The sequence below is a fragment of the Onychomys torridus genome, chromosome 2, assembly GCF_903995425.1.
Source record: "Onychomys torridus chromosome 2, mOncTor1.1, whole genome shotgun sequence".
NCBI lineage: Eukaryota > Metazoa > Chordata > Mammalia > Rodentia > Cricetidae > Onychomys > Onychomys torridus.
Window position 1 is genome coordinate 63,573,534 of NC_050444.1, and position 132,039 is coordinate 63,705,572.

The window sequence follows — 132,039 nt, forward strand, 5'->3', positions numbered from 1 at the left end:
CCATGATGGAACCTTTATTTCCACCACTGAATGAAAATAAAAATGTCCTGTCCTGAGCAACAACTAAAACAAAGACGAGGCAAAACCGAAAACAACCACGTAAAGATGGGAAGAGAGAACCCGTTCCACAGAAGTTGTCCTCTTCCTTCCACACGTGGCACACCCACCCGCACATACCACACAACAAAATAAAGACATTGGTTTTTCAAGACAGGGTTTCTCTGTATAGCCTTGGTTGTCCTGGAACTCCCTCTGTAGACCAGGCTGGCCTGGAACTCACAGAGATCTGCCTGCCTCTGCCTCCTGAGTGCTGGGATTAAAGGCGTGTGCCACACCATCACCTGGCTAAAGTATATTTTTTAAAAAAGAAAGCAACCAAACAAAAAGGTAGGTGTATTCACCTGAGCTGTCGTCCTTCTGCTGACTCCAGGGGCACGGTCGCATCCTGCTCATTCCTCCTTCATCCCTGTCAATGGCATCTGTCCTTCATCCCCCTTGGGGATGTAAAATGCCACCACCAGAACTCTGGGGCAACAACTTACCTTCTGCCACCGTCCAGTGGTGCAGACACCTGCAGTGGGTAGCCATCTGCCTGGAAGCTCCAACCCCTGTTGAGGCTTCGGTAATGGTCACGCCCACAAGGCGGGGCTGAGGGAGGATGCTGAAGACCCAGGATCGAGAGGAAAGGTCTCTCTGTTGGTTCCGGGACCCTGGATGCTGGAGGTAGACCGAGCAGAGTTCTCCAGAGAGCACCACCAGACTGCGCCATACCTTTGCCAGACCCTGCAACCTATCCCTTCATTTGTAAGTTACCCCGCAAAATAAACCTCCCTTTTAACTACGTAGAGTGGCCTTAATAATTCACCAATAGACACCTGCTGATCTTGCCACCCTCTCAGTACTCTGGGGCCACCCAGGGACCTGTGAGTCTCTGCATCCAGCTGTGCATCACTGGGAATCCTAACTACATCCACACCTTTGTATGTCAGAAAGCTTCCGCCAGGCTGGCACTCCGGGTTCCCCTGTCTTAATGTTTCTTTGCCTTCTGTCTTCATACTCCTACCCATTCTTCCCATTCACCTCTCCTCTGAAAGGAGTTTCTCTTTTGTCCTGTTAAAAGTGGGGACTGGGTTTGTGGAAATGCTATTGGTAGGATCGGAGTATAAACATATGATTTGGATTAGGCTGTTATCAAAACATCCTCATTAGTTCATTGTCCAGATATTAGTCCCATTTAAGTCCCTTGCTTATTGTTATCTCCACTACGAGATAGGAGTCTCAGGTGGGTGCTACTCCCTTGTCTGGTCTCTTTGCTGCTGTATCTTCTATATACAGCATAAGGCCTGTAACCAACAAATATTTCCACAAAGAATGACGGAATGAGAGGGAAAACCAAAAATCGGGGAATGGTGTTGATTTTACGGGTGCTGCGACTCTAAGCAAAGGCTTCGAGTGACAGGGATTTGCAGGTGGTTAAGTGTCTTCAGGCTATTGTCATCAGCGGAAGCAGCAGCCTGCAGCAGCCCCACCCTAAGTAAGAGCTATTAAATTGGATCTCAACTGCATGCTGTGCAGTTGGAGTATTCACTGAATATTCAAGTCCATAAACTTGCCTCCTGAGAAGAGCTGAACAGACATCCCTCCATCCTCTTAGCCATGCCAGCTTGCCCCTCCCCACTCTGAAATTAGGGCTCTTCAGTCAATCCAATGACCTGGCATCTCGTAACCATCTCTGAGAATCTCAGTTCTGATCTGGATAACGTCATTCCCTGCTTAGCTTGTCTGTAATGTTACAAACCCAGCATTTCTATATTGTAAGAATAAAGAGTGCTATTACAGACCATCACCTCATATGTAGAATGACCATTTCTATGTAACATGAGTGAGAAAAAAAAATGTTGGTTGTCTCCCTGAAATCTCAGAGACTTAGTCAAGCCTGGAGTTGAAGTCTGCTGCATCAGGAAGGGGCCACCTGCTTGCACGGGTTTCTCAGTGAGGGTGTATACCTGGGGTTTCTTGTCAGAGGCTGACCCAGCCAGCTTGTCCTCTGCTAGAATAGAAGGAATCTGATGGCTGACACACCCTTTGGGGTTTGTCACTCAAAATGTTTAACAGCTCTTGTTCGAAGGGCAGGTACAAGACTTTGCTTATTAAAACTCAAACCCTGAATCCTATAGGCCTACTGACCAAAATAAAGAGTCCTGGGGGTCTTGTGGCTAGTTCCCACCCAGAGCAAATCAGAAGATATGTCAGAAAAGATATTAAAAAGAAACAAAAGAGCCCAGATGCAGGTCCATGAAAATCAGGGACAGTTTACTCATGGTATTTATGAAGAGTGAGTCAGATATTACTGTCATTTTTGCAGATCTAACCATCAGGAAACTGATCATTTAAGCCGTACAGAAAAACTAATGAAGTCTTGAGGCAGTGAAGGGACACAGAGAACTGATGTAGAAGGCCTTTTGACACATTTTTCAAGCTAGTAATTCTAATGTCAATGTTTTTAAAATGGCTCTAAATGTACTTTAGTGTCAAGGGTGAGATTAAATTGAGAGACTGGATTCCAACTGGAAACATATCTAGGCGAGAACCCAGCCAGGAAGAGCTGACGGAAGCCGAAAGAGAGCACAAAACTGAGCCATCAACTTCAAGGCTGGCATGTCTTTAGGATAGCGTTGGAGAGACTCGAACCCTCATGCACCCATAGGCCAATACTCAAGGAAAACAATTAAGCTTTTCTGCTTTCACGTATAGGCAGCCAAGTCCCTAGAGAGTGCCTGAGGTCAGAAGACAACAGTGGAACCCCCAGTGCTCCTCTCTGCCTCTGGGACCCTCTCTCTGATCTTCAGGCGCCTGGTATGTCTCAAGGGTTGAGTCTAGCTTCAGTCTCCACATCCGTACGTGCTCTGTTCTGTGTGGCCACTATCCTTCCCGCCCCTCTTTATCTCAAGACTCCAAACCAAACCCTGGCCTAAGAAAGTCCGGGGTGTGTTTATGTGATCCTGTCTCCTATTGTTCTCATCCTTCAGAGATGTCTGTTGTTCAAGCCATTCCCAATCGGGAAATGAACCCAAATTTCCCCACACTTAAACATTCTGTAGATGTTAGAAGTTCAAACATGGAGAATGGGTCAGGGCTCAATTTCTCCCAACCCTGAGGATCTGTAGAGGATGACAAATGGGCAGACTTCCAGTAGCTGTAGTTTTCCATGACAACGGGAAAATGATTATCCTAATTCTTTAGTTAATCTTATCCTTTTTTTTCTGTGTCCTAACCTAACCACTGTTTAATTTCACATTGACCAGAGACTTGGCACACAGGTACAAAATGATGCTTGATAAGCGAAACAAACAATTTAAAAGAGCAATAATAGCAATGAAATTCTGGGTGATTTTTCTAGGTTTACAAATTTCACCTCCGTGTTGGCATTACTCAGTTTCCTGTTACTATAACACAGAGCTGAAATTACCAACTTACAGAGAGGAAAGGTTTACTTTGTGTCACAGCTTCACAGGATACAGTCTACACTCAATTAGCTAAGTGGCTTCTGAGGCCTTGTCAAGGCAGCACATCATGGTTGGGGAAGGCGACAAGGCAGAACAAAACTACTTATCATCACTGGGAAACCAAAAAGAAAACAAGAAGAGACCAGGGTCCTACAGTCCCCATAAAAGATGTGTCCCTGATGACTTAAAGACCTTCTACTTCAGTCCACATCTTAAAAGTTTCCACTGCTTTCAAATGGTGCCCAGATGAGACCAAGTTTAACACTGGGACCTTCCAGGAAATTCCAGGTCCAAGCAGTGGTACAGCAATGTCAATAATACTGATAAAATAATAAATTAACTATTTCCTTTAAAATTTTTATACTAATGAATATATTTGTCTTAGTTACTTTTCTATTGCATGACAAAACATCATGACCACGGCAATTTATAAAAGAAAATACTTAATTTAGGTCCACAGTTAGAGTCCCTGACCATCATGGCAGCGAACACGGAAGCAGGTAGGCAAGCATGAGGCTAGAGCAGTAGCTGAAAGCTCACATCCTCATCTGTAAGTTGGAGGCAGAGAGAGCTAACTGGGCTGGCATGGGCTTTTGAAACCTCAACCCCCCCCCATGACACACCTCCTCCAACAAGGCCACACCCCCTAGTCCTTCCCAAACAATTCCACAACTGGGGACCAAGTATGCAAACATATGATTCTATGTGTAGGGGCCATTATAATTCAAACCACCACAATATTTTAAAGTTAAATATGTAAATATAGTCAAAATTTTCATTTTAAGTATAAACAGCTTGTCTATACTAGACTACCTCTATAACATAATGCTATTCTATATATTCCAAAAAAATTTATCTGCATATTTTCTAAATATGCACTCATTGTTTCTTTCCTGCTCTCTGTCCTAGCCTAGATCACTCTAAAATGTGAGCCCCTCCACCATGATAACATGAGCCCCACTCCCACCCCAGAAGACAAGCTTCATGAGAGCAGGAGTCCCTGGGACCTCCATTATTGCATCCAACTTCAAGAACAGTGATTGGTAAATGTGAGTCACTCGCTAAATATCTCAGGGTTAATGAATGAAAATCTGTTTATTGTGTGAATCTCTGCATAGGTATGTGCATATGAGTACCAGTACCCATGGAGATCAAGTTTGATCCCCTAGAGCTGGAGTTACAGGCAGTTGTATAAGCCACCCAAAATGGGTGCAGAGAATTGAGCCCAGGTCCTCTGCAAGATCAGCTCTTAACCACTGAGCCATCTCTCCAGCCCTACGCTCTATCCAAAAGCCGGTATACTACTAATGCAGTTAAGTGGAGGCAAGGAAAATAAACTTATTACACATACTTTCAATCGAGGAATCTTTAAAAATGTATTTATTTTATGTGTATGAGTGTTCTGCCTACATGTGTTTCCGGGTACCACATTAATGGCTGGTGCCTGCAGAGGCCAGGAGATAGTGTTGAATCCTTTGGGACTGGGGTAACGGGTGGTTGTAAACTGCCATATGAGTGCTGGGACTCGAACTTGGGTCCTCTGGAGGATCAGCCAGTGCTCTCAACTGCTGAGCCATCTCTCCAGCCTTCTTGCAGGATTTATGGCAAACATTCATTAAGTAGATATGTTAGGGTCTATACGAAGCACTTGACTTATAAAAACTTTGTGCTATGGACCCTATGGTCAGCTTGATTTCTAAAAACCTGGGAGAAACAGAAGCTCAGAGAGGTGAGCCCTGTTGTGAGCTAGCCGTAGATGAGGTCACTTTTAGTTTAGTGAGGCCTGAGTCAACTTGATGAGTCGTTCTTCGTGCTCTAAATCACAAAGGGCAGCACTGGAGTTCTTACTATCTGGACTCTCAAAATACTCAGTGAGTAGAAGGCCTGCTATGAAGGCCTGGACTCCTCAGTCTGGTATGCACCACAGCAGCTCCGATTCCTCCCAGATGACAGATACGAGCTGTAGTCACGTTGCCCATGTCACAAGGCTACGGAGAGGGAGCATTAATAAGTGACTGCAAAATCTTTGTAAATACAGGGTACCATAGAAATGCAAACCATCAACAACAACAGTAATTAGTTCTAATTACTACCCTATTCTGTAGTGTGCAGCTGCCTCTCATAACCCACTTGGAGAATTTAATCATCCCGATCAATAAAGTCACCTCCCTCTCTCCCAGACCCGACTGACAAGCTGTCCTTGTTTCCTTCTGCCCCCCACTGGCTGTCCGCCTCTGTGTTCCCCTTTCCTTCTCCCAGATGGTCAGCAAAGGCTAAGTACTAGTATTCACTTGGAGGTCTGCCTGAGCCTTTCCAGTCCCTCACTTTCAAACAGAAGTGAGCGTGAGGCCTGGAAATGCATACAGACCTTTCAAACTGCCATGCGCTGCCCTCATTACACAGGAAAGGAAAACTTCCTCTTACAAAGCTCTAATCATGGTCACAGAAGATTTAGTTTTGATGTTTTGTTTTGTTTTGCTTTGTTTTGTTTTGTTTTGTTTTGTCAGAGTCTTACTATATACTCTGGCTGGCTTGGAGCTCACTATGTAGACCAGGCTGGCTTGAACACAGAGATCTACCTGTCTCTGCCTGGACTTAAAGGTGTGCACCCCCACGCCAGGCTTACAGTATGGGTCTTGAATGTCCCCCAAAGGCACATGTGTCAATGGCTTGGCATTTGGTCTGCTGTGCTACTGGACAGTGGCAGGAACATTCAGAGGAGGAGGAAGTTAGTGGGAGAAAAGTTAGGTCATTGGAGGAATACTGTGTGGAAGGGGCTGCTGGGACCCTTGCCTTTTCTTGTTTCTTTCTTTGCTTCCTGGACATCATGAGGTGAATAGTTCTCCTCCACCTGCTCCTCCAATAGAATGCCACAGACCCAAAGCAACTGGAATCTGTCAAAACCATAAGCCAAAATAAACCTTTCTTTCTTTTAGATTCTCTCAGGCATTTTGTCACAGTGATGGGAAGCTGGCCTCTGCTAACTACAGAGAAACACTGGGCTGACAGATTACTATTTCTTTAACAATATAAGGCACTTAATAAATGTAGCAGTCCTAACAATGATCATTTCAACATTCAACATTCATGTATGTTCTGTCTACAGCTTCTTGAATGGTTGCCATAGAAATCATACAGCCTGAAAATCTGTTCTCTGATCCTTTACAGAAGTATTTTGACAACTCCTGACAGGATGTAGACACACAGAGAGGGAAGGTTTCACCCTGAGTCGATAATTAAAAACAGGAATAGTTTATGATACAGGCAGGACATTTGCGGAATGTCCTGTCCCTAAAGCCAGTGAAGACCTTTGTTTTTAGGTGAGAATATTACCAGAGTTGTTGGAGTCAGAGCCTGAGCCCTAGAAGGTCTTAATGGGGGCTTGGCTCTTGCCCCTCAATAGAACAATTAAACAGGTGGTCATGGACAACAGAAAGGGGGTGGTATTCACTGTGGCTACACTGGGAAAGAGAACAAAAGGTCCAGTGACCCCCCCAATCAATCTTTGGGGTCCTGACATAAGGTTAGTTTTAAATAAAAGGCAAAGGGTGGGCTGGAGAGATGGCTCAGAGGTTAAGGGCACTGGCTGCTCTTCCAAAGGTCCTGAGTTCAAGTCCCAGCAACCACATGGTGGCTCACAGCCATCTGTAATGAGATCTTGCACCCTCTTCTGACCTGCAGGAATGCGTGCAGGAAGAACACTGTATACATAATAAATAAATAAATCTTTAAAAAAAAAAAAAGGCAAAGGGTATTCACAACCAAGCATTCCTGCTCAAGTGCTGCACATCATCGTTACCTTGGCTCGAATCCCTCCTGCAATGGCTGACAAGTTGTCAGAACTGGAATCTCTTCCCTGAGTCACCAGGCCTTTTCCTCCCTCCAGCTGGAGATTTCACTGGAAATTCTAATTTCTTGGGGTCTATTATTTCAATAGTCTGACAGCTACAGAAAAGAAAAATGTGTGTGTCTTAGAATATCTTTGATCCTGTCAGGATGGTTACAAGAGCAAGAGATCAACTATAATAATGGTGGTTGGAGGGAAATCGGGCACGGAGAAACATGGTGGCCTCCTAGCCTGGAGGCTGGCAAGGACCCTCCCAACAGGGGGGCTTTGCCAGACAGAGCAGAAGAGCCTGACTCAAGGGGGATTTGTAGCATAAAAGAAATAATGTTTTATGTGGGTTTTTTTTTTTTGTTGGTTTGTTGGTTTGTTTTGGTAAGGTGGTATCTCATGACATCTTTTGTGCTGGTAATATGGAAATGATCCAACAGAGAGAAGAATAATGGCATTAAAGACTGAAGAGGACAAAGGAAGGAAGAGATGAAGCTAGGATGCATATATACTCTGAGCTGCACTGGTAGAGAACCGAGGTGCAGCTGTGAGGGCAAAATAATTGCCATGTCAAACACACAGAAGCTCCCTCAAAAGGAGAAATGGAACCCAGGACTGTGAAGGATGGAAGAATGCCATATTAAAGGCTCAGCACTGGTTTCTACTGCTGGCATGTAGAAGAACAGCCCTTACCACCCTGCTGGGGTCCATCACTGGCTGGAAGCAGACCATGGGCATGGCAAGCCTAGGAACGAATGTGGCCATTTACTCAGAGGCAGCAGGTAGTCAGGACTTCAGGAGCCTTGGCTATGACAACCACCAAGATAAGCTCCACACTGTACTTTCCCATCATTAGCATCTCCAGCATTCAGGGTAGTCTTTGGTCATTCTCCAGCATCTATCTGGGGATGTAATATTGCTTCTATTTGCTGTCTTGAGTGGGATTGGAGGAAAGGTCGGTTTGAAAGCTTTCTACTTGGCCTTCCTTACTATAATATCTTTGACCCTGGTGGCCATGAACCCAGTGTGAGAGTTATGCTAACGTTCAAGTACATCATTGCAATCAGGAACACAAGGAATAACCACAGGGAACACCTACGAACACAGCAGCCTACTCCAATCCAGGACTTATTGCCCTGTCCCCATAGGTCCTTAATGAATTATAACTATGATAATGCTTTCCCTTCACAGGTCCCTTTGGAGAAAGAACTGAGCAATCATCACAGTATACATCCGCCATGGTGTAGGTCTTTATTTTTCTTCTAGGTCAAGTCCCTTGCTGCCTTCTCTTTGTTTTTCAAGGTCATTACATGATTATGGCTTCTTACATAGGAGCTCTTCTTCCCTATGTGGTACTGAAGAGCCCAGATGTGTGACCTTCTCCTACTGCTAGCCTGAACCGGAAAGGAGAGCCACCTCTGCTCCACCAGTGCCTCTCACCAGTGTTTCTGCAGTGGCGTGGTGGATAGCGTGTCTCCAGGTTCCCCCACGGAACATCATCAACTGTGTTATTGTGATTTCACATGATGTAGCCATTCTGTTTGCCCATCTTCCTCCATTTCTTTATTCTCTCTGCCATCTTCTAGGATAGCTCAAGCATTTCTCTTTCCCTCAACATTGGCCATCACCTTCTTAAGCCTCTGAAAAACACTCCATCTCTTGGGTTCTTAGGAAAGCGTTAAATCTTGTGTCAGTATACATCCACACACACACACGCACACCTGCATGCACACACAAATACAACTACACACAAGTCAGTGAATTGTTTGTTTGTTTGTTTGTTTGTTTGTTTGTTTGTAGCTGAGGACCAGAACCCAGGGTCTTGCACTACCACTGAGCTAAATCCCCAACCCCATGAATTCTTGTTTATCCAATCTTATAGCACCCTATGAAAACACTTTCAAGGCTGTAGAGATGGCTCTCCGGTTAAAATCATTTGGTTGCTCTTTTGGAGGATCCAGGTTCAACTTCTAGCACTCACGTGGCAGCACACAATGTTCTGTAACTCCTGTTTCGAGAGACCCAATGCCTTCTTCTGACCTCTGCTGATCTCTGTTAGCATCAAGCATGCATGTGGTGCACATATACATGCTAGCAAACACACCCATACACATAAAATAGGATAATAAAATACATCTGAAAGGTAAGCATCCTCAAAACACAATCTTGGATACACCATCTTGCTTCTGTCCATGTGTGACAGTTAAGTTTTTTAGATCCTAGAATATACAATATCTTTTCTCCCTTACCAGGTACAGCCTCCTCTTCCAGGTTGTGCTGATGCTTAGCCCTGAATATTGGCCTGGTAGTAGGGGAGGTAGGGCTGCTGAGGGGAATGCCTGCTGCCCCATAGGGAAAAGGGCAGAATCTGAAACATCTATTAAAATGTCAAGTGCCAGGGCTCACTAAAGAAGAGCAGGCCATGCCTGCAGTCTTGGCATCCAGGGGCTTCAGAGGCAGCATCCCCAAGAGCATTCATCCAGATGTCTCTTCCCATATGTCAGGGCCCAAGGTGTCTCCAAGCAGGACCCTGAACTTAGCACAACAGATTTGCTTTGACTGATGACTCAGTCTCTGGAGCACTGCCACTCTACCTCCCAGGTCATCTGGCTGCTTGTCTGTGTCCTCTCTTGACTGCAGCATAGAAGGGCTCTCCTGCTTGGGTTCTAGCTCTTTGCTAACGGCCTTCTGATTCTCATTAGCCCTCTGCACAGTCGGTTGAGCAGGAGCTAACAAGCTCTGCTGCCTTTGCATGCATTGCCCTCACCACACCATGTGTCCCCAACAAATGAATCACCGCACCGGCAAAGGCAATCCTTTAACCATGAAGCTTCCCCTGACCACTTTCAGAAACGGCACCAACACTGTGTGCCAGTGGCTAGCCAAGAGGGAGCAATCTTTGCCCATTGGGCAATAGGTGAACCATACCGAGAATTCGTTCATAGAACATGTTTCCTTGGGCCACGTGGACCAAGTAGAAATCGGAATGAAAGAAGACACATAGAGAGACCTCAGAGAGAGAGCAGACAGACAGACAGACACAGAGTCACACAGAGACCTCAGAGAGAGAGAGCGAGACAGACAGACAGACACAGAGTCACACAGAGAGAGACCTCAGAGACAGACAGACAGACAGACAGACACATAGCGACCTCAGAGTCAGACAGACAGACACAGAGAGAGACCTCAGAGAGAGACAGACAGAGTCACACAGAGAGAAACCTCAGAGAGAGAGAGAGACCTCAGAGAGACAGACAGACAGACACAAAGAGAGAGACCTCAGAGAGAGAGACAGACAGACAGACACAGAGTCACACAGAGAAAGACACACACAGAGAAAGAAAGGATAAATATTAGACTGCATGCAGTTCGATGAAAATTCCAACAAAGCCACGGGAAAGACCCGTGCCAAAGCGGCTGTCTAAAGAACAGTCCTGCCTTAGAGTCCTCACTGGAAACCCTGTTGTGGAGAATGGCCCAGAGAGAGTTGGCCTCCGTGTAAATACAGTGAATTCAGAGTGTATCAAGCTTGACTTGTCAATCAATCATACTATGCAATATGATGTGTTCCTTTTCATGGCGACCACAATACCTCACAGAATTATTTTGAATATCAAATAACATATACAGAATGCTTAGTTTTATCTAGCATGTAGCAACCACAAGAATTTTCTTGGTTGGTGGAATTCTAATTTTTATTAATAGTCAGTGCCTGTTCCATTAAGAAGGCATTATTTCATGGTCCCAACCATTTAGATGTTATACCATAGTATCCCAACACCTTTATTTCTACGTTGTCAATCAAGAATTTTAACTTTTGGTTCTCTCTCTCTCTCTCTCTCTCTCTCTCTCTCTCTCTCTCTCATTTTGGTTTGTTGTTGGTTTTGTTTTGGTTTTTTTTTAAGATGGTATCTCACTTTGTAGATCTGGCTGGCCTGGAACTCACTATGAAGACCAGGCTGACTTTGAACCCACAGATATCTGCTTGCTTCTGCCTCCTGGGTGCAGAGATTAAAGGCATGCACCATCGTGTCCTGCTGGCTTACTTTTTAAATGACACTATTTATCTAGTTAGATTTTATAACCTAATTTCCATACTCATTCAAAGATATGCATTTGCTGTTTTACAGGTTTATGGAAAAAATTTTAAATTAATCTGACAAAAGCCAGTATACTACATACCAAACTTACACTTCTAAGTGGAGTAACCCTGACAATGTGTGAAAGCACCTTAGAAAGCATATCAAGGTTCAATAAATGCTGACAGTATCACTTTACAATAATGGTAACATAGTCGGTGGCTTAAGAAGTTACTTTTAGAGAGCCAGGTGTAACTTACGTTGTATCCTCAGTATTTGAGGGGCTGGGGTAGAAGCATTGCGGCCTTCAAGGCCAGCCTGGGCTCCATAGTAACTTCCAAGCTTGTCTAAGCTAAATTATAAAACCCTGTCTTAAAAGGCAATTGTACACCAGGCAATGGTAGCACACACCTTTAATCCTAACACTCAGGAGGCAGAGGCAGGAGGATCTCTGTGAGTTCCAGGCCAGCCTGGTCTACAGAGTGAGTTCCAAGACAGCCAAGGCTACACAAAGAAACCCTGTCTCAAGGGAAAAAAAAAAAAAAAAAAAAAAAGAAAGCAATTGTATTTACATAATTCCTAAAGATTGTTGCCACAGGGGCCAAGTGAGGAGGCTGCAGCTGCATTGAACTTATTGCCACAGCAGGTGTGAGGACATGAGGAGCTGCATTAGAGCTAAGACAGCATTTGTAATGGAAACAAAGAGAGCAAGAAACTTCCAGAAGGAAAACATCATCAACAAAAGTTAGTCATTAATTTTCTCTAGTGGGTAAGGAAAAGAAATTTTAAAAAATAAAAGTAAAAACTCTCAGGTCCTAAGAAAGAAAATAGACCAACTTAGAGTATAGAAAGTCAAGAGCTGTGTCTGCTTTGGCTTGGGTTTTGTTTGTTTTTTTTGGGGGGGGGTTTGGGTTGTTGTTGTTGTTGTTTCTGAGACAGGGTAGTTTTGGTGCCTGTCCTGAATCTCACTCTGTAGACCAGGCTGGCCTACGAACTCACAGAGATCCTCCTGTCTCTGTCTCCCGAGTGCTGAGATTAAAAGCATGCACCACCACCGCCCGGCAGCTCGATTTATTTTAATATGCCCATCAATCACTTTCTCTTCTTCTAATGGCAACCCCCCTCAAAGACCTACACAGATAAAAGTGATTAGGAATTAAAATAAATTTAGAGAGAGAAAAAACAGACCAAAGGAATAATATTTCTTGAGAATCAACACTCAACTCCACCTTTAAAAAGATGTTGTTTTTTTTTTTCAGTTATGTGGGTCTGTGTGTGGCTCACACAGGCCAAAGGCATTGGATTCCCCTGGAGCTGGAGCTACCCAACTTAGATGCTGAGGTCCTCTGCAGGAACAGTATACACTCTTTTTTTTAAATAAATTTATTTATTTTACAGTTTCCCCTCACTCTCTGCTCTCAGTCCCTCCTCCTCCCCCACCCCTTCTGATCTCACCCCAGTCAACTCCTCCTGCGTTTCTGTTTAGGAAAGGTCAGGTCTCCCCTGACTCCCAAAACTCTCAACTGCTGAGCCATCTCTCCAGCCTTTAAGATCCCAATTACACAACCTTTCCTTCAACATACCGTCCTTTACAGGGTTTGTTTGAATTGGATTTCTTACATTTGAAAGTGGAGCTCATGTTATAGCAGTGACGACCACCTCTGCTACTGTTTCTGGGATTGCCATTTCATAACTGGTTACTACAGCTAGCACAGTGGAGACCCTGGCAGCAAAAGTAGCCACCACAGCTAGTTAATCTTTCATTGGGCATGATAAATTTAATTCAATAGTTATATACATTTGATTGGCTTTGAAAATTATAAATTTATAAACTCAAGTTCCATTTGCTTTTGGGATACCATCTTTTTTTGGGGGGGGGGGTTGTGCCTTTTCCTGGAACTCACTTGGTACCCAGGCTGGCCTTGAACTCACAGAGATCTGCCTCCCAAGTGCTGGGATTAAAGGCATATGCCACCACCACCTGCCGGGATACCATCTTTTTTACAAGGACTCCAATTTGCAGTAAGGCTCATTAAGGAAGGGAATGGCTCAGTTGCCTTTAGCCTATTGGCTATGGGTGGGTTAGGACTTCTGTTGGTCTTTTCTGTGTCAAACACACAGATTGCAAGCCCAGCACCACTTTGAGATCTTTGGCAGCAGTTAACTGTAGCTCATACACGATTGAGCCTGTATAATAACGAGTATTCAGAGATGGGTAATGCCTGGGGGGTGCTCACCAACCTAAGACAGAGCGCCTGTATGGCCTGGGCAGGTGTCTCCATGACAGGTAAGATGACCTGCTGACATCCCATGCAACCTAAGTCAGAAGCTCATTTTTTAGTAAAAGAGGGGACCTGTTGGGTCCTGGCCCCCGTTTTGGGTAGCTGTTGCCTTGCTTGCTGACCTTGACCTTGATATCTTCCCTATGCTAATTCCCTACCAGGTTCCACCCTCCTGAATGCTTAAGGGAAGTTCCTTGTCTGTGTATCCTGCATATTGGGCATTAGCTGATTAGATGCAAGGTTGTAAAACATCAGTAGCAAACTTCTGCCCTCTGGGGTTCTCCCATTGTGCTGTAAGCCTGTATTTAAGACCTCCTCCCTCCTTCAATAAATGGCATTCGGCATTCAAAAAAAAAGAAAGAAAGAAAGAAAGAGGAGCTCAGACACCTCAAGAGTGAACTGATGTGATGAATAAATAGGAAGGATTGGGAATGTCAAAAGGAGCCAATAGCAAGACAAAGGAGTATATATTTGCCGACTAGTCAGTGATCTTAAATAATACAGGAAACTATGCAGCAACTTACTACTCCTGTGTCTATACACTTTGAGAGAGTACTATGTAAAGGACATAGTGTTGTTTGTAGAGTGTGGATGCCAGCACTGAACAGCTTTGTCAGCTTGTACAATGTAACAACCAACATTTACACAGACTTTTTTTTTGTCAGAGCTGAGGACCGAACCCAGGTTCTTGCGCTTGCTATGCAAGCGCTCTACCACTGAGCTAAATCCCTAACCCCCATTTACACAGACTTTATGTCAATCCCAAGGCAAAGAACTTTATATGAGTTACTTTCAGCATTTCACACTTCAGGAGACAGAATCAGGACTATTAAGAACTCATCCCCAAAGACACGCGTCTACTAATCCTGGTTTTGCCATCTGAGTATAGATCTCTCACTCCAGAACCGGGCTCTTCGCCACCACACTGCACAGCCTCTCTTGTGGTCAATTTGTATCTATTATGTGAAGCTAAAATGCTTTCAAAATCCACAGATGTCATTTTCTAACGTTCATAAGTCCTCTGCTCACTAGAGTTCTTTAAGACTATTGAACAGTATTTGTTTTTCAGACACTAAAAATGCTGTTTCATTCTACGCCTCTGAGAGCTACAACAGGGAACTTTAACTCCCTCTTAACTCAAATACTTTACAAAGACCGAACAGGCTGGCTGGCTTGATGTGAACAGTAAATCTTGTATAGAGCCACAAGAAACACAAAGGTCTTGAATTGTTCTTCTCTCTCTCTCATAGAATCCCCACGGGAGGCCTGGAAAGTTCCAAATTCCCACTTTTCTGTTCTTCATGGTGCTTTGTCCAGGATATAAGAGGAAGACCCAGGGACATGAGAAAACAAGTCCTCAGTAGAGAGACTACAGCACTTCCCTCGTCTATCCAACACACTTAGCACAAATCTTCGCTATCATTTACGACCTCAGCGAGGGACATTGCCCACACAACAGTCCATTAGGCATGTGGAAAACCTTGTGAAGGGTGATATGCTCACCAAACCCCTCTAATATGGACATTAATCACAATGGAGACATTGGCAAGACACATCTTAGAACTCCCCATTATCTCCCATAACCTGTCCAGTTGGGTTCCTGCCATCAAGCTCTTCTCTGAAATTGCTTTTGAGACATCCCCAGTAACACCCACATTGTTTAATGCAATGAGTGTGCCTAATACACACCACTGAAATCTGTTATTAAAACTTTTTAAATTGACTGAGCCTGGTGGCATATGCCTGTAACCATGGTGCTCGGGAAACAGACTGGTGGATCAATAGGCCACGTGGTTAAGTTTAAGCCAGCCTAGGCTACTTAGCACGTTTGTCTCAGAAAAACCACAGACAGGGGGTGGGGTGGGTCACAATGTAATTCTGTGGTAGAATACTTGCTTAGCAAGTATAACTGGCTTCTGTCTCCAGCACAGCCCCTACCCATCCACTGCCCACCCATTCCCCAAAATAAGGCTGTTGCTGACACTCAGCAAGAGCTCGACTTGGTTGCCCCTTGCTGTTTCTGCCTCCCTCTGCCTGTTCCTTCTTCATGGTCATTTTCTGGCTTCATGTTCTTCTAGTTCTTCCCTCTTCCCAGACCGTCACTCCTCAGTCTCTCGCTGAGACTTACAGCTTCCCCTGGCTCCTTAGAAGAATGTGTCCTTGGTCTCCCTCCATGCTCTTTCTAGCTACACTGCCTGAGTGATTGCAAGAACAGCCATGGCCCCAAGAACTACCCAGATGCTCCCAAATTTGTATCTTCAGCCTTGGCCTCTCTGGTGAACTCCCTGTCCACATACCTTTCCAGGTGTCCAGCTGGCTTTTCAGACCAAACATTATCTCCCATGAGTACCTGGGCCTTCTCTCTCAGGCCATGGCTCCAATAATGACTGTATAGTTCACAGTCTGTGGTCCTTAACCTTGAACAGCCAGAACTCTCCCCTCTCCTCCCCCCCCCCCCCCCCCCCACCACACCAGTATGTCACTGGCCTAGCTTTTAGTCATCTCATTTGACCTTTACATATCCCCTCTTATGCATCCCTATAAATTTCTTCTCTCATACCATTTATCACAATACAGGTTGCCATTTCCAGCTTCCTTGTCTATGCCTTTCATAGGCTTCAAGCAGGAGCTTTACATATTTATTTTAATATTTATTGTTTCTATTTATGTGCATGTCTGTAGACCTATGTGACGTGCCTGTGGAGGCCAAAGGGCGTCAGATTCCTTGGAACTAGAGTTACAGGCCCTTGTGAGCTGCCTAATGGGTCTGGGTGCTGAGAACTGAATCTAGGTCCTCTGCCAGAGCAGTGGGTGCTCTCTACTCACTGTTCTAACCCTAGCTAACACAAATCCTGAAACATGACAGGTACTCAAGGAGCGAACAGATGAATTCCTCAATCTTTAGCTGGGCCCAGTGCCAGGAATGCTGTTGTGCCTCATCTGCTCTGCTCCCGGTGACTCCAAATCATTTCTTGGCTACTGTGTTACTTCCCTAACTCAAATGTCATGCAGTTTCTAGGATGATATTTCTAAAGCCAAATTAGGTCACAGGGCTCCTGACTGAAAGGTTCCAGTGGATTAGCGAGCGCCTGGGGCAGTTCAAAGCCTGAGCACAGTGTAACACACAGGGCGCTCTCTGCTCTCTGCCTGTCTCCTCTCTAGCCACACCATCCACCATAGTGACTGGTCATATCACTAGTCCTTTCATACATACATTCTTATTTGTCCAACAAAATGTTCAAGGGCTACTTGATGTATGCCAGGAAAAACAGCCCAGAACACCAAGATGAAGACATACACAATATTTGTACCCTCCTGCCCTTCTGGAGAATGTTTTCATCCTCCTCACACACTGCCCTGAGCAGGAGCCCTCTGGTCAGTGTTTCTTCTGTAGAACTATAGGAAATCCCTCATGATTCTTTACCACAACATGTTATAATCATCGTTTGTACCCGTTAGTCATGTTAGTCTAGGATTTATGAGCACTGGAGTTCATGCAGTTTGGTTATGCATGTGAGAAGTGGGGCTTCCTTGAGGAGAAATATTGTAATATTTCTAAGCCTGTCTCGGTGCCTTGGAAAGAGTCTGTACACGTCACTTCATGTAAACCACCCATGTGTACCTGCACCTCCCACAAAACTATGAACTCCCATCCCAGTTGCCCTCCATGCCAGCTCAGAGTCCTTCTTCCCAGGTCTGGGATCTCTGTTTATACTTGACCACAAGGATCACTACAGGACCAGAACGTTGCCCAGGAGCTCATCTGCATTTCTTTTCTAGGGTAACAATGCCCTGAAGCTTGCTTGTGACCTAGAGGATCACTCATCCTAACACTTCCTTCCAATTCTTGCAGCTTTTATTAGAAGTAGGAATCTGGGGCTGGCAAGATGACTTGGCAGTTAAGAGCACTTGCAGAGAACCTAAGTTTGGTTCCAAGCTCCCACATCAGGTGCCTCACAGCTGCCTATAACTCCAGTGCCAGGGGATCTGACACCCTCTTCTTGCCTCTGCAAACATGTATACACACACACACACATACACCACCACCAATAACAACAACAACAACAACAACAACAACAACAACAATAATAATAATTACTCACTGGTTCCAGGACACTTCAGTTGTTCTCAGTCTATTCCCATAAGGCACAGGACCCAGTAAAGCTGATTAAGAACATGCTTAAAAATGTTCTGTACTTACCAAGGAATTTCAAAGTTAAGTAGAATTTGGACTGTTGCGTGTACATAGAATCTAGACTTGTAAAAATTCTCTCTGGCTTCCTCCCTAAACCTACATAAGCCTCTCGTGCTAACTAAATCTGTAGTTTTCTTGTCTAAGGTCATTTGGTCTAGCTTCTCTGGGAGTACATGTTACATTCATCTATTTCCTACACTGTCCAGAATCAAAGGATCACTGTAGAGAAAGAAGAGCTATCCTGACCTTTGATGTGTCTCTTATAAGTGGGAGGTTGGGAAGCTTCGAAGGAAGGTAGTGCACAATCTAATTCTCAGAGAGATTGGGAAGGTCTAGGTCTTGTCATAAGCACATTTTTCTTACCTATGTTATGATCTTTCCTTCACCTCTCAGCTGTGAGTCTCTGAGTTTGAGCCAATCCCATGAACAAGTCACACAGTCTGTCAGAGAAATGATTCCAGACAAAGCAGCATCATTATTAACTCTTCTTTAAATGTGGTGTGCAGACTCAGAGAAAACTGCCTTTTTAATATATCTTTCTTGCCTTTTAATATATTAAAGCAAGGCAACATATTCTGGAATCAGCTAAAGTTCATTAACTAGATAATGAGCAACTGAGCTCAAAGGAACAACCAAGGACTTAGGTCCTAGGAACACCTACATGATTGTTAAGTCCCCCACTGAAAATTGCTGTTTTGAGGCAAATAAAGAATTTAAGAGCATAAAAGATAACATCCACAAAACATCTGTGTTCGTATCTTTTCATTCCCAGTGCATCTCAGGCACTGGAAAGAAAACATGGTTCCTGCTCTTAGAGTCTAGCCTGAAGCAATAGTACATAATATTGCAAATTAGTAGGAACAATAATGGAAATAAGCAGGAGATGCTGCGCAAGTCTATGTGAGGTGATAACCAAGCTAGTGTGGGAAGTGATATCTGACCTAACTTATTCAGAGAAGTCTTAGGCAGTCCAATTGGAGAGCAGAGGAGAACAGAGCAGCGAATGTGCAGTCAGACACCATCCGGCTGACTTCATCACAAAAGGAAGGAGTTTTGTTGGGTTTGGGTTTTTTTTCCCTTTTTATTTATTCATTTTTATTTCAGGGGCTGTGGTATCTGAGTATTTGGGGCAGTGGTTTGCACATGAGGCAAGAAGAAGACACCGGGTATCCCGTTCTAACACTCTCCTTTGAGCCAGGGTCTCTCCCTGAACCCGAAGCCACAGTGATGCTCCTGTCTCCAACAGCCACGCCCAGATTTCTATTTTCATTTTTAAATTTTATTTTATGTGCATGGGCAGTTTACCTGCATGTGTCTGTGCACCACGTGTGTGCCTAGTGCCTTTGGAGATCAGAAGAGAGAGAAAGCTGGATCTCCTAGAACTAGATAGAATTACAGACAGCTGTGACCCCCCATATGGGAAAATCAAATCCGGGTCCTCTGGAAGAGCAGCCGGTGCTCTTAACCACTGAGCCATCTCTCCAGCCCAAACCCAGTTTTTATGTGAATGCTGGAATTAGCACTCAGGTCCTCATGCTTATACAGCGAGCATTCTTCCCCACTGGACCATTCTCTCAGCACAGGGAGTTTGTGGAAAGGCACTATGCAGTCCAGATGCCTGGGAAAGATGAAGATGGAAAGCCAAAAGACACATAAGCGGGAACACAGGGGTGCTGTTTTGGATAAATATAGTCAAAATAATTCCGAAGAACCAGGCCAGTGAAGCTGCTGCTGCTGCTGCTGCTGCTGCTGCTGCTGCTGCTGCTGGTGGTGGCGGTGGCGGTGGCAGCGGCGATGCACCTTTGGTGATACTGGCAATAGTGCTGGTGCTAGATTCTGGGTGCTGGTATCTAATAGTAGATCCCCAGAGCAAAGCACCCACCATCCCATTGACAACCTGCAGAATCACAGACCAGACAATTCCTGAATCACATAGAAAGAAGTTTCAGTGCTAACAGATAAAAAGGGGCACCTACAAAATAGATGGGTAAGAGCTGGGCATGCTTAACTCCCAGTGTATGAGGGATTGGGGCCAGGGACCTGCAAACTCACTGCCATTCTAAGCTGCAAAGAATGAATGCCTTGCTTAAGAAAACCCCAGCAGGCTGGCAAAATGACCAAGTGGGTAGAAACATTTGCTGCTCAAGTTTGGTGGGCTGAATTTGAGTTCTCCTCTGACCTTCACACTTGTGCCACGTTCTGTGCACACTTACACACACACACACACACACACACACACACACACACAGAGAGAGAGAGAGAGAGAGAGAGAGAGAGAGAGAGAGAGAGAGAGAGAGAGAATAAACAAACGGGCTGGTGAGATGTCTCAGCGGTTAAGATCATTTTGCAGCTCCTTCAGAGGAACAAGGTTGGGTTCTCAGCGCCCATGTGGCAATTCATAGACATTTGTAACTTTAGTTACAAGAGCTCTGGTGTCATCTTATGGCCTCTGTAGGCAACAGGCACATACCTAGGGCACATGTATACACATAGGCAAAACATATGTACACATTAAATAAATAAATAAAATCATTTAAGATAAATAAATACACCCAAATAAACAAACTCCACCAAACTGCATATAGGCAAATGGCCTATGTTGGAAAAGAAGGATCCCAAGTCAATAGCCTAAGCTCCCTAATTTAGAAAAATATGAGCAAACTAAAAGCAAGTAGAAAATAAAGAGCTGAGTAAGATCATTGGGATACAATACAGGAAATAAAAGCCAAAGTTATTTAAAAACAACAACAACAACAACAACAAAATTGACAACCCTTTGGCCAGACTCTCCAAGAAACAAAGGAAAAACATAAAAGTTACTGAATTAAGGGCTGGAAAAATGAATCAATGGATAAGCTTTTGCCACAAAATCATAAGAAACAGAGTTTGGACTCCCAGAACCCACACAGAAGCTGTGCAGGTGTAGAGGCCCATCTGTAATTCCCGCTCTCAGAAGGCAGGGACAGAGGGTCCCCCAGGGCAACTGGCTAGCTAGCCTAGTCATCAGCAAGCGCTGGGTTCAGCTGAGAGATTCTGCCTCAAAGAATAAAGGGAAGAGACCAGGAAAAATGTGTATGCCAACCTTGGGCCTCCACCTGCATGTGTATACATGCACCCACACATGCACTTACACCCACCCATGTACAAAGATGCACACCCATGCAGCACACAACACACATAGATACACTTTTTTAAAAGTCACTGCAAAGAAATAAAAGGGAAACTTAACTGCCAACTCTAGAGAAATTAAAACGATTCTAAGAGCTTCCACATACTTGAGAACAAGCTGAGTCTGGAGGACAAGCTGAGTATGAAGGACAGCTTGAGCCCAGGAGTTCTAGAGCATCCTGGACAGCATATCAAGACTCTTGTCTTTAAAAAAATAAAAGAAAAAGAAAAAAAGAACAAAGGAGCTGGAGAGATGGCTCAGTGGTTAGGAACACTGCCTGCTCTTCCTGAGGACCCAGGTTCAATTCCCAGCACCCACGTGGTGGCTCACAACTGTCTATAACTCTGGTTCCAGAGGATCCTACACACTCTCACACCACATCGACATACTTGTAGGCAAAACACCAATGTAAATAAAATAAATAAATTATTTTAAAAAGTGTTCTGTCTGTGCATTCTTTAATTCCTTCCTTCCCTTTCTTCCATTCTCTCTGTCTGCTCCTTCTCTTTAAAAAAAAAAAATGATAAAAGAGAGTCTGAATAAGAAAAGTTAAGACTTTACCCTAAACTGAGAACTAGAGAAAGCTTTGGAAACACATAAAGGAAACAAAAGATCCTGGAGATGAGCAAGACAAAGGTCCCTGACCCTGAGAAGGAAGGTGGAAAGCTGCCCCTTCCCCAGAATCCCTGGTCATGAAGGGCAACAGAGGCCGCCTCAAGGAGCAAGCTCCATGAAAGCTGGGCAGCCCTACCCTCAAGACACGTCCACAGCCCTCACAAGCCTCACATCCACTGTGGGTTTAAGTGAGACAGTGATTTCTCCAGCAAGCAGCAAGCCGCAGAGAAAAATCCCATTCAGTCCCACTGTACGGCAGGTGCAAGGTAGCTAGGAGCCACGTTTTAGAGAGATTCTGTTGTTAAAAACTGAACTGACCTATACAGCATCTTGCTATGCTGTCCAGGAGGCTTAAGAACTCCTGGGCTCAAGCTGGCCTTTGGACTCAGCCTCAAATGTCCCTGGAGCATCTTACAGTCCTCGTATTTCTCTATTGTTGACAGTCAATCCTTCCCTTCTGTGACTAGTTCAGTGTGTGCTTGTGGTGCGTGCACATGTATGTGTGGATATCCAAGACTGACATCAGGAGCCTTCCTTGATCTCTGTCCACTGTTCTGTGCAGCAGTCTCTCAGTTGAATCCAGCGCTCATCCATATATGACAGGATCCCTGGTCTTGGTATTCTGAGAGCTGGCATTAGAGGTGTGACTCATCTGAGTTCTAAGAATCTAAACTCTGGTCCTCATACTTGACTGGCAACAGCTTATCCCTTGAGCCATCTTCCCAGACCCGAATTCAGTACTTTTTGTCTTTTTGCTTTGTTTCTTGGTGAGTCTAGCCAAAGGTTTGTCAATTTTGTTATCTTTAAAGACATAATTTGGGGCCTTATTGACTTCATTATTTTCTGTATTGCATTTCAATTATTTCTTTCTTAATTTTGTAAAGTTTATTATTAAAAGTTTGCAAATAACTATCACACAACAAATTAATCAGCCTCAAAGTCAATATAATTTAATGGACTTCTATACAGTTAGAAATGTCATTCCAAATAGAAATCGTGGAACTTCATGTTAAATTTTACACTTTCAGTATCATATATATGTGATACACTTATCAGCGATTCCTGCTCAGTTCTTTGTTATTTTCTTCTACTTGCTTTGCATTATTTTCTGATGCTGCCCTGATTTCTTAACTTTGAAATCTTATGTTATTGATTTGGGATCATTCTTTTCCAATATAGGTTGGGAACATCTGTATGGATTTTTGTGGGTATTTATTTATTTATTTAGTGTGTGTGTGTGTGTGTGTGTGTGTGTGTGTGTGTGTGTGTGTAGATTTACACATGCCATATCACTCATATGGAGGTCAGGATATCGAGCTAGAGCTGATCTGAGAGCTTTCTCCTTGCTAGCTAGCTTTCTTTCCCAAAGAATCTATGATAAGATCTCATAACCAGAATGGGAGTTTACAAAGTCAGAACATAAGGGCAGTGCAATATCAATCTTATGGACTGTAGCTGTAACTCAGTATAAAGCATATGCTTGCATGCACAAGGCATTGGGCTCAATATCCAGGGCAGCAAAGTCACAGAATACAAGGGCAGTGCAATATCAATGTTATGGACTGCAGATGTAACTCAGTAGTAAAGCGTATGCTTGGCATGCACAAGATCTTGGGCTCAATCTCTGGAGCAAATAAAGTCAGTCATATTTATACTCTATCAACAAGCAGTTGGGAACTAAAATCATAAAAACTACATGAGATATGAAATATGGCCAGGTATAGTGGTGCACACCTTTCATCCCAGCACCCGGGAGGTAGAGCCAGTTGGATCTCTGTGAGTTTGAGGTCAGCCTGGTCTACAGAATGAGATCCAGGGCAGGCTCCAAAACTACACAGAGAAACCCTGTCTTGAAAAAAAAACAACAACAAACAAAAAAACCAGAAAACAAAACAAACAAACAAACAAAAGATTTGAAGTACTTAGCTGTAAATACAATACATAAGAAACCTATTTACTGAAGATTTTTAAATGACAGCAGACATCAGAGGAGGCCTAAATAAGCCAAGAAAGATGTCTTTTTTAAGGGCTGAAAGGGTCAGTCTTGGAATGAAAAATTTCCCCAGGTTAATTGAAAGATTTAATATAATTCCAATTAAAATGCTAACAGAATTTCTTACACAATAAATAAGCTTCTTCTAGAATTGGCATGGAAAGACAAAGGATTTAGAAGACCCAAAAACATCTTTAAAAGAACAAAGAGGATTCATACTACCTAAGCGTTAAACAATATAAATCATCCTTATAAAGATGACAGTGCACCATGAGTGAACAGACACTAAGCAGTAAAATGGAATCAAGTCCAGGTGCTGGGGAAAAACAGAATGTCTCTTTCCTCTCTTCTCACACTACCATCTAAACAAAGTCTTCTGTGACCTCAGGTGTGTGGGAATTCTTCACACTAGCAGGTGATCCTGCATCAGCTGGACATCCTCCAATCCTGTCCACTCTGACACTGTCACCCAAGACACAACTCAGTGCACATGCAAGGCCCTGGGTTCAGCCCCTGGCACACAATGAAGAAGGAGGAAAGACAGAGGGAGGAAAGGAGAGACAGAGGAAAGGAAAAAGGGGAAGGGAGGGAGGAAGGTTTGCTCACTTTGCTGACACAGTCTTGAGGTAGTATCGAGTCTCACAGATTGGTGGCTTAGGCTCCGAGACTGCCCCTTCAGAGCTAGTTTTGGGTCTAGGGCTCCAGAACTTCTGACCAACTAGCTACAAATTGGACTCTCATGACGTCCTCTTCAGACTTGGTTAGTTCACCAGGGTGCCTCAGAGAAACACAACCCTTATACGTAGCCGTAAAGGAGATCTTAAAGATATAGCTAAGCACCCAATAAAGAGACACATGGGTCTTTGGCCTGAAAAGATCTCAAATATGGGAGTCCCTACCCATCTCAGAATGCAAAACAGTCTATGGTTATCTTCCTGCAAGTCTCTGCATGTTCAGCTTCAAAAAGCTTTCTGAATTCTGTCCTCTGGGGTATTTGTGTACGCTTTATTGAATAGGCATGAGTTCTAATAAACTGGGCAGGGAACCCCAAAAATGGCCTGTGTGTCCAAATTCTTCTTGGTCTGTCTATACAGCATTCCTCGTCCAGTGTATGGGGCAGGATTCTTCTAGAATGAGGGAGATCTTATGATTTACTAGGTAGGTATTTCTATATTGCCACCTAAAGGCAAGGGGAGATTAGAATTTTGTTTTGTTTTTTAGAGGAGTCTTTTTTTAAGATTTATTTATTTTATGTGTATGAGTGCTCTATCTGAATCTACAACTTTATGCCAGAAGACATCAGACCCCACTTTAGATGGTTGTGAGCCACCACATGGGTGCTGCGAACTGAACTCAGGACCTCTGCAAGAGCAGTCAGTCAGTGCTCTTAACCGCTGAGCCATCCTGTAGCCCGAGATTAGAGTTTCTATAACCTGCGCCTGGACAGGAGTTATAAGCCAGTAACCGTGGTCAGAAACAGAAATATAGGACTGCAGATGGTAGCTCAGTGGTAGAGCGTTTTGTCTGTTGTGTTCAATGCTTAGTGAATGCACACACATCACACACACACACACACACACACACACACACACACACGTGCTCTCTCTCTCTCTCTCTCTCTCTCTCTCTCTCTCTCTCTCTCTCTCTCTCATATACATATTCCAGGAAAAGGCCCACCCCCAAATGGACAAATGATTTTTAACAGCTTTATTGAATCATAATTGATATATTTAAAAAGGGAACTATATACATTTAACACGGTAATATCGTGTCCATTTCACACAATACCACAGACTGGATGATTTACAAACAGAACTTCATTTGGCTCATGGTTCTGCAGGCTGGGTTGCCCAAGAGTGTGGTCTTTGTACCACATCAGCTCATGACAGAAGGCAAAGAATCAGGAGAGGCCTGAACGCGCTTCTGTGGTCTGTCCACTCTAGACTGCGTTAACCCACCCAAAGGCAGTGCCTTCCTGACTAATCACGTAGATCTCACTGCCCAACACTATTGCAGTGAGGATTAAATTTTCAGTACATAAATCTCAACCAGTAATAGGCGGTAGTTGGAATAAGACAATGAGTCAGTAGGAAAGCTTCTTAAGCCTGGTCCTGTTTATAGGCTGAAGGTGGGGAGCCGAGAAGGGAGAACGTTGGGGTTCAGAATGACAGCAGATCAAGCAAAAGAAGGAGCAAAGGGAAACATGATCAAAGGCACAGGTGGATAAGTTGACGGTCTGCGGAAGGAAGCTTTCTCACTCTGAAAGTATGGGAAAGGAAAAGAGGATAAGTAAATAAATAGGGATTCCCTTTAAAGCTTAGGATAAAGATTTCCACGTTGAAAATCATGAGCTCTGTCCTGAAAACTCTGGTTCTTTCCTTTTCTACCATAGCAGTCTCAGATGAGGGTTTTCAAATGCCAGTTGTCTCAGTCAGGGTTTCTATTGCTGTGAAAAGACACCATGACCACAGCAACTTTTATAAGGAAGACATCTAATTGGGGTGACTTACAGTCCAGAGATTCAGTCCATTATCATCATGTCAGGGAGCATAACAGCATGCAGGTAGACAACCATGTCTGCATCTTGATCCAAAGGCAACAGGAAGTGTCTGTGGCACTGGGCGATATCTTGAGCATCAAAGCCCGCCCCTTCAGTGACACACTTCCTGAAACAAAGCCACACCTACTTCAACAAGGCCAAACCTCCTAACAGTACCACTCCCTATGAGATGGGGGGGGGGGGCATTTACATTCAAACTACCATACCAGTCCTAATAGCCACAAAGCCCACTGGTTATTTAGCGAATGGGTGTAAAGGGATTATACAGGCTCCTATGCCTGCACATACGTGTTTATTGTGGTACTGTTCACAGAAACCAAAATATGGAATCAGCCTTGGTGCCTATTGCTGTGCTGAAACACTGAGACCGAAGCCAAGTTGAGGAGGAAATGGTTTATTTGGCCTACACTTCCAGGTGACAGTCCATCACTGAAGGAAGTCAAGACAGGAACTCAAACAGGACAGGAACCTGGAGGCAGGAGCTGATGCAGAGACCATAGAGTAGTACTATTTACTGGCTTGCTTCCCATGGCTTACTCAACCTGCTTTCCTATAGAACCCAGGACCACCAACCCAGGGATGGCTCCACCCACTATGGGCTGGGCCTTGCCCCATCTCTCACTAATGAAGAAACTGCCTTAGAGCTGTATCTTATGGAGGCATTTACTCAATTCAAGTTCCCTCCTTTCAGATGACTCTAGCTTGTATTAAGTTGACATAAGGCTAGCAGGCACAGTGCCCATCAACAGAACAGAGGAGTGGGAAAGGAAATATAGTTTATATACATAACAGGGCTTTATTTAGTAATTAAAAAAACTAAACTGTCATTTTCATGTAGTTGGGAGTAGAACTAGGTATCATTGTGTTGAGTGAAGTAACCAGACTCAGAAAAACAAGTGTTGTGTTTTCTCTCGTATATAGAATCTAGATTCTTTTGGAAAAACAAAACCCTGAAAATAGAAGAGTGAATACTTAGGAAGAGGAAGGGTGTCAGCAGAGAGCGACGGGGTGAGATAATCAAGGCAAATTATATATACTGTGAAAATGCCAGAATGGAACCCTCTGTGGGGTTGAAACAGTCTCATGTAGCTCAGGCTGGGCTCAAATTCACCAGTATCTTAGAACAACTAAGTCCAAGCCCCTCCTGCCGGACCTCCCCGGTGCTGGGATTACAAGCATGCTCACCACACCCAGACGAACCCCAAGGTGTCAGGTATTGAATCACTACACTGAGGTATGAAAAGGAGAAACTGAAGCTGACTTCAGTGTTTAGAGATGGGCGCTGTCTTAGTCAGAGTTTCTACTGCTGTGAAGAGACACCATGAATGACCACGGCAACTCTTACAAAGGAAAACATCTCACCGAGGTGGCGGGGAACATGGTGGCGAGCAGGCAGACCTGGTGCTGGCTACATCTTGATCAGAAGGCAACAGGAAGTGGACTGTGACACTGGATGGTAGCTTGAGCATAGGGAACCTTAAAGTCTGTCCCCACAGTGATGCCTTTCCTCCAACAAGGCCACACCCACTCCAACTGAGCCACACCTCCTAATAGTGCCACTCCCTGTGAATTTATGGGGGCTCAGGAAAGGGATTATGATTGCATGGGGTATTAGGGTGAACCCCTCATGGATGATGTTACAGGAGTATTGCGCCTTTTTGTTTCTTGGTTGTTCAATGAATGCATATTGCAGAAGCTCAATACATATCTTTGAATGAAAGAAGAATTAGCCAACAGACACTTCTAGGGGACATTATATAACAGCCTTCTCTTCCACATGGGCCATCAGATAGGCTAGTTCTGTGGTCCCTGTCTGAAACTGTTGGTCTGGTGTGATTCTGAAGGTTAGTACCCCAGACCACAGGGAAATCGCAGTCTGCTCTTCAATGTTAGTTTCACAAGAAAAAGAGATAGTGGCTCTTGTGAACACTAACTTTGTCGCTCTGGGTAGTGATGCCTAGCAGCCTCTTGGTCGGTGCTCAATAGCAGAACCCCTGGATGTCAATCTCATCTCCATCACATAGTAACTCTGCTCCTTTAGGCAAGTCGTTTAACCTCCATGCCGCAGTACAATTCCTGCAAGCATGGTGTCTTAACTCAGCATGGCAGCTCCCTGTAACCCCAGCACACTGGGAGGCGAAGGCAGGAGGGCTGCCTGACTGCCTGAGTTTGAGGCCAATGGGAGCTATGTAGTCAGTTACAGTCCCAACTACCCAGTGAATGGCATTTAAGGTATTTAAAATAGTACCTTTGCTTTTGGCTTTATTATTATTATTATTACTATTATTATTATTACCAGTTGGGTGATAATAACATATAGTACTATATTTACGTAAATTCTATGTTAAGGACAAAGTATCCCCCATAACACCTGGAAAGTGTGTGTGTGTGGGGGGGGGGATACTAGATGCTCAAAAGATAACGTGAATTGTGTTTGATAGACACAACGTGAATGGACAAGAAAATGAAAGTCTCTTTAAAACGTAATTTACATAAAAGGGGTCTGGGGATATGTACACATCTTCTGTTATTTTCCTATAATCAGTTGCTAGATGCTCTGTGACTTGGTCTTTTCCCTGCCCTCTTCAAAGCGTGGAGTTTGTTGCAATGCGCCTTACAGTTCCCGGGAACGCTGGCGGTCTGACAAGCTGGCTGTTTGGCTAGTCTGAGGTTGCTGCAACAAAAAGTGGGTTACATGTCAGACAGCTCTGCTGCTGGAGATGGAGGACCACTAGCCTCCGACAAAGCACACGGGCCGAGATGGAGCAGCCACGGTCTTTGTGAAGGTTCCTCTGGCCACTCCCCAGCCCAGTGGGCACCTGAAGATAAGTACCCCACGGTGAGCCTGGAGACCTGGGTGGTGCGCTCACCGAGTCGGATGGCTGAGTTCTTCCCAGCCCGAGCAGGTGCTGGTGGCAGCATCCACCCTTACCCCCGCTTTGCCTGGGTGCGGGCGGGTGGGAGCGTCGCCGCAGCCCCCGCAGCGCAGACCCGGGCCAGCTCCGGGGCGCGCTGACCTTGCCGCGGGCGGCCGGGCTGGCGCGGTCCCCGCGCCGCAGTGCCGGCTGCTCGTGCGGGCGCCCCCTGGCACGGGGACCGCCCGCTCCTCGGCCGCCGCCGCCGCCGCCGCCGCCGCGCGCCCGTGCTCCCACCGCGCGCCTCGCCCGCGGCCAGCCGAGCCCCGCGGGCCGCGCCTGGGGCTCGGGAGGGTGGGGCAGCGGCGCGCGCCCACCGGCCGGCCGAGGGCGCCGGGCGCGGGTGCACGCGCAGCGGGTGGGCGTGCTCCGGGCGCGCGCGCCGCCGCCGCCCCAGCCTCTCGCGCCGCCCGCGCCGCCCGCTCCCGGAGCTCGGCCCAGCACGTCGGCTCCGGAGCGGCCGAGGGCAGCGCGGGCCCGCGGCATTAAGAGTCAGCCGGCCTCGGACCCGCGTCCCGCACGCGGACTGTCCCGGTAAGCGAGGGCGGGGGCGGTGGGACCCGGCCGTCACCCTGAGGGGCGGGTCTGCGCTCCCGGACAGTCCTCCCGGACTTGGATGCTGGTGTGGGAGCCGCCCCCAGGGGGGCCCTGTGCAAAGGGATGCACCCCAGTGACCGCCGCCCCTACCCCAGAGGGACTCCGTGGGGTGGCGTGAAGGGAGACGCCCAGGGCGCCCTGCACTTTTTGCCGTGTCCAGCCCCATTGTGGAGGGCATCCTCCCCAGGCCCCCAGGAAGGCCTTCTGTGTAAGTAGAGTGGCATCAGGGTAGTCTCTGGACTTGGCTCCACAGGAGACCATCTGGGGACCCCAGGGACCTTCCCCGTGGTGTTGGTGAACCCCAGGTGATCTTAGCCTGTGCTCCAGAGATGCCCAGAAGGAACCTTTGCCTGGGAAAATTGGATCCATTTGTGGCATCATAGCTCCAAGGACTTTGGCACTGACCTCCTATGGGGCTCAGTATGCCCTCGCTTGTACCCCTCAAGGGTGGAAAGGAGTGGGGACTCAGTGGGGTTGTGGCCTTTGTTCATTCCAGTTCCCACCCTGCCCCCATTAGAATTTCTCTTCTGTGTGATAGCCTGGTTGGCTTCAAGCTGGACTTTAGGGGAGATGGAAACCGCTTCTAAGAGTACAGGGCCCGAGGGGTACCAGGACCAGTGAGGCCTCCAAATAAAAGGCAGGAGATCTGAGCTCTTGAGTTTGACTACCCAAAGCAGTTACGACCAAGTTTCTGGAGGGGGGAATCAGAGAGAGGAGAGGATTTTTGAGCACCCCCGGGCCAGACACGGTGCTAGATGTTAAAACATCTTATGTAATACTTAACAACAGCTTCATAAAATTGCCTCATTTAAACATTAGGTATTTGTGACGCAGGCTTAGCACTTTGCTAACGTTAGATCACGAACGTTAGAATGATGAAGTCTGTTCTTCTAATTTAACTCAGAGAAAAGTATCAAAGAGGGCCAGAAGAAAGGGTGGATGGTTGTTAATAAGTTATGTTGAAGTGTCAAGCATGGAGCTTTGCAAAGCATATGCTCAGCAAATGTGATGCTTATCCCGATGAGGACGGATTAACTGAACATGGGACCATGGAAGCAGTTGTCAACTTAACTCAGATTGTCAGGACTTGCCTGGGAGAACTAGAGGGACCCACCGTGGAGTCTCCTGGGACCACCTTCCCCACTGCAGGAACTTGAGGACGAGACTGTCACCTCTAAGAGTCATCCACACCGCCCTTGTGGCCCTCTGTGTGCACCAGTGGGCACTAATCCATAGATACCACTCAAGACACTTTGCCGAACAGTTCCTCTATTCGAGAGAAGCAGGGGCATGGGGAAGATGCGAGCCAGAAAGGCTTATTGGTAACTGTTGTCTGGGGGAGAAAGCCTGAGCCTGCCCCTGTCTCACCCCCTCAACACCTTCATTTCAGCTGAATCCTAAGGGTTTAACTTTGGGCCCAAAGATAGATTCTGGCTTCTTATCCAAAAGTGCAGTGGTGAAGGGGCCAAGCCATGGAATTTACCAGAGACCCATTCTGGAGTGCGCCTGTTCATCTATGTACTCCTGCACAGCCAAACCTAGCAGCAGCATCCTTTGATAAAACTAGCCTCCTAGAGCTGCGCTCCAGCGAGAAGTGGCCAAATCAGAGCAGAGGTCCACCATACAGTCAGGTTTTGGGACTGAGGCAGGGGGATTGCCACAAGTTGAACGCCAGCCTGGGCTACGAGGAAAACTGTCTCAGAAAACCAAAACCAAATAAACAAACAAAAGAACACTATTTTTCTGTGCAGACTGTGGTAACCTATGCTAATTATCCTGACACTTGGGAGGTGGAGGCAGGCAAATCGAAAGTTCAAGGCCAGCTTGGGCTACATAGCAAGTTCTAGGCCCTGTCTCAAAAACAAAAGATAAAAAGGAAAAAAAGAAAATGCTCCTTTGGGCTTCTGAGATGATATAGTGGGAAGAGAGACCGTGCTGTTGAGGAAACCAAGTACTCTAACTTACCAGTTGTTAGCTGGGCTTTCTTTTCCTTAACGACTTGTCTCCTTTAAGGATGTAATGGTTGTTGTGCCTCATGCATAGCTCAACAAGCAAATTCTGACAGGTTCCTATTGGGTGGCCCCTCTGCATTATACACCTGTTTAATCCCCTCTCAGCTTAAACCTCTGACCAAAGTAAACATACATGTTGTTTTAAGAGAAAACCGAGACCAAGCCTGCACATATGTCGGAGTTTGTCCCAATTCCGATAGTTCCTTGTTTGTTTGTTTTTGTTTTGTTTTTTTCAAGACAGGGTTTCTCTGGGTAGTCCCAGAACTTGTTCTGTAGACCAGACTGGCCTCAAACTCAGAGATCTGTCTCCTGAGTGCTGGGACCAAAGGCTCTCAGACAGTTCTTGTTGGAGTGTTATTATTATATTATTGTTATTGTTGCTAAACTGATCTTTTCATCAAGGGCTCTGAGTATCACACTCCCTGGTAACCTTGGGGAAAATCACTTGCTTGATCCAAGCGCTGCCCAGATCTTGGATTCTCACTACCATCTCCTGATGTCTAATATTGAGTCAACATTACATCTCAAAACTTGTCAGAATAATGCCTAAGTACAGCACAAGTCTGAATGTGTGTGACGTGTTACCAGGCAGCCTAATCTTCTCAAAAGTGCTTCGTTCCAAAGGAAAATAAAGGAGAAGGTCCCTCCCCACCTGAGTAAGCACAAATGGATGTGGATTTCTCAGCCTTGGCTCTTCATAGGTCCTCTGACCACATTCTCATCACTTTCTCTTCCAGCATTAACCATGTATTTTCTAAGTGCTTCCTTTTCTTGGAACATGGATAATAATGCTCCCCACGTCCATTTCCCATGTTCCTATTTTCTCCCAGTACACCTGGTCCTGAGTGGTTCATATCTATGCTAATAGTCTCCCATCTCTTCAGCTAAAGTATCCATTGTCTTTCAGTCCCACACGCCTCTCTGGCAATGCTTCTTCATCCCCCAGATTTACTTATTCATATCTGATGGGAATATCATTATCTACTCGATCCTTCCACCTTAATGACTGAGCTCTGACTGGAATTGCTCTACCAGCTTTGGACCAAGAAACTTGGACTGTCAGTGTCCATCTGGAGACATGGTTATTGGTTCCATTATGGCATCTCTCCACTCTCCACCCACCTTCCAGCAATCCCCTCAGAGGTATGCACACATCCTAAGTGCTGCCAACTTGCCAGCACCATGCCATATAAATAGGAAAGTTCTTGTCCTTGAGGAGTTTGCATAGAATCGGTCTGCATTTCTTCAGTCATTCACTATTAATATAATGTGCAGGAAAAGTATTAGGGAAAATACAGCTTTACAGGCTATGTATGGCAGTCGGTAGAGAGTGTGTCATTTTCCCAGGTGTCACCGACAACTAACTGCTAAGATGTGTTTCTATGAGCAGCCATATTCCAACCCCCCTGCCAAAATTACTTTGCCCATGTGTTTTGAGCGAACTGGTCACACACACTCTTGCCTTCCTCCGCTAGCCATATACTTGGACAGCACGTTACAAGTTACAAGGCCCTTTACATATTATGATCTCTGATTTTGAACACATCTCCCCTTACTGTGGTCCTCTCACGGAAACGTTCAGTGAGTGACTGGCTCATCCTCTTTTTCGTGTTTGTGTTTGTTTTTTAAGCTTGTGCCTCCTGTAGACAAAGCCCCGGAGACTACTGCAGTTACCACTTACCAGATCTTAGGTTGAGGGAAAGAGTTGCATGTTGGAAAGCTTCGAAGGAAAGGTCACCCAGTGCACTCACAGCTCAGCCCTGGGTTTATCAGGATGGTCTCTCATCATCCTGACCAAGCTCCCTTCCCTTCCTCTCCCCACTTCCCTGAATTCAAATGAATATTCTCTTTTAAACAAATATTTTAAGCATACTACCTCAAACCAGTTCTTTGATGCTAATTCCTATGTGAATGCTGATTTCCTTGCCTATTTCTATCCAGCATCCAAGCTGGCTGCATAGCTCTAAGTCATGATGGAGTCCCCATATAGCTCCATGCTTGGTGCGTGTTTTTACCTCTTCCTGGAATGCTTTTTTTTTTTTTTCATCCACTGGGTTAACTCCCACTCATCTTCAAAATTTAGCTCCAGCAACACCTTTTTTTTTTAATCCTACACGTATGCCCCCTACACACGCACATACTCTGTGCATCCTCACAGGCTGAGGTTCCGTTTGCTCATCCTACCAGCTATCAGCACTGGTTTGTGCCTAACACATAGTAGGCTGCACACACACACACACACACACACACACACACACACACACACACACGTTTATGGACTCAGTGAGCCAGTGAATGGTAATAAAGTATAATAACTGCGTAAGTGGCGCTGCATCTGTGCTTTGGGGATCTAAAACAGGGAGTGCCTCTCCATCTTGCTGGAAAAATTCACTTGCTGAGTGCAGTCACACCAGCCAATCACTGCTAGTGTGATGTTCCTTAACTGTTGCTCTGCTTCTGGGGGAAGTCAGAGCTGTAGCTTTTAATGAAGACAGCCCAATCCCCCAGAGGCTAAAGATCATGCCATCATTTTGTTCTCGCATATATTAAAGCTTTGTGAGCTCTCAGTAAATATGAAGCAGCCGCAGCAGGATGTCCCTCCTGCTTCGTAGCCTTGAGCTGCGGCCAGGAAGACAGGTTCACTCCGTCTTCAGCCTGTCTGCTCCTTAGACAGTCCTGAAAACCTCCCTGCAGTTTGGTGACTGTGTCTCCCAAACAGACCGAAGTGGATGGAAGGGAAGGGGAGAGAGACCTTCAAGGTCTGCAGACATGAAGACTGAAACCAGTCTGTAGGTTCCTGGGAGGCAGCTGACAACTAGAAACAGCTCCGAGGACATTGAGAGACCGGATTCCTAAAGCAACAGGCAGCCGAGAGCAACTGGACCATGTGAGGCTTGGGTTGCCCCAAAGACCTACAGAGGGTAAGGGACTCTTGGTGATAGCTTTTGTGGAAGTTCGTCGGGTTAATGCTGATATGTGTGGTGAGCTCAGGGTCTGTGCTGGACTCCCAAGTCAGCAGTTCTCAACCTGTAGGCCAAGACCCCTTTGGGGGTTGAAGGATCTTTTCACAGGGGTCAACCTACCAGAGAGCCTGCATATCAGATATGTACATTATGATTCCTGACAGTCACAAAATTACAGTTATGAAGTAGCAAAGGAACAGTTTTATGGGGGTGGGGGGTCACCACAGCATAAGGAACTGTATTAAAGGGTCCCAGCATTGGGAAGGTTGAGAACTACGGCTCTAAGTTGGTTTTTCAGACCCCAGTTCTGTTGTTTTCTGTACTTTGGTAACTTCTACCTTCTGTGTTACGTGTGTCGCTTTCCACGAGGTTCTTGGTCAGTCCCTCAGATACATGCTTCTAGGAACAAATCAACCGATTAAGATTCTATACTCCCATGCACACATGCTGCTCCTGCTTGAGTTGTCTGGCTCAAACCCAGGACCAAGGAGATGCATTTTCAAGCTTCCTTCTTATGTGCTTAGCAAGCTGCCCTCCTGTGGGTCAACTGTAGTCAACGGGACACAGAATAAGTACCATAGACTTGGAAATGGTGGTTTCTCCTGTCTTATCATTGTGGTTGTGGAAACTGGCTAAATTCCAAAATTTCATCCCTCTCGATTTGTAGAGAGACAGTAGCAGATACTGCCCTCTGTGGCCAGAAAATCTCTCATGTATGCTGTATGTGTTCTCACCAAAGAGCTCTGACTCACCATTCAGGTTCCACCTCTGAGGGGGCAGCGCTGATGTGGTGTGCTGCGCTGACTAGAGTTCCTAGAGTTCCAGAGACTTGTTCTGATCAGAGTTTTGGCCAGATGTGCCTTTGTTTTCTTCAGATTTTAGTTCTGGGAATGAAATCAAGGAACCCATGTGTTAGACCAGTTCTCTACCGCTGAGCCACATCCCCTGCCTTCTTTTCAGTTTTTGAGTCTGAGTTTTGCGAAGTTGCCCAGGCTGGCCTTGAATTCACTTCACAGCCCAGGCTGGCTTTGAACTTGTGATTCCCCTGCCTCAGAATCCTGAGCAGCTGGGATTACAGGCCTGCATAAGCAAGCTCAGCTTCTGGCCAACATTGGTGAGAAGAAAGGATACTGGAGCCAGGCGGTGATGGCTCACACCTTTAATCCCAGCACTTGGGAGGCAGAGGCAGGAGGATCCCTGGGAGTTTGAGGTCAGCCTGGTCTACAAAAGGAGTTCCAGGACAGCCAGGGCTGTTACACAAACCCTGTCTTGCAGGGGGGTGGGGGAGGGGAAAGGAGAAAGGATACTAACACCATGTCTGAAATAAATTTATTTTGCCCAGTCATCTCTGCAACATTCATATTCTGTGAAAGGCAGTGGGAACCATCTAGATTTTTCTACCATTTGTTTTAATTTCTTTTGACTCAAGCTCAACACCCCTCTCATCTGTCTCTCATCTATATATCATCCATCCATCCATCCATCCATCCATCCATCTCCTTCCTCCCCCCCCCCCCCCCCGTAGACCAGGCTATCCTCAAGCTCACAATGGCCTTCCTGTATCAGCCTCTCAAATGCTGGGATTATAGGTGTGTGCCACTACACCCAACTTTCAAACATCCTTCGGCCTGCTTCTTTGCACTTAGGGGTTTCCATCGCCTGTTCCTGCCTAGGGAAGCCCCCATAACCTCCAGAAAATCCCTTTTAATTGCATTTGGGCGTTCCAAACAGTTTCACACCTATACAAAGGATCAGGCTCGAGTGAGTAAATGTACTTTACGGTACCATGCTGAATGAGGGAACTCCTGCCTGTCGGGAGGGCTGTTCTTCCACCTCTCCACAGCCACCAATCTTTACAGAGAGTGCCTGGGAAGAGAGGTTCCCTTGCTGCCTTTGCCTTCCCTATTTCTGTAGCAGCAGCTCCTGCTGAGGAGCAAAACCTCTCTACTCCCACTACTTCGCCCTTATAAACAATCCCATTGCATTCTAAGGAGGTGCTCTGCAAAGAATGGGTGTGTCTTGCACACACATTCTGAGCTGCCCACATATTCGTTCTGCCTGACAAATACATCTAAACAGCCCTCTCTTGCTGAAAGAAAGATTATGATCTCTGGCATTTTCCCTTCTCCTGCTTATACAGTCAGATAGCCATCCTTGCCCACACTCTTATCTCCCACCACCTGCCCCTACCCCTGAGGGTTTTTATTTTCTTATATACCACAAAACCTTGATAGTTACATCATTCCCGAGACAACATCTTCCTGTCTCCTTTTCATTCTTGTTGGAGAAAGGGAAAAAAAAAAAAAAAAAAACTCCACCCACCAGCCAAAGAAGTAAAGTAGTCATTAAGAATAATTTGTGGGATCTTTTGCTTCCTTTTAAGTCTTCCTAGGACTTTCTCCTAGCACAGCAGAGCTCAGGCTTTCTCACCGGGCGTTCGCTTTCCCCATCACTAATCAGTACCACTTGTTTCTCCAGGAATTAGAGCTGATTGTGGTAATTTCTCGAACGCCACAGGTGCCTGACTCAGCCATTCCAGCACACTCGCTTTTAATCAAGGTGTCCTTTGTAGTCCTCTTCATTAAAGATCGAGAGATTCAGCCTTAATCTGAAGGCCTAATTCTGTTGTGTCCTCACAGTTTATAATCAAATCATAGCCTTGTCATTTCAGAATGATGGGGAAAAAACGGACAAACAACAAAATGGCTTGAAGTCTTGTTTGGATCTTAATGGCTTCTTATTAATGGTTCTGCTTCCCACGTTTGCCTCAGAGACATAAAGTGGTCTAGAAAAATGAGCCATCTGAAGCATAAAGCAACTGTGTTCATAGAGACTATGGCAAAGAGTATTATGCCATTTACTTTTTATATTCGATTATTTTCGTAGTGTGTGTAAGCCTCTGGCTTCATAAAAGTTCGCCCCAAATAACCTCCCGTAACTATTGCAGTGACTTCATGACCAGTCGAGCTTTCTTGATATCTTCACAGAGAGGAAGTGGCTTCCTGACATCCAGCAGAGGGTGGAGGGAGGATCTGGGGTCCAGACGCTAATACACTGCTGATGAGTCACTGTTGTGTAGAACGATGCTCCTAACTGGCGGGACTTGTTCAGTGCCCTTATTATGTCATCACAAAAAGCCAGATGCACACTCTGCTTCTCCTCCTGTCAGTCAGTCCTGGGAAGTGATTTTAGGATGTTTCCAACTATGTTTCAGCCCCTGTCTTATAATAGACATAAAAGTCTCATTACTGTTCTCTAAATCTTCTGACATAAATATAAGAGGCTCCGCCCATCTATTTGTGGAGCTAGTACATTTATAGCCCCAGGAGCCACAAGGATAATGCCACGCTCTGGTGTTCGCAGTCCCTTACACTGACCAAAAAACAGAGGGATGGCTTCTGCTATTGGTTACAAATCCAAGTGTGTATTATACTCGTTCGCAGTGTATCTCAACACACCCATTATCACCTGGAGTTTTCGACAGAGACCTTCCTTACCCCCAGAACGCAGCTAATTCACTATTTGGGAACCATTGCTCTTATCTTTGTGTTTCAAAAAATTAAATCAATGTTTATCATTTTTATAGACAAACTATAAGTTATTTTATAGTTTCCTATTGAAATTATTTCTCCCCTCTTACCATTGATTTTTAAATGTTTTAAGTAAGCTGGAAGAGCATGGTGGTATACACCTTTAATCTGATTTAGGAGGCAGAGTCAGGTGGCTATTGTCAAAGTCAAGGCCAGCCTGGAGTCCCAGGTCAGCCAGGGCTACATTGAGAAACCTTGTCTCAAAAAAAAAAAAAAAAAAAAAGGAGAGGTCATAAGTAAATGTTGTTTTACATGGGCCCACAGTTTTAAAAGAATCAGTCTGTTGTATAGAGTAGGGTTTTCTTCTATTTTCTCTTACTTCATCCTCCTCTTCTTCCTCTTCTCCATTTCTCCCATCATCACTTCCCCTTTAAAAATACAAATCCAGTCTCTTTACAGCTCTTGGAGCTGTATAATCAGCACAGTCTCACTGGACTAACAGTAAGGCATCCGTCCACGGGGGCACAGCTCTGGAGGCTCCAAGGGTGCACCCGTTTTCTTGCCCTCTCCAGCTTCTCTCTCTTTTTCAAAGCCAACTGCAGTCTTTCCCGTCTTTCCCACGTGGGCGTCCTTTGGCCAGCCTGTCACCGGCAGACCTCCCACCCACACAGTTAGAAGTCACCGCTGTCAGCAGCAGAGTTTCCCTCCTGTCCTTGTGTCTGTACGCGGTCACCTTTAAATCAAAAGGAAGAGTGTGATAGAGTGTCTGAGTAACGTGCGCAAAGCCCTGGGCTCAATCCCAACACTGCCAAAGAAAAAGAAGTAGAATTCTTCAGTTAAAAAGAAAAAATCATGCTGGGCAGTGGTGGTGCACACCTTTAATCCCAGCACTCGGGAGGCAGAGCCAGGCAGATCTCTGTGAGTTCAAGGCCAGCCTGGTCTCCAAAGTGAGTTCCAGGAAAGGCGCAAAGCTACACAGAGAAACCCTGTCTCGAAAAACCAAAAAAAAAAAAAAAAAAAAAAAAAATCCCACTTAAAGTATTGCAGGAAAGCCTGGATCTGGAATTTCAAATTGCTTGTATTGAAAACAGCAGTAAGGGGAGCTGGAGAGATGGCTCAGTGGTTAAGAACACTGGCTGCTCTTCCAGAGGACACAGGTTTGATTCCTAGCACCCACATGGTGACTGACAACTGATCGTAACTCCAGTTCCGGGGATCTGATGCCCTCTCCTGGCCTCTGTGGGCACCACATATTCTATAGTGCACAGACACACATGCAGACACAACACCCATACACATAAATAAAAAGAAAGAAATCTTTTTAAAAAGAAAATAGCAGGGAAGGGTTGTGTGTCAATTTAGCATACCTCCTCTTGGTTTATCTTTGGGACTTGCCTTCCTACCTAACTTAGAGCATCTGGGCAGTGTTAGGGTCATAGGCCCATCTAGAACCCAGTGGTCTAACTCTAACACACACTCTTCTCTGCACACTCCTTAACTCTGACAACCTTCATTAGGCCGTTTGGGGTTGTGAAAGAACATGAATGTTCTCAATGACGAAGATTATATGCTCCAGACACAGGCTTTAACAGATAGTCTAAACTAGATATCTCAAACTGGACTTAGCTGCCAACTCAGGGTAACAGGGTGGGAGAGAAACTAGAAAATATAGAATAGAAAATGTGAAAACTATGTACATTCTTTCTTTAAATCTTAGATCCTGCTTTAGTTTCTTGTCTATTGCTGTTTCCTTGGTCTATAACATGACCAAGGAAACTCTTGTGAAAGAGAGAGTTTAATTGGGCTTATGACCCCAGAGGCTTAGACTCTGTGATGGCAGGGTGAAGGCGTGGCACCAGGTGGTTGGAGAAGCACCTGAGCGCTCCCATCTTCATCCACAAGCAGAGGGCAGAGAGAGCTAACTGGAATGGCAAGTCTTTGGAAACCTCAAAGTCCACCCCCCATAGCACACCTCCTCCATCAAGCCCACATCTCCTAAGGCTTCCCAAACAGTCCCACCAACTGGGAATCAAGTCCTCAGACATTTAGGCCTATGGGGGGCATTCTCATTCCGAGACCACAGATCCTGTCAGCACTTTGTGGTGTGCCCATTATTAATAGGCTTGCATATTTGAACATCTTTCCACAGTGACACACTTATACCTTAATGTTTTCCACACTCTTGAGTCTTCCCTGTCCTGTACTATCCATTTTTTTTCTTTTTAATTTACAAACAACACATCTATTTTTAAATTTAGATTTTTATTTATTTGTATGTGGAGAGCAGTATGTGCTTATAAGTGCAGGTGCCTGGGAGGCTAGAGGGAATCCCATCCCCTAGAGATGAAGTTAGAGGCATTTGTGAACTGCCACACTTGGGTACTGAGAACAGTGCTGGATCCTTTGGGAGCAGTATGAGGTTTAACTGCTAAAATATCTCTCCAGCACCTGATATTTATTTTGAAAAGGAAAGAGGAAAGTATTTTTTTTAATCAGAATTTACTTTGAGGGCCTGGAGAGATGGCTCAGTGGTTAAGAACACTTGCTGCTCTTCCAGAGGACCTGAGCTGAATTCTAAGCACCTACATAATGGTTCACAACTGTTTGTAACTACATTTTTAGGGGATCCGATGCCCTCTGCTGGCTTCTGAGGACACCAGGCATACAGGTGGTATGAGATATACATGTGATCAAAACACTTATAAAAAAAATAAAAGTATTTTTAAAAAGGAATCTACTTTGATTGTCCAGTGAGACATGACTTCCTAGATCAGTGGTTCTTAACCTTTTAATACTGTTCCTCATGTTGTGGTGACCCCAATCATAAAATTATTTCATTGCTAATTCATAACTATAATTTTGTTACTGTTATAAGTTGTAATGTAAATATCTGATATGATACCCTGTGAAAGGGTATTTGATCCCAAAGGGTCATGACCCACAGGTTGAGAACCATTGTCCTAGATCTTTTCAATTAACTTTTGCTACCATCCTGTAAGACTCATTCACAGTAAACATTCTTTAATTTTATATGTCAGGGCTTTTTATCCTTTTGAGTTTTATCTTAAATTTCATAACTAACTAACGCGGAAGAGGCAGGTCTTCTCAGTTTATCATTTCAAGAATATGGGTTTCTGGTAGCGTACATCTTGAATCCCAGCACTTAGGAGGCAGCTCTGTGAGTTTGAGGCCATTCTGGTCTACAAGTGAGTTCCAGGACAGCCAAGGCTACATAGTGAGACCCCTATCTCAAATAATTAATTAATAAACAAAACAAAAACATGAGTTTGCTTGGTAACAGTAAGTTGCAGGGTAGAAATTTGTACCACTATGGTGCATACAAGCAATAAATATTTCTGGAAAGAATATGTGGCTGTCACCAGACATGGTACATAGTAAGGTTTTATTTAGAAAAGTAAGACTTCAGCTGGGCAGTGGTGGCGCACACCTTTGATCCCAGCACTCGGGAGGCAGAGCCAGGTGCATCTCTGAGTTTGAGGCCAGCCTGGTCTACAGAGTGAGATCGAGATCAGGCACCAAAACTACCCAGAGAAACCCTGTCTCAAACCACCCCCAAGCCCCCAAAAAACAAGACTTCTTGAAAAGATTTGGCTTGGTTTTTTTTTTGTTTTGTTTTGTTGTGTTTTGTGTGTGTGTGTGGTGTGTGTGTGCATGTATAGAGGGGTGTGTGTGTGTGTGTGTGTGTGTGTGTGGTGTGTGTGTGTGTGTGTGCGCGCGCGCACGCGCGCGTGCACTTGCGTACACATGTGGAGGCCAGAGGCCAACTTTGAGTGTTATCCTTAGGAGCCATCCACCTTGTTTTTTGAGACAGTGTCTCTCACTTGGATTGTGACTTGTGGAGTAGGCTAGATTTGCTGCAGTCAGATTCATCTCCCGTTCCCCGAGCTGGGGTCACATGCACACCATCACACCTGCCTTTTTCTGTTTCTGGGGATCCAGCTCTGGTCCTCATGTGTACACAGCAAGCATGTTACAGATGAGCCACCTCCCCAGCCTTTGGCTTGGTTTTGTTTGAGACAGTGTCTTCCTCTGTAGCCCAGGCTGGCCCTGAACTCAGCGGTCATCTTGCTTCAGCCCCCAGAGTACTAGGATCACAGGCCTGAGCCACTGTACCTGGCTTTGAAAATGTTTCTTCACATCAGTTTTGGTCTAGATACCTCACTAGGGTGGAGGTCGGTGTTTCGCACAGTGCAATAGTCCGAGGAGGCTGGCGTGGATCAGATAGTCATCCCATTAAACATGTGATGAGGAAAGCAAGTGCTCCAGCACGAAGAGCGTGGTTCTGGGAGCACTCCAGTGTGGAGCCTGTGGTGACTTCCCCGAAGAACTGGTGCTTGAGCAAGCCGAAAGAGGAGGCAGTGATGTCAAATAAAGGCTGCAGCAGGCCTGCAGAGCTCGGAGCACAGAGCACAGAGAAGAGAAGGGAAGTCCGAATGTATGGTGCCTCATACGCCATAGTAAGAGCACAGATTTGAGGGATTCGATCCTGACAGCTGTAAAAAGCCCCTGAAAACATCTGTGCTGTTCCAGATGTTCCTGAGTGTCCCAGGATTCCTTAATCCAGCATCAGAATCCTGTGATTCCTCTACCGTATTCCCGGCTCTCTGGCTGGACTTAGTCTATTCTTCTAGTCTTTTTAAAACTGCCATCTACCTTTTTGTCCTTCAGCCAGTTAGTTACCAATTTATTCCTAAAATTCCCTAATTCTGTTTCCATGGCGACAAATGCACTCAGTGTCATACCTGCTCTTACTTCAGTTCAAGCCCTCAGCCCCTGCCCAGGCTGTTAGAGTAGTCTTTAACTGTCGCTGCCTTGCCTTTTACCACGGCCACCAATCCCCCAATAACTGAAGATAGCTTCTCACACATTCCCTACGGCCCCTGTGACCTGATAGTGTGGTCTCACACATTTTTGAACCTTAAAAATAGCCAGATGGCTATATTGTTTGTATCATAAAATTTACTCATTTAAAGTGTGGCACTAAATTATTTTTAGCGTATGCACAGCTACGCCATCATCACCACACTCTAACATTAGAACGTTTTTGTTGCCCCCCAAATAAGGCCATGCCCATTAGCAGCCACACCCACCCACAACAACTGTGCAGACTTAGGGAAGGACCAACCTATTTTATTTCCCTAAATTTACTGGACATTTCACATAAATGGAATCACAGAACCTCTGCTTTCCCATAAATGTCTCCTTTCAAGGCGCATCCATGTTTAGTGTATGTCAACACTTTTTATGAGAGAAGCCTATCCCATTGTATGGATAGGTGACGTCTGTTTATCTAGGTCTGGTTGCTTCTTCGGAATCTGATGTTTAAAAGCTTGGGTGGTGTGGTGCTGTTCCATCTCCATTTCCTGTGATGAGTGCACAGTGCCTTGAACTTGGTACTGTTCAGTCAGCCTTGATTAGAGTGTGCTGAGGGCAAGGTAAGATGTACTGTTGCTCCGCTTAGAACAAGTATTCCTCGACTGTTTTCCAGTGAGGCACCTAAGAGTAGGAAGGAGTAGACCAGCTTTGCAATGTGCTGGGTCTTATCCTTACCCCCCCCCCCCCTGCTGTACTCTGGCCCTGCAGAGGACAGAGGTAATATTCCTTTCAACTTGTGAGAAGCTATGGGTCTTATTGAAGAGTATATAAGCAAAGGTGAAAATGTGAGCATAACATTCATAAAGTCCTAGAAGAGCAGCAGGCACCTACCTTGAATAGGCCCATTGTCTGTGAGTGGGAGACCCACAGGAAGGGACGGGGGAGGGGGGGTGTTAGTGACCTTGACCACATACATGGAGGTGACAAAGTTCCCTGACTGCCTCATTCAGGAGACGTAAAAAATAGACATTCATTCACTCTGGCTTGAAAATTATCCAGCACTCAGTCAGGATAGCCCCTGGCTGGACCGTGCACAGTAGGTGCTTTCTTTCAGTCAGAAAACCTGGAATGTGTTAAGTCCCTTTTTAGGGAAGAGGAAAAACTTGAGATCTGGAGTCCCAACCACCTCAAAGTAGCAGAGGCCTGATGCCCGGGCTAGACCAGCTCTCTAGTGACATGGAAGACGGTTACCGCATATGTATAGTACTCTCTACTTAATTAAGCACTGTTTTCTTCCTCCTTGTATAAGAAAGACGTATGTGTTTTGCTGAGTTCTAACCCGGGGGCTTAAACATGCAGCACAAAGCTCTCTACTGTGGAGCTGTATCCCCTGCCCAAGTCCATTGTCTTATGTTGTCCTCCTGACAGCACTGTGAAGTGTGCCCTCCGTCCACCATGGGAAAACCAAAACCACACAGCCAGTCGGAAGCAGAACCATGCAAGGTCTTCTGACCTCTTAGCATGTGCGCTTCCGATACTATTTAATAGCACCTGCCTTTTCTGTGAATGGTTAAAACTGATTTTGTCCGCAGAGCCATGGGGGTGTTGATGTCCAAGCGGCAGACAGTGGAGCAGGTGCAGAAGGTGAGCCTGGCTGTGTCAGCCTTCAAGGATGGGCTACGGGACAGGCCTTCCATTAGACGTGGGGGTGAGTTGCCAGGGTCCCGCCGCGGCACTGTGGAGGGCTCTGTTCAGGAAGTACAGGAAGAAAAGGAAGCAGAGACAAGTGCCCCCGTGGTCCAGGAGGAGAGCAGTGTCAACCGTGCAGCCTGGGAGCGGCTCCGAGATGGGCGGGGAGTTGAGCCTGAGGAGTTGGACAGAACCAGCCGATTCACACCCCCTGCCTTCATCCGACCCACCCGGAAGCTAGATGATGACAAACCTCCAGATATCTGCTTGGATCCCCGGGAGGCTGTGAGTGTTCTGTTAAGGCAGGATTCCCCTGCCTTAGCCTTTATAAGGATCAAAGAACAGGACAGGGAAAGCTAGGTGTGGTTGTGGTTGAGGCGAGACTCGGAACCAGAAGATGGAGTTGGGTTCTGAACAGTCCTTTTCCCACAAGACAAGGTTAAATGTGTCTCAGTAGAGAGTGCTCGCCTTGCATGTTCAAGTCCCTGTGTCCTATCCCCAGTACCACAAAGGGAAACGATATTTCATATGAATGAAAAGCTGGGTATATCTTGAATTCGTCATAGTGAAAGACTTGGACTTTTGAGTGGGAAGGAATGGCGGCATGACGGATCTTGCGCTAACCCTATATCATCTGTGGATTCTCAACCACAGAGGGTACTAGCCCCTGTAGGGGACATTTGGGAAACTGAGAAGGGGGATCTGGGGTAAGATTCAATGATTGGAGGCTTCTGCTGTCATGTCAAGACAGCTGCGGATGTTAAATGTCGGTATAATGCTTGGGAGGATCACTCACACAGATTACTCTCTATGAAGTGCTAATTGTATCCCTGTTCTGAAACATAGTAGCAGAGCCCTAAGCAGTTAGAGGAGCCTCCTGGGTCTCATCCACCAGAAAGAACACTTGTACACCTTAACGGTGGCTCCAGAGAGACCCAGCCCCATGCAGCAACTGCAGGATCTCGCTATCTGTACCTTCAAATCCCATTCATTCCTGCCAGGTTGTCAACGATGAGATGTGTGATATCTGCGAAGTCTGGACCGCTGAGAGCCTCTTCCCATGCAGAGTCTGCACCAGGGTTTTCCACGACGGTTGCCTGCGCCGCATGGGCTACCTCCAAGGAGACAGTGCAACGGAGGTGACGGAGATGGCCCATACAGAAATAGGCTGGAGCTGCTACTACTGTGTGAGTCTGGACTGCAGGACAGCAGGAAGACTTGGCATTCTTTCCAGAGGCCCAGTCTTAAAAATGGCTGTTTCTAAGCAGAGATTTAAGAGGTTTTCTAGTAGTGCATGCAAGGGTCTAGAGCTAGACAATCAGTCCTTTGCTGTGAGGTGCATTATATGGCACTTAAAAATAATATGCTGGTAGCCCACAGGCACAGTTGTAACACACCAGACCTTTGCCAAGTGTGTTCCAGAGGGAGCAAAACCACCCTCAGCTAAGCATCATAAAAAGACTAGGCCTAACTGATGGAAAGTAGTTCTGCACAGGGAAGTGCTAGGCTCTCTGAAAATCGACAGCTGTTACTCCTCACACCTGAACCCCGGCCTGATCCTGAAGAGCGCACTTCCAGCACAGGTAGATCCTGTCACAGGAAAACACTGTCTTGATGTCCTCGCCTGACCTACTGCCTGTTAGGAGCTTTTTTCCTCATCTCTGAAGTGATCATTGTGTGAATTAAATAGCAAAGCTGTATTGATTCGTAACTCTGCAACTACGTATAAATGCCTTCCAACTCTTAATGGCAGAAGGAATCTAAGGTTTCCATTGAAAGCTGGATTCACAGCCACTTATCACCATCCCCGAGTAGAATCCCGGCCTTTCCTTCCTCCTGTGCTATCCTGCAGACGCTTCACTTCCCTCTGATTCAGTGTAAGGAGCAGCTGGCGACTGTCCTCCTCCTCTGCCTGCAGAAACAGACATGTGCCACTTTCTGACTCTCCACCTATAGCTGATCCACAAAATCAAGTCTGGAAGCTATTTCCAGCTGCTGAATACCTCCCCTCTAGAGTGCACCACAGAAGACCCTGCTCTACGTCCTCTCCACCCCTGCCTCCCTCTCTCCCCCTGACCCTGTCACCAACACCAGCCTTTTCACTTACGGCAACCCTGCTTGCCAGTGTGCTGCCAGCATGAGCCTGGCTCAATATGTGTCTCTTTGCTGTCTCCCAGAATGCTCTGCTTCCTTCCCAGCACTGCTGGGGTCCTGCTGTTACCACCACCTCTACCGGCTTTTTACAAAGACTCCCTCCCAGTCACCCCTTTCTTTTCCTTCCATTCACAGTTACACTTCTTAGGAGCGCTTCCTGGCCTCCTGACTCCTCCACCCCTGCAGCCCGACCTCTGCATCCAGCACCTTGCTGAGCTGGCTTGTACTGAGGTCATCAATAATCTCCTAATTGTCAAGTCCAGTGATCTGTTCTCTGGCACCTTCTTACTCAGTCTTTCTGAGTGAAGTGTTGAACCCTGCCTTATTCCCTTCTCTTTCTCGGCATTTATCTTCTAGAATTTATACGATATGTGGAAACTAGACATTCACAGATCATAAAATCCCACCACATGTATATTACCACTGTTAATAAGCCTCTTACAGCACGCCAACATCTTTGCTTGGTATCCACTCCTCCAGGTCTCAACACCCGTGGTTTATTTCCATTCTAGGTGCTGTGTTCCTCTGGATTCCGTCATTTTTTATCACGTATTTGCTGTCTTCGAGTGACTTCATCCTATAACCCACTATCTACACATTCATGATTCCCATATCTGTGTCCAGACTTAAATTTCCTGTCTCAGGGGCTTCTCCATCTTGATGGCTCACCAGTACTGCATGCTCAGAAGGCCCCCAAATGAACTCATCTTTCTGCCTAAACCTGCTCTTCCTCCATTCCTTATCTCTGTGAATAGTAATATCATTCAGCAGTTTCCCAGTCCCAGCTCTTCCCTGGCCCACATCCCTCCCAGCTGGGAAGTCACCAGCTTCTGTTGACTGCACGGCTGACATCTCCCACCTCTTTCCCAGTCCCTGCTCTTATGTCTGAGTTTACACACTCATTTTTCTTACCTGTACCATTGCAACAGCCACCTACCCGCTCTCTGTACCAGCAGATTTTACCCCTGAATCCATTTCCCTACAGCAGTCAGAGATGGATGACAGCCACCCTTCTGTGCCTCCCCGGTGTCCTTAGAATGAAGGCCTAAGCTAAGGGACTCAGGCAAGGCCATCTGAGGAGTCCACAGTTCCTTACCTATTTTCATTTCTCCTTGGGTCCCTTCACATTCACGCACAGCAGCCACACTGGATGTCACAGTGTTGTACCATCGTGCCCAGCACACCAGATGCTCACTAGGTGTGTTCTGAAAGGGATCTTTGGATTTTGTGAAACTCATAGATGATACTCATGAGATATCTGCATCTGCTCCTGGCTGGAGTTTTAGGAGGAAACTTAACCAACTATTACAACGAACTTTCATTCTCTAATTCTTTTAATTTTTATTTACTTTTTATTTATTTGTTTATTTATTTATTTGGTTTTTCAAGACAACATTCCTCTGTGTAGCCCTGGCTGTCCTGAAAACTCACTCTTTATGCCAGGATGGCCTTGAACTTGGGGAGACCCACCTGCCTCTGCCTCCCAAGTGCTGGGATTAAAGGAGTATGCCACAATCATCTTACAAAGAACTTTCAATAGTTTAAAAAACTGCATAGTAAGCTGGGCGGTGGTGGTGCACGCCTTTGATTCCAGCACTCGGGAGGCAGAGGCAGATGAGCTCTGTGAGTTCGAAGTCAGCCTGGTCTACAGAGTGAGTTCCAGGACAGCCTCCAAAGATACACAGAGAAACCCTGTCTCAAAAAACCAAAAACAAACAAAAGACAAAAAGACTGCACAGTAATGCTAACACAGTAAGATCTCAGTGCTTCCTAGTAATTAAACCTTCTATGACAGCATAAAAATTCATTTTGTTCAGGAACATTTCAAGACCGTTTTAGAACCATTTGAAGCTGCACAACCCACTAGAAGCAGGGCTAATTGTTTTCTTAACTAAAATGTGCTGTAAGCACAACAAATGCTCATAAAATAAATACATGCCGAGCATGTGACGGGGGGCTAGGACCAATAGCACTGAGCACTTGTGGTCTCTTTACGCCCTGCAGCAGCTGCATGAGATACTCTGTGGCATCCCTCCGATTGCTCGTGGGGTAACTTGAAAGCCAGTATTTTACTAAAGGGATTCAGCCAGAGTCAGGATATCTGGATTCCAGGGAGGATTCTTCCCCAAACTCAGCCCAGAGCAAATCTTCCTCTCTCTGGGGCCTTAGTCTCCTTGACTGTGAGTGGGGGGCTGGAACCAGGTGATTCTACCATCTCTCTGGGTGGAAACACTTCTGTCCTTCTTGACCCTTGGCTTCCATTTGTCACTGGCCCGTGTGGTCACTAACTCTGCCTTTACCTCCTCTCAGGACAACCTTAACCTGCTGCTGACTGAGGAGGAGATGTACAGCCTCACAGAGACCTTCCAACGGTGTAAAGTCATCCCTGGTAAGGCCGGCAGGTGCTGCCGAGAAGGAGGGGCCAGAAACATTGCCTTTCCTCCTCTCTGGGATGAACAGAGGGTGAGAAGAGGATTTGGGGGTGTGGGGGGTAGGGGTGAATGAGTCCTTGTTCCTGGGTTGTGGCCATCAGAGCACCCACTTCCACCACAGCCCCCCTGAGCTCTCCTGGCTATGGGAGGCATAACTGGACAGAACTGGGACCGTGGGGGCACCGAGGGTGCCTTAGGGGAGAGTGCAGGCGTCCAAGGCTGAGGGAGGGTGGGCATAGCCAGCAAGGGTGCCTCCACAGATTGCTCCCTGACGCTGGAGGACTTCGTGCGCTACCGCCACCAGGCAGCAAAGCGAGGGGACAGCAGCAGAGCCCTGAGTGATGCGCAGGAGGAACAGGCAGCCCGCCAGTTCGCGGCCTTGGACCCTGAGCGTCGAGGCCACGTGGAGTGGTCCGACTTCTTGTCCCATGAATCTCTGCTACTGCTGCAGCAGCTCCGTCCCCAGGTGAGGGTAATGAATGTCGACGGCTGGCAGAGGCCTCAGAGGCGTGCTGGGCACGTTAGGGGAGCATTGGCAACTGTCCAGACGAGAGCGTGGATCAGGAAAGGGTTCCGGGTCCATCCAGTGAGAGATGACCAGTGACCAGGGCTGAGGAGACTGCTAGAGAAGATCGGCTTTCACTGGACTCCCCAGAAAATGTCAGGCCATCAGAAAGGCTCCGGGAGCGTGAAGGGGGCAGCAAAGGCCAGGCCATGGAAGCATGGTTCTCTGTAGTCTTCAAGATGTTGTCACTTTATCTTAAGAGACCTTCACTGATTGCTTTGTCCCCAGAACTCTCTACTGAGGCTTCTAACCGTCAAGGAGAGGGAACGAGCCCGAACCACCTTCCTGGCACGGGGCAGTGGGAGCTCCATCAGTGAGGCAGAGTGCCACCGTGCCCGGCACTCTTGGTTCTGTAAACGCCTTGCAGAGGCTGCGTCCTGCAGTGTCAGGTCTGCCCCTCCCCAGTCCTGCCCTCTGAGCCCCTCTTCCTTCTTGCCCCCGGAGGACCTTGCTGTGGCATGCCCTTCTCTCTCCTCCTATGGGCAGAAGATCCCCCTGGGAACTAGGTAGAGGACAGCGGTCTGTCTGGGAGGCAGCCTCTGCCCAGCACCCTGTGCTGCCCATGTGCCGGAGAGCCTGGACAGGCATGTCTAGGTCCAAGGGTTCACCAGGGTTTGCAGGGGAAGGGTCAGAGCCTTCTGTTGTCCCGCCCCTAACCGTATGTGCCTGTGTCTGGCAGCATCAGCCGTGTGGGTCCCGTGGCAGACAGTAGCCCAGCCTGCAGCGGTAGCAAGAGTGAATATAAGGCCCCGCTGCCTGGAGAGCAGGAGCCCAGGTGAGCTGACCCTCCTCTCTGCTGTAGAAAGCCTCCACTGCCACAACACCCCTTATCAATGAAAGAAGGCATTGCCACTTCCACCCCAGAAGAGCAAGAGCCCATCCTGAAAACCCGGCCCCAAAGGACACCTTTGACCCCAGGTCTCTAGGGCCAGATCTGCTAGCTTTGTCGAATAGCCCACCCTAACCATGTTAGTCATGAGGCAAGCTTCCCTGAGTATCATCCAGCCCAGGGCAGCCTGCCACCAGGGTTGGCTCTTACGGGCCTTCAGGCTCTGTACCCAGCCTGGCAAACCTGTTCTCTCCCTCTGCAGATCTGTGGACTGGCCCACCTTCCTAAGAGAGAATGTCATCTACATCTTGGCTGCTCGTCCCAACAGTGGAGCAATTCACCTGAAACCCCCAGGATAGTATGGGGCAGAGCCTCTCAGTTCTGGGACGGTGGCATCCTCTCTTCCTCTCCTTTCTCTTTCCTTCAACTAACCTCTGGCGCTGAGACTCACAGGAATGGGGCACTGCCAACATCTTAATTCGTCCTTAAGTTTTACGGCACCGAAGCCACCGTTCCCCTCACAACAGAGGCAGTGTGTGTATTGCCACACCGAGAGCCCTGAGAGCTGTGGCGTCACCCGCTCCTGGACCGCCTCCTGCCCTCACATCATAAAACTACCTGCCACCTCATGCACACATACGTGCAATGCACATGCAGCCACATACATGCCTAGATATCCATGCCTTCAAACTCCTGGTTCTTTTTTCGATGAAAAAGGACCAAAATCCCTTTGTGAAACCCCTGGTGTAGATGAGATGGTCTCTTCTCACTCTTTCTATTGGCCAGTTCTGGTTTCCGGTAGGAAGAAAGGGGCAGGTCAGCCTCGCTTCCCCTCCAGGAGATGCCGAGAGGCCCCCTGCCCACATTGAAAGCCCCTTCTGTGATGAGCCACTGTTGCTGTGTGTCTGTGTGTCCCTCAGGTGTGTTGTGGTGGGAAAACCGTTAAAAATCATCCATGAAGTTTGTGTTGAAATTCTAATTCCTCGTGACAGAAAAGGAAACTAGCTTGTGGATTTCTGACTGGAAAAAGTGGAGACAGCCTCTCCCAGAGACCCAGAATTCTATTTCAACCAGGTCCTCCACCTTCACAAGCCCTTAGCAGACCAGGAAAGTCAAGGTGAGACTCGTGGCCCGTTTGTTGAGTGGTACCACGTGGGCCAAAGCTCTAGGGACCCGAGTGGATGGAAACCCTGGCAGGAATCACGGCCCTCTGTGGGAGATGCTTCAGCCTGGCCGCCACGGAGGTCGATGAGGAAACAATCTCGTGGGAGAGAAGAGAAAAGCAGGCTTTTCCTGCTTCCCAGCCCAACTCCACCACAGCCATGGAAATGTGGCTTTATACAGAGGGCAAGCCAGCCTCGTCCACAGCCTGAAGGAGGTCCTCAGAACCCCTCAGCAGTCTTGGTGGGACAGAAAAGGAAACATAACCAAGACTCAGAAGATCTGTATCTCAACAGTCAAGTCCTAGTCAGCGTCCTAGAGGGAAGCTTGGCCTCCTCCCCAAACAGAGATGTGGTCGCAGCTGCTGCTTCTCCCTGATTCTCATTCATGTCTTCCCCTCCGTGCGAGGAGCCCGAACTAGCCTGAGGGGTTTTGTGGACAAGCAGAGTGCCATGAATGCACCAGATGTGGCCCGCAAGCTTTGCCAAACCCCATTACCTAACAGCTCTGCAGCTCTCAAATCATGGTGTGGGTCCCCTTAGACCTAGGGGTCCAGGTTCTGGATTCCTTTTTTTTTTTTTTTTTTTCAGAGCTGAGGACCAAACCCAGGGCCTTGTGCTTGCTAGGCAAGTGCTCTACCACTGAGCTAAATCCCCAACCCCCAGGTTCTGGATTTCTATTTTCAACCAGATGACTTAGGTATGGCCAGTTCTGACAACGAGGGGTTCTTCAAGAGACAACTGAGCCAAGTCATGCAGAAGCTTGCATTATCTCCACTGCTCAGAGCCCTTGTACTGAAGTGATTACAGAGGAAGACAAAAAGAGGCGTATCACTCAGTGTTGAGATGCTCAGATGAAGTGGGGTCTGCAGCCAGGGCCTTGCCGAGAGCCCTGGGCGGCCTCTTTCTGTCGAAAGTGCCTGACTTAGAAGCAGGGTGGGGAGCTGCTGGAGACAGGTTATCTAGGACTGAGATGACACAGACAGGAGATACACGTGGGTTCATTTTGAAACCCACAGCTTTTAAAAACTACTGCTTAAGGCTGGGCATGGTAGTACACACCCTTAGTCCCAGCACTCAGGGGACAGAGGCAGGTGGATCTCTGTGAGTTGAAGGCCAGTGTTCTAAATAGTAAGCTACACAAGTGAGACTTGGTCTCAAAAGCAACAGTGAAAACCCCTCAGCCGCGTTCCTAAGACTGATCAGTAAGAGGACCCATTATTCGATCTAGTCAAAAAGAACAACAACAACAAAAAAGCACAAAGCTCCTAGGCTCAAGGATTGTGTCTGTGGCAGCCAGGCCTGGGGTTTTCCATTGAGAAGATTAAAGCGTATTAAATACAAGGTCTCTTGCTCACTCTCCCGGTGAGTCACCATCTACCCCATGACTGAACTGCTGAACCTCACAAGCCCTTTCGAACAGAGATCGTCTCTGGGCTTTGGGAATTGAGCAGCGCTTTCCTGCCACTCCCCAGCCGTGGGTACTGCGAGTCCATCTTGCTCCATGGTCCTTTACAGATCAAGATGATGCTTGCCACTTTGAAGCTGCGGTAGGGGTGGGGGGGGGGTTGTCATTTGTTTGTTTGGAGTCTCTTGCCCCTGCAGGTGTATGGCGGAAGACCACAGGCCACAGCAGTCTGGTTGGGTCCCAGGACTTGCAAAGCCCAGCCCCACAGCTCATCCACAGTAGAACCAGGCCTATTTGAGATCACCCCCCCTATCCAGGACAGTGGTTTTCCTTGGTGGGGGCCTGATGCAGAGGGCCCAAGGGACTCTCCTCCCAGCAAAGAATGGGGGTCCCATCCACAACAGTGCTGAGAAGCAGAAAGACAGACAGGACAGCCGGCCTCTTCCCTATAAGCATGTAGTGTTGTACCAAAGGGAGGGTCCGTGGCTCCCTTGACAGTTGTTACAGAAGCCCTCCCCAACCCCACTGTCCATTGTCCCTCTTTGAATGGCCTCTCTGGAGCCCCCTGCAGTATGTACAGAGGTGCCCTCTCATCACCTAGCAAGACTCATCCCTTTTCAAGCCTTTCTATCACTGTGACTGTCTGAAATTCTGCCAAGTGCAAAAATTAATGTCTGGCTCTGATGGGGGTATGAGAAAATGTTTCTGTCTCTTCTGTCTTGGCTGCCAACAATTAAGATCAATGCTTTTCCCCAACACCATCCATCCTGAGCTCCAACCAAGGGAGGCTCAGGTTACACATATGCTTCTCTGAAGACCGCCTGCCCCAAGCTTGGTTTTCCTTCCCCAGTTGTCATCCTTATATTCAGAACTAAGTGAAGGGGTGTCACCACGACACAGCAGACTACAGGGTCAGAGTTCCTGACAGTGGCTTAGCTCTGCGCAACTTCTCCGGGTCTGTTCCTTGGCCTCCTCACCTGAGGAAAACATTTGGACAGTAGCCCTGATGGTATCCCAGGGATGGAGCAGTTTCCTCATTCCCAGGTACTGATCCAGCTCAAGTGCTCTTCCTTTGAGGACAGCTGCAGCAGAAGCCATGAATACATTGCCTCTTTCTACCCCCAGCCTAAGCAGTGGGCTGGCAGGGTAGACACTTGCCTTTCTGGCCGTAGTGCCCCCTACGGGAGGTCACCTGGACCTTGTTTGAGTGGCCAAGTCTTGGGGTTCCCCCATTCCTATCACCAAAACAGAAAGCACAGAATTCAACTGCCTGGAAAGAAGGCACTTGACAGGGACGTGAATACCGAGGCTGTCCCATGCCTTAGCCCGAAGCACAACACTCACTGCAGGCATCAGCTCCCCGAAGTGTGGAAAGCATTCAAGCTACAAGAAAGGCCCCACAGAAACTGTCCAGTAGGGGCCGTGCAGCCATGACTACCCAAGAGCCAAAAGTAAGCAACCTTGAGACACAAAACTTGAACTGGCAACAGGCTCTGGTATTGGTATTCCACGTCTCCTTCTAACCAGCAGAATAAAGACACATGCAGTCATGCACTGCATATGTGCATAGAGAGAACATGAGTATATAGGGTCATTCATAGCCCAGAGAATGGAAAATAAGGTCAGTTCTTGTCTGGACCAATGCTTAAGAAGCCCAATTCCATTCTGGAAATCCATTCTTTCTGAGAGCTGTGTCATTAGGCAACTTCTTAGTGCAAGCATCAAAGAGTGCTCTTACACAAACCAAGACAGCTACCACATTACTAGGCAATATAACTTATGGGACCATCATTGTACATGCCATCTGTTGTTGGCTGAAATGTCACCGTGGCACATGACCATTCTGTACTTGGCACTAAAAGGCAAAACAACCTTGATGCCAGAATTTCAGAACACCCTAGCAGCACCTGTAACCATGGCCCCTTTTTAGCCTGCCATTTCCACTGGAGCCAAATCACCACATTCTCCTTGCCACTTGGGTTTAATTTGCTCACTATATCTCCTCCCTTGCTCCTGGCTACAGCCCAGACAATGGAGATCTTAAGTGGGCATGATCAGTGTATGGCCTATTCCACAGCTCAGCCCTGGAATGTGGTGGGGCCAAGCATTCCTCCTGGTGTTGCTTGCTTTTTGCCACTACTTTTGGCAACCTTGAGAAGAAAACGATAGGTTACAGAATTCCCACTAGACCAACCCTAAAGAAAAGATGTTCCCCTTTGGGCTGCATGCCCCCAATAGCCCAGAGCATGGAGAAGAGGGTCAGGTCTTACCTGGACCAATGATTAAGCAAGCCTAATTCCAGTCCTCTCCATATCTATAATCAGCAAAGGCCTTCAAGTTTAGCCTCCAACCCTTAAGGGATATAGTGGTCTGTTTCCAGCCAAACAGGCTGGGAAAGAGGCTCTGAGAGTCCTTAAGTAACTGAGGATCCAAGGCCCTCTGGTTCCTCGTTCACTTTTCTGCTAAAGGTAACTTGACAGGAATCCGGAGGAACCAACCCCAAGCCCCGTCTTCCTGTCTACAGCTGCATGCTCCTCACTGTGACTCAGCCTTCACAGTACTCCAGGCAGGAGCTCCCACAGGCTGGGCACTGCAGAAACCATAATAAAGAGATTGTGATGATGCTTCTGCTGCTTGCTTCCTGTTGTTTGGGATTCTCCAATTTCTCTGTCATTTCCCATCACTGACCAATTAATTCCTGGCCTGAGTTTAAAACAGGACACTGTAGCCTTTCTTCAGTGGCCATATTCTTAGCAACGTGTGTGTGTGCATGTGTGTGTGTGTGTGTGTGTGTACAAATGTGTGTGTGCATGCATATGTGTGTGTATGTGTGCGTGTGTGTGCATGCGTGTGTGTGCATGTGCGTGTGTGTGTGTGTGTGTGTGTGTGTGTGTGTGTGTGTGTTGCAGTGTAATCTAGCACCTCCCTCCCATCTGTACTCCTCAGAATAGACCTGGACACGGACTTGTAGCCACATTACAGACGTTTCACCAGCTTCCATGCCTCTCCTCTCTGGGGTGTTCCCATAGGGCAGAGAGTGTCCGCCCTACTCTGGAAGTTTGATGACATCACAGGAGTTCCTTCTAATCTCCAGACTCGCCTTCTAATCTCCAGACTCGGGGAAGCTGCGCATCAGGGTAGCAAAAGGCATAAAAACTAGATCTGTGGCTGGTAAGATTGCTTCAGAGAACGAAGGCACTATTGACCAGCCTGAGGACCTGAGTTCAATCCCCATTGCCAATGGAGAGAACCAGCTCCCGGAAGTTGCCCTCTGACCTCCACATGTCAAGGCATGCATTCACACACAAAAGAAACAATTTTTAAATATTAAAATTCTGTGTCTCCATGAACAACCAAGTGTCCCTTCCCTACATTCAGCAGTGCTAGCTGGAGGGTTAATCCCTGCTAGAACCCTGACCCTCACCAGCTGCCACTCGCTCCCAGGGCTTGCTGGAACCCCACCTCCACACAAACTTCCACCTGTCCTGCTCTGTATGTTCCCTCTGTCTCCCGCCGAGAAGGTCGTTTCCCAAAGAGAAACAGTGCTGCTCAATTCTCTAGACATCAAGTTAAACTCAGTGTTCTCCCCAACTCCACTTTTTCCAGGGGTTCCTTGGGTCTGTAAAACAGCCAAAGAACAGTCCCTGTCATTTCTGCCTTCTGAGCTGATAGAAAAAGCAGAATGAGGTTGGTAGAGGAGAGGCGCTGAGCAAGCAGCTGGATGCTCGTTCCCTCTTAGGCCCTGTGTTCCCTCTGAGACCCTGTGTTCCCTCGAAGGCCCAGAGTTCCCTCTGAGGCCCCACGTCTTCTTCCAACCCCTGCTGTCCAGGCGGAGCTGGAGGAACCGCCAGTGGTCTCTGTCCACAGTGCTGAAGTCACAGCTCCCTGGAGACTGTCGGTCCTTTGTTCTCACTTTAAGTAAACATCAAATGTAGAGACTTCCAGGTTCAAAGATTGCCCTCAAATTCAGAAAGTATCATAAAAAAATGTTTTTATTTAACTTATTTCAAGGTTTTTTTTTTTTTTTCAAAATAATAATAGACCAGAGATGAATCAGCAGCTCAGGGGCAAAAAAGAGCTTATGGTTTTAACTTGGTATGAGTGATCTATATGAGTTAACTACCAAAAGAGGAAAAAAAAAATCAGTGCAACCTAAGGCTACATGGAAAGAAGTAAGTCTAGTCAGGGAAGGAGGCAAGCTATCTTGTTCAAGCCTTGTTCATGTTCCAGCACTCCTGGAACAAGCACAGACTGAAAGCCTTGAATGGCTGGAGTCAAACAAGACGGATAAAAAGCCCGGAAAGGCGTGAATCCTGGAGAGGGTGAACGAACGTGAGCAAAGCTGATACTTGGCAATGGGACCTATAAAGCTGGAGTCGACTCAAGGACAGAGTGTAAGTAAGCTGCAAAAACTCAGGTTTCAGCACTAAAATGTTAGTAAATCGATGGCTGAAACTGCAAGGAGACAGTTCAGCCCTAGAGGGCAAGGTATCCCGGACACCTCGAGCTACTCAGAACAAGAGCTCTGCCCTGAAGGTGTCCCAGACACCTGAAGCTGTTTAGCACAGCTCTGACGGCTGGGACTGCAAAGAAACAGCCCAACCTTGGAAAGGAAATTTTTCTGACTTCTCAGAAGAGTCAGGCCTGGAACTGCTTCAGCAAGGAAGGGTATCCTGACTCTGGTGTGATGGGGATGGTCTCCCCGCAGGACACAGCAATCCTGCTCCTCTCCTGGAGAGCCACAATCTCCGGCTCAGTGTTACCAGCTCTCTCTTACTCAGTCCACTGTGGGACATCTTAGCAAAGTTCTTTTGTTCAGCTCCCTCTTGCTCAGTCCACTATGGGACATCTTAGCAAGGTTCTTCTGTGAACCAGTGAATGAGAGTCTTCACCCAAAACTCTTTTGAGAAAGAGGTTTATTTGGAAAGAAGGAGTCCAGGAAAGTAGCTGCCTCTACCAGGGTGGGGAAAACAACTCACAACTGACCGGGCAGGGTGGTTTATATAGGATGTCTAGAGGGCAGAGTCAACTGTGATTGGTTAGTTTCTTGTTTTTGTTTTTGTTTTTGTTTTGTTGTTGTTGTTGTTGTTGTTTTTCCTGCCCAGGAATTGGCCAGTTTTGTGAGCAAGGGGCAGAGATAGCCCTGATTTCAGGGCCAAACTATGTTTCTTTCACTGGCTTTTCTTGGCTTTTTGACACTACCTCTAAGGCCAGGGCACATTTCTTTCACTGACTGATTCTAGGGGCCAAGAGTGTAATCCCTAGGGCCAGGATTCTGCTGTCCTGCTCTGTGATTGGTTGATTTCACAAGTCAGTTGGACAGGGGCAGAGATGGCTCTGATCTGAGCAAAACTGTGTTTCTCTCACTGGCCTTATCTGAGCCATCCTTCCCTAATTCTAGGCTCCAGGGTCAGGGTGGGTTTCTTTAGCCAGCCCCTTTTCCCTACACAGAGCCTAAATGAGAGGTGAACGTTGAGAAAATACAGTTCTTCTCAACAGAACCAAAGAATGACTGAACACCAGGGAGGGCAGTGAAGCCATCAAAACATGAGACAAAAGTGCTGAGTCTCAGAGAGCGATACCTGATAAGGTACTGAATCCTCTTGACACCCCAGGGGCCAGTCCACATTAAGCACCTTCTTGTACCTCCCCAGCCCTTATTCCAGATGATCTGAACATAGATATGTAAGCTCAAACAGTCATATGACTTTAAAGTTTAGGTATCAAAAAACAAAAATTTCCTTAGTTCACTGGTAGGCTCTTGAGAATCTCATGCTACACACCCTCTGCTGGCCATCTCTAGAACTGCCATCTCATCCTAAAGTGAGAAATTACTCTTTCAAATCCCAAGGGTATCCAGAAGGCCTAGTCCAGTCCCATGGGGGCTCCACAGCCACCAGTCCACAGTTCATGGGCCTCCACTAGTGTGGCCAGTCATCTCTGCACGTTCCCCCCCCCCATCATGATCTCAACGTCCCTCGCCTGCAGTATCTCTCCTCTCTCTCATCAATTGGATTCCCAGAGCTCTGCCCGGTGCCTGGCCTTGGATCTCTGCATCTGCCTCCATCTGTTACTGGACAAAGGCTCTATGATGACAGCTAGATTATTTGCTAGGCTGGTCACCAGAATAGAATGGTCCAGGCACCCTCTGGACCACTGCCATCACTCCAAGGTGGAGTCAACCTTGTGGATTCCTGAGAACCTCCCCAGCACCCTGCCTCTTCCTATTCCCATGATGTCCTCATCTATCATGGTATCTTCCTCCCTGCCCTCCCACTCTGTCCCTGTTCCATCCAGCTTGACCCTCCTGTTCTCATCTCCCACTCCTCACCCTCTGCCACCCACCCCCTATCCAGTGTACTCATGTGGATCTCATCCACTTCTCCTTCACAGGGTCATCCATGTGTCCCTCCTAGGGTCTTTCCCTGTTAGCTAGCCTCTCTGGAGTTGTGGGTTGCAGTCTGGCCATCCTTTCCCTCATATTTAGTATCCACTTATGAGTGAGTACATACTATGTTTGTCCTTCTGAGTCTGGGTTACCTCACTCATGATGATATTTTCTAGTTCCATCCATTTGCCTGCAAATTTCATGCTGTCATTGTTTTTTACTGCTGAGTAGTACTTGTGTATATGTACCACATTTTCTTTTTTTTTTTAAGATTTATTTATTTATTTATTATAAAGTGTAATGTCTGCATGTATCCCTGCAGGCCAGAAGAGGGCACCAGATCTCATTACAGATGGTTGTGAGCCACCATGTGGTTGCTGGGAATTGAACTCAGGACCTCTGGAAGAACAGTCGGTGCTCTCCAGCCCAGCCATATTTTCTTTATCCGTTCTTCAGTTGAGGGACATCTAGGTTGTTTCTAGGTTCTTGCTATATGAATAATGCTGATATGATGAACATACTTGAGCATGTGTTCTTATGGTAAGATTGAACATTCCTTGGGTATATGCCCAAGAGTGGTATAACTGGGTCTTGAGATACGGAAGATGGTTGTTTGGCTCAAACTGTTTGGGGGGCACCCAGGCAGGGGAATCGGGATCTGTCCCTGGTCTATGGGCAGGCTTCTGAAACCTGGTGCCTATGATGTGACACCTTGCACAGCCTTGGTGCAGTAGGAAGGGGCTTGGACCTGCCTAGGCTCAGTGTGCTGGGCTCTGCTGACTCCCATGGGAGACCTTGATTTGGGGGATGTGAGGGTGGCTTGGGAAAGGGGTCTGGGGGTGAGAGGAGAGGGGGGGTCTGTGGATAGCATGTGAAGTGAGTAGAAAATTTCTTAATAAAGAAAAATGAAAAAAAAGAAAGAAAAAAATCCCAAGGATACTGATCACTTTCGGCTTAGAAGCCAAAGGAGATGTCCACACATCCCAGGGAGTTAAATTGCTGCTCAGTGCTCAATCAGTAAAAAAGACAAAAAGTTAAAATCACAATGAGTTCATGCATCTAGCGTTAAAATTAGGGCTTAACTGTATCTAGGAAGTAAGCTGAGGCTGAGGCTGGATTCAAGGGATTCCTTTGGCCAAGATTAAAACTAGAGTCAGTGTCTCAAGCAAATGCCAAATTTGGGACTCAGTGTGGGGCCAATCCTTTGTTCATATGTCAGCACGAAGCATGTATCAAATGAGATGCTAAGAGTCTGACCATAGGAAGGAGTCAGTCTGCATTCAAAGCACCATTAGGATGCCTAGGTGAAACATCACATGATGAGTAGCCAGTCACTGGAGAACTTGGCCATGGATGCCACCCAGGGGACCAGTAGGGGAGATGAGAAACTAAATAAGGCAGCCTCTAGTTTCTCAGGAGTTGCTGCCTTTAAAAGTGGTGATGGGGCAGACTGCAGTTCCCCCTTTCTCCTCAGCCCCAGCTTCATATTAAAGCCTCCTCACACATCACACTGCACATACAAATCATAGGTTCAACTTGGGGAAAGGGGCAGCCCAAGAGCCGATGCTGTCACTGCATAGAGCTGGCAGCTGTGGGGGTAGTCTTCCTTGCCTCCAGGATTCTGTTTCTACTAGCAACAGGGCCTGGTATCCTCCCACCTCCAGATCTTAGCAACCATGGGAGCCCCTGGCAACTGCTGCCATGGTGACAAGACAGGGAACTAGGAACAGGCCAAGGGGGGAAGCACTTCCTCTGGAGGATTTGGGATGTGCAAGATAGGGGCTCCCCCTCCCATACACAGTCTGGGAGGGAACATGAGCTCCTGCTTAAACACCCCCTCACTGGCACCCACCCCCATCCCCTTGCCCACAGGTTCCGGTTCCCTCAGGGTGAGAAAATGAGGGACACCTAGGGTTATGACGTCTCCACAAGGAGGGAGGACAAGCGGGGGTGTTTGGAGCCAACACGATCACAGATGCGTACATACACTGGCAGAAATGGTGTCAATAGCCACATGTTCCCCTCACTCTTTATCATGTAGCCACATGCCTATACAGCCATTTATTGAACCATACATGTGTGTGGATACAAAGCCACATACCTATACCAAGTACAGAACCAGGCACACTACACACAAAAATAACTGTGCAGATACACCCTTACAAATGGAATCATGACTACAACGGTAAATAACTCCCAATCAGACACACGCGTGTGGGGTTGCACTCACACACCCAGATAGCCCCGAACACACAGTGTTAATTTGATTGGACATTAATCGCATGCCAAGCTCAGAACGAAGGCCATTACATGTGTCACCTTAATTAACCCTCAAAACAGTCCTGTGAGCTTCCACTACTTGGTCCATTTGCCAAGAACAAATGAGGCACAGAGGTGGCAAGTGGCCTCACAAGGTCACCCAGCTGACTGGCTCCAGTGCTCACCTTCTTACGGACTATGCTGCACTGCAAAGTACTCTGTTCAGATGCCCAGAACAGCAGGGCAGAAGGCCACAGTAGCGATCCAGGCAAATAATGGCGTTTGGGCCCCACTTCTAAGGGGGCTAGAGTCCTTAGGGACAAAGGTAGAGTCCCTGAAGGCCACGCCCACAGCTTTGCAGAGCCAGGTGACTAAACTCGACCTCTGTGCTGGCGTGGACCAGGCTGGGAACGCAAGAGGCAGACTTAGAAAGCAACATAGGCGCTGACAGTTGGGGCCCCTCAAGACAGGAGGCAGGATAGGGAGAGCCCCCAAACTGTAGGAGCCAGTACTACTTCCGGTCCCCCTCTTCCCACACTCCCCAACTCCATGCCACATTGCTCCACTTCCTCACCACTGCCTTGTCTGTTCCCCCTCTGGTCTCTCTGTCCCATTTCAGTGCTCCTACAATCTCCGCCCCGGCCCATCTCACCCCCTCATTTCCTCTTTGCCTCCCACCCTGTCTTCTGGCCCCTTTCCAGTTCCCAGCCCACCTCCTTCAGCCAGATACCTGTTGGCTCCCCGTACTGATCACGCCATCATCTCCCACCTTCTGCTCTCTTCTACCCCACTTCCTCTTTCCACCCTAACTTCTTTTCTCATGCTAACTCAAATTCCTTTACACTCCGAGAGAGTCCCGGGTGGAGCACTGGGAAGAGGCAGGTAGTTAAGAATATGTAGACCTTGCCACCAAATGCCCAGACCCCTCTCCTGCTCTTATCTGGGCCTAGGTACTCCAAGCCTCAGTTTACAGTTCTACCCAGCTCGCGTGGCCTCGTAGGTGTCTAAATCTGTCTCTTGAAACTGACGAAGAATGAGAGGCGAGAGCATTTTCTCAGGCCTTTTCTTTGTCACCAAATCTCCCAAGAGCCCCCTCCCCCTCTTCACCCCCAGATTACCCCCTCCCACCCCCGCTCCCTCCAGCACAGATGGGCCTGGGAGACAGTAACGTGGGCGCCAAGCGCAGTGTCTGCTGGAGCGGCGGCTTCCGCTGGCGACCGCCTCCGCAGCCCCGCCTGCTCTGAGTATCGGGGACACTGGGGCTGAGATTTAATGATTTACTGGGGGCTGGGGGGCAGAGGTGACAGTGTATGTGGATGTCAAGAAAGAGGACCGTGAAAAGCTGAGGTCAAGGGTTAAAGGGAGAGCTATGTGCTATGATACTGCAGGCCACAGAAACAGAGAGATGAATTAAGAACAAGACAAAAGGAGAAAAAAGTCAGAAAGATACAGGGCAAGACAGAATATTGGGGTGAGGGAAGGCCAGCTATCATAGGAGTAAGGAAAAGGACTTAAAGACAGAGATGATGAAGAAGGGCTGTCTATGAGGGCTCTGAACTGGGCGCTGTGGACTCCCAGCGGCTGAGAAGCGGCCAGCAGCCAGCGTCAAGGGAAGATGGAAGGGAGCTGGACAGAGGATCATGAAGATGTCACCCCTGGAGTTACCAGTTGCCAGTGCAGAGGGGAGGTCGCCAGGGCACTTAGACTCTCGGGTCTATGCTGGTCTGTTCTGTGTTACAGTTAAACCATGTCAGGTCAGCCCCAGATCTAGACAAGGTAAAGCTAAACCAGGCCAAGTCGGGTTGGCTCACAATTTGTTAAAAGACAGGTAAGGAGAGATGACATTTTGGCACTGGTCCAGAGGCTACACCTCCCCCGGTGCCCTGTCCTCTCTCGCTTTCGACCCTCCTAAATGAAGAAAGGAAAGAATGCCTGGTGTCCCCGCCAACTGGTGAGCGCAGTTTGCCTACTGGGCTGTCTTTGAGGTTGCACTCATTCCAGAAGGCTCTCGCTGGACTCGAGCGGTGGCCAGCACGTCTCACCTCACACTGGAGATTGGACTAATATAGTTGCCCCACTGGCTTGGGTCGAAGTCACAGGGACAAGCCAATAAAATCAAAGGGCGCCTGGAGTTGCCGCCCTCTGTCCTTTTCACCAATGACACGACGAGATGGGGAAGAGGTGTGGTTGATTGATCCCGGAGGGCACCAATCACACCCACACCAATCGCTGCCCGGAATGTGTGCGCGTGTGGCCGGGTGACAGGGGCGGAGAAGGGGTGGCTATCCCCCCCGGACGCTCGTTGAAAGGTGTCCAATCACAGCAGGGTCTGGGCTGAGTGACGGGCAGACGGTACAATGGGAAGCGCGGAGGCGGAGCCGTGGGGGCGGGCTCCCGGTCCCGCTGTCTGCGGCCGGCGGGCAGGCGACTCCTGTCCCGAGAGGAGGCGGCGGAGCCGGAGCCGGGGGAGGGGGCAGCGGCTGACAGAAGGACCGCGGCGGCGCCCGCAGCTCCTCTCCGGTGAGGGCGCTGAGCGAGGCCTCGGGGGTCCCGGGAGTGGGGCGTCGAGAAGACAGGTCCGGGTCGGGGTGGGGGGTGCTGGGACACCGAGGGTCCACGGGCTCCTCTGCTCTAGGGGTGCGGGCCCTGGAAGCTGGGGTCTGCCAGGGGCTGGGTGTCTGCGAAGAGGGTCGGGCTGGGTCGGGTCGGGTTGGGTTGCGCCGGGCGGAGGCGTTTCTGGGCAGGCCAGCGGGCCAGCTGAGGTGACATCACCGACCCCCTCCCCCGCGCGAACCCCCTTCCTTCCTCTCCCCGCCGCGCCTTTTGTCCGGGCCAGGCTCGGCTCTGCCCCGCCCCTCCCCGCCCATCTGCGGGGGAGGAGACTCCCCGTCAGTGACTTCATTGAGTAGGTTCTCGGGGATTGGGCTTGGGTCCTCCCCGGAGAGGCGAGGGGAGCTCACTGCCTCTCGGGCCCTGGCTGTCACACCTGTCACAGGTACACACGCTGCCACTCAACAAGCACACCTCACTGTCACCCAGCCATACAGCCACTCACGTCCAGCCAACGCTGCTGTACCCGAGGGCAGGTGGCCGCTGGACCCTCTCCCTCCACTCGGGACCTGGGGATCAGGTCCGGCTCCTGCCTGCCTGCCTGCGGCACGACACAGGCCTTGCTGGGCAAGTGCCTCCGAGAATCTGAGGAGGTGGCTTCCAGAGCTACAGCGTCCCAAGCAGGCTCCGGTGGAGCGATCAGAGGTGAGGGGCTTGGCTGGGCATGTTCAAGCGCACAGCGCTCTCCTGCCCACCCCCAGCAGCACCCCCACTACAGGCTCGAGGAGCTTTCCGGAGCTTCCCACACTTCTGGGGAGAAGACTTCTTAGCCAGCTTGATGTTTAAAATTCAGCTGGAGCCCTTAAAACTTCGAGCGTGGACGCTGAATGGGTTTGTAAAGTTTCGGTAAGTCCCTCCTGAGAAGGGCACTCATACCCATGCGGAGTCCAGTTCTCCACATCAGCCATTGCCTGCACTGCCTCCTCCCTCCCTCCCTCCCTCCCTGGCATCCTCATCTCATCCCGGGACATCCTCTGCCCTCACCTGCACGTTTGAATGAACTGTACTCGTATCATCCACCTCTCTCAAACTGTTTCCACACACATCTCCAATATCTCAGTTCTTCAGTTCTCCGTCTCAATCAGTCACCTGTCTTCCACTTCAGCCATCTCCTCCTGTCATCTCTCATCTCCTGTCAGGGCCCTCTCTCCTCCCAGTCCCGTTTGCTATTTATCCTCACTGTTGTCATTCCCAGCTCTCCCTTAACATAGTCCTCATTCCTCATCAAAGGCAGAGCCATGCCATGGGGCTCCTTTGTCATCCCGCCACGTGGCTGGTGGGGAGGGACGGGAGGGGGGTGGAAAGGTGGGAGAGGAGGCAGGTCCTCAGAGTTTGCCCTGTGTCTGTGGAGGCCAGAGAGTTATGGGTGGAGAACAGCTAGCAGGTGGGTGCCAGAGAGGAAGCTGGCAGTGGTGGAGAGGTAATGAGGGACCACAAAAAGCTGGGGGGGGCTGGCAAGCTATGCCACTTGCCCCTGCCTAGAAGCTGCTGGAGTTCTCTGGCACCCTGTTGCTGTCCTAGGTTTCTTTCAATCCTGGGGTAAAGAAAGTGTAGGCTGAGACAAAGATGGCAGACCACCCCATCTCCCTCTCAGACTGCTCTTAATGCCGCTTCCGAAAATGGCTGCTCTCCCCCAGATGCTCTTTCTTCTCTGCCTCCCCCAACTCCAGTCTCCCCCACAGGCGTGACATGCTGGTGTGGGGAGGTGGGGGAGTACCCGCCTTTATGGTGCCTTCTCTTTGTCAGAGTGAGGTGACTCCCAGAACCATGAGTCAACCCAGCCACCTGCAGCAGGCCCTGAAGGGGCAGCGGCTAAGGTCATTCTCCCTGCCTACCTGGGGCCCCAGAGGCTTCCCCCTGAGTGTCACAGCCCCGCCAGGACACCTTGTACATCTCACTACTGTGAAGTAGTCAGGGGCAGAGAAGCAAGCCTCAGCTGTGACTGCCAGAACATTGCGAGAAAGACTCTGGTTTTCCCTGTTTTGACAAGGGTTGGCTACACCTCCAAAAGGCTAAAGAACGGCATCTGGCCACTCCCTGGAGTTCCCTCCCTTCATATCATCCACATATCCATTGATGAGAGCAGGTTAGAGTGGAAGGATCAGAGCCCCATGGTGATGTCCTTGAACCCCACTTAGAAGGGACTACCAGAGGAGTATAAGGCTGGTGCAGAGTCCGATCCTAAACTATAGGGCAGATAGAGGAGGGGCTTGCAGCATAGGTATTTAGGACACAGTGGTTCATGTCTATTTGTCTCCTGACTCCTAGGCTTTGAGAAAGCCTCATCTCTGGGGCCTCTGTTCACTGCCATTGGTGCTTGGGCAGCATAGACATGTATTCACACTTCAGTGTGTAGATCCTTGGAAGGATCCTTGGTAGAGGCAACTGTTACCCTGGTTGGGGGATAGACAGTGTCCCCCCCTTGCTAATGAAGGTGTTAGGAACAGCAGTTTCCAAAGGTTGTGAGTCACTCTGTGATCTGAGTCACACGTGATCATAGCATAGCCTGGGGGAGGGGGGGGGCAAGGGCAGAGAGATCCAGACTCCAAATTCCCATACCCTGGTTCAGCTGGCTGAAGACTCGAGCCTGTTCCCCGTCCTGGGCTGCTGCCCCACTGTCCTCAGTCCAGGCCCCATGCCTGGGGTGTGGCGTAGGGAGGTCTATGAGGCTCGGGTGACCTCACTCAGTACACTGACCTTCGCTAGCTTCTGTGTGTGAGTCTGTCAGTCCACGGTGCCATCTCACTCAGAAGGGCCTCTCAAGGGTTCCCAGGCTGGCCCAAGGGCCTGGGCCTCAGCCTAGACCCAAGAAGCGGGCCACAATCTTCAGCCAGAAGCTGAGAAAGGGCTCACGGAGTCCTAGCATGTTAGAACCGGAAGACAGACAGCATCTAGCCCAAAACTTTCATTTTACAGATGGGGAGATAGAGGCCCAGAGAATAGGCATGACCTATTGAAGGTCATACAGGGAGTCACTTAAGGATTACAGGATCATCAGGAGTGGAGCTGGGCTGTAGAGAACAAGGCACCAAAGATTGGACCTGGGTTCTTTCAGAAACAAGGAGCCAAGCACCGGTCCAGTGGCTGTGATGGGAAAAGATTATTACAAGATTCTCGGGATCCCGTCAGGGGCCAATGAGGATGAGATCAAAAAAGCCTATCGGAAGATGGCCTTGAAATACCACCCAGACAAGAACAAGGAACCCAACGCTGAGGAGAAGTTTAAAGAGATTGCTGAGGCCTATGACGTGCTGAGTGACCCTAAGAAACGGAGCCTGTATGACCAGTATGGGGAGGAAGGTAAGAAGGTGGTCCAGAAGCCCAAACCTGGACCCCCGAGTTTCTCTGGAGCCCTGGGCAAGCCAGTTCTCATGGTGGGGTTGGAGGAGGCAAGTTTCCTTAGAGCAGCCCAGTCGTTCTCTACCTGGTCACAGCTCACTGTCTTCCCCATCTTCCTTCCCCATCCCGTGGCCCTTTCTGGCCCCAGAGAGGCTGGAGTCTGAGCCAGAGGCCTCCTCCCTCCCACCTTCCTTCCTTCCCAGCCTTATTAGTCCTGACTGGAGTCCCTGCAGCTCATTGGCTGTCTGAAAGGTTGGGGAGAGGGAGCCTGGGACTCTGTGAGGACGGCATTTACATTCATCAGCATAAAAGTCTGGCTCTTGATCAGCCAGGGAATTAACCACTAGAGTTCTGAGTGGAAATGGTTGTTGCCACTATCCCCCAATCCCTGGCCACTTCAGGCCAACAGAACAGAGATTTGCCTCCCAGAGGAAGTGGCAGGGATCCAGGAGTGGCAGGGGAGATGTTTCAGGTATCTTATACCCTTCCCTGGAGCAGTTGGTGGACACGCACAGGGTGGGCAGCAGGAAAGGCCCAAATAAAGCCTCTGAGAGCGTGGCTCCGCCCAGCACATCCCACGGGCATGATGTAGCTGCTAATTCTGGGCCTGCCCCTCGGGGCCCGCCTGCCACCCGCCAGCCACAGGCACCTGTCAGGCTATATTAAGAGACATTGTCACAGCTGAGGACTCTCCTTCCCGGGAAGACCTGCCCTTCCTCCTGGGGACATCCACTGTTCTTCACACTGTCCTCCTCTTCACCTTCCCCAGAGTGTGCTCAGAATGAACCGGGCTAGTGGCATGTAGTATGCCTGATTAAAAGCAGAGGCTGAAGGGCATGTTCCTTCAGTCCCCTCTTCATTTTGTGTTCTGTTCATCTCTGCCGCTCCCTCCCCGTGCCCCGTCTTCCCAGCCCCCTCTTTTTAGTCTCTAGGCTGTGAGCGCATTCCATTTTTCCCTGGTCGTTCCTAGACTTGCCAGTTCTCAGAGAGCCTGGGCACCTGCTCCAATCTCTAGCACTCTCCCAGCTCAGGAGGGAGGATGGGAGCAGGGAAAGAAGGCAGGCAGTACCTCTATGCAGGCACCCTGCCTCCGTGTGGCCTGTCTCAGAAGTGCATCCAATCCTGCCATCCAATCCTGCACTTAGCCTAACCTTTTAGGAAAGGAACTGCAGAAGCTACCCAGAAACTTCCCCACACACGACCAAGCCCAAGTGAAGGAAGGCAACACCCAGAGCTGGACCCTAGAAGCCCCTGGGTTCTGGTGTAGATCATGGGCACTTTGGCCCAGGGAAGACCTCTGGGTTGGAGGAGGGAGAAACAGCCTTGGAAAGTCCGTTCTATTTCTGTCTACCCTCCCTCTTCCTCAACAGCCAGCCAGAACAATTGTGCACAGAGTCCGTGTACAGCTCTGGCTTGGGACAAGTTGTTCTCTGCTTGAAGTGAGGTGGGGTGGTACAGCAGGAATCCCCGCGGTGAGAATTCCCCCTCTTGTCATCAGTCCAGCCTCCTGCTCTCTCAGGAGCTCTGCCTGGCTTTGCAAACTTGCTTCAACAGGAATTAGAACAGACCCAAGACTTAGGGGAGGGGTTAAGAGGCAGTTGCCACAAGCCCCAAATGCCTGCTACTTACTTGCCCTCTGTAATGAAATCCAAACCCGTCCTTGTAGTCCCATGAAATAAGAGGCTAATTTAGGCCCAGATACCCAAGGCCAAAAGAAATTTTAGACAAAAGGCCTCAAAGAGGGCTAAGGATATAGCCTAGTGCTAGGGCACTTGCCTAAAGTGCACAAAGCCCTAGATTCTCTCCCCAAAAATAAGTCTCAATGAGAGGGGCCCTTCCCCCAGCCTGAATCTATATATTTTGGATCAGTCTGTGTTAATCCCCTCCGCCATACTTCCCACTACTCCATCACACACCTACCAGCAATCTGAGTCCCATAGACAAGACCCAACTCCAGAGAGACCATCTGGGGTCGCCCCTTGCAGGGCCCCAGCCCATTGTTGTGTGGTGGTTGCTCCACATTAGATGTGGGATGCAGGGCTGGTGTGATGTTACCCTGGGGAAGCTGGTCCAGTGTAGCCTCTGTCTGTACAACACGTGAATAGCAGTCCCTGAAACTGCAACATGGGCTCAGAGCATGGAAATAAAGTAATTGGACTTTTTTGTTTGTTTGCTTGTTTTGGTTTTGTTTTTGTTTCTTCGAGACAGGGTTTCTCTGTAGCTTTGAAGGCTGTCCTGGACTCGCTTTGTAGACCAGGCTGGCCTCGAACTCACAAAGATCCGCCTGCCTCTGCCTCCCAAGTGCTGGGATTAAAGGCGTGCGCCACCACCACCCGGCTGGAGTATTTTTTTTTTTTTTAATAGAAAAATAGTTCCTCATTTCCATGTCCATGAGCTTCCTTGTTTTTTGAGACCTCTTGATTTCCTGTTGGAGCAGAATCAAAGCAAAGTTCCTCCTGGATTGTGTCCACACTTCATACTAGACCCCTCTGTGGTCAAACCCTGTCTGTTTGTCTCTAGTCCTGGGTATCTTGGGAAGTCAACATAGATTTGGGGATCAGGTATAGCCTGTCATGTGACGGGAGGCCAGCTGCCCAAGCTTTTGTGAGGCATGTTTGGACTGAGTAAGTGGGAATGATGGTGTAACAGAAGCCATCTCCTAAGCCCCAGTCCCCCCTTTTCCACTTACTGGCGAACTAGCTTGAGGGAATCTCAAGGTGCAGGCTGTTTGGGTTTGTTTTGTGAGACAAGGTCTCACTACACAGTCCAGACTAGCCTGAATCTCTGTCCCCCTGGCCAATTTTTTGAGTACTGAGATTACAGGCATGCACCACCATGCCCAGATACGTATTCCTAAGTATGGAGTTAACTGAGTGGATGTTAGTCTGTCTAAAGCTTTTCTCACTCTGTTAGTCTAGCCCTCTCTGTGGGAGTTAAAGATTGCTTCTTTATCTAGACCCAGGAACTGGCAGCTTAGCGGCAAAGGAAAGATTCTGGGATGGGGCCAGGATGGACCACACTGCCCCTAACTTCTCCTCCCCTTCAGGCCTCAAGACCGGCGGTGGTACTTCAGGTGGCTCCGGTGGCTCCTTTCACTACACCTTTCATGGGGACCCTCATGCCACCTTTGCTTCCTTCTTTGGTGGCTCCAACCCCTTCGATATCTTCTTTGCCAGCAGCCGCTCCCCTCGGCCCTTCAGCGGCTTTGACCCAGATGACATGGATGTGGATGAAGATGAGGACCCATTTGGTGCCTTTGGTCGCTTTGGCTTCAATGGCTTGAGCAGGGGTCCAAGGCGAGCCCCAGAACCACTGTACCCCCGGCGCAAGGTGCAGGACCCCCCTGTGGTGCATGAGCTTCGGGTATCCCTGGAGGAGATCTACCATGGCTCCACTAAGCGCATGAAGATTACAAGACGGCGCCTCAACCCTGATGGGCGAACTGTGCGCACCGAGGACAAAATCCTGCACATTGTCATCAAGCGCGGCTGGAAGGAAGGTACCAAGATCACCTTCCCCAAAGAGGGCGATGCCACACCTGACAACATCCCAGCCGACATTGTCTTCGTGCTCAAAGATAAGCCTCATGCACACTTCCGCCGAGATGGCACCAATGTGCTCTACAGTGCGCTCATCAGCCTCAAGGAGGTAGGGCGTGTGTGTGTGTGTGTGTGTGTGTGTGTGTGTGTGTGTGTGTGTGTGTGTGTGTAGGAAGCATCTCTTTCCTTTCCTTTCTGACCCACCCCGTGTACATCCTTTCTCTCCACTCTGCCTCCCTTTTCCTCACTCTGAGGTATCTTCCCCAGGCGCTGTGTGGCTGCACCGTGAACATTCCTACCATTGATGGCCGCGTGATCCCTCTGCCCTGCAACGATGTTATCAAGCCGGGCACCGTGAAGAGACTCCGAGGGGAGGGCCTCCCCTTCCCCAAGGTGCCCACTCAGCGGGGAGACCTCATTGTTGAGTTCAAAGTCCGGTTCCCTGACAGATTACCACCGCAGACACGGCAGATCCTTAAGCAGCACCTCCCCTGCTCCTAGGCTCCACCCTGGCCAGTCTGGAGCCTGCCACAGCAATACCCCACACTCACCCCATCTCATGTGGACCCAGCTGGATGCCCACCGGACACTGGCACCTTTCTAAAATGCAAAAAAAAAAATAATAATAATAAGCCACTGATTTTCAGGAAACTGTTCCTGTCCCCAACCCCTTTCAGAGCTGGGCTGCTTTGGGGGAATGGTAGGGAGGTGGGAGAGCTAGGCCAGGCCAGGGGTCAACTTTCTGTCACTAGCTTCGAGTCCAGTTCCCACTCCAGTGGCTGGAGAGTGACTTGAGTACTACTTGAAGATCTAGAGTCCTTGTCCACGCCTGTAAATAGCATGTCCTCCCCTCTCAGCCTTGCTGACACCTTCCCTCTCCCTTCCCTTTGGCTTCCTCCTGTTTCTGGAGAAAGAGGACAGAAAGGACACCCCTCCCTCAGGTCTGTAGTGTCCAAGGCTATCCCACAAGTATTCATGCACATGGAGCACTCGCCTAAAGTGGTCTGTGTCTCTCTGGGAGACGAGAGGAGCAGACATAGGAAGGGAAGGTCCGTTACCTGTGAACAAGGCCATCCATTGAGCACGAGACACTTTTCATTTTGGGACAGGGAGGTGAACCAACACTAAGGAGCCTCCCCAACAGCTGTTCTGCCTACACCCCAGAGTTAGAGGGTCTGTCCCCGCAGCTGCTCTGAGGAGTGTTCACAGGTGGAGAAAAGAGGCTGGAACATGACAGCTGGAGGTGGGGCAGGACCCACCTCCCAGCCATCATCAGGAAAGTTAGGGCTTTGGGGTCAGGTGGCAGCTACTCCCCACCAAGAAGAGATTCAGGGTCACAGGTTTCTCCCCACATCTCTGAACTCAGGGCCTAGCCACCCCAAACTTCCAAACCCCACTTTTGTGATATGTGAAGCTACTTATTTCTTACCTTTCTTGGGGGCTGTGTCAGAGATTTCCAGCCCCTTCTGCCTGTGTGACCCTCACCCCACTCCCACAGTTGTGTAAAAGTCAAACCGTGAAGAGCTGAGAGGAGACTGCTTCAGCCGCTCCTGGGGTGGGGTCTCTAGGTTTTCTCACTTTGACAAGCCCCTGAATGTTTTTATAGTAGTTTTTTGTATTTTTTTTGTAATGACAGTATTATGAAAAAAATAAAGTATTTTAAAAATATGGCCTCTGAGCAGGAGCAGGGCCCCTGGGGTGCAGGCAGGAATGCAGTGGCGCTGTCAGCCTCCTTCCAGAGCCCTGATCACGCCCAAAAAAAGCCAAGCGACCTCAGTGTAAGCCGAAGCTGACCCTTCTTCCTGTAAGCTCTGACTTTTTGGAATTCCAGAACATACACCCTAGACAACAAAGCTAGAAGCCACAACCCCACTGTCTGGAAGAAGACACCCTTGGCTGTGAGAAACAGAACCTGTCCTCTTCAGAAGCGCTGTCAACATGAGCACGAACGGACTTGTCTAAAGGTTCTCTTTGAATTAAAGACATTTTATTCCTTGGAGGGGATGGAGAACTTTCTGACTGATGAGAACAGGCACACTCCCAAAGACAAAGGTTGGCCACCAAGTGGGCTGGAGAGATGGCTCAGCAGCTAAGAGCACTTCCTGTTCTTACAGAGGAGCCAAATTCAGTTCTCAGGACAAATAAATATTGGGCAGCTCATAGCTGCTCAGGGAAACTTGACAACCCTGGCCTCTGCAGGAACCTGCACTCATGTGCATACACACACACACACACACACACACACACACACACACACACACACACACCAAGAGACTTATTTAAAAATAATAAAATTAATTTGTTTTTCTTAAGTTTGGGTACAGAGAATGCAGCTAGAATGTGCTGGCAGGGCCTGGCTGGGGATCTGGGTTCCCTGAAAGGCACTAAACACATTGCTGCTCCTTGAATCACACATTTCCTGAGGATGTCCTGACCTGCCTGTCCCTGCTAGACAACTCTGACTTCTCAGAGCCTGGTCAACTGCATAAAGGCCACTGCCTTTTCCCTTGGGTCTGGGTAGAAGGAACTCTGTGGTTATAGGAATGGCCACCTTCAAGTATGCCAGCCACATTACTGGCTGGGGAGAGGCCCAAAACAACCTTGAGACCACTGTTCCCAATACTACAAGGATGGCTGCCTTCTGCTGGGCTTGGCCCCCCACAGGTGGACACTGGGCATCTCTGACTCTTCATCCTGCAGCAGAAACACTGACAAAGGCTCCCAACTTCTGACATGAGGCACTTCCTGTGGGAGGCTCTTCCTCCTACTCCCCAAATCAGAGAGTCTGGATCACAAAGATGCCTGCTATGGGTGGGGTGGAAATAGACCCCACCCTGAATAATCCTTACTCCATTCTCTCCTGGTCTCTTCACTTGGGGCTAAATATTATCTTGTGTCTTCCCTGAGACCTAAAACTTCAGGATCTGGATGTCTTGGACCAGAATCCTCCTTCTGGCCCCTCTGTGGACATACAGGACCTAGGAAATTGTCTTGTCTTCATGTTTCCACTGAACACACTCTGCTGGGAGCATGGGACCCTGAGATCCTAGAAACCAGGCTATTTGAGGTAGTAAGATAAGCTTTTGTTGGAATGCACACTCACACACACACACACACACACACACACACACACACACACACGGGCACGCACACACAATAGGGGAGAAAGGGGAAAAAGGAAAAGAGGGGAGTGGAAGAAAGAACCTTATGGAAGTCAAGAAACTAGGGAGTGTTTCCTGGATGTTGACCAATTTTTTCAGTATGTGTGTGTGTATGTGTGTGTGTGTGTGTGTGTGTGTGTGTGTGAGAGAGAGAGAGAGAGAGAGAGAGAGAGAAGAGAGATTCTGTAATGACAACTATAGCAATCATTTGTCCATTTTGTATGACAGTGTGTCTTTAGACTTGGCTACCCTGGATCTTACCACTTAGTCATTGGAATCACTCACCCATTTAGTTTCAGAACACCTCTCAGCTCTCTGGCTGTTAGAACATCTGACTGTGACTCGAACCTCCTTGGACCTCCCTTTCCCTTCTCTTTGGCCTCTTTGGACTATGAACGAATTTCCAAATCTCCAATATCCTCCTAAAGAGGAAACTGAAAAGCTGCCCCTCTCTGTGATACACACATCCAGCCCATCTAGTTTTCTGCTCCTGAGCACTGCCCCTCCACAGCTGCTGTCTGTTAGAGATGCCCTCTCTCACAACTGGCTCACTACTGTCTGTAGCTTCAGCTATGGGTGATTGTGTGCCCTCTTCTGGCTTCCTTAGGCACTGCATGAATGTGGTACACAGTCATACATTCAAGCAAAACACGCATGCATGTAAGAAAGTAAAACATGCAGCCAGGGCTACACAGAGAAACCTTGTCTCAAAAAACCAAGGGAAAAAAAGAGGACAGGGAGAAGAGGAGGAGGAGGAGAAGAAAGTAAAATACAGAGAGACAAGTTTTTAAGTCAACAAATTGAAATTTTGGAGTTGAAAAATACAATATCTGAAATGAAAATTTTGGTAAGAATATTAACATTTTAGGAAGATAGACAAAAATCCATAAACTTAAAGCTAGGTCAATGAAATTATTCACTTTGAAGAATGGAGAGGAAAAAAGAATAAAGAAAGGGGAAGAAAGCCTTTAAGACCTGTGAACCACCAAGCCAAACAAATAATGGAAGATCTGGAAACAGGAGAGGAAGGGGAAGAAATATGCAAAGTCCTGGGTCAGATAACCTAGCACTAGAAGGAGGGGAGAAGAGGCGGAGAAAGAAGAAGGATGACTGAAAACTACCCCAAATTTGATGAGAGAACTTATTAATATGTATACCCAAAAAGCTCAGTGATGGAGATCATTGGTGAGTGCTTGCCTAGCATGAGAAAGGCCTTGTTCAATCCCAGCACAAGGAAAAGAGTAATCCCAGGTGGGTGTGTGGGACAACGAAAAGACCCAAAGCTGGACAGATTGCATCCAACTTCAGTCAGGCTTGGAGCCAACTATAATCAGAAGCCATGCAAATCAGATATAGTTCAAATGTTGGAGGGGAATTTTATGCCCAGAAAAATCACCTATCAGAAATGGAGACAGGGGCTGCATAGCTGTAATTCCCGCAATGAAGAGATAAAGGCGGGAAGACAATGAATTGGAGTCCAACTTGGATTAGATAGCAAGTTTGAGGGAAACCTAAAGGATGGTACAGCTAAAACCAGACACCAACAAAATAAAGGTGGCTCACACCTTTGATCCCAGCTCTCAGGAGGAAAGGGCAGGTAGATATTTGGATTTCCAAAGCCAGCCTGGTCTACTTAGTGAGTTCCAGGACAGCTGGGGCTACATAGTGAGACTCTGTCTCAAACAAAACACTGAAGGAGAAATCAAGACATTCCTAGGTAAAGACTCAGAAAATTCATCACCAGAAAATATGTCCTAAAATTCCTCAAGGTTCCTTCAGGTTGATAGAAATGAAAGGAGTAACTCAGATCTACATGAAATAAAGAGAACCAGTAAAAAGAAATTACACAGATTAAAAATAAAAGTATGTACAAAGGTTTTTATTTGTATTTTTCTTATCTTTCCCCCACATGACAGTTCACAATATCTACAACTCCAGTTCCAGGAGAACCAACACCCTCTTCAGTGCTTTTGGGCATTGCACACACATGGTGCACAAACATACACACATGGAAAACCCATACACAACACATTAAGTCTAAAAAAAAATAGAAAAAAGATTCCCGCATAAATCAGTATTTATAAATATGAGTTCATGGCTATACATTGCAAAAATATTTTATGTTCAAAGGGGCATGTGTATGTGCACACACACACACATACACATGGACCCACACATATGCAAAAAACAGGCATACACACACATGAAAACTGAATAATAAAAAATTAAGATGAGGGCTGGAGAGATGGCTCAGAGGTTAAGAGCACTGACTGCTCTTCCAGAGGTCCTGAGTTCAATTCCCAGCACCCACATGGTGGCTCACAACCACCTACAATGAGATCTGGTGCCCTCTTCTGGCCTGCAAGCTTGCATGTAGGCAGAACACTGTATACATAATAAATAAATAAATCTTTTTTAAAAAATTAAGATGAATAAATGTAAAAGATGAGAGGAACCTTATGGTCTGCGTGGAGATAATGAGAAAGGTGCTCTGAGGGCAAGACGCCATCTTGTGAAAACAAAATTCTTTTAGAAGGAGAGACCCTGAACTAAGAGGTTCTTTGCTGGAAGACAACTGCCCAAGGACGTGTTTTTCTGAGCTCAGTTCAAGACACCCAGAGCACCACCGCTGTGGTATAGTGGGGCTAGAATGCATATCCAACAGGCAGCAGAACTGGCAGGAAGAAAACTAACAAAATACAAGTTCGGAAAAAAGAATTCCAAGAGCAGCACCCCTGTTGGCAGAGCTGGAGTGGAATCCAAGGTTAACTGAAGAATAAGAAAGATCCATGAGGTCTCTAGGTGAGCTCTAAAGGAGAAGGACAAGCCAGAAAGAAGGCTCAGTGGGTAAAGGTGCTGGCTGCCAAACCTGACAACCGGAATTCAATACCTGGGATCCTCATGGCGGAAAGAGAGCATCAATTCCTGCAGACCATGCTCTTACCTCCACACGTGTGCCGTGGCATTTGTGCCCCCACACATGCTTGCTGTGGGATGTTCTGTATGTTAAATGTGGTTTAAAAAAAAAGAGCGCCCAGTGGGTTGGCAAGAGTTTCCACCTAAAACCTGAGAAAAAAGGTTCTAAAATGGAGCTAAAAACAGCTTCCTAGTTGTCTCTCTCAAGTCAGGAGCAGCCTGCATGTTTGAGCTACTCTATGGTGGGGTTTGTGGCATGCGTGAGGGCTTGACCTATGCTATGTTACACAGAGGTGTCTCCAAACTTCGCAGTATGCTGCATATTGGATATAGTTTTTGCTAGTTTAAAAAAACAAAAAAGAGGTTTCTGGGCTACATGCTGCCTTGATAAAAGCATAGATCCACTGCTTCTTGATGGTACACATGGCTCCAGACCCAGAGCTGGAGGTAAACTGTACCACCGCCCTGTTGGGAAGCTGAGGTGGGTGGAGCCAGCAGCCACAGCAGCGAAATGTTTCAGTCTTAGAATGCTGCAGTTTAAAGCAATAGGTTCACAATAAGACAGATTCAGATGTAATAGTTTACAATGTGTGTAAAATATACATGGGCTTGAAAGAGACAAAAAAAGGTGATATATACAGTTACATAAACAAATAGATAGTTTTTAAAAATAAAGTCTTTAAAGAGACAGTAAAGGTGCTGGGCAGTGGCGGTGCACACCTTTAATCCCAGCACTTGGGAAGCAGAGGCAGGCAGATCTGTGTGAGTTCGAGGCCAGCCTGGTCTCCAAAGAGAGTTCCAGGAAAGGCGCAAAGCTACACAGAGAAACCCTGTCTCGAAAAACCAAAAATAAATAAAGTTAATAAATCTATCTTTTTAGTAATTTTCTAGGGTGTGTGTGTCAAGAACCAGTCTGATAGCCACACCATGTTCAGACTTTGCCTAGTGAGCCAAATGTTATTTATAACTATTTTGACCAGACCAGTGTAACAAATTACATCTATGTGTCCCTTTGCTCAAAGTTTTTTTGTTGTTGTTGTTTTGATTTTTTCCAGACAAGGTTACTCTGTGTAGCCTGGAACTCACTCAGTAGACCAGGTTGGCCTCAAACTCTTGAGAATGGAGTGTTGGGACTACCTAGATGCCCCTACCACCTGGCTTTCATTTTTGTTGTTTGTTTTGTTTTTGTTTTTTTGAGGCAGGTTGTTACTCTATAGTCAAGGTTGACTTGGAACTCACTATAGAGCCCCGGCTGGCCTCAAACTTGCAGCAATGCTCCTGCTTCCTCATATCTGCATCTCAGTTGCTGGGATTACAATTCTAAGCCGCCATATGGCTTAGAATTTAAAGGTCTCGGTCTCTCTCTGTCTCTGTCTCTCTCTGTCTCTCTCTCTTCCCCTCTTGGAAGACTGAGGCAAGAGGATTGTAAATTTAAGGCTTTCCTGGACTACATAGTGAGTCTCCAGCCCTTGCCTCAAAAAGACAAAAGACAAATTGGTCGTGAAGGGATTTACTTTCTTTTCCTTTGCAATGCTGGGGGTTGAATTCAGGGTCCTGTGCATGCTAGGTGAGCACGGTTCCTTTGACTCAACTTTATGGCACACACTTGAGACTGCTGATGTCTAGAGAACTGCAGCAGTGGAAATAGATGGGAGGAGGAGGAGGGCAGCCAGTGCGGTGAGAAGTGACTACGAAAGTGACGGTGGAGATGGACTGCATGTTAGGGCTTGAGTGACAGGTTAAATCAGAGGAGGTATAGGAAGAATTAAGACTGAGGGCCTTGGGGCTGGAGAGACTGACTCTGTGTTCTTCCAGAGGTCCTGAGTGAGTTTGCAGCAACCACATGGTGGCTCACAACCATCTGAGATCTGATGCCGCCTTCTTGTGTACAGGCATGCATGCATGCATGCAGATAGAACACTGTATACATAATAAATAAATCTTAAAAAGAAAAAAAAAAAGGAGCCGGGCGGTGGTGGTGCACACCTGTTATCCCAGCACTCAGGAGGCAGAGGCAGGTGGATCTCTTTGAGTTCGAGACCAGCCTGGTCTACAAAGCGAGATCCAGGACAGGCTCCAAAGCTACTGAGAAACCCTGTCTCAAAAAACCAAGAGAGAGAGAGAGAGAGAGAGAGAGAGAGAGAGAGAGAGAAGGTAGTATAAAAAATAAGCCACATAAAGATGGATATTACACAGAGAATCTGGATTGTGTTGTCTTTGGGATTCTTAACTGCAGAAAAACATTTGATTGTAAAAGTTGTTGAGTTAAGCCAATATGTATATTTTAAAGGTACCTTGAAGTCAAAACTTGGATCTAAGGATATGTTGCTTTGGAAAAGAGGCTCTGCTTTTGTTTCCACAGAAAGCCAGAGACTATGGATTTGTTCCAGATTAAAATACATCAGGTTTGACCAGCCAAGACCCCCTGAAAGGTCTCTGATGACACCATGGCCCAGATGATTCAACATCCAGAATGGTTTCAAGGCAACTGGCTCAGACAATACACCCTCACGGACTACTCCATAATCCTAAAATTTTCTGTGTGTCCCCATAAGATACAGCAGCCCCCTCCAGCAGGAAGTAGTAAGAGAAGCTATGCCCAAATTCCCAAATATACCAAGCTGGCTTTGGAGATGGAATGGGCTCACTCTTTCTCTAAACCTAGGCATATTGCTAAAAAAAAGGTTAAGAGATTCTTGTGTCCCAAATCAGAAGAGCCCTCTGGTGTGAAACAGAGAAAAACCAATATTTTTATTTAAAACAGATTGATTGTAAATCTGATCTCTTTTGAAAGAAGAAAAGGAGATATAGATAGGATAGGATAAATAGTAACAACTTGTTTAAATTTTTTTTTAAATTTTATTTTATTTATTAAAATTTTTCCATTTTACATACCAACCCCAGTTCCCCTCCCTCCCCTTCTCCCACCTCCTTGCCTCCCTCCCACTCTACCCCCATCCACTCCTCAGAGTGGGTAAGGAGGCCTCCCAAGGTAGTCAACAAAGTTTGGCATACCAAGGTGAAGGAGAGCCTAGCCCCTCCCCATTGTATCAAGGCTGAGCCAGGTATCCCAGCACAGGGAATGGGCTCCAAAAAGCCAGTTCATGCACCTGGGATAAGTCCTGGTCCCACTGCCAGGGACCACACAAACAGATCAAGCCACACAACTGTCATCCACACTCAGCAGGCCTAGTTCGGTCCCATGCAGGTTCCCGAGCTGTCAGTCCAGAGTCAGTGAGTTCCAACTGGCACCGGTCAGCTGTCTCTGTGGGTTTTCCCATCATGATCTTGATCCCCTTTTCTTCTTCTTTTTCTCCTTCTCCTTCTCCTTCTTCTTGAATGCCAAGTGCCATTTATTGAAGGAGGGAGGTCTTAAATACAGGCTTACAGCACAATGGGAGAACCCCGGAGAAGTTCGCTTCTGATGGTTTTTTGTTGGTGGTGGTTTTTGGGTTTTTTTGGTTTTTTGTTTTTGTTTTTTTGTTTTTTGTTTTTTGTTTTTTAGCTGAGGATCAAACTCTGGGTCTTGCGCTTGCTAGGCAAGCGCTCTATCACTGAGCTAAATCCCCAACCCCGCTTCTGATGTTTTACAATCTTGCATCTAAGCTGTTAACGCCCAATATGCTGGATACACTGACAAGGAGCTTCCCTTAAGCATTCAGGAGGGTGGAATCTCACAGGGAATTAGTATAGGGAGAATATCAAGGTCAAGGTCAGCAAGCAAGACAACAGTTACCCAAAACGGAGGCCAGGACCCTACAGGTCCCCCCCCCCCTTTTACTAAAAAATGAGCTTCTGACTTAGGTTGCGTGGGACATCAGCAGGTCACCTTACCCACCATGGAGACACCTGTCCAGGCCACACAGGTGTTAAAAAGGTTTTACATTGCTATAGATTTTAGTTTATTGATATAGTTTAAACTTAATTTTGTTATACTGTATATATATATATTTCTACTCTCATTTGAGGTATTATGTTTATGTAACTCATTTAGATTGTAATAGATAATTAAGAAATACAGGTTAATAATACAGGTCTTCTATGATAGTCAAACTTGTAGCCATAGTTTTCTAGGTATACATAGATATGTTTCAGATAGACAGGTCATCTTCAAACACTTCAAAGACCTACAGAATATGGCATTTAAAATGTTTCAAAAATTTAGACTTTCTGGACAGTGAGACATGTCTGCTCCTGGCAGCACCGGATTTACTTCAGAGAGGATGGGCATCAAAGACACTCTATATAGAGTTTATCTTCACCTTGGCAAAAATAGCCATTTGGGCAAGAAATTGTTCTTGTCTAGACTGCTTGATCAACTGGACATGCAGGACCTATAAGAAGATGACCACTGAACTTTGCTTGGCAAAATGGTCCTCCAGGTTCCTGCTTTGCAGAGGAAACTGCCAGACATTCTACAGGACACAGAAAAGTGACTGAGAGACTCTAGACCTGTGGGCTGAAGACAGTTGCCCCAACTTTACAGAGGAACCTTGGATGACTGTCCAGGCTGCCAGCTGTCTCTGTCTACTCTTGCAAGACTCTCGAAAGTTGCTTGTGTCCTTCTCCCGGTTCTCAGGTAATATTATATCCTTCTAAGGTCTTTGATGTAGTTGAAGACTAGATAGTTATAATTTCTTCAGTTATGATAAAAGATAAGTTAGATATAAAACCTTAGACTCACAAATATAAGATAGATAGGATATCTTCTTTAACATTGTAACTGTAATTCTTACTTGATAATTGTTTTGTTATATGTAATTTTACTATGTAAAAGTTAAAACTTCCTTTTTGAAAAAAAGAAAGGGGAAGTGCTGTGGGATGTTCTGTATGTTAAATGTGTTGCTCTGATTGGTTAATAAATAAAACACTGATTGGCCAGTAGCCAGGCAGGAAGTATAGGTGAGACAAGGAGAGAGGAGAATGCAGGGGAGTGGAAGGCTGAGGCAGAGAGATGCTGCCAGCTGCCATGAGGAGAAGCATGATGTAAGATACTGGTAAGCCACAAGCCACATGGCAAGGTATAGATTAATAGAAGTGGGTTAATTTAAGATATAAGAACAGTTAGAAGGAACCTGCCACAGCCATGCAGTTTATAAGAAATATAAGTCTCTGTGTGTTGGGTTTGAGCAGCTGCAGGCCTAGCGGATGAGAGAGATTTGTCCTGACCATGGGCCAAGCAGGACTGGGGAAAACTCTAGCTACACATACTCAAGTAAATAAATACATGGAACTAGGTGTCACCAATTTCAAAGGCAGATAGATGAGTAAAGGAGGTTATTGGCAATACATGGACAAAGGCAAAGTAGCCTTTGTGACAGAGAGGCAGAGGATACTGTTCTTACAGTAAATGAAGAGATGGGGAGGGAAGCCAACAAGTTGGGCAAAATTACAAGGCTGAGATAGAGTATGGCATGGAAAGCTGAGTCTCTTAGGATCCCCAGGCCTCTATAGCTAGTGCATATATGTGATTTCTATTGTGTGTAACTGACAGGTTCATACATAGGCTAGTGTTGAACAGGATCACACAAAGAAACTGTCAATTGATTTTCAAGAGGGCAGGGGAAGAGTGGAAGCCAAAGAAGTCAGGAAAACTCAGGGGACCCTGCAGGAGCAGAGAACTGTGGGGGCCCAGGGACCCTGCAGGGGCAGAGAATTGGGGGGGGGGCACTGCAGGGGCAGACAGAGAATGGTGGGAACCTGGAGACACTGCAGGAGCAGACAGAGAACCATGGGAGCCTGGGGACACTGCAAGGGCAGCATCTCTCCTAACCTCCCCAAAGATAAAGTTCATTTCTACCCTTGCAACATCAGAGAACTTGCTATAAGCTGCCTTCACCTGGAGTCTTTCCTAGATGGCTGAAAAGCCCAGAAGTACCTGCTGCGGACAGGGGCAGAATGGGGACAGGAAGGTCTCAAAAGCCTGAGAAGTCTGTCACATTCTCCTATCACTAATTTATGATCCTTCTTTTATTCTTTCATAAATTCTCAGAGTTACTCACCCTCCACCCTTGATCTCAATGCAGCCCGCATTAGGGCTCTAAACTGGCATGAGTCATGCCAGGAAAAAACAAACATACAGAAGAGATTAATGAATACTACCCTCCATCCCCACCCCTACCTACCACAAGAGCAAGCAAGTCCTGGGTCTCACGGGCTGTTTTCTGGTAGGCTCTCCAAGGCTTGGTCACATGTGATAGAGAGGAAGCAAGAAAAGTAGTACAGAAGCCGACTAAAACCTTTGTGGGAGGTTCTGGGGTACCTGAGTGGCCAACGACAACGATTGAGCTCAATCACACAATAACACTGTATACTTTAAAGTATTTTCTTGTCATTGTCCCATATGCTCTGTATAAGCATGCTGTGAGAGATACAGGCCATAGGATCTCAAGGAGGAATCTGAGCCTCGGAGAAGTTAAATAATTTGTCCATAATCAAGACTCTGAAAGCGGGTCTTGGGACCTTTGTTCTACTGTGTCACACTGCCACCTGGTGGGCATTCGTCAGCTGTACAGATCTTCCATTTTCAGGGCTAAGCAGAACCAGAAAGCTGGTATTTCAGATGGTGGTTTTTTCTTTAGTTTCCTCATTGTAAAGTGTTTTGCTGACAGAAATGAGCTCTAGCAACATATAGTCTCAACGACTGTGGGCTCTGAAAAGGGAATTTGTTTAACCCTTGAGAGCTCTGAGAGCAAGTAGAAATTTAACGATAAATGCCTGTTTGTCGTGTGTTCTCCCCTTTGCACTGATGCTGGAGGACAAGAAACGAGAGATCATGACAGCAAGGGTTTTACCAAGGCATGATGACTCTCACAGTTGTGCAGGGATGAAACTACCATGTCGATCAAAAAGGCCAAGACCTAGATGACCAAGAAGCCCCTCAGAGGACAGCATCAGATATGTCTACCATATGCGAACAGTTAGAGATTTAGGGACTCAAAAGGGGCCTTTATCATGACCAAAACAGATGGCTTCATTGACAGAAGAGTAACATGATATTCTGGCCTCACTGGGAAAAACTCAGCTGATAAATACTGAATGCCGTGATAAATGAAGCTACCGATCCACTGATTCACCATTTTGCTCAGCATGTTTGTTGAAAAGTTAAATGGCGCCAGGTGGTGGTGCACACCTTTAATCCCAGCACTCGGGAGGCAGAGGCAGGCGGATCTCTGCAAGTTCGAGGCCAGCCTGGGCTACACAGAGGAACCCTATCTTGAAGAAAAAAAAGTGATAGGAGGAGGAGGAGGAGGAGAGGACAGAGGAAACCCCCAGGGCCAGTCAGCAGACACAAGAAGCAGCGAAAGTAAGATATAGAGAAGGAAAGTACAAAGCCTGAGGTATAAGGTAGATGAAGAGAAACAGGCTAATTTAAGTTAAAAGAGCTAAGGCCAAGCATTGAAAACTAATAAGAAGTCTCTGTGTCACGATTTGGGAGCTGGTTGGTAGCCCTAAGAAAAAGCCTGGTACAGAGGAAGAAGGAGAATTTGCACCATTCAGAAGGATTACCTGAGCCGATGACAAACACCATCAATTACAGGTGAGCAAACTGGATCAATGGCACATGGAAGCACACCCTGACAAAATGGGGATTCCAACGACTTCATTCATACACATCCTGACACATGGGGCAAAGGACTAAGGGAACTAAAAGACCTTCATACTCCAGCCAATCATGTTGCCACTTTGGGCAACATCACTTTCTGAGATGTTTTTTCCTCTTTGCATGCCAATTTATAGCTTAGATTATAGCTTTTTGTTTTGTATTTATTGTCTGCCAGTTGAGGGCACATGTATCTTTACAGACTGAAACGAGACTTTCTGTCATTTTCAGAATAGAAAGTAGGATGACTTAACCACAATTCACACAAAACCAATACATTTTTCAAAGAAAATTATCCATCATTTTTTTCTGAACAATAATTAAACTTTATGGTAAAAAGCAGCGCAAAAAGAAACAAAAGAAAAGCTTGGTACCAATTCTCATTCTCTTCTGTTTAGGTAAACTATAAACACTTATTATGTATGGATAATTTAGTTTGCTAATTTAATTAATGAATTTGTGGTTTTCCTGTGAAATTCAAATTTTGAAGATGTCAAACTTCTACACATTTATTCTTCTTTGAGCCTATAGTCCCAGCTAGTCAAGAGGCTGAGGTAGGAGAACTAGTTTAGTTCAACAGTGTGAGGACAGCCTGGTGGTGGTGGTGGCGGCGGTGCACACCTTTAATCCCAGCACTCAGGAGGCAGAGGCAGGCAGATCTCTGTGAGTTTGAGGCCAGCCTGGTCTACAGAGGGAGATCTAGGACAGGCGCCAAAACTACACAAAGAAACCCTGTCTCCAAAAAACAAAAAAACAAAAACAGTGTGAGGACAATCCACACACAGAGTGAGACTACTTCTTTAAAACATACACACACCAAGCGGTGGTGGTGCACGCCTTTAATCCCAGCACTCGGGAGGCAGAGCCAGGCAGATCTCTGCGAGTTCAAGGCCAGCCTGGTCTACAAATTGAGTTCCAAAACAGACTCCAAAGCTATACAGAGAAACCCTGTCTCAAAAAACAAAGAGAGAGAGAGAGAGAGAGAGAGAGAGAGAGAGAGAGAGAGAGAGAGAGAGAGAGAGAGAGAGAGAGAGAGAGAGAGAGAGCGCACTGGCTGTTCTTCCAGAGGACCCAGGTTCAATTCCCAGCACCCACATGGAAGCTCACACTCTGTAATGAGAACTGATGCCCTCTTCTGTCTGATGCTCTCTTCCACCATGCAGGCACACATGCAAATAGAGCACTGATATACATAAAATAAATACATAATAAACAAACTTAAAGAAAAAGAAAAACTAAAATAATAAATAACACACACACACCTTTAATCCCAGTCCCAAGAGGCAGAAGCAGGCCAATCTTTATGAGTTCTAGGACAACCTGATTTACATAGCAAATTCTAGGCCAGCCAGAACTACATAGTGAGATCCTGTCTTGAAAAAAATGTAAAAGAAAAAAAGCTAAGAATGATGTTTCAGTCCTGTAATTCCAGTACTCAAGAGACTGAGGCAGGAGGATTGCCATGAATCTGAGGCCAATCTAGGGTATACAGTGAGCTCCAAAATAGTCACCACTACAAAGGGAGATCTTGTCAATGTAAATTAAATGCACATAGCGGGGGAAGAGGGTCTGAACGGGAAGATGACAGAATTCTATGTCCCCACATTTATGTACTGCTGGTGAGAGTGTAAATTGGTGCCATGGAAATCACTGCAGACGTTTCTCAAAAAAAACAACAAAAACTCAAACTAAAAATAGAGCTGTCATATGACCCAGCAGTACCATTCCTGGGCATACACACAAATGGCTCTCTTCTCTACCTCTATACCCCACCTCAGAGATACTTGCACATCCACTTTTTTTTCCTGTGCTGCTCTGTTTACAGTAGCAAGGACATGAAATCAGCCTACGTGTTCACCAGGGGTAAAAAATGGAAAATGAGGGTTGGGGATTTAGCTCAGTGGTAGAGCCCTGGGTTCAATCCTCAGCTCAAAATAATAAAAAAATAATAAATAATAAATAAATCTTTTAAAAAATTGAAAATGAAAATGTGATACATATAAATGTCCCCACCAGATTGGCGTGTGGGCAAGAAAGACTATGGTGCATTGTCTTGACTGATGATTGATGTGGGAGGGCCCAGCCCATGGTGGGTGGGGCCATCCCTGAGCTGGTGGTTCTGAGTACTATGAGCAAGCCAACAAACAGCACTCCTCCATAGCTGCTGCATCAGCTCCTGCCTTCAGGTTCTGCCTTGAATTCCTGCCCTGACTTCCCTTGGTGATGAACTATGACATGGAAGTATAAGCTGAAATAAACCCTTTCCTCCCCAAGTTTTTTTGTTTGTTTTGGTTTGGTTTTTGTTTTTTTGGTTTTTTTCTTGGAGGGTGGGAGGTCAGGTCATAGTATTTCATCACAGCAATAAAAATTGTAACAAAAGCCAGGTGGTGGTTGGCGCATGCCTTTAATCCCAGCACTCAGAAGGCAGAGGCAGGTGGATCTCTGTGAGTTCTTGGCCAGTCTGGTTTACAAAGTGAATTCCAGGACAGCAGGGCTACAAAGAGAAACCCTGTCTCAAACAAACAACAAAATTGTTACAAACACAGGGCTCAGAATGACAAATACACAGGTTCTCTTGTATGCAGATCCTAGCTTCTAATTTTCTATATGTGTATTTATGTAGGGTGAGTGCAGAAGATCAGGAAATTGGAAAGAGGCCCATAAGAGAGGAAAAAGAGGCTTCAACAAAGGGAAGTAGAAAGGGATATATGGGACAGAAGTGCGGGAGTACAGGGAGATGACAAAGAGGAAGGGATTGGAGAGAGAAACAACCAAAATTAAGTATCATGAAAATGTCATAAGAAAACCAGTTGTGTGCTAGGAATGAAATTTAAACACAGAGGAGGTGGTGGTGCACGCCTTTAATCCCAGCACTTGGGAGGCAGAGCCAGGCAGATCTCTGTGAGTTCCAGGATGGCCAGGGATATATAGAGAAACCCTGTCTTAAAAACTAAAAATGGGGTGGGAGGAGGGAGGACAGGGGAATCTGAGGTTGAGTGTAGTTGGAGAGCCTTTTCTCCAGGTCTCATTAAACCCCAGTAGTGCGGTAGCCCATTTATAAAATAAACACACAGACACTTATATTATTTAAACTGCTTGGCCATTAGCTCAGGCCTACCATTGTCTAGCTCTTACTCTTATATTTAGCCCATTTCTATTAATCTATACTTTGCAACGTGGCTCATGGCTTACCAGTACCTTATTTATTTCTTATCTTGGCAGTGGCTGGCAGTGTCTCTCCTCCCCGGCAGCCTTCCACTTCCCAGAATTCTCTTCTCTCTTGTCCTGCCTATACTTCCTGCCTGGCCACTGGCCAAACAGCATTTTATTTATACAGAGCAATATCCACAGCACTTCCCCTTTTCTTTTCTTTTTTTTAAAGGAAGGTTTTAACTTTTACATAGTAAAATTACATATAACAAAACAATTATCAAGTAAGAATTACAGTTACAATATTAAAGAAGATATCCTATCTATCTTATATTTGTGAGTCTAAGCTTTTATATATAACTTATCTTTTATCATAACTGAGAAAATTATAACTATCTAGTCTTCAACCACATCAAAGACCTCAGAAGGATATAATATTACCTGAGAACCAGGAGAAGGATGTAAGTAACTTTCAGGAACTTGTAGGGTAGACAGAGACAGCTGGCAGCCTGGACAGTCACCTAATGTTCCTTTGTAAAGTTGGGGCATTTGTCTTTAGCCCACAGGGCTAGAGTCTCTTGGTCACTTTTTCCAATGTCCTATAGAATGTCTGGCAGTTTCTTCTGCAAAGCAGGAACCTGAAGGACCATTTTGTCAAGCAAAGTTTAGTGGTCACCTTTCTATGGGTCCTGCATGTCCAGTTGATCAAGTAGTCCAGGCAAGAACAGGTTTTTGCCCAAAAAGGTATTTTTGTCAAGGTGAAGATAAACTCCATATGAAGTGTCTTCAATGCCCATCCTCCTCTCTGAAGTAAATCCCGTGCTGCCAGGAACAGACATGTCTCACTGTCCAGAAAGTCTAAATTTTAAAAATATTTTAAATGCCATATTCTGTAGGTCTTTGAAGTATTTGAAGATTACCTATCTATCTGAAATATTTCTGTGTATATCTAGAAGACTTAACTAACATGGCTATGAGTATGATTATCATAGATGATTAATTATTAATCTATTTTTAATTATCCATTACAATTTTAAATGAGCTGTACAAACATAATACCTTAAATAAGAGTAGTATAACAAAATTAACTTTAAGTTTCTATCAATAGACTAAAATCTATACCAATGTAAAACATTTTAAACAAGTTTTTGTTCTTTAGAAGTTCCTTAATCTACCTTTTCATCCTATTATATCTATATCATATCTCCTTTTCTTCTTTAGAAAGAGATCGCATTTATAATCAACCTGTTTTAAATAAAAATACTGTTGTTTTTTTCTGTCCCACATCAGAGGGCTCTTCTGATTTGGGACATAAAATTCTCTTAACCTTTTCTTTTAGCAATATGTCTGGGTTTAGAGAAGGAGTGAGCCAATTCCATCTCCAAAGCCAGCTTGATAATTTTGGGAAATTGGGCGTAGTTTTTCTTACTACTTCCTGCTGGAGGGGGGCGCTGTATCTTATGGGGACATAAAGAAAATTTTAGGATTATGGAATAGTCCCTGAGGGTAAACCTCTGAGCCAGTTGCCTTGAAACCATTCTGGATGTTGGATCATCTGGGCCGTACCTTTAAAATATACATTGTTTAACTCAACAGCTTTTACGATCAAATCCTTTTCTGTAGTTAAAAATCCCAAAGAAAACACAAACCAGATTCTCTGTGTAATATCCATCTTTGTAAGATTGAAATGCCGCTGTGGCTGGTGGCTCCATCCACCTTAGCTTCCCAACATGGCAGTGGTACAGTTTACCACCAGCTCTGGGTCTGGAGCCATGTGTACCATCAACTATCAGAAGCTGTTCTATCAAAGTAGTGCATAGCCCAGAAACTTTTTTTTTTTTTTTTTTAAACTAGCAAAGGCTAAATCCACCATGCAGCAGAGTAAAGTACTGCTTGTAGACTCCTCATTCCTGCCACACTGCAGGTCAGACACACATGACAGGAACCCGCCATAGTAGCTCAAACCGGCAGGCTGCCGCTAACTTGGGAGAGACAACTAGGAAGCTATTTTTAGCTCCATTTTAGAATCTTTTTTTGTCAGGTTTTAGGTGGAAACTCTTGCCCCACGTTGGGCGCTATTTGTAGTTGGAGAGCCTTTTCTCCAGGTCTCATTAAACCCCAGTAGTGCGGTAGCCCATTTATAAAATAAACACACAGACACTTATATTATTTAAACTGCTTGGCCATTAGCTCAGGCCTACCATTGTCTAGCTCTTACTCTTATATTTAGCCCATTTCTATTAATCTATACTTTGCAACGTGGCTCATGGCTTACCAGTACCTTATTTATTTCTTATCTTGGCAGTGGCTGGCAGTGTCTCTCCTCCCCGGCAGCCTTCCACTTCCCAGAATTCTCTTCTCTCTTGTCCTGCCTATACTTCCTGCCTGGCCACTGGCCAAACAGCATTTTATTTATACAGAGCAATATCCACAGCACTTCCCCTTTTCTTTTCTTTTTTTTAAAGGAAGGTTTTAACTTTTACATAGTAAAATTACATATAACAAAACAATTATCAAGTAAGAATTACAGTTACAATATTAAAGAAGATATCCTATCTATCTTATATTTGTGAGTCTAAGCTTTTATATATAACTTATCTTTTATCATAACTGAGAAAATTATAACTATCTAGTCTTCAACCACATCAAAGACCTCAGAAGGATATAATATTACCTGAGAACCAGGAGAAGGATGTAAGTAACTTTCAGGAACTTGTAGGGTAGACAGAGACAGCTGGCAGCCTGGACAGTCACCTAATGTTCCTTTGTAAAGTTGGGGCATTTGTCTTTAGCCCACAGGGCTAGAGTCTCTTGGTCACTTTTTCCAATGTCCTATAGAATGTCTGGCAGTTTCTTCTGCAAAGCAGGAACCTGAAGGACCATTTTGTCAAGCAAAGTTTAGTGGTCACCTTTCTATGGGTCCTGCATGTCCAGTTGATCAAGTAGTCCAGGCAAGAACAGGTTTTTGCCCAAAAAGGTATTTTTGTCAAGGTGAAGATAAACTCCATATGAAGTGTCTTCAATGCCCATCCTCCTCTCTGAAGTAAATCCCGTGCTGCCAGGAACAGACATGTCTCACTGTCCAGAAAGTCTAAATTTTAAAAAATATTTTAAATGCCATATTCTGTAGGTCTTTGAAGTATTTGAAGATTACCTATCTATCTGAAATATTTCTGTGTATATCTAGAAGACTTAACTAACATGGCTATGAGTATGATTATCATAGATGATTAATTATTAATCTATTTTTAATTATCCATTACAATTTTAAATGAGCTGTACAAACATAATACCTTAAATAAGAGTAGTATAACAAAATTAACTTTAAGTTTCTATCAATAGACTAAAATCTATACCAATGTAAAACATTTTAAACAAGTTTTTGTTCTTTAGAAGTTCCTTAATCTACCTTTTCATCCTATTATATCTATATCATATCTCCTTTTCTTCTTTAGAAAGAGATCGCATTTATAATCAACCTGTTTTAAATAAAAATACTGTTGTTTTTTTCTGTCCCACATCAGAGGGCTCTTCTGATTTGGGACATAAAATTCTCTTAACCTTTTCTTTTAGCAATATGTCTGGGTTTAGAGAAGGAGTGAGCCAATTCCATCTCCAAAGCCAGCTTGATAATTTTGGGAAATTGGGCGTAGTTTTTACTACTTCCTGCTGGAGGGGGGCGCTGTATCTTATGGGGACATAAAGAAAATTTTAGGATTATGGAATAGTCCCTGAGGGTAAACCTCTGAGCCAGTTGCCTTGAAACCATTCTGGATGTTGGATCATCTGGGGCCGTACCTTTAAAATATACATTGTTTAACTCAACAGCTTTTACGATCAAATCCTTTTCTGTAGTTAAAAATCCCAAAGAAAACACAAACCAGATTCTCTGTGTAATATCCATCTTTGTAAGATTGAAATGCCGCTGTGGCTGGTGGCTCCATCCACCTTAGCTTCCCAACATGGCAGTGGTACAGTTTACCACCAGCTCTGGGTCTGGAGCCATGTGTACCATCAACTATCAGAAGCTGTTCTATCAAAGTAGTGCATAGCCCAGAAACTTTTTTTTTTTTTTTTTTAAACTAGCAAAGGCTAAATCCACCATGCAGCAGAGTAAAGTACTGCTTGTAGACTCCTCATTCCTGCCACACTGCAGGTCAGACACACATGACAGGAACCCGCCATAGTAGCTCAAACCGGCAGGCTGCCGCTAACTTGGGAGAGACAACTAGGAAGCTATTTTTAGCTCCATTTTAGAATCTTTTTTTGTCAGGTTTTAGGTGGAAACTCTTGCCCCACGTTGGGCGCTATTTGTAGTTGGAGAGCCTTTTCTCCAGGTCTCATTAAACCCCAGTAGTGCGGTAGCCCATTTATAAAATAAACACACAGACACTTATATTATTTAAACTGCTTGGCCATTAGCTCAGGCCTACCATTGTCTAGCTCTTACTCTTATATTTAGCCCATTTCTATTAATCTATACTTTGCAACGTGGCTCATGGCTTACCAGTACCTTATTTATTTCTTATCTTGGCAGTGGCTGGCAGTGTCTCTCCTCCCCGGCAGCCTTCCACTTCCCAGAATTCTCTTCTCTCTTGTCCTGCCTATACTTCCTGCCTGGCCACTGGCCAAACAGCATTTTATTTATACAGAGCAATATCCACAGCACTTCCCCTTTTCTTTTCTTTTTTTTAAAGGAAGGTTTTAACTTTTACATAGTAAAATTACATATAACAAAACAATTATCAAGTAAGAATTACAGTTACAATATTAAAGAAGATATCCTATCTATCTTATATTTGTGAGTCTAAGCTTTTATATATAACTTATCTTTTATCATAACTGAGAAAATTATAACTATCTAGTCTTCAACCACATCAAAGACCTCAGAAGGATATAATATTACCTGAGAACCAGGAGAAGGATGTAAGTAACTTTCAGGAACTTGTAGGGTAGACAGAGACAGCTGGCAGCCTGGACAGTCACCTAATGTTCCTTTGTAAAGTTGGGGCATTTGTCTTTAGCCCACAGGGCTAGAGTCTCTTGGTCACTTTTTCCAATGTCCTATAGAATGTCTGGCAGTTTCTTCTGCAAAGCAGGAACCTGAAGGACCATTTTGTCAAGCAAAGTTTAGTGGTCACCTTTCTATGGGTCCTGCATGTCCAGTTGATCAAGTAGTCCAGGCAAGAACAGGTTTTTGCCCAAAAAGGTATTTTTGTCAAGGTGAAGATAAACTCCATATGAAGTGTCTTCAATGCCCATCCTCCTCTCTGAAGTAAATCCCGTGCTGCCAGGAACAGACATGTCTCACTGTCCAGAAAGTCTAAATTTTAAAAATATTTTAAATGCCATATTCTGTAGGTCTTTGAAGTATTTGAAGATTACCTATCTATCTGAAATATTTCTGTGTATATCTAGAAGACTTAACTAACATGGCTATGAGTATGATTATCATAGATGATTAATTATTAATCTATTTTTAATTATCCATTACAATTTTAAATGAGCTGTACAAACATAATACCTTAAATAAGAGTAGTATAACAAAATTAACTTTAAGTTTCTATCAATAGACTAAAATCTATACCAATGTAAAACATTTTAAACAAGTTTTTGTTCTTTAGAAGTTCCTTAATCTACCTTTTCATCCTATTATATCTATATCATATCTCCTTTTCTTCTTTAGAAAGAGATCGCATTTATAATCAACCTGTTTTAAATAAAAATACTGTTGTTTTTTTCTGTCCCACATCAGAGGGCTCTTCTGATTTGGGACATAAAATTCTCTTAACCTTTTCTTTTAGCAATATGTCTGGGTTTAGAGAAGGAGTGAGCCAATTCCATCTCCAAAGCCAGCTTGATAATTTTGGGAAATTGGGCGTAGTTTTTCTTACTACTTCCTGCTGGAGGGGGGCGCTGTATCTTATGGGGACATAAAGAAAATTTTAGGATTATGGAATAGTCCCTGAGGGTAAACCTCTGAGCCAGTTGCCTTGAAACCATTCTGGATGTTGGATCATCTGGGCCGTACCTTTAAAATATACATTGTTTAACTCAACAGCTTTTACGATCAAATCCTTTTCTGTAGTTAAAAATCCCAAAGAAAACACAAACCAGATTCTCTGTGTAATATCCATCTTTGTAAGATTGAAATGCCGCTGTGGCTGGTGGCTCCATCCACCTTAGCTTCCCAACATGGCAGTGGTACAGTTTACCACCAGCTCTGGGTCTGGAGCCATGTGTACCATCAACTATCAGAAGCTGTTCTATCAAAGTAGTGCATAGCCCAGAAACTTTTTTTTTTTTTTTTTTTTAAACTAGCAAAGGCTAAATCCACCATGCAGCAGAGTAAAGTACTGCTTGTAGACTCCTCATTCCTGCCACACTGCAGGTCAGACACACATGACAGGAACCCGCCATAGTAGCTCAAACCGGCAGGCTGCCGCTAACTTGGGAGAGACAACTAGGAAGCTATTTTTAGCTCCATTTTAGAATCTTTTTTTGTCAGGTTTTAGGTGGAAACTCTTGCCCCACGTTGGGCGCTATTTGTAGTTGGAGAGCCTTTTCTCCAGGTCTCATTAAACCCCAGTAGTGCGGTAGCCCATTTATAAAATAAACACACAGACACTTATATTATTTAAACTGCTTGGCCATTAGCTCAGGCCTACCATTGTCTAGCTCTTACTCTTATATTTAGCCCATTTCTATTAATCTATACTTTGCAACGTGGCTCATGGCTTACCAGTACCTTATTTATTTCTTATCTTGGCAGTGGCTGGCAGTGTCTCTCCTCCCCCGCAGCCTTCCACTTCCCAGAATTCTCTTCTCTCTTGTCCTGCCTATACTTCCTGCCTGGTCACTGGCCAAACAGAGCAATATCCACAGCAGTTGAGATGTAAAATGAATAGAAAATCTCTTAATGAAAAAATTAAACACACACATACAAATAGACCATGTACTATACACCAGATTATTGTTTTAAGTATATATATTTGTTTAATCCTAAAACCTGAGGTAACAGGCCAGGTGTGGTAGTGCATTCCTTTGGTCCCAGCACTCAGGAGGCAGAGGCAGGTGGATCTCTGAGTTAGAGGCCAGCCTGGTCTACATAGTGAGTTCCAGAACAGGCAGGACTACCAAGAAAGGCTCTGTCTCAATATAAAACTAAATAAATGAATAAATAAATAAATTAATTAATTAATTAAAAAAAAAAACAACAAAAAACCTGAGGCACTAAGTTATTGAGGTTTCACAGACAGGAGTGAAAACTGGAGTTTGGATGCCATAGTTCAATGTTAAAATGCATGTCCTAAAGCATGCATGGCTCTGATCCTGGCAATGAAGACATAAGGGCAACACAGATTTCACTGTATGAGTTGTCTGACAGAGGTAACATTTTGGCCCTAAGCTCCAGTAGGCTGCTCTGGGATCCATGTTGGGGGTTAGGAGTTCTGTGTTCTATGATGTAGTGATGACCTCAAAAAACTGCCACTAAGCTGAAGAAAATGGAATGGCTGCTGGAAGACCTGCTTAAGGCTAAGGGAGATATGGGGCTTCTCCAAGGCCAGCTGACCCATGCTCTGGCCTGCAGACACTGCAGCAGCAGCACCTGCCTCCAAAGTCCAGGGAATCTGGTGATACTATTCTTGTTCATGATTTGGCAGATCCGAAGATGGTGGCAGCTTGGGAAATGGCAAAAGCTTCAGCCTTGGTGCTCTGGAGACATAATGATGCAAGGCAAGGTAGGTGACTGCTGTGGGATGTCCTGTATGCTGTAAAAAATATGTTGCTATGACTGACTGATAAATAAAAGGCTAATTGGCCAGCAGCCAGGCAGGAAGTATAGGCGGGGCTAGCAGAGAGGAGAATTGGAGGAACAGGAAGGCAGAGGAGGAGACGCCATCCTGCCATCCAGGGAGCAGCATGTAAACGCAGCAGGTAAAGCCACGGAACACATGGCAACATATAGATTAACAGAAATGGGCTGAGTATAAGTGTAAGAGCTAGACAATGGTAGGCCTGAGCTAATGGCCGAGCAGTTTAATGAATATGAGCTTCTGAGTGATTATTATATAAGTGGTTGTGGGGTCAGTGGTGCTGGTCAGGACTGGAGAAAACTCCAGCTACAAATGGCACCCAACGGGTTGGCAAGAGTTTCCACCTAAAACCTGAGAAACAAGACTGTAAAACAGAGCTAAAAACAGCTTCCTATTTATCTCTCTTAAGTTAGCGGCAGCCTGAGGGTTTGAGCTTCTATGTCGGGTTCATGGCGTGCGAGCTTGACCTGCAATATGGCAAAAAGGAGGCATCTCCAAGCTGCACATTACACTGCTGCTGTGTGGTGGATTTAGCCTTTGCTAGTAAAAAAAAAAAAGAAGAAAGAAAGAGAGAGAGAGAGAGAGAGAGAGAGAGAGAGAGAGAGAGAGAAAGGAAGGAAGGAAGGAAGGAAGGAAGGAAGGAAGGAAGGAAGGAAGGAAGGAAGGAAGGAAGGAAGAAAAAGAAAGAGAGAGAGAGAGAAACAAAGAAAAAAGAAAGGAAAAAAGAAAGAAAAGAGGTTTCTGGGCTACACGCTGCTTGCATAGAAGTATAGACCCACTATGCCTCCCAGTGCTAGCGGTAAGTTATCTCCACCATGTTGAAAAACTAAATTGGGAGGAGCTAACAGCCAAGACTTCTGCTTTAGGACTAACTGCTGCAGTTTAAAGCAATAGTTACACAATAAGTCAGATTCAGATGAAACAAGACTTGTAAAACAATGGTTTACAATGTGTGTAAAAATGTGCATAGGCTTGAAAGAGACAGAAGAAGGAATATGTGCAGTTATATAAACAAATAGGTAGTTTTTAAAAATAAAGACTTTAAAGAGACAGTAAAGGTAGTATAAAAAATAAGCCACATAAGATGGATATTACACAGAGAATCTGGATTGTGTTGTCTTTGGGATTTTTAACTGCAGAAAAACATTTGATTGTAAAAGCTGTTGAGTTAAGCCAATATGTATATTTTAAAGGTACCTTGACTTCAAAATTTGGATCTAAGGATATGTTGCTTTGGAAAAGAGGCTCTGCTTTTGTTTCCACAGAAAGCCAGAGGCTGTCGATTTGTTCCAGATTAAAATACATCAGGTTTGACCAGCCAAGACCCCCTGAAAGGTCTCTGATGACACCATGGCCCAGATGATCCAACATCCAGAACGGTTTCAAACAATACAGCCTCTCGGACTACCCCATAATCCTAAAATTTTCTGTGTGTCCCCATAACATACAGCACCCCCCCTCCAGCAGGAAGTAGTAAGAGAAGCTACGCCCAAATTCCCAAATATACCAAGCTGGCTTTGGAGATGGAATTGGCTCTAAACCCAAGCATATTACTAAAAGAAAACATTAAGAGATTCTTGTATCCCACATCAGAAGAGCCCTCTAGTGCGGGACAGAGAAAAACCAATATTTTTATTTAAAACAGGTTGATTATAAATGCAATCTCTTTCTAAAGAAGAAAAGGGGATATGATATAGATATGATAGGATGAAAGAGTAGATTAATGGACCTACTTTTAAAGAGCAACTTGTTTGAAATGATTTTACATTGGTATAGGTTTTAGTTTATTGATACAAATTTAAAGTTAAATTTGTTATACTGTGTGTATATTTCTATTCTTGTTTAAGGTATTATATCTGCACAGCTCATTTAAAATTGTAATGGATAATTAAGAAATATATTAATAATTAGTCATCTATGATAATCATACTTGTAGCCATGTTAGTTAAGTTTTCTAGGTATACATAGATATATTTCAGATAGGTAATCTTCAAACACTTCAAAGACCTACAGAATATGGCATTTAAAATGTTTTAAAAATTTAGACTTATTGGACAGTGAGACATGTCTGCTCCTGGCAGCACCGGATTTACTTCAGAGAGGAGGATGGGCATCAAAGACACTCTATATAGAGTTTATCTTCACCTTGGCAAAAATAGCCATTTGGGCAAGAAATTGTTCTTGCCTAGACTGCTTGATCAACTGGACATGCAGGACCTATAAGAAGATGACCACTGAACTTTGCTTGGCAAAATGGTCCTCCAGGTTCCTGCTTTGCAGAGGAAACTGCCAGACATTCTACAGGACACAGAAAAGTGACTGAGAGACTCTAGACCTGTGGGCTGAAGACAGTTGCCCCAACTTTACAGAGGAACTTTGGATGACTGTCCAGACTGCCAGCTGTCTCTGTCTACTATCGTAAGACTCCCGAAAGTTGCTTGTGTCCTTCTCCCATTTCTCATGTAATATTATATCCTTTTGAGGTCTTTGATGTAGTTGAAGACTAGATATAATTTCTTCAGTTATGATAAAAGATAAGTTAGATATGAAACCTTAGACTCACAAATATAGGATAGATAGGATATCTTCTTTAACATTGTAACTGTAATTCTTACTTGATAATTGTTTTAACATAGTAAAATATGTAATTTTACTACTATGTTAAAGTTAAAAGTCTTCCTTTTAAAAAAAAACAGGGGGCTGGAGAGATGGCTCAGAGGTTCAGAGCGCTGTTTGCTTTTCCAAAGGTCCTGAGTTCAATTCCCAGCAACCACATGGTGGCTTACAACCATCTGTAATGAGATATGGTGCCCTCTGGTCTGCAAGCATACATGTAGGCAGAACACTGTATACATAATAAATAAATAAATCTTTAAAAAAAAAAAAACAGAAAAGGAGAAGTGTTATGGGATGTCCTGTGTGTTGTAAAAATATGTTGCTATGATTGATTAATAAATAAAAAGCTAATTGGCCAGTAGCCAGGCAGGAAGTATAGGCAGGACTAGCAGAGAGGAGAATTGGGGGAACAGGAAGGCAGAGGAGCAACATGTAAACGCAGCAGGTAAAGCCACAGAACACATGGCAACATATAGATTAACAGAAATGGGCTGAGTATAAGTGTAAGATCTAGACAATGGTAGGCCTGAGCTAATAGCCGAGCAGTTTAATGAATATGAGCTTCTGAGTGATTATTTTATAAGTGGTTGTGGGGTCCGTGGGGCTGGACAGGACTAGAGAAAACTCCAGCTACAGGTGACCACTGCCCTTGGATGTAGACCTGGATGAATAACTATTGAATGACATGTGAGGTCAAATGAAGGGTCATTGATATGGATGGCCCCAGATATGTGACTATAAGCCATAGATTAGTGACTAGGTGAGTGCTCAGTGACATGATTTGAAAGCAAGTGACTAATCACTGACTGTAGGGTACATGAGGAAATGCTGATCTCTAAATAAGAACTGGGTTCTGACATTAACAATGAGTGAAGAGCAGGGTAAGTGACCACTGACCAGAGCTGTGGGATAGGTAAGCCACAGAACAGAGACTAATGAATGTATGACATATCACATGTCTCTGAGAAGCCATCATACCTAATAGTACTATGCTCTATTCCCTAGGGACTACAATTTCTGCACCATTTGGCCTTTCTTGATTGCCTGTGGAAGCAAAAGTCAGAGGAGGAAGAGGAATATGGGGGAGAGAAGGAAGAAGAATCATTATCTCTGGACCCACTAAAACCCTATTCTCCTTCCAAAGACGCTCCCACTGGAAATGAATTCACTGCAGCCCCACACCAGCCATCCTGTAGTTCTGAGGGCCTCCTAAAGGCCACAGAAATACGAGAACAAGTCCTCACACAACCCTCAAGCCCATCCAGATCCTTCCCTACTTTCCGGATCCTGACCAACCTACCTGTGAGGAACAAGATAGCTTCAGTGAGTTCCCTGCAGCAGAGAGAAAGCCAGCTCTTCTGGGGTCTTCCCTCGCTACACAGTGAGTCCTTGGAGGCTATTTTCCTGAGCTCAGATAACCCTTCTCCACTAAAGTTATCTATTTGTCCTTCTGTCTTCTTCAACAAGGTTGCCTTCCTGCCTGTGTACAACTTGTTGCTTCCCTATTATCCCTCCCCAACTTACTATCCTAACCCTGAAGCCCACACTATGAGAAATCTGGAAGGAATGGCACCTGGTTCTCAACTAGTTCAATCTCCACCTTCCCCTCTTATCCCATCAGTATCCTCCAATCTTAAGCCTTTGCCTATGGGTTGCAAGGGAATCCTATCTGACACTGCGGCACAAACACAGTGGTTTACCCCGCAGAAAGAGGTTCCTTGTGTCTCTGAGAATCAAGCCCTATACTCACAGCTTGAACTCCAAAAACCCAGACTTTCCACACTCTTCTATTCATGTGAGGCCTGGAGGGAGATGCCAGGGGATCCCAGCCTCCATCCACACAATCCAGAATCACCTTCTGCCTCTCTGTTGTATCCTTCTAATCCTCAGGAAGTCCTAACTAGGTTTGAGACCCCACGGATAACCATGAAACAACATGAGCACCCAAAAGCCTCTGAATCTGCAATGTCAACTACAAGTCCACCCTCAATTTCCCTGACAGAATACCAGACAGCCAACCCTATAGGAGGCCTGTCTGAATTGAATGCTCTCTGGGAAACCACAGTGCAAAAAGAGAACCCTCAGATCTATGAGCTTCCAATCTCGGCCCCTTGCCAATTCACAGTACTCAGGACAGACCCTCAAGGAACTGGCCCTCCAGGAACTCCCCCTGGATATGAAGCTCAGTGGGGAATCATACAACATAAAGACAGTCCCCAAGCTTCTGATCCCCCAATGTCAGACTCCTGCCAACCATCAGGTTCTCTGTCAGAAGTAAACAATGTTAACCCCAAAGGAAGACTTTCTACACCCAAGGAATTCTGGGGAAACATGGGAGATAAAGAGAAACCATCTGTTTCTAAGTCTCCAGTGCCATCCCCCTGCCTTCCTCTAGACACCCTGTCAGAACACCAGAAAGAGAATCCCCTAGAGGATCTGTGTGGATATGAGTCTCAGTGGCAACACAGGGAAAACTCAGGCAATCTCTGGGCCTCTGAAACTCCAAGCCTGAACTTCAACATGGGGTTCTATGAAACCATCCCTGCATGTGTCCCATTGGGATCTGAGACTCCGTTGAAAGGCAGACCTAGTGCAGAAAATCTTTGTGTCTATGCAGACCTAGTTTCATCTCCTAACCTTCCCTCTGCCTCTCTTCCAGACTTCGCAATGGGCCCCCAAAGAGTCTTTTTAGAGTCTAAAGCTGTGTGGGAAATGAAGGGGCAGATAAGGAATCTCTGGGTGTTTGACTCCCCATGTCCTGCCCATACACCAACTCTAGCCCCCTTTATAAAACCACAAAGAATTAATACTGTGCATGACTTCCCTAGATCAGAAGCTATATGGAAGGATACTGAGCATACAAGAAAATGTTTGTCTTCTGAGCCTCCATTTCTGAACCTCAACCCATCCCCAACTCTTGTACAGCCACCCCTCAGAGTTAACTCCATAGAGAACCCACTTAAATCTAACATTTGGTATGGGGACATTCAAAGAAAAAATAACTTCTTGGCTTCTAAGTGTCCAACTCAAAGCTCATTCCAACACCTGCTAGGAGCCAGGTCCTCAGGAGTCCTATCTGAGCCTGCTGGAGGGTACATGAAGCAGAATGAAAACTGCTGTGTTTCTGCATCCTCAGTTTGGGAATCTAGCCCACCTCCAAATTCTGTTTCCAAGTCTCACATAAGTGAGCCTTCTGGAGATCAGTGCAGCTGTAAACCCATGGAATCAGCAGTAGAACAGAGAAAGGACTCCTGGGCCATTGAGCTACCAGTCCCCAGCTTTCTCTCTGCTCCAACACATGAGCCACACTCCAACACTGAGTTTGCATGTAGAAATGTACAAGAAATAGAGGCCTCCCGGGTCCCCAGTCCCCAAGTAGTGAATCCTCTGCAACCAACATCCTGGCCTCCCATTCTAGCTAGAGCTCAGAAGTCTGAGCCTACCCAGGCTGGCCTACAGAAGGAAAAGATGGTTTCAGAAGCCAAGGCCAAGGCCCCATCTCCCCAGGGTGGGGCTGTCTCAGGGGTGTGTGACCATCCTGTGAAACATCCCTGGCAATGGAGTAGAGAACTAGAGCTCAGACTAAAGAAACTCCAGCAGAGCGCCACCTCCAAATCTCCAGGCCCACATCACTCACTTTGCAGCTGCCCACCTCTTAACTCTCCAACTCCACAATCTTGGGGACTCTCCTCCTGTCCCCCACATCAGACTCGTCCTCTCAATCTAGACCCCTGTTCTTCAAGTGCTGATCCCCCAAAAGTTCAAAGGGCAGAACCTCTGCCTGCCCAGGCCCCTCAATGCTCTCACTCGTCTTCCAGCAGAGCAGAGCAAGAGTCTCCGGAAAACAAGAGGATGAAAGGGAAGGTAGCAGTCCAGATCCCACCCCCAGGACACGTTCATACAAAGGCTACTGAAAACTGCTCAAATACAGGGGTTCTGGTCTCTAATGGGAGACAAGACAAGACTTTAGTACTACTTTCAACCCCAAAGAAAGGGAGTCCCAGAAAATCCAAAGCACAGAAACGTGGAGGGGGGACTGCAAGATTGGGGTCATCCGCTGCCACAGGGAAAAACAACGGTGCCCAGGCCTGCAGACCAACAGAAGCCCCTGTACACACATTTTCTAAAAAGTCTCAGTATAGAACTCAGCGATCTCCACACACTGTTATTGCTCAGCAGCTTCTCCCAAATGCTGCTGGTCTCCAGGATCAACAAAGAGTAGGCCTAATAGTTGGTGATACCCAGAATCCTCACTATTGTAAGCATTGTCCTTCGGCCCCCATGGAGAAGCAGCTCCCATCCTCCACACCCCAGGCTCCCCCTACCAGAGGTTTTCAAAGGTTGTTAGCTCAATTTCTAGGTGTCCATAGACCCCTGCTGCCTAAATCCAGTCAGTAAAGTATGACAGTCCTGGTACCCAGTATCCCACAGCCCAAACCAAACCAGGTGTGGGTATGGAAACATAGACAAATAGAGAAAAAACTAATAAAGTAGTTCAACTAGACAAATCCCATTTATGTCTTCTTTAAAGTCTAGGTTACTAAAGATGTCAGCTCCCGATTCTTCTAGAGCCATATCCCCTACTGATTAGGTTCTAGCGTATTGGTTTTCAACTTGAGAGGTTGAGCGGCCCTTTCACACTGGATGTTTAAGACTATTGGAAAAACACTATGATTCCTAACAGCAGCAATTATGGTTAGGGAGTAGCAGAACATGAGGAACTTTATTAAAGGGTCACGGCATTGGGGAGGTTGAGTGTAGTGGATAGCCATCCCAGCATTGGTCTGGAAGTTCCAACCCCCATTGAGGCTTCGGTAATGGTCACGCCCACAAGGCAGGGTGGAGGAGGAAGTGGAAGACACAGGATCGGGAGGAGCGCTCTCTCTTGGTTCCTGGACCCTGGACGCTGGAGGTAGACCGAGCAGAGTTCTCCAGAGAACACTGCTGGACTGCGCTATACCTTTGCCAGACCCTGCAACCTACCCCTTCATTTGTAAGTTAGCCCACAAAATAAACCTCCCTTTTAACTACGTGGAGTGGCCTTAATAATTTCACCAATAGTTGAGAACCACTGTTTTAGAGAAAGAATGAAGCATTCTGCAGTTTAACTTTTTCAGATTTTTAGGAGTCCACAGGTCTATATTCTCTAAGGTAAAGCTGCAGGGCCAGGCGAACAGTATGGTGCTGTTCTTAAAAGACAAACACTTCATACCAAGTGAAAGAAAAATGCATCCATTCACCTAAGTACCAATGATATAAACTGCAGTTTGTATTACACATAGTCCTTTTCATCTATTTGACTTATAAATTTTGTTGTTTTGGGACAAGGTCTTGCTATAACCCAGACTAGTCTCCCAACTTATTATCCTCCCCCCTCAATTTCCCAAGCTCACGGACTCCATGTGTGTGCCACCATGTTTAGCTTCTGTGTCTTTCTAATCATTTCTTCTCAGCTTTACATCTCAATCCTGCTCTTTTCTCTCCTTGAATCAGCTAATTTGCTCCCAAGGCCACAAAAACAAGTGTCTTCACATTTCGGACCTGTATTGAGACTTGTGATTTGCCTGTTTTTGTTTACTATTTGTTTGCTGGAGATTAAATCTAGGGCCCTGCAGTGCTCAGCAAGTGCTCTACCACTTGGCTAAATCTCCAATCCATTTTTACATGTTCAGTAATTGCTGATTTACAGGTTTTACCCTTTTTCCTGGTGCACTGTTGGTTGGCATATACTAGCTTTCTCTGGTGGACAAAACAATTCAGACAAAACACACGTTTGCCCAAAGTCCAACACATCTCAAACAGCTAAAATCAAGGGATTGAGAGAGGTGCAACTCCTTTCTGCCTTGTCTTTTCCCAGCTTCTGGAGGAACCTTGGCTACTAGCTCCCTTTCCCCTTTTCCAAAGCTATCAAAGGCAAGACAGGCCTTTCTCATATTCCATCTCTCTAGCCTCTCTTGTCTCTCTCTTCCTTTTGGGGGAGGGGGACTGGGGATTAAACCCAGGCAGGATCTTGAAAATTCAAGGAAAATGCTTTACCACTGAGCTATATCCCTAGCCCATCTTCTTCCACTTTAAGGATCCTTAAAGTGATTATGTGAACCTACCTGTACAATCCTAGGCATTACCTGGTTTATCAAACCCAGGGCTTTAGCCCAGGATAGGCAAGCATTCTAAATTATAGGCCCAGCCTGGTCTACAAAATGAGTTACAGGACAGCCAGGGTTACACAGAGAAACACTGTCTCAGAAAAACAAACGACAAAAAATCCAATGATAGATGACCTTATTTCCTCTTTCATCCTTATTTGTGTATACAGTAATACATCCCCAGGTTACAAAGATTAAGGATGTAGACAAATTGCCAGGCATGGTGATGTGGTACATACCTTTAATCTAAGCATTCCAGAGGCAGTGGCAGGCAGATCTATGAATTCCAGGCCAGTTTAAGCTACATAGTGAGACCCTGTCTCAAAACAACAAAAAGATGTAAACATCTGAGAAGGCCATTATCCCACATACAAAATGAATCAAGTCAATTAAATTCCATAATGAAACAAATTCCTTTGCATGTTAACTTCAGAACATTAAGAGAAAAAAGTACAAAATCATTTTCTTATGCTAACTGTAAACATTTCTTTCCAGTTTTGTTTATAGTGACTTTTGCTATAGTTTTAAATTTATCAATATTCTTTATAATTTTTCCTTTTGAGGTGGGATCTCATGCAGAATAGGCTAGCCATAAACTTGCTATGCTAGGATTACAGGCATGTACCACTCCTGATATCTTTATGACTATGGCTTCTAAAGTAATTTCTGGAACATTTATAATTTGTATATTTAGGTTGGTAAACATGGAATTTAGTGAGAATCTAATTCCCCCAAAATAATGTCCAATTTCACCAATACCATATTCTTGAATCCACTACACTAAATAGGCCATAGTGCAAAATATGGGACATTTTCAAGTAGCTCTAGACCCCATCCATATTACCTCATTTTATCCTCACTTTATGAAAAACTTATTTTCCTTTTGTTTGTTTGTTTGTTTTGTTTTTAATAAGGTCTCTGTGTAGCCCTGGTTGTCCTGGAACTCAAACTGCAGATCAGGCTGACCTTGAATTTACAGAGATCTGACCGCCTCTGCCTCTCAAGTGTTGAGATTAAAGGCGTACACCACCACGGCCCAGCAAAACGTGTGGCCCAGGCTGGCCTTGAACACATGATTCCCCACCTCTGCCTCCTTCAGCAAATCCTATGGGTATGCACCACCACAACCCCCTTAAGCCCATCATTCTTTTTTTTTTTTCCAAGACATGGTTTCTCAGTAGCTTTGGAGCCTGTCCTGGATCTCGCTTTGTAGACCAGGCTGGTCTCGAACTCAAAGAGATCCACCTGCCTCTGCCTCCTGAGTGCTGGGATAACAGGTGTGCACCACCACCGCCCGGCTCCTTTTTTTTTTTCTTTTTAAGATTTATTTATTATGTATACAGTGTTCTATCTGCATGCATGCATGCATGCCTGTACACAAGAAGGCGGCATCAGATCTCAGATGGTTGTGAGCCACCATGTGGTTGCTGCAAACTCACTCAGGACCTCTGGAAGAACACAGAGTCAGTCTCTCCAGCCCCAAGGCCCTCAGTCTTAATTCTTCCTATGCCTCCTCTGATTTAACCTGTCACTCAAGCCCTAACATGCAGTCCATCTCCACCGTCACTTTCGTAGTCACTTCTCACCGCACTGGCTGCCCTACTCCTCCTCCCATCTATTTCCACTGCTGCAGTTCTCTAGACATCAGCACAGTCTCAAGTGTGTGCCATAAAGTTGAGTCAAAGGAACCGTGCTCACCTAGCATGCACAGGACCCTGAATTCAACCCCCAGCATTGCAAAGGAAAAGAAAGTAAATCCCTTCACGACCAATTTGTCTTTTGTCTTTTTGAGGCAAGGGCTGGAGACTCACTATGTAGTCCAGGAAAGCCTTAAATTTACAATCCTCTTGCCTCAGTCTTCCAAGAGGGGAAGAGAGAGAGACAGAGAGAGAGAGAGAGACAGAGAGAGACCGAGACCTTTAAATTCTAAGCCATATGGCGGCTTAGAATTGTAATCCCAGCAACTGAGATGCAGATATGAGGAAGCAGGAGCATTGCTGCAAGTTTGAGGCCAGCCGGGGCTCTATAGTGAGTTCCAAGTCAACCTTGACTATAGAGTAACAACCTGCCTCAAAAAAACAAAAAACAAACAACAAAAATGAAAGCCAGGTGGTAGGGGCATCTAGGTAGTCCCAACACTCCATTCTCAAGAGTTTGAGGCCAACCTGGTCTACTGAGTGAGTTCCAGGCTACACAGAGTAACCTTGTCTGGAAAAAATCAAAACAAACAAAAAAAACTTTGAGCAAAGGGACACATAGATGTAATTTGTTACACTGTTCTGGTCAAAATAGTTATAAATAACATTTGGCTCACTAGGCAAAGTCTGAACATGGTGTGGCTATCAGACTGGTTCTTGACACACACACCCTAGAAAATTACTAAAAAGATAGACTTATTAACTTTTAATTTTTATAAAACTAACTTTTACTCGCTGAACCATTGAGCTATGGTTCAGCAGGTAAAAGCCCTTTACTGTCAGACCTGGACAGCCTGAATTCAATTCCCTAAACCCACACAGTCAAAGGAAACTCCTTCAAACTATCTTCTGACCTCCATACTCGCCACCCACAGACATGTATACATGGAGTTAGTTTGGAGAGGTCAAAACTAAAAAAAAAAAAAAAAAAAAAAAAAAAAAAAAAAAAAAAAGTTTTTTTAATGACACATGTAGGCTAGAAGATTAGCACCCCAGCACTATAGAGGCAAAGTCAAGAAGGACAAGTTCAAGGTCAGCCTGGGCTATGAAATGGGATACTGCCTCAATAAACTAGTTACTAAAAGGAAATTAATTAAAATACATGTAGGGCTATGGTATAGCTTAGTGATGGGACATTAATTTATCATGCATAATTCTCAACATGGTAAAGAAAAAAATACATGAAGAGACACATTTATACACCTACCTATAGGAAGATGATTTCTGGCCACTGGAAATATTTTTTGCTAGGCATACTAGTATACAGCTGTAATCCTAGCACTGGAACAGCTGAAGCAAGAGGATCATCTCAAATTGGAAGTCTGCCTGAATTAGAGTGAGACCTTACCTCAAAAATAACTTTTTGCTTTTATTTTTCTAAATTTCTATAATGCATATTACCTTTTTTTTAAAAAAAATTTGGTTTTGTTGTTTTTAAGACAGGGTTTCTCTGTGTAACAACAGTGGAACTTGCTCTGTAGACCAGTCTGGCCTCTTACTCATAGAGATCCACCCCTGCTTCTCCTTCCTGAGTGCTGGGATCAAAGGTATGTGCTACCACACCTGGCTCACATTACTACTTCTATAAAGGTTTTTTGGGTTTTGTTTTGTTTTGGTTTTTTTTTTTTTGGTTTTTCGAGACAGGGTTTCTCTGTGTAGCTTTGTGCCTTTCCTGCAACTCACTTGGTACCCCAGGCTGGCCTCGAACTCACAGAGATCCGCCTGCCTCTGCCTCTCGAGTACTGGGATTAAAGGTGTACACCACCACTGCCCGGCCTATAAAGGTTATTTTTAAAGTAAATTATAAAGCTGTGTATTGTAGTGCACATCTCTAAGCCCAGCACTTGAAAGGATGACAAAAAAGAAAAAGCAAGGTTGAGGTCAACTTGGCCTCAACAGACTGCCTCAAACACCCCAACCCCTAAGGGTAAATATAAATTATGAGCACAACAATATGTACATAAATGATAACACTGTACTATATTCATAGAAGTTGGGTGATTGGGTTTTTCTTAAAGGTAAAGGGTTGGATATGATGGCACATATCTTTAATCCCAGCACTAAGGAGGCAGTGGCAGGCAGATCTCTGAGAGTTCAAGACCAATGCGATCTATAGGGCGTTCCAGGCCAGCCAGGACCTCATAGTGAGACTGTCTCAAACAAAAAGGTGGGAGAGGAGAGAAACTGATAAAATGGTTCCGTGGATAAAGGTGTTTGCCGCCAAGACTGACAACCAGTTTGATTCCCAGGATTCCATGAATGAGAGGATTGACTCCTGAAATTTATCTGACTTCCACTTGCACTTCTGACTTCCACAGTAGTCTGTCTCTCTCTCTCTCTCAGGAGCCAGAATGACTAAGTGGTAAGAGCATGGGCTGCTCTTTCAGAGAACCTGTTCCTCAGCACCCACCTGGCAGCTCACAACCACCTGTGGTTCCAATTCTAGGGGATGTGACACTCTCTTCTCTTCTGAGGGTATTAGGCACACATGTGTGGTGCAGATAGTAACTGCAGACAGAACACTTATTTACACAAATTTTTAAAAATAAATTTAAAATGCAAAAAATAAGAAAAAATGGGGGAAACACGCATTAGCTTTGTGTGGTACTGAGAATCAACTCAAGGCCATGCATAGGCTAGGAAATCTACAACCCCACCTCAAAAATGAGTTAATATTAAATCTGGCAATATTACTTCCATATACCACCTTAATTCCCCACACTTAGCACAAAATGCACTTTGGGGATACGAAGTGCTTTAGGTGGTTCCTGACCTCTCCAAACTAACTCAGGTACATTTCTTTTTTGTTTTGTTTTGTTTTGAGACAGGGTTTCTCTGTGTAGCTTTGGCGCCTTTCCTGGATGTCGCTCTGTAGACCAGGCTGGCCTTGAACTCACAAAGATCCACCTGGCTCTGCCTCCCGAGTGCTGGGATCAAAGGCGTGCGCCACCACCGCATGGCTCAGGTACATTTCTTTACATGCCTAACCTTACACTGTTTAAGCATGCCCTGTGACCCAAATATTAGCCTCCACTTCTGCATATTCTCTGGGATTCTTATTTTGGTATGGCTTCCCCCTTGTTTTCAGTCTCTGTGCCTTTGCTGACAACACATTTGTCCGCAAATCCAATCTCAGGGCTTGGAGGTTAAGAGCTTCCTGCTCTTCCAGAGGACCCAAATTCAGTCTCAGAACTTCATAAACCACCTGTGACTCCAGCTCCAGGAAACCCTCCACTCTTCTGGCCTTCTGAGGTAGCACACTGTGCTTAAAAGCACACTCACATAACTGAGAAATAGGTTGGAGGTGATAGAGTGCTTATTTACCTAGGATGCACAGGCTCTAGGTTAAATCCCTAACCACCACTACCGCAACAAAATTAGTCATTAGCTAGGAGAGGTGATGCAAACCTTTGATCCAAGCATTCGAGAGACAGGCAGGTTTCTCAAAGTTCAAGAATACTTTGATCTACCTAATAAGTTCCAAGACAGGACTACAATGACAGACATCCTGTCTCAAAAAATTTCACTTGACATGATAAGTTTGGCACTGTACATCCTATGAACTTTCTTAAGGCAAAACCTGAGAGTAACTTGCAAATTGCTTAGGAAGTTATTTATACTCACCTCAGCCTTTGCTATGTTGGCTCTCTATAATGTATTTATGACATTATTTTGAGATAGTAATTACGTCATTCCCTCTTTCCCTTCCCTCACTCTAACCCTTTCCATATGCCCTTTCTTTGCTTTCAAATTCATGGCCCCTTTTTCTGCCGCTACATGTTATGCCACATTTTTTGACCTGAAATTTACCCTCTAATCTCAGCATGTCCTCAGAAGTACCTTATAGCTCAGAGAACATTTTCAAACATTTTAGCTAAGAAAGCTGTTTAAGAGGTCCAACTTCAATGCTTGTATGACAAGTAAAAAACCATCCTAATGCACCTTTCAGTAACTTAACCTTTATCTTCTGTCTTGGGGGAAAAGATCCATGTCTTTTCTTTTAAAAAAGGGTTTTTTTTATATATATACATTTAATTCCTTTTTAAAAGATTTGTTTATTTATTTATTATGCATACAGTATCCTGCTGTGTATGCCTGCAGGCCAGAAGAGGGCACCAGATCTCATGATAGATGGTTGTGAGCCACCATGTGGTTGCTGGGAATTGAACCCAGGTCCTCTGGAAGAGCAGCCAGTGCTCTTAACCTCTGAGCCATCTCTCTAACCGATCCATGTCTTTTGTTACACTTATAACTTGATGAAGGAGTCCCAAGTCTTTCTCCAAGTGGGCTCATCTCTGGCCCTTAATGAGGTCAGGTTGCCAACCTACAAGGGTAACAGTGGATAGAAAGACTGTAGACCACATAACTGGGAATGCCCACATGGCAAGAGGACTAAAAGCTAAGAAATGGGAAAATTGACTCAAATCCTAACAATATAAAAAGATCTATTTTATTGAGCAAGTCCAGAGATGTTCCAGTCTGTAATATAAACCAATCTAAGTTGTCTTATTGCCGTTTGTCCATACAGACTAGAACTTTTTTTAAGTGTAGGTTTTGGGATGACCAATTCTGCTTGGTGGATTGGTAACTATTTTCACTGTATCATCCTCTTGGGGGAAGGTTATCATGGTACTGACTTCAGCAACAGCAGTCATAACTATGGCATATTCTTGAATGACCAAATTATACAGAGCTGGGGGATACAGCTCAGTGGACAATGCTTGGCTGGTATGCACAAGCCTCCAAGATTTTAAGATATGTCTATGTGTGGCTATGTGCAAGTAATGAAGGGGTGGCACATTACTGGAGTCCTCTGCAAAGATATGAGCTTTTAATGGTTGGGTCATCTTCCCTGCCCAAGACCTTTTTTTTTTCCCCTTTTTACTTCTTGAGATAGAATGTATGTATCCCTGACTGTCCTAGAATTATTTAGACCAGGCTGACCTCAAACCCAGAGGATCTGCCTGCCTCTGTCCTGGGTGCCGGAATTGAAGGTATGAACCACCATACCCAACTCTCCAAAACTTTTCGCAAATCATGTAAGAGTACCCCAACTTAATCCTTCAGATTAAAGGGCTCTAGAGACCTGGTTTTCTATGTCAAATATAGGAAGAAGGGGAACACATTCACCACACATGCAGCTCTACCAGGCTGCTACCCCCACTACAGTCCTATCCACTTAAGTTGAATACAGTCCTAGAAAATACAAACACCATCTCCACCCACCCTGCTCAATAAAGCTTCAATTAAAAGTGTTCAATAAAGGAGGTGACACTGCTTTTAGGAAGTCCTTGATGCCCATCGGAAAAGAGAGAAGAGATTTTATTAGGGTCTTCACTGAGTGTAGGAGTTACAAAATATTTTTTAGAAATTTCTGATTTAAGGTCTTCCTACTGACAAGATACAGTCAGTGGCCAGTTTCCTCCAGAGGTATCCTGGCATTATCCTGTCCCTGGTGGGTTTTCCCCTCACAATAAGGAAATAAAGAATAAACACATTCCCATCCTTAATTATGGATCAAGGGTATGAAAGAAGGCTGGGGAGATAGATGGATTAAAACACTTGCCACATAAAGTGTGAGGACCTAAGTTTGAATCTCTGGACCCACAAAAGCCAGATTCAACAGTATGTAATTCTAGTGTTTCTAAGGCATCATGATGAGAAAGAGAGAAAAAAGAATCCCTGCCAGGCGGTGGTGGTGCCTACCTTTAATCCCAGCATTTAGGAGGCAGAAGCAGGTGGATCTCTGTGAGTTTGAGGCCAGCCTGGTCTACAGAGCGAGTTCCAAGACAACCAAGGCTCTTATACAGAGAAATCCTGTCTAAAGGGAAAAGGGGAGAGGGAGGGAGGGAGAGAGAGGGAGAGAGAGGGAGAGAGAGAGAGAGAGAGAGAGAGAGAGAGAGAGAGAAACCCTCCCCCCCAAAAAACCTCCCAAGCCAGGTGTAATAAAAAGCAGAGACCTAGTATCAAATAAGGTGAAGGTGAGAGAGGACTGACACCCAACATTGTCCTCTAACCTACTTGCATGCCAACCATGCTTACACAAAATCAGGTATTTTTTTTTTTTTTAAGTGTGAACTTTCGTTTGGCCCCCTGCGTATACTCAATAGCCAGGAAAAGAAGAGGCACAGTGGCCAGGACTCAGGCTCCATTTTGACCCAACATTTATTGTCCTTTTACAACATGTCTTTTTTTTTTATTTTTAATTTTTTTGGTTTAGAAACTGCTTATGATTAGTCTTCCAACAGTAACTTAAAAGCATGTAAAATAAAATCAACCTACTTTCTATATAAACACCCAGCAAACTGTGACCCCTCGTCCACCTAGAGGAAGGGAGGGCTTGGGCAGTATTGAGAGAAGTACAGATACTTTACTGTGTGTGATGATGGTGAGGGTAGTGCCTTGGTTCACACCCCACAGGTTGCCTGCACCACCCCAAACTACAACAGAAATGGTGTAGTATGCCCAAGGCCCAATTCCTTGCTGGTAATTCACTCTTCACCTCCCAAATGAAAATCACTTTTATTTTATCGCTTTTGTAATTTTTTTGCAACAGAAAACCCCTGTCCAGAGTCTGACTGGAGCTGAACTGTTCAGACTGAGGAATTGAACAGGCCATGGGTACACCCCTGGTCCCTCTTGGGTAAGAGCTCCCACCCCCAGGGAACAAGGTCCAGCCAGGCCAGCTCGCTGCATGCCGGCACATCACTTAGCCATACAGGTCATCGTCATTGTCTTCTGTGTACACACTGCCGCCTGTGCCACCTCCACTGCCCTGGCTGGGGCCAGCACCACCCTGGTTCCCTGAAGGGAATCTGTATATACAAAAGAAGGCCAAAGAAGAGGATATGGATAGGATCCAGTGCAAGGTTTCACAACTACTACTCTAGCCTCCCTATGACTCCCACCACTGTTTCTACAAGTCCCACAAGCAACTCAAGAAGGAACTGCCCATTGCCGCCAACAAGATTACCTGAAGCTGCCAAAACCTCGACTTTGCTGAAGTGTCTGGGCGAACATTTCATACTTCCGAATGTCATTGTCACTGACAGAACGGCGGGCAAAGCGCATAGCTTCTTCAAAGTGATCTCTGCGGATCTCAGGCACTGGATCATCCTCTTCTACTTCCTGTTGATAAGCACAGACCACTATGCTAGTTAGGACCCAGCTTACAGTCTATCCCTGGCCTCCCTACCCTCCCATTATTGCAGCAGTTTATTGATCTTTGACTCTCCATCTCCAATCCATCCTTAATCAGATTCCAGGCCAAACTTCCTAAAAGTAGACCACTGCTCTGTTTAAAAATGTGCCAGTGCATCCTGGAAATGGGAAAACTATACAGATAGAATTCTTATCAGTGGTTGGCAAGGACTTAAAAAAGGAAAAAGATACTGATTAAAGTGTCCTAAGAGAACTTTTTGCTTCTGACGTAGCAGTTAACAAACTTAGATGTGTGAGAAAAATAGAAATTGGTCCCTAGAAAGGGTATGCAGCTGTTAAGACTACTGTAACTTAATAAATCTCAACTTTAGAATCAGTGTCAACAGCTCTTCAATGCTCATTACATACTATATTGTACACTGTACCTAGAAACTTTACTTCCAGTCACATACTTTCTATTTTGCTCTGTATTTTTCAGACCAAGCCTAGGCTGGCCTGGAAATTCTGTCTTCAAACACTCTGATTTTTTAAAATTTTTTAAAGATTGATTGATTGATTTGTTTGTTTGTTTAATGTGCATTGGGGTTTTGCCTGCATGTATGTCTGTATGAGGGTGTCAGATCCCTCAAGGCATCAAGTTTAAACTGAGAACATAGCCAACCCATCTCTCCTACATGGGTTCACATCCTTTTTTCTGAGACAATTTCATGTAGTCCAGGTTGGTCCTGAACTTCTCCATCTTCCTGCACCCACCATTGAGAGCTGGAATAAGTATGCACCACACCCAGCTTAGCTGTTTAGTATTCATTTTCTTAGAAACCCTGCTTAATGTCTTCTCAGTCAAGGGACCTTTCTAATTAATACATTCCACTCTCAACTCTGGATCATGGACAGTGGTTCCCAGACCAGCATATCTGGACAGTGTACTGACTCACCATAGCTGACGGATTTGTCTGCCTCTCTCGTTCTCGCCTAATCTCACTCTCGATAGATTCACGAATGGCCAGTTTACAAGCACGCTGGCAAATCTCTGTCAGATCAGCTCCAGAAAAGCCATTAGTCATCTTAGCCAGGAACTCCAAATCCACATCCTAAAGGAAGCAAAAGAGCTACGTTAGCATTGTGCCTTCCTCCCACGGGGGCATATAGATCTTTGGGCTATCCACTCTACATACAATTGCTCCTGCCACCCCATTTTTTTCTGTATTTCTTAAATTACCCTAAAATTCACAAATCTTACATGTTCCTTTTAGCTAACCCAGAAATCCCCAATGGCAACCTATCCAGCAATCAAAGAACATCTTACATGAGCTTCATAGGACTTTTTCCTTTTTTCCTATAACTGTGCACCCACCTTGGCAACTGGGGACTTGCGCAGGTTAGCTTTTAGGATGGCAACACGGGACTTCTCATCAGGAAGTGGGATATAGATGAGCTGATCAAGACGGCCAGGTCTTAGGATAGCAGGATCAATGATGTCAGGCCGGTTGGTAGCTCCAATGATAAACACATTCTTTTTTGTGGACATGCCATCCATTTCTGTCAGGATCTGATTGATGACTCGGTCAGCAGCTCCACCACCATCTCCAATATTACCACCACGAGCCTTGGCAATTGAATCTAACTCATCAAAGAAGAGTACGCAAGGGGCAGCTTGCCGTGCCTGTGAGAAAGAGATCAACTCAAATATTAACACAACTAGATTTCTCAGACTTCAGAAGAAAATAAAATAATCACCATACCCCAACTGAGCTTCCTGTAATAAAAGAGGTTTTGACTCTGGAGAAAAAGCCTCTTATACTACTATGCCCCCAAAACATGAACATCACCCAGCCTCTGATAGCTCACCTTGTCAAAAATTTCTCTGACATTGGCCTCAGATTCCCCAAACCACATGGTGAGCAGCTCAGGGCCCTTGATGGAGATAAAGTTAGCTTGGCATTCATTAGCAATGGCTTTGGCCAGCAAGGTCTTCCCACAACCAGGAGGTCCATAGAAAAGGACACCTTTGGAAGGAGTCATGCCAAATTTGAGGAATTTGTCTGGATGCTCCACAGGATACTAAAAGAAAAAAATGATGATTTAAGGGCAACCTCCATATCTGAAATAAAATCATTATTAATCAGAAGTGTATCATCTACTTTATGGTATATCCTATGATCTATGGTGCAAGTTTTTTAAAGATAGGCTCCTAACTATCTAAAATTGGTTAACAGCAGGCTTCTGAGTTGTACTCACAATTCTAAGTAAATTTTTGAGTCTGAGACCAAAAAGGCCATAGTAAGGCAATGACCCACCACCACTCTAGAACAAATTAGTCTACCTGAACCAGCTCCTGAAGCTCCCGTTTGACATCCTCCAGGCCTCCAATGTCTTCCCAGGTTACTTGTGGCACCTCTACCACAGTTTCCCGAAGTGCTGATGGATTGCTTTGACTCAAGGCCCACTAAAAAGGATGTTTGAAAAAGTGAGGATGAGAAGGTGGGGGAGAATGCACACAACAAAATACATATTAGTGTTCCTAATTTGGGGATATGGTCCTTACCCGGAAGTCATCCATAGTAACTGCCAAGGAATTCATGACCTCAGCATCAATGGTCTCATCCTCAAGGTCAATGAGGTCCATTTTTTTCCGGATGGCCTGTAGAGCAGCCTCTGAACACAGAGCTGCCAAATCAGCACCCACATGGCCATGAGTCTCATTGGCTACCTTCAGAGAGAAGATCAAAATCAGAATCTTGATTCCATCCCATGATTCCTATCTCTGATTCCTATTTTCTTGAAGAAATATACTTGAGCAGACCTTTTACTGGCAGAGGTGTTAAATACCCAAGCCTGGATTTAGGGGCTAGAAATAAAGCTGCTCCAACAATTCATACTTATTCTAACACAACAATAACTAAGAAGCGCCGGGCAGTGTTGGCGCACGCCTTTAATCCCAGCACTCAGGAGGCAGAGGCAAGTGGATCTCTGTGAGTTCGAGGCCAGCCTGGTCTACAGAGCGAGTTCCAGGACAGCCTCCAAAGCTACAGAGAAACCCTGTCTTGAAAAACCAAAAAACAAATCAAAACAAAAACCTAAGAAGCACATTCTTGCCCTGAAATCAATCTCCATCCAGATCTAGAAAGATGAAAAGACAGGATCTTGCCATGTAGTCCAAAACTCAAGATCCTTCTGCCTCACTCTCCCAAAGTTCTGGAATTACTGATTGAATCTTCTCATCTTAGGCTATTGTTTGTAGTCCCTTGCAACTTCCTAAAAACAGAGCTACCCTAAGTTTTGACCAGCCATCATCACCACTCCACCTGTTCCAAGTCCACATCATCTGCCAGTTTCATGTTCTTGGTATGGATCTGAAGAATTTCCAAGCGTCCTGTAGCATCAGGAATTCCAATATCTACCTCTCTGTCAAAGCGACCTGTAGGACAATGCAGGAATGTAAAACAGTGGTAATTTCCAGTCTACAGAAGTCACTCCAGAACTCTTATTTAGAGTTAACATTAACGCCCCACAACCTGGAATCCTTCAGGTTTAGGCAAACCACCAAGATATGTGGTTATTCTACAGCAGTGGTTCTTAACCTGTGGGTCACCAACCCCTTTGAGGTCAAAGGGCCCTTTCACAATATCAGATATTTACATTATGATTCATAACAGCAGCAAAATTATAGTCATGAAAGTAGCAATGAAGTAATTTATGGCTGGGGGTCACCACAAATGAGGAACTGCATTAAAAAGTAGCAGCATCAGGAAGGTTAAGAACCAGTTATAGAGGAAATACAGAACGGCAAAGAACTTAAAAGAAATTCTGAGGATTAAGTAACTTGGATCAAAGACAGAGGTGAGTTAAGGAAATCAAACCACAGAACTATAATATATCAATAAGTAAGAACAAGTTGGGTTGGTTGGGCAGTGGTGGCATACACCTTTAATCTCATCAGTCAAGAGGCAGAGGCAGGTAAATCTGAGTTCAAAGCCAGCCTGGTCTACAGAGTTCCAGGGCAGCCAGGGATATACACAGAGAAAAACCCTGTCTCGAAAAACCAAACAAACAAAAAGAACAAGTTGTAAAGAATTTGAGATCTTTACCAAATCGCCGTAGGGCTGGGTCAATGCTATTGGGTCTATTGGTTGCTGCCATAACTATCACGTGTGCTCTCTGCTTTAGGCCATCCATAAGGGTCAACAACTGAGACACGATACGACGTTCCACTTCCCCATGAGTCTGTGAGGACAGTATATCTGGTTAGAAGCTAAATCAGGACCTTTCATGTCCCCACCATCCCCTTGGGAAAGTTCCTACTTTCTCTCTTTTGGGCGCAATGGCGTCAAGCTCATCAATGAAGATGATAGCAGGAGCATTCTTTTCAGCTTCCTCAAAGGCTTTACGAAGGTTGCTCTCTGACTCGCCAGCCAATTTGCTCATGATCTCAGGACCTGAAAAGATACAGAATAGACAATGATAGGGCCAATGAGGTGGCGTATAGGGTCAAGGTGCTTGTTGCAAAAGCCTGATAACCAAAGTTTAATCCTGGAACCCATGTGGTAAAAAGAAGAAACTAATGATACCCTCCTCAATCAAATTGTCCACTGACTTCCATGTGTGCATGATCATACAAACACAGTAAATTAACAAAATAGCTTTTTCTAGGACAGGCACAAAGCTATACAGAAAAACCCTGTCTGAAGAAAAAAAAAAAAAAGAAAAAAGAACACAGATTTTAGCGTGGTGGTGGTGCACGCCTTTAACCCCAGGACTCAGGAAGCAGAGGCAGGTGGATCTGAGTTTCAGGACAGCCAGAACTACATTAAGAGAAATTCTGGCTCAAAAACAAAACAATCAATCAATCAATCAATCAATCAATCAATAACTTTTTAATTTAATGTCTTCAGGGTATCGTCCACAATCTTTTTTTTTTTGGTTTTTTTTTGAGACAGGGTTTCTCTGTAGCTTTGGAGGCTGTCCTGGAACTCGCCTTGTAGACCAGGCTGGCCTCAAACTCAAGAGATCCACCTGCCTCTGCCTCCCGAGTGCTGGGATTACAGGCGTGCGCCGCCACCACCACCACCGCCAGGCTCACAATCTTTCTTAAGGAAAAACAAGACAGAGAACCCCAGCACTTGGGAGGCAGAGGCAGACGGTTTTCTGTGAGTTTAAGGCCAGCCTGCGTTACAAAGCAAATTAACCAGGGCCATGTCTCAACCCCTATTGTGATCACCCCCACCCTGAAAACATACTCATTCACCAGAAAATGCTTAAGTGAGGCTAAAGAGCCCACCTTAGAAGCATAAATACCCAAGTTGGAGAAAAACAGGTATGGTGACACACACTTGTAAACCCAGCACTGGAGAGGTAGGTGGATTCTTGGAGCTAGCTGGTTAGTCAAACTTCAACAGTTCCAGGTTTGAGACTTTGTCTCTAAAAAGGTAGAATGCATCTGAAGAACATGAGACTATCCTCTGAAATGTGTATGCATACCAAAACACACAAAAAGGGCTAAAAGCTAGGCTGGAGAGATGCCTCAGCAGTTAAGAGCACTGGTTACTCTGCTAGAGGTCCCAGTTCAGTTCCCAGCACCTACATGCTAGTTCATTCACATTCAGCTCTAACTCCAGTTCTAGAGGATCTGATGCTCTCTTCTGGCCACCACAGGCACTGCACTCATATGGTATACAGACGTAAATGCAGACAAAACAGAACAAACTTGTCAAAATAAAACAATTTTGGGGGGCCAGGTGGTGGTGGCGCACACCTGTAATCACACTCGGGAGGCAGAGGCAGGTGGATCTCTGTGAGTTCGAGGCCAGCCTGGTCTACAGAGCTAGTCCAGGACAGGCTCCAAAGCTACAGGAAACCCTGTCTCCAAAAACTAAAAACAACAAAAAAAAATTTTTTTAAATGTGCTGAAGAGTATGGGTGCAAATGGATGTGTCTGTGAGCTGCCCAACTCAGAAATGGGTCTAGACAGATACAAGATGAAGCAAGTTTCTTACCATTGATCAGGAAGAAGAAGGCTCCAGTTTCATTTGCCACAGCTCGGGCAATCAGGGTTTTCCCTGTCCCAGGTGGTCCATATAGCAAGATTCCCCGAGGAGGCTGAGGACAGTACAGAGTGGTTAGGGTCAGGAGCTTACCTTCCCCCAACTCCATCTATCCTAATAAACTAGCTTGACAAGGAAGGGCTCTAGTGAGGGGTGAGAGAACCAGGGCTCTACCCTGATACCATTTAAGCCTCTGGAGGCTACAGATATATAGCTCAGCATTTAAGAGCACTGGCTGCTCCTTCCATAAGACTCAAGTTTGGTTCTGACAACCACCTGCAACTTCAGTTCTAGTAGATATGATACCTTCTTCTGGCCTCTGAATTTAGAGCCTTCTATAAACCCAAAGAATATATTGCCTCTTTGGAATCAGTCACACCACTGATTAGACACTTGAGTTATTAAGCACCCTCCTAGAATCCTCAGAGCTCAGGATGCTCACCTTTACACCAATCGCCTTAAAGAGTGCAGGATGTCTCAGTGGCAGTTCCACCATCTCCTTTATCTGAGCTAGCTGCTTCCTGCAACCACCGATGTCATCATAGCCTACTTCATTCAAGGACTCTTCCTCATCCTGAATACGGAAGAATAGAAAGAACAAAACCAGGAACAGTATTGTCAGCAAATATACAGCCTCTCTACATCCTCTCACAGTTTGCTGTGGGAAAGACATGCTGTACAAGAAGATTCTCTTCTACACTGACCTCATCTTAAGCCAGGTATAATGGCACATGCCTGTAGTCTTAGCAATTGGAAGGCAGAGGCATAGAGACCAAATCTGAGGCAAGCTCAGGCTACAGAGTGAGTTCCAGACAGCCTATAAAGCAATATTCTATCAAGGAAAAGAAACCAAACCAAACCAAACCAAACCAAACCAAACCAAAAACAAAAAAAAACCCAAAAAAACAAAACAACCCACCCTATACCCTCCTCTCTCACAGTCCTTAGTCTTATTGATAAAGGATCCCTAAAGGAAAGCTGAAGCCGGGCGGTGGTGGTGCACGCCTTTAATCCCAGCACTCGGGAGGCAGAGCCAGGCGGATCTCTGTGAGTTCGAGGCCAGCCTGAGCTACCAAGTGAGTTCCAGGAAAGGCGCAAAGCTACACAGAGAAACCCTGTCTCAAAAAACCAAAACAAAACTAAAGCTGATCTATACATGATTGGTCCCATCAACACCCATTTTGAATGGAGTGGGGGGTAGCTCATAAGGCACCACTCACCCTGAGGAGTTACAGGCAGTTAATGATGACTGCTGGGAGATGGAATCATATTCCTTAGTGGTACAGCCACTGATAAACTGTAGCTGTTCAATAACCTTCCAACACATAGCAATGATCAACTCAAAATAAATTCAGTGGGCCACCAAAAAAAAATATTATTAATAATAAAATAAAAAAATCTTTAAAAAAAAAAAGAAAGGAAGACAGAGACATGAAAATAAGTAGACTTTAAGAGAACCAAGGTGGAAATCAATGGAATTAGGCATAGTGGCATATGCCTTTAATCCCCGCTTAGGAGGCAGAGGCAGGCAGATCTCTGAGTCTAAGTGAAATAGTGAGACCATGTCTCAAAAACAAACAAGCTGGGCAGTGGTAGAGTACATCTTTAATTCCAGAACTTGGGAGGCAGAGCCAGGTGGGATCTCTGAATTTGAGGCCAGTCTGGTCTACAAAGCGAGTTCCAGGACATTCAGGACTATTAAACAAAGGAACCCTGTTTCAATAAATAAGTAAGTGGAAGGTGGTAATGAGAGGGATAATATGGTCAAATACAGTCATGTGGGTGCTGGGAACTGAACCTAGGTCCTCTGGAAGAGCAGCCAATGCTCTTAACCACCAAGCCATCTCTCTAACCCATTTATATTTTTTGAGACAGGATCTCACTTCATAGACCAACGTGCTGGACTCAAACTTACAGCAATCCTATTTCCACCTCCTAAGCATTAGGATTATTGGCATGTACCACCATACTCAGTGCCAATCATTTACAGCTTTTAAACTTCATCTCAAATCCATGGCATTGGGTTCTTTCAATAAATACTTAGGTGGTTTTCCACTTCCATAAGGCCATCTAATCTCCAAAAGCATTCAGCTTGATAACCAACACAAATGCTATGAGCGGTAATAAAATCAGAAGATGGGGATGTATTTCAGTGGCAGAGTACTTACCTAACATATACATGACCCTGGGTTCAATTCTCCAGCACCACAAACAAAAAAACAAAAAGTCAGGAACTAGGATCAGGGAAAACTCACCTCTCGCTTGATTGGCTCTCCTTCACAGTGGATCACTGTGTCTGGAGCAACAATACAGTAAGGACTGGGATCTGTCTCTACTACTTTAAACTCCACAGCACGCATGCCACCCCGGACAAGGAAAATATCTCCTATAATGCAAAGCAATATAAAGCGAAATTAGAGGTGTCAATTACAAGACCAAGTGAAATTCCTCACTAGACCCCATGATCTAAAATACAAAGCTCACTCAGTAGATATTACTTATACCCTCCTTCCTGATACCAGGCAATAGTAAAACTCCAATCTGTACTGCATCCTTCTGCTATGCCAGACTAGTATACAGAAAAGATATGACAAAAGCCCCTTTTAACTATTACGGTATAGATAGCCTAAGCTTTCACTACAACCAACAATGGTAGAGCTATACACTTTCAACTTGACAGCCAGTAAAAAGCAGACCGATCATCCTTCAGAGATACTTGAGAACTACTTACTATCCTGGAGTACAGAAGGACGTAAGAGGGCAGACAATTAAGTATGTGTACATGATACATTTATGTATGCTCACACATATGAAAACATGGAATCGTTCCAAAGTTTACTCAAGTAACAACCATTCTTAAACTCAGTTTCTCTCACCTTTCCGGATGGGTCGATAAGCTTCCAGGAAGTACGGCTTAAGGTACACCTCAAAGAGATTGCCAGTGATGCCCTCCACCGTGTCGTCGATGGGTAGCACGTGGATACGTTTGCCGTACTTTACATCAGGGCATGGCTGGATGCTGAGGATGACAAGCAGACTCCACATTACCAACCACACTGCAGCCCCAAGCACTGGGCGTCCGAAAGGGCCTGGCACAGACAGCTGATGGCAAGCGAGAGAGAAAAGGCAGGGATGGCCTTAGGTGGAAAGAAGAAGGAAAGCAGGGTGGGAAGAAGCGGCAAAGGAACAGCCAAGCAGAACCAAGTCACATCCACGTGAGATAATAGAAGTCCACTCACCACTAAGGCAAAATTAAGAATATTTGCAGCCCCACATATGCACAGCTCTACTACTGGGATCTTTAATATGGGATATTCAAGGATAATCTTTTCTAGTTAATACTGACCATCTCCTGTCTCTCCCAAGTGCTGAGATTACTGGAAATATAGGCATGTGCCACCATGTCTGGCCTTCTAACTAATATTGAAAGCCCAGTTTTACAAGGGGGAAGAGGGACGGCAAGGTTTGACAAGTGAAAACTTTTTGATGTCAACTGAAAAAAATGAAAAAATCTCAACCACAAGATCAAAACACCTTAAGAAAATGACCAAGCAGTCTCAAGAAGGTACTTAAATTAAAAGAAAACTTCAGAAACTTCAATGGTTCTGGCCAGGTGACTGGAAACTGTGGAAGCCTCGTGCCTAGCTGGGTAGAACAACCAAAACCATTCATACTAGAGCAATCCTAGGTCTAGCTGTAACTATGCTCCTCTCCCCCAGGTTTCTTTTTGCTTTCCTTTTCCTTTTTGGAGACAGGGTCTTACTACGTAGACTATCATAGACCCACCTGTCTCTGTCGCCCAAGTGCTGGGATTTAAGGCATGCACCACCAAACCCAGTTATAAGTAGAGGGATTATACTTCCTCAGTTGAGGGGAGAAAAACAGAGGCATCAAGAAAGCCATGGAAATGCCAATTTGTCCTAAGGACCATGCAGAGGTGGATTCTGAAGTCTAGAAAGGTAATGCCACCTACAGAAAACCCTGGAAACATGAGTCTTCCTCATGACCAGGTGGCTTCCTACATAAGCAGCTGCCAAGCATTCCATTCTGGTTGTAATGGAGGGGGGGAGGGAGGTATAGAATCCCGCCCGCCTCACATCCCTACGAGGTCAAGAACCCATCCCCCACCCTCCAACACACCTGATGACATCCCCTAGACGAACACGGAGGTTATTCCGAACAACTCTATTCATTCGAATCTTCTCATCAGAACATGTGTCATCAGAAAGTACAATGCACACAGCTTCCCGTCTCTTCTTTCCTTTTAGCAACACTGTGTCACCTCGGAATAACTGCAGTTCATCCATCTTGGGCTAAGAAAAAAACATGGTTAAGAACTTTGGGTCATGATGACCTTTAGGTAGGCAGAACCCCTCTAGAGTAGAATTCCCTATAAACCTCTGTCACTGCAAGAAAAGTGACAATACAGAGCTGGGGAAATCTCTTTAACTAAAGACTGGACTGTATACCCAACTTACCTGGGACAAGGACACCACACTATTATCTTCATTGATGGCTTCATCAACAATTAAACGATTAGGACGGTTCTTTTGTTTGAGAATGGCTGTTGATAAATCATCGCCTTTTGAACTAGAAAGAAAAACAAAAAACAAAACAAACAAACAAAAAAACAAGGTCAGGCCTAACAGATACTGAGCCCCACCAATCTAAAATTTACTTAGGCAAGAAAGAATGGATAGATGAAGCTTAAAAGCTTGGACAAAAGAAATCCAGCCAAACTCACAAGGAACATAGTCAGCATTTATCTCATTCCAGTATCTTAATATTTTGAGTGCTGTTCCATTCTGCTAGGCCCCTGGGATCCTATCCCAAGGTCAGGAAACTGGCCAAATATTAAAAGGCATAACAGAAATAAAGGCTCAACAGCAATCAGAGAAAAATTAGACTCTTAAGAAGACAAAACAGAACAGGGGCTCTACAGCCAGACCCATTAGGTATAAATTTAAACTCTGGCTATGCTTAGTTGTGGTCAAGAGCTTATTGGTTAACTTCTCCGGACTTCCTCATCTGTAAAATGAAGACTATAACCTACTCAAGGTTCATTCTTTTTGTTGTTGATGTTTTTCGAGACAAGAGTTTCTCTGTGTAGCTTTGGAGCCTATCTTGGAACTCACTCTGTGGACCAGACTGGCCTTGAATTCAGAGATCCACCTGCCTCTGCTTCTCAGTGCTGTGATCTAAGGCATGTGCTACCACACCCAGCAAGGTTCATTCTTTTAAATGAGATTAAGAAAATGTAAATGCTGGGCTGGAGAGATGGCTCAGATTAAGAGCACTGACTGCTCTTCCAGAGATCCTGAGTTAAATTCCCAGCAACCACATGGTGGCTCACAACCATCTGTAATAAGATCTGGCACCCTCTTCTGTATACATAATAAATAAATCTTAAAAAAAAAAAAAAAAAGTAAAAGTAAAATGCTTTCACAATGCCTGGCACATGGTCACCATGATTAAATCCAAGTTCTCTTACTACTGGTCTTCCAAGGGAATGAAGTGAGCCAGAAGGTTTAGGGAGGCCATGTTCCATCAAGTAAACCTCAATATAACAAAACACAATTTTTAGCATTACCCTCCTCAAAAAATAAGCCAAGATGTGATGAATCCAAGATGAATCTCAAGAGTGATTCCTAGTACCATAGGAACACCAAGCACAAAACAACATATAGCAAAGCCAGGTGTGCTGGTGCACGGACTTTAATCCTAGCACTCAGGAGGCAGAGGCAGGCAGATCTCATTATGAGTTCAAGGCTAGCCTGGTCTATTGATTTCCAGGAACAGCCAGGACTACACAGTGAAACCCAGCCTTAACCCCCCACCTCCCGCAAAACAAACTATCAAACAAAAAACCCACACAACTAAAAGTAATATACAATAGGACAAAAACATATCTAGAGCCTTCAAAAAGAGGATCTAACTCAAAGAAGTTTCCTGGACTTTCTGTAGAAGCACATGACTTTGGTTAATCCAGAAATTAAAAAAAAAAAAAAAAATCAAGATTTTTGGTTTCTGGAGACAAGGTTTCTCTGTGTAACTTTGCACCTTTCCTGAAACTCACTCTGTAGCCAAGGCTGGCCTTGAACTCACAGAAATCCACCTGGCTCTGCCTCCCAAGTGCTGGGATTAAAGGTGTGCACCACCATGGCCCAGCGAAAGCAAGAATTTCAAAACATGGAAAAATTCAAATCCTCAAATCCGGGCAGTGGTGGAGCATACCCTTAATCCCAGCACTGGGAGCAGAGGGAGTGCGGGGTGGGGGGAGAACCTAAGTCCCTGCTGGACAGTGTAGCCTTTAATCCCAGTACTCAAGGGAGGCAGATTTCTGAGTTTGAGGCCAGCCTCATCTACAGAGTGAGTTCTAGGACAGCCAGAGTTGCACAGGAAAAAGAAAAAAGGAAAGAGTTCCTTTTTAATGTTTATTACCACATGTATTAATTATACATGATGGGTTTCATTGACATTTTCATACATGCATGTATTTTTATATTAAGCCCCTACAGCCCTCTTTTGTCCCTCTCCCACTGATCCCCTTCCTCTTCCTAACAGCTGCCCTTCTTTCTTTAGTGATTCTTTGTGTATGTGAACCAATTAGTTACATTAAGAGCTCACATGATGAGGGGTTGGTTATTTACAGGAACAACTTGTCAATGGCTACACTACTTTAGGAAATGTGTCCCTTTACCCATGCAAACCATTAGCTGGCAGTAACTCCTGAGGGACTGGTGAGACCTTATGGGCTCCTCCCAAGCAACTAATTTTCTATTATTTTCCTAGAAGCTAGTGTTAGTCACTGGACAATGATACTAATTCCTGTCTTTCTACATTTACTTATGATTATCTGTCTGACCATATATATATATATGTTATGGCAGTCTTCCTACCATGTGGGTTTAATGGATTGAACCTAGATTGTCAGGTCTGGCAGCATGTGCCTTTACCTAGTAACCCATTACACTGGTACCAAATGTCATAACTACTAGTTCATTTCTAGCCTTCACTTACTAGACTCAGTGGACTCTCCCCCTTGAGAAGTTACCTCTGGCCAGGAACGGTGCACAAGCCTTGAATCCTAGCACTTGGGAGGAAGAGGCAGGTAGATTATGCATTTGAAGCCAGTTTATTCTAAAGAGTTTCAGGCCAAGGCTATATAATGAAACAAACAAAACCCCAAAACACTTTTCTTCCATGCTCTGAGAAACATGAGTATTAACCAAAATAGAGATCAAACAATGGAAAAAGCATATCAAGGGGAAAAAAAACTATTTCTTCAACAAATTAATAAAAGCCAGGCATAGTGCTTCATGCCTGTATCTCAGCAATCCAGACCAAGCTGAGCAGCATGGCAAGATAGTAATCATAAATGGGTATCTACAAAGCATCACATTTTTCTAGGAGCTGAGATGAGACAGCAAATATCAAACAAAAAAGCACTGCCACTGAAAACATCTTACCCTCACTTACAGACTATTTTGTTGAGTTTTTATTATTTTAATAAAGGGTCTTGCTATATATAGCCCTGCCTGGCTATGTAAACCAAGCTGACCTTGAACTTGTAGTGATCCTCCTGTCTCTGCCTCCTGACTGAAATCAGAGGCATGAATCACAACCACTCAGCTATGTTACATTTTTATTACTTTAGTTAAACTCTTTTCCCAGACTAGTTTCTTTAGCTCTAACTTGCCTTCTCAGTTCAAAGGGTGTGTCACTTTGGCCACAATGTTGCTGAGATTACAAAAATAAAAGTGTAAATTCACCAAATTTTCTACTTTCCCACATCTATCAAGATAAGATGTCTTCCCCTAGAGACTGCCCATCTTACTTTATTTACATGACTGGATTGAAGATAATACCTCAAGTTATCATTGTATTTTAAATCTCAAAACTGCATTTCAGAAGTGGGGCATGGTAGCACTTGAACTGGCCAGCCTAGTCTACAAAGTGAGTACCAGGACAGCCAGGACCCTGTCAAGAAAGAACAAAAGAAAAAAAAGAGAAAGAAAACTGCATTTTGGGTCAACCTCCAATCTGACTATCAGTCCAGACCCTGACTCTAAAGATGAGTGGGATGCCCTTAAAGACCTGTAATTCAACTATACATAGAGAGTAGAGCTGGTAGTCTCTAAAAGAGCTGAGAGCAACTGCAGCTCTAAATGTTCTTTAGGGAAATTGCCTATAATCTACATGACTCAGGTCAGGTCCTTTCCAGTTCTCAAAGACCACACAAGGGAACTTGGAAGAAGTTCAGGTAAGAACCATCAACTTAAGAGGTAAAAACCACCTTAGAGGTAGAAACCACCTATGTGCCAGATTCCAGGAATTTTAATTTTAAAAAAAAATCCGGATGTAAGTGGGGGAATACTGTGACTTTCCTATGACCCCATTATTTGGAGGGGGTGGGGACATCAGCAAGACCAGGAATTCAAAAACCAGGAATTCAAAAACAGCCTTGACTACCTGGCTGAATTTGAGGCCAGTCTGGTCTACACTGGGAAGTGATGGAGCAAGACTTTAATCCCAGCAGAAGCAGATGATCGAGTTCCAGGTCAGCCTAGTCTACAGATTGAGTTACAGGACAGCCAGGGCTACAGAGAAATCCTGTATCGAAAACCAAAGTTTTTTTCACTTTTTTTTTTGGAGCTGAGGATTGAACCCAGCGTCTTGAGCTTGCTAGGTAAGCGATCTACCACTGAGCTAAATCCCCAACCCCCAAAATTTTAATAATTAAAAAACAAAAACAAAAACGGAGCGGAGCGGTGGTGGCACACGCCTGTAATCCCAGCACTTGGAAGAGGCAGGCAAATCTCTGAGAGTTCAAGGTCAGCCTGGTCTCCAAAGCGAGTTCCAGGAAAGGTGCAAAGCTACACAGAGAAACCCTATCTAGAAAAAAATAAAGGAAGAAAGAAAAGGTAAAATGCTACAGAATATTTTTAAAATGTATTTTGTTGTTTTTTGAGGACAGGTCTATGTAGCCCAGGAACTCCCAATGAAGACCAGGCTAGCCTAGAACTTTCTTTCAAGTTATGGAATTAAAGGTGTATACCACCCTACCCACCCTGGCTATTTATATTAATAGTCCTTTTAACTAAGCAACTGAGTGAATTCTTTATCACAAGGAAATGAAACTTAAAACACTTAATCACCTCAAAACAGCGAGATGTGTATAAAATAGTTTCCTAGGCTTGCTCATTTTTGCTTGTTTTTGGTATGGGAAGCTCTAGTTTCTGAATGGGCTGAAGTGACTAGGTTTTAGTTGATGCTTTCCTGAAAGGTAAAGTTGGGGCCATAAAATCCAAAGGCGCACACCATCTCTGGTAGCAGCTGCTTGGGGAAGAGATGTGTTTTTAAGAATTAAGAGTTAAGCCAACTCTAACCTCTAAATAGAGAAAGCAAAAGCAAAACAAAACCAACTCAGATATTCTAACTCACGTTCTAACCTTAAAATAGAAAAACACCTCTCTGGACACAGCCAAAAACACTCATCCTAGGTAAAGCGTCCTAGTATTTACAACAGGCCTTGCGTGGTGGAAAAAAAAATAAATTAAAAAATGCCGTTCGAGAACAGCACGACCGGCCTGCCCTGTCCCTAACAGGCCCTCCCTACCCAGGGTGCAAAAGATGCCAACCTCGGGCAAGGCCGGCCTGCCGGCGCGCTCCACCGAGGCTGACCCTCGGGCTTCCCCGAGGCTGCTCGGCCCGGCCTTGCCCGGAGGAGTCTCAGGGCTCCCGAGGCCTTCACGTGGCCCAAAGTCCACGCCCACTGGGCCCGGTCGGGGCCTCGGGCTCGCAGTGTTTCCCCTTCGCGGGCTCCGGGTCTTCCGCGTATGGTCGGCGGAGTGGCCGAACGGCGAGTCCCAGCCCCAGACAGCCCCTGGCCGGCCGTGTGGACCCTAAGGCCTAAGCAGGCCGGGAGCGCCGGGCGGAGGGCGCTGGTCAGGCCGGCCGGGGCCTGCATGACACAGCACCATCTTGCCCAGGCTCCGACCCGGGCCCAGCGCGGGCCCGACCTAGGGGGCGCGCGGGTGCGCAGCCCGGCCCGAGGCCCTCACTCGCCCCTTCCCTCCCCTTCCGTCTCTCTCCTCCCGGCCTAGCCTCTCAGACGCGGCCCTACCGGGCCTACCCAGCACGGCGGATCCCACGGAGCGCGCCGCCGCAGCCGGCGGGCGGGCGGGCGCGGGCGCGCGCGCGCATACACTTACTCGGCTCCAGAGGCCATGGCGCGCGCCTGTCCCGGTCGGCGGCTGTGGCGGCCTGAGGGTAACGGCTACGAGAATGGCAGGCGACCGGCTAGGCCCGGGTTTGACTCGCTCGGGCGGTGGATCAACAGCAGTGACCAAACCTCAGGCAGCCTCCCTCTCGCTTCCTCCCAGCGGCACCGGGGCGGCAGGCGGGCGGGAGACGCTAGCTCCTGATCCGCGAGGGGGGCAGCGGCAGCGACTAATCAAACGACGGCTGCAAACGCTTCGCTGAGACTGAGCCGAGAAGAGCCGAATCATCGGAAGGAAAGCTGCTCTCTTCGCAACCAATCAGCGCCTGCCCTGGGACTCGTGCCCGCCTCTCCGTGCCTCTCCCCAGCAACCCGCAGACCACAACCAATCAGAAAATTCGTGTGTGGCCTGACCCCGCCTCAAGGCTGCAACACGCCTAGTAACGCCACGTCAATTGGCCGCAGCACTACGCTTCCTCGACGGATTGGGACCCTTGACCAATCAGCAAAAGGAATTGGCTAGCTCGTCTAGTAAAAGAGCCTTTACTTCCCCCTCCGCTCCCCCCCCCTCAGAGGCCGCTCCTACTTGGCTCCAGTTGATTGGCTCCTTAGTTTATAAGCTGCTGGAAGAACCTGGCACAATGGCCTGAACCCTTATTAGTTTAGTCGGGTTGTAATGATAACCCACGTAGTCCATTCCTCGCCAATCCTGGGGATCCTCTTACTCCACTGCGCTAACCCTTCGTGCGCCTTAAAACTGACTCCAACGAAGGGCGTGGTGGATGGGCTAGGTCTGTAATCCTAGCAGTTGGGAAGCAGAGGCTGGAGAATTATTAGTTGGATAGCAACTCAGGATACCGGACCTTTTCTGAAAAAACGAAACCGGGTCGGGCGTAGTGGCGCAGATCTATAATCCTAGCGTCAAAACAATATCTCAAAAAAAAATTTTTTTTTTTTCGAAACAGGGTTTCTCTGCGCCTTTCCTGGAACTCGCTTTGTAGACCAAGCTGGCCTAAACTCACAGAGATCCACCTGCCTCTTCCTCCCGAGTGCTGGGATTAAAGGTGTGTGCCACCACCGCCCGACAAAAATAAAATTTTAAAACAGTGTGGTGGCACATGCTTTTAATCTCAACACTTTGGAGGCAGAGGCAGGCGGATCTCTGAGGCCAGCCTGGTCTACAGAGCAAGATCCAGGAAAGACGCACAGCTACACAGAGAAACCTTGTCTCAAAAAACCGAGAGAGACAGAGAGAGAGAAAGAGAGACAGAGAGAGAGAGAAAGAGAGACAGAGAGAGACAGAGACAGAGAGACAGAGAGAGAGTTGCAGCCAGCCAAGGCTTCATGGTGAGACCCTGTCTCAAAACTAAGTAAATACAATTTTTTTTTTAAAAAGCAAGGGTTGGGGTTTAGCTCAGTGGTAGAGCGCTTGCCTAGCAAACTCAAGGCTCTGGGTTTGGTCCTCAGCTCTGAAAAAAAAAAAAAAAAAAAAAAAAAAAAAGTAAAAACAGCTGGGTATGGTGGTGTTTACCCTAGATCCCAGTACACCACAGGCTTTAAAAGCAGGAGGGTTGAGAGTTTGAAGCCAGCTGGTGCTACATAGCTAGACTAGGTCTACCAAAAAACACTAGCTCTAGCCACCCTTTCTCTGGACCCGAGTTCTGAATCAGCAGCACTCCAGCTCTTAATCCACTCTATTGGCATCCCACTCTCCTCACTAACCCCTCAGGTTTGGGAGCACATACTTCCTGCTATAGTGTATTAAATATTATCTGGGGAGGAAGAGCACTCAGGTTCAAAGAGATCAAGGACATCTGCAGAACACATAGCAAATTCAGCAGTGCCTAAGAGAAGAAAACCAACCACAGTCTGTGACTGAAGGTCCTTGGGCCCCAAAAGACAATTAATTGACTCTTATTGTAGTCAACAGACTGATAGCTCCGAGTGGCATCCGGATTCAATTCACCCTTCACCTCCTACCCACACCGACTGATCTGAGACTGTTTCTAGACATACAGCTACTCTGAGGAACATTTTTTGAGACTGCCTT

At 45.8% G+C, this 132,039-nt stretch overlaps 4 protein-coding genes across 11 annotated transcripts; 3 read left to right on the plus strand and 1 right to left on the minus strand.

Moving 5' to 3' along the window:
* The first annotated feature begins 28,866 nt into the window (after positions 1–28,866).
* On the plus strand, positions 28,867–51,956 carry Phf24 (PHD finger protein 24). Of its 5 annotated transcripts, XM_036177825.1 has the most exons (10): positions 29,394–29,683; positions 34,478–34,679; positions 44,680–44,731; positions 44,843–45,061; positions 45,778–45,963; positions 49,241–49,319; positions 49,623–49,828; positions 50,156–50,316; positions 50,607–50,702; positions 51,019–51,956. In XM_036177825.1, exons 3-10 carry the CDS (start codon positions 44,684–44,686, stop codon positions 51,113–51,115), a joined length of 1,092 nt encoding a protein of 363 aa, XP_036033718.1. In that variant the 5' UTR covers positions 29,394–29,683; positions 34,478–34,679; positions 44,680–44,683; the 3' UTR covers positions 51,116–51,956. The 5 variants fall into 5 exon arrangements, with proteins under 5 accessions (XP_036033714.1, XP_036033716.1, XP_036033718.1 ...); XM_036177822.1 differs by having other exon boundaries at positions 44,680–45,061; XM_036177824.1 differs by lacking the exon at positions 34,478–34,679 and having other exon boundaries at positions 29,395–29,683.
* A 12,397-nt stretch (positions 51,957–64,353) lies between these two features.
* On the plus strand, positions 64,354–73,458 carry Dnajb5 (DnaJ heat shock protein family (Hsp40) member B5). Of its 3 annotated transcripts, none has more exons than XM_036178471.1 (5): positions 64,354–64,491; positions 64,967–65,427; positions 67,637–67,881; positions 70,967–71,568; positions 71,727–73,458. In XM_036178471.1, the coding sequence occupies exons 2-5, from the start codon at positions 65,246–65,248 to the stop codon at positions 71,958–71,960; spliced, it is 1,263 nt and encodes a 420-aa protein (XP_036034364.1). In that variant the 5' UTR covers positions 64,354–64,491; positions 64,967–65,245; the 3' UTR covers positions 71,961–73,458. The 3 variants fall into 3 exon arrangements, with proteins under 3 accessions (XP_036034364.1, XP_036034365.1, XP_036034366.1); XM_036178472.1 differs by having other exon boundaries at positions 64,360–64,491; positions 65,286–65,427; XM_036178473.1 differs by having other exon boundaries at positions 64,367–64,491; positions 64,967–65,226.
* Positions 73,459–95,836: 22,378 nt separating this feature from the next.
* On the plus strand, positions 95,837–103,120 carry C2H9orf131 (chromosome 2 C9orf131 homolog). Its single transcript, XM_036179650.1, has 2 exons — positions 95,837–96,031; positions 99,728–103,120. The coding sequence occupies exons 1-2, from the start codon at positions 95,837–95,839 to the stop codon at positions 103,118–103,120; spliced, it is 3,588 nt and encodes a 1,195-aa protein (XP_036035543.1).
* A 9,592-nt stretch (positions 103,121–112,712) lies between these two features.
* On the minus strand, positions 112,713–130,329 carry LOC118578501 (valosin containing protein). 2 transcript variants are annotated; one of them, XM_036179477.1, is made up of 17 exons: positions 129,982–130,329; positions 124,246–124,357; positions 123,908–124,080; positions 122,644–122,786; positions 122,023–122,153; positions 120,210–120,341; positions 119,720–119,822; positions 118,029–118,162; positions 117,815–117,950; positions 117,032–117,144; positions 116,272–116,436; positions 116,050–116,172; positions 115,575–115,787; positions 115,081–115,389; positions 114,662–114,817; positions 113,539–113,693; positions 112,713–113,380 (listed from the first exon to the last, which is right to left on the minus strand). In XM_036179477.1, exons 1-17 carry the CDS (start codon positions 129,996–129,998, stop codon positions 113,275–113,277), a joined length of 2,421 nt encoding a protein of 806 aa, XP_036035370.1. In that variant the 5' UTR covers positions 129,999–130,329; the 3' UTR covers positions 112,713–113,274. The 2 variants fall into 2 exon arrangements, with proteins under 2 accessions (XP_036035370.1, XP_036035371.1); XM_036179478.1 differs by lacking the exon at positions 129,982–130,329 and adding an exon at positions 129,903–129,947.
* Positions 130,330–132,039: the final 1,710 nt, after the last annotated feature.

Excerpts from the sequence above, each read along its gene's own strand:
- Phf24 (XM_036177821.1), top strand. The coding sequence starts at position 44,684 with ATGGGGGTGTTGATGTCCAAGCGGCAGACAGTGGAGCAGGTGCAGAAG. Across the intron at positions 45,964-49,240 it reads GCTGGAGCTGCTACTACTGT|GACAACCTTAACCTGCTGCT; the intron begins GTGAGTCTGGAC and ends ACCTCCTCTCAG. Across the intron at positions 49,829-50,155 it reads TGCAGCAGCTCCGTCCCCAG|AACTCTCTACTGAGGCTTCT; the intron begins GTGAGGGTAATG and ends CTTTGTCCCCAG.
- Dnajb5 (XM_036178471.1), top strand. The coding sequence starts at position 65,246 with ATGTTCAAGCGCACAGCGCTCTCCTGCCCACCCCCAGCAGCACCCCCA. Across the intron at positions 65,428-67,636 it reads AATGGGTTTGTAAAGTTTCG|AAACAAGGAGCCAAGCACCG; the intron begins GTAAGTCCCTCC and ends GGGTTCTTTCAG. Across the intron at positions 71,569-71,726 it reads CGCTCATCAGCCTCAAGGAG|GCGCTGTGTGGCTGCACCGT; the intron begins GTAGGGCGTGTG and ends TATCTTCCCCAG.
- C2H9orf131 (XM_036179650.1), top strand. The coding sequence starts at position 95,837 with ATGGGGCTTCTCCAAGGCCAGCTGACCCATGCTCTGGCCTGCAGACAC. Across the intron at positions 96,032-99,727 it reads ACATAATGATGCAAGGCAAG|GGACTACAATTTCTGCACCA; the intron begins GTAGGTGACTGC and ends TCTATTCCCTAG.
- LOC118578501 (XM_036179477.1), bottom strand. Across the intron at positions 115,788-116,049 it reads AGCTTCAGGAGCTGGTTCAG|TATCCTGTGGAGCATCCAGA; the intron begins GTAGACTAATTT and ends TTTTTCTTTTAG. Across the intron at positions 113,694-114,661 it reads AGACAAATCCGTCAGCTATG|GAAGTAGAAGAGGATGATCC; the intron begins GTGAGTCAGTAC and ends GCTTATCAACAG.